Raw genomic sequence first — 144,179 nt, forward strand, 5'->3', positions numbered from 1 at the left:
ATCAACAACTTTATATATATGTTCACCTGTTATTTATATTATTTAGCTTGTAAACACATCTGAACTGTCTCCTCACCTCATAACGTAGATGGCCATTACCTCGTGCTTTGCTCACTTTGATTTATCACTCTGGTGGAACCATATTAAATTAATATTTAAAAGCTAGAACAGAAACATTTAGGCTTTCAATAACAGCTTATAAAACTGTTCAATCTAATGTGTTATTTATCTACAGTATGACATATTGAAGATTCTGGAGGCGCTTTTATTAGTCTCACATTTCAGTTGGCTAAAACGGTCCAGTAGGATTCTTCCGACTTATATTACACCATACCAGTATTTAAATCATCTTATCCACTCATATTGCTGACAGCGATATAGCTGCCTCAAACTGTTCTCACAGTCTGAAGTAAACAGCTTAGAAGCTGAGCTGGCTGATTCAAATTATATATATTAACTGTGTATATATATTCATATATATACAGTGGGGGAAAAAAGTATTTGATCCCCTGCTGATTTTGTACGTTTGCCCACTTACAAAGAAATGATCAGTCTATAATTTTAATAGTAGGTTTTTTTGAACAGTGAGAGACAGAATAACAACAACAAAAAATCCAGAAAAACGCATGTCAAAAATGTTATAAAATGATTTGCATTTTAATGAGAGAAATAAGTATTTGACCCCTCTGCAAAACATGACTTAGTACTTGGTGGCAAAACCCTTGTTGGCAATCACAGAGGTCAGACGTTTCTTGTAGTTGGCCACCAGGTTTGCACACATCTCAGGAGGGATTTTGTCCCACTCCTCTTTGCAGATCTTCTACAAGTCATTAAGGTTTCGAGGCTGACGTTTGGCAACTCGAACCTTCAGCTCCCTCCACAGATTTTCTATGTGATTAAGGTCTGGAGACTGGCTAGGCCACTCCAGGACCTTAATGTGCTTCTTCTTGAGCCACTCCTTTGTTGCCTTGGCCGTGTGTTTTGGGTCATTGTCATACTGGAATACCCATCCACGACCCATTTTCAATGCCCTGGCTGAGGGAAGGAGGTTCTCACCCAAGATTTGACGGTACATGGCCCCGTCCATCGTCCCTTTGATGCAGTGAAGTTGTCCTGTCCCCTTAGCAGAAAAACACTCCCAAAGCATAATGTTGCTTGACGGTGGAGATGGTGTTCTTGGGGTCATAGGCAGCATTCCTCCTCCTCCAAACACGGTGAGTTGAGTTGATGTCAAAGAGCTCCATTTTGGTCTCATCTGACCACAACACTTTCACCAGTTGTCCTCTGAGTCATTCAGATGTTCACTGGCAAACTTCAGACGGGCATGTATATGTATTCTTGAGCAGGGGGACCTTGCGGGCGCTGCAGGATTTCAGTCCTTCACGGCGTAGTGTGTTACCAATTGTTTTCTTGGTGACTATGGTCCCAGCTGCCTTGAGATCATTGACAAGATCCTCCCGTGTCGTTCTGGGCTGATTCCTCACCGTTCTCATGATCATTGCAACTCCACGAGGTGAGATCTTGCATGGAGCCCCAGGCCGAGGGATATTGACAGTTCTTTTGTGTTTCTTCCATTTGCGAATAATCGCACCAAATGTTGTCACCTTCTCACCAAGCTGCTTGGCGATGGTCTTGTAGCCCATTCCAGCCTTGTGTAGGTCTACAATCTTGTCCCTGACGTCCTTGGAGAGCTCTTTGGTCTTGGCCATGGTGGAGAGTTTGGAATCTGATTGATTGATTGCTTCTGTGGACAGGTGTCTTTTTTACAGGTAACAAGCTGTGGTTAGGAGCACTCCCTTTAAGAGTGTGCTCCTAATCTCATCTCGTTACCTATATAAAAGACACCTGGGAGCCAGAAATCTTTCTGATTGAGAGGGGGTCTGTTGCAGGAGATTTCTGCTTGAGTGTAAATGATTAAATAATTCTACCCTGAATTTAGGGATATGGTCTATATAGCCTGGAGAATGAGTAACTAAAGGCTTAAGCATAAGTCTCATGAGATTGAGGAAGGATAGGAGAGAAATGGCGGTCTGTGTGCTTGAGTAAACATTAAGAACTGTTAAACTGTGGTTGATCTGACCTAGCTTGAACCCTCCAGGTTTCCCTGATCTCAGAGTACTAAAAATGTCGGCAGGATCAGGAGTTACGGTGTTGAGAGTTCTGAGGATGAGGACAATTAACTCTTGATGTTAGTGTGTAATGTGTGTGCGTAAATGAGGAGCCTGGTATATAATGATGTTCTGTAAAATGGACGGCAGAACGTTCTCTGAATAAACTGTACAGATCTTTTGCAGAAAGCTGAGTCATTGACTAATTATTATTAACCCAGGGTCTTACAAACCTTGGGGATTAGTCATGGCTTATTGATTGGTAATTAATAGCATTGGGATTCGAAAATTTCAGTATCAGGGTCAAATACTTATTTCCCTCATTAAAATGCAAATCAATTTATAACATTTCTGACATGCGTTTTTCTGGATATTTTTGTTGTTATTCTGTCTGTCACTGTTCAAATAAACCTACCATTAAAATTATAGACTGATCCTTTCTTTGTCAGTGGGAAAACATACAAAATCAGCAGGGGATCAAATACTTTCCCCCCCCACTGTATACACACACACACACACACACTACCGGTCAAAAGTTTTAGAACACCTACTCATTCAAGGGTTTTTCTTTATTTTGATGATTTTCTACATTGCAGAAAATAGTAAAAAATAAAGAAAAACCCTTGAATGAGTAGGTGTTCTAAAACTTTTAACCAGTTGTATGTATGATGTTGTAACGGCTGTCTGAAGAGAGAGTAGACCAAGGTGCAGCGGAGTTAGTGTTCATCTTCAGGAATTATTTAATGACGAAAGAACACTATACAAAAAACAAGAAAACCGACAGCCAAACAGTACTGTCAGGTGCAAACACGAACGAGACAGAAAACAATCACCCACAAAACCCAAAGGAAAAATAGGCTACTTATGTGTGACTCCCAATCAGCAACAACAAACTTCAGCTGTGCCTAATTGGGAGCCACACACGGCCCAAAAAAAAGAAATACAAAAACATAGAAAAATGAACATAGAACGCCCACCCAATGTAACACCCTGGCCTAACCAAAAATAAAGAACAAAAACCCCTCTCTATGGCCAGGGCGTTACAGTACCCCCCCCAAAGGTGCGGACTCCGGCCGCAAAACCTGACTCTGAAGGGGAGGGTCCGGGTGGGCTTTCTTACGGCGGCGGCTCAGGTGCGGGACGTGGCCTCCGCTACACCCTCGGCGTCGCCCACTTAGGTAGCGCCCCTGGCCGCGCGGAGGACTGGCGGGCGACCCTGACTGCGCCCGGCTGGCGGGCGTCCCTGGCTGCGCCCGGCTGGCGGGCGGCTCTGGCGACTCTGGCCCAGGATTCACCAGGCTGGGGAGACATGAAGGAGGCCTGGCCCTGGGCGCAGGCACAGGACTCACCAAGCTGGCGGGCGGCTCTGGCGGCTCCGGGCCGGCGGGCGGTTCTGGCGGCTCTGGACAGGCGGGCGGCTCTGGCGGCTCCAGGCCGGTGGGCGGCTCTGGCGGCTCCGGACAGGCGGGCGGCTCTGGCGGCTCCGGACAGGCGGGCGGCTCTGGCGGCTCCGGACAGGCGGGCGGCTCTGGCGGCTCCGGACAGGCGGGCGGCTCTGGCGGCTCCGGACTGGCGGGTGGCTCTGACGGCTCCGGACTGGCGGGCGGCTCTGACGGCTCCGGACTGGCGAGCAGCTCTGGCCCAGGATTCACCAGGCTGGGGAGACATGAAGGAGGCCTGGCTCTGGGCGCAGGCACTGGACTCACCAGGCTGGGGAGACCCACTGGAGGCCTGGTCCTAGGAGGAGGCACAGGACGGACCAGGATGGGGAGACCCACAGGAGGCCTGGACAGAGGAGGAGGCACAGGATAAACCGGGCTGTGGGGGAGCACTGGAGTTCTGGTACTTAGGCTATTTACCCACACTCCAGGCTGAATGCCCACTTTGGCCCGGCACGGGCGGAGCGCAGGCATTGGGCGAACTGGACCCTCCCAGCGCCCTGGAGACACAGTGCGCAGAGCCGGTGCAGGATAACCTGGACCGAAAAGGCTCACTGGAGACCAGACGCGCTGAGCCGGCACAATCTGTCCTGGCTCGATGTCTGCACTCGCATGGCACTTGCGGGGGCCTGGCCTATAGCGCACCGGGCTATGCACGCGCACTGGAGACACCGTGCGCTTCACAGCATAACACGGTGCCTTACCAGTACCACGCTGCCTGCCGTAAGCACGGGGAGTTGGCCCAGAATTCCTTCCTGGTTCCGCCACACTCCCCGTGTGCCCCCCCCCAAAAAAAACATTGGGGGGCTGCCTCTCGTGCCTGCTCCCTCGCTTCATACTAGCGCCGCTCAGCTATCGCCGCCTCGATCTCCCACTGCGGGCGGCGATACTCCCCAGCCTGAGCCCACGGTCCACCTCCGTCAAGCAATTCCTCCCATCTCCAGGAATCCTGAACGCACCTTTCCATCTCCTCCAATGTCCATGAGTCCATATTACCCCTCTCCTGGTGCTTCTCCTTCCTCCGCTGCTTGGTACGTTTTTGGTGGGTGATTCTGTAACGGCTGTTCGAAGAGAGAGTAGACCAAGGTGCAGCGGAGTTAGTGTTCATCTTCAGGAATTATTTAATGACAAAAGAACACTATACAAAAAAACAAGAAAACCAACAGCCAAACAGTACTGTCAGGTGCAAACACGAACGAGACAGAAAACAATCACCCACAAAACCCAAAGGAAAAATAGGCTACTTATGTGTGACTCCCAATCAGCATCAACAAACTTCAGCTGTGCCTGATTGGGAGCCACACACGGCCCAAAACAAAGAAATACAAAAACATAGAAAAATGAACATAGAACGCCCACCCAAAGTAATACTCTGGCCTAACCAAAAATAAAGAACAAAAACCCCTCTCTATGGCCAGGGCGTTACAGATGTATATACAGTACCAGTCAAAAGTTTGGACACACCTACTCATTCAAGGGTTTTTCTTTATTTTTACTATTTTCTACATTGTAGAATAATAGTGAAGACATCAAAACTATGAAATAACACTTGTGGAATCATGTAGAAACCAAAAAATGGTATATTTTAGCTTCTTCGAAGTAGCAGCTTTGCACACTCTTGGCATTCTCTTCCAACATTCTTGAAGGAGTTCCCACATATGCTGAGCACTTGTTGGCTGCTTTTCCTTCACTCTGCAGTCCAACTCATCCCAAACCATCTCACTTGGGTTGAGGTCAGGTGATTGTGGAGGCCAGGTCATCTGATGCAGCAATCCATCACTCTCCTTCTTGGTAAAATAGCCCTTAGACAGCAGATGTGTGGTTGGGTCATTGTTCTGTTGAAAAACAAATGATAGTCCCACTAAGTCGAAACCAGATGGGATGGCGTATCGCTGCAGAATGCTGTGGTAGCCATGCTGGTTAAATGTGCCTTGAATTCTAAATAAATCACTGACAGTGTCACCAGCAAAGCACCCCCACACCATCACACCTCCTCCTCCATGCTTCACGGTGGGAACCGCACATGCGGAGATCATCCGTTCACCTACTCTGTGTCTCACAAACTTCTGTATGGAGGAATGGTCTAAGATCCCACCCAATGTGTTGTCCCATCTCATAAAACATTATAGTAAAAGGCTAAGTGCCCTTATCCTCGCAAGGGGAGAGTGAACAAAGTAGTGAAAACAGGGGTGCCAATTATTTTGACATGTATAATTTTGAAATAAAAAAAATATGACTTGTTAAACAAAATCTATTTCTCTTAACAATTGTATTAGTTTAAAATAACATAATTTCCCAAGTTCTTTGAGCACTGGACAGAGGAACTCTGCCTAAAAGGCCAGCATCCCGGAGTCTCGTCTTCACTGTATACAATATAGCTCAGTGTTTGTATTATTTATTATATACAGTCTTTATTGCTCAACTTTATCAAGGTTGTCAATAAAGGTGACTGTATATAGGATTTCCTTACTTCTTCTATAATAATATAAAGGCACCTCCTTTCTCATTTCACACACAAAGGAAGGAAGTAGTCAGGCCACCCCATGGCATCACCAACCATGATTTATTACTCAGGTAGAAGCATACTGCTTATTTGGGAAATAAAAGGGGTGAAAAAGGCAAAGAAGGCGCCTCCCGAGTGGCGCAGCGGTCTAAGGCACTGCATCGCAGCGGTCTAAAGCACTGCATCGCAGCGGTCTAAAGCACTGCATCGCAGCAGTCTAAAGCACTGCATCGCAGCAGCCTAAAGCACTGCATCGCAGCGGTCTAAAGCACTGCATCGCAGCAGTCTAAGGCACTGCATCACAGCAGTCTAAGGCACTGCATCACAGCAGTCTAAAGCACTGCATCGGCTGTAACACAGCCGGCCGTGATTGGGAGTCCCATAGGCCGGCACACAATTGGCCCAGGGTCGTCAGGGTTAGGGGAGGGTTTGGCGGGGGAGGCTTTACCTGGCTCATCACACTCTAGCGACTCCTTGTGGTGGGCCGGGCTCCTGCAGGTTGACCTTGATCATCAGGTGAAGAGTGTTTCCTCTGACACATTGGTGCGGCTGGCTTCCGGGTTAAGCGGGCGGGTGTTAAGAAGCACGGTTTGGTGAGTCATGTTTCGGAGGACGCATGACTCGACCTTCGCCTCCCGATCCTGTTGGGGAGTTGCAGCGATGAGATAAGATCGAAACTGAGAGAGAAGAGGTGATTAGAGGGAGAGAATAGGGGCATATTCATTAGTCAAATTCAGTTGCAAAACGTTCGGTCTGTTGCAAAACGGATTTGCAACAATAACAAGAGTTTATATTGGACAAATGAAGGTAGGTCCATCCCTGTTTAATTTCTGTTTGCTTCCGTTTGGTTCCTAGAGTAAACGGTAAACAATTTCCAACTAATAAATACACCCCTGGTGTGGTGGGAAGGGGCATGGGTAGGCAACTAGATTCAGCTGTGGGACGATTTTTGTCAGAACGTATGGTCAGGGGGCAGGCACATAATTATAATATTTTCGTACTCTACAAATTGACCATAACTAAGCCCAAAAAGAGATTGTATTTGAAAATAACAATAATTCATACCTTGATTACATTGATCATATATCTATTTTTTATTCGTGGGAATAGATTACCAAAATAAAAAATCCTGAATTCCTGGTGATTTCACTTGTTTTTTGTAGTTTTTTGTCGTTAAAAAAAAAAAAACATTACAAAAAATTCACTAACAATTTTGGAAGGCCAAAAAACAAAACATTGCCGGAGCAATTGGGAGTCCTATAGGAGTGAGTCGACTCGATTTAAGATGGCCCGACCAAAAGTTTGGGTTTTGGAACCAAGCTGCCTCGCAAGACCTTGCTCTGGTCGACGGCAAAGTCAGCTCAAAACAAAGGTGACGTAGGTTAAGCAGGTGCAGTAATGAGTACGATTCTGTATTGTCACATGCAAAAGTGATTGCTTTTGATACAAACACTTTATCTGCCTTCCCAATAAAAACTGGTTAGAAAATTCGATCAAATGCAGTATTTTATGTTAAAGAGATATCATATGTTTCTGAACCATGCATCATGCTGCGTTGTTGACAATATGACTAAGCGCCACAAATTGCTGTTCAATTTCAGCAGGGTGAGCTTCCTCACCTGCTTCACTTGGTCACGTGACGGGCCATAGCTCGGTGCAACCAAGGCCAGAATAATCAAATCCCCTCATTGGCATGACCCTTCACAACAAGTTGATTCAGCTGAAGCCACTGTGCTAGTGCTGGGGCAGAATAAAAGCATGCACACCATGTGGATGGGCTGTCCAGATCAGGAGTTGCAGGCCCCTGATATACTGTTATTAACTGTCAAATGTCATTAAGCAGTTGAGTAAACTGTCATTATAAAACTGGTATTGTACCTATTTGAAGTATTTTAGCAGGGCTTTGGGAGGATTGGATAGTAACTCTTGATCCAATACATGTTAAGGGTGCTTTAAATGACTGTCTGTGCTCGCAAAGTAGTTTATCACCACAGACAGGAGTTTGGCTGAGACACCCCACCGCCAGTTCACATCTAAATCTGTATATGAAATGTCACAAGTTGTGGCATGGATCCAAAAAACAACCAAGCTTGGGTCAGGTAATTCCGATTTTATTTCCCAGATCACATGCCTCTCTGTAAAGCTATTACGGTGTCAGCAATGTGAGAACCTCATGGTCGACTAATAAGGTCAACATAATGTGCTGGCCTGTATCAGATCTCTCTGTGGTCTACAGTATAGGTATGAGGTCTTCACCTTTCAGCATGCAGTGTGAAGTTAATGGAGGGCTAAATGTAATATTAATCTAATACATTTACAAGGAGAAACACTTGGATCAAATGGGGAGCTGTTGTGTTTTTGAGCAAGATTTACAGATCTTTAGACAGACAAGTCTAAAAGTATTACTTCCTGTCAGTAACCTTCTCCAAACATGGCCATGATCCAAAACTGGGTGTCAGAAATACATGCAGCCTAAAGTAGTTTGGGATTGATTCATGACCCTGCGTCATAGAGATGGTATCAAACCACATCTGCTGAACTGTTCTTGAAACTAACATTTGATCCCATACAGTCGATGGCAAAGTTACAAGAAGTGTACCAAAGCAACAGATCATTTACAAGCCCAATATGGACATGTTCAGAAACAGGTGTGTCAGAAATCGCTGAACTCCCCTTCAGCTGCAGCTGTTGGATCACAAGCGTCTCTGGGGGAGCAGGGACTCGTCCTAGCCAAGCCTTCTGGAAGAGTCAGGACAAGTGACAGCCCAATCCACTAGATGACCCCACCAAAGATCACTGTTTAGAAGTTAAACCCTTCACATTCAGTCTCACAATTGGAAGACTGATTTAAATCATGGGGAAAATGGGAAGTGATCCTGTCTACCGGTGAATGAGTTGAATAGAAGGTGTTGAATAGAAGTTGTCCAGTTTAACTGCTGCTTTGGTAATAGTCTTGACCTCTATGGCAGCTGTTATATCTGATGACCTGATGATAGCAGCCTCTGCTTTATAGTCCTGCAATTTATCCCACTTAAGAGTTGGCTCAACTTTAATATCGCAATCATCTCAATAATGTTGTACGCAATTTGTTGGATCGGAACCAGTGTTGTGTTCATTAGGCACAGTGTAGCAAAACATTCCAAAACATATTACACCATACCAGTATTTCAATAATCTTATCCACTCATATTGCTGACAGCGATATAGCTACCTCAAACTTTTATTACACTCTGAAGTTAACCGCTTAGCAGATGAGCTGGCTAATAAAATTATATATATCTCGGGAGACTGCTGAGGGGAGGACGGCTCATAATAATGGCTCGAACGGAGCAAATGGAATGTCACCAAACACATGGAAACCATGTGTTTGGTGTCTTTGATAGCATTCCACAGATTCCGCCCCAGCCATTACCATGAGCAAATCCCCAATCAAGGTGCCAACCTCCTGTCATTTTATATATATATGTATATATATACACACATATATATATATATATACACACACACACACACACACACACACACACACACACACACACACATATATATACAAAGCAAAAATACGTTTTTATTGTTGCTAATTTATATAAAAATGTAAAAATACTGAAATATTATATTTACATAAGTATTCAGACCCTTTACCAAGTACTTTGTTGAAGCACCTTTGGCAGCGATTACAGCCTTGAGTCTTCTTGGGTATGATGCTACAAGCTTGGCACACCTGTATTTGGGGAGTTTCTCCCATTCTTCTCTGCAGATCCTCTCAAGCTCTGTCAAGTTGGATGGGGAGCACTGTTGCACAGCTATTTTCAGGTTTCTCCAGCGATGTTCGATCAGGTTTAAGTCCGGGCTCTGGCTGGGCCACTCAAGGACATTCAAAGACTTGTCCCAAAGCCACTCCTGCGTTGTCTTGGCAGTGTGCTTAGGGCCATTGTCCTGTTGGAAGGTGAACCTTCGCCCCAGTCTGAGGTCCTGTTCGCTCTGGAGCATGTTTTCATTAAGGATCTCTTTGTACTTTGCCTCGATCCTGACCAGTCTCCTAGTCCCTGTCGCTGAAAAACATCCCCACAGCATGGTGCTGCTATATAATTAAAATATATATATATATATTGCTCAAAAAAATAAAGGGAACACTTAAACAACACAATGTAACTCCAAGTCAATCACACTTCTGTGAAATCAAACTGTCCACTTAGGAAGCAACACTGATTGACAATACATTTCACATGCTGTTGTGCAAATGGAATAGACAACAGGTGGAAATTATAGGCAATTAGCAAGACACCCCCAATAAAGGAGTGGTTCTGCAGGTGGGGACCTATGCTTCCTGGCTGAAGTTTTGGTCACTTTTGAATGTGGCTCAGGTAGTGCAGCTCATCCAGGATGGCACATCAATGCGAGCTGTGGCAAGAAGGTTTGCTGTGTCTGTCAGCGTAGTGTCCAGAGAAAGGAGGCGCTACCAGGAGACAGGCCAGTACATCCGGAGACGTGGAGGAGGCCGTAGGAGGGCAACAACCCAGCAGCAGGACCGCTACCTCCGCCTTTGTGCAAGGAGGAGCAGGAGAAGCACTGCCAGAGCCCTGCAAAATGACCTCCAGCAGGCCACAAATGTGCATGTGTCTGCTCAAACGGTCAGAAACAGACTCCATGAGGGTGGTATGAGGGCCCGACGTCCACAGGTGGGGGTTGTGCTTACAGCCCAACACCGTGCAGGACGTTTGGCATTTGCCAGAGAACACCAAGATTGGCAAATTCGTCACTGGCGCCCTGTGCTCTTCACAGATGAAAGGAGGTTCACACTGAGCACGTGACAGATGTAACAGAGTCTGGAGATGCCATGGAGAATGTTCTGCTGCCTGCAACATCCTCCAGCATGACCGGTTTGGCGGTGGGTCAGTCATGGTGTGGGGTGGCATTTCTTTGGGGGGCCGCACAGCCCTCCATGTGCTCGCTAGAGGTAGCCTAACTGCCATTAGGTACCGAGATGAGATCCTCAGACCCCTTGTGAGACCATATGCTGGTGCGGTTGGCCCTGGGTTCCTCCTAATGCAAGACAATGCTAGACCTCATGTGGCTGGAGTGTGTCAGCAGTTCCTGCAAGAAGAAGGCATTGATGCTATGGACTGGCCCGCCCGTTCCCCAGACCTGAATCCAATTGAGCACATCTGGGACATCATGTCTCGCTCCATCCACCAATGCCACATTGCACCACAGACTGTCCAGGAGATGGCGGATGCTTTAGTCCAGGTCTGGGAGGAGATCCCTCAGGAGACCATCCGCCACCTCATCAGGAGCATGCCCAGGCATTGTAGGGAGGTCATACAGGCACGTGGAGGCCACACACACTACTGAGCCTCATTTTGACTTGTTTTAAGGACATTACATCAAAGTTGGATCAGCCTGTAGTGTGGTTTTCCACTTTCATTTTGAGTGTGACTCCAAATCCAGACCTCCATGCGTTGATAAATTGGATTTGGATTGATTATTTTTGTGGGATTTTGTTGTCAGCACATTCAACTATGTAAAGAAAAAAGTATTTAATAAGATTATTTCTTTCATTCAGATCTAGGATGTGTTGTTTAAGTGTTCCCTTTATTTTTTTGAGCAGTATATATATAGCAGCACCATGCTGTGGGGATGTTTTTCAGCGACAGGGACTAGAAGACTGGTCAGGATCGAGGCAAAGTACAGAGAGATCCTTAATGAAAACATGCTCCAGAGCCCGGACTTAAACCTGATCGAACATCGCTGGAGAAACCTGAAAATAGCTGTGCAACAGTGCTCCCCATCCAACTTGACATGTATAAATATATAAATATATATATAAATATATACACTGAACAAAAATATAAACACAACAATTTCAAAGATTTTACTGAGTTACAGTTAATAGAAGGATATAAGTCAATTGAAATAAATTCATTAGGCCCTAATCTGTGGATTTCACATGACTGGGCAGAGGCGCAGCCATGGGCAGGCCTGGAAGGGCATAGGCCCCCCACTGGGGAGCCAGGCCAAGCCAATCAGAATGAGTTTTTCACCACAAAAGGGCTTTATTACAGACAGAAATACTCCTCAGCACCCCCTCACCCTCCTCAGACGATCCCGCAGGTGAAGAAGCTGGATATGAAGGTCCTGGGCTAGCTGGGTTACACCTGGTCTGCTGTGGTGAGGCCAACTTTCAAAGTCTCTAAAACAATGTTGGAGGCGGCTTATGGTAGAGAAATTAACATTTAATTCTCTGGCAGCAGCTCTGTTGGGCATTCCTGCAGTCAGCATGTCAGTTTTACGCCCCCTCAAAACTTCAGACATCTGTGGCATTGTTTGGTGTGACTTAACTGCCTATTTTAGAGTGGCCTTTTATTGTCCCCAGCACAAGGTACACCGGTGTAATGACCATGCCGTTTAATCAGCTTCTTGATATGCCACACCTGTCAGGTGGATGGATTACCTAGGCAAAGGAGAAATGCTCACTAACAGGGATTTGTTATGCACAAATTGCACAAATTTGTGCATAACATTTGAGAAATAAGCTTTTTTTTGTGCATATCTCAATATAAAACTGAACATTAATTAGATATCTAAAAACTGTAATGTAAAGGTATTTCTAAAAGACAACTAGCATCTTTTAGAGACACAGAGAAATTGGTTGACATGTTGTGAAGCAAGTTCTTCTTTCCAGTCAGGCATTTCACATTCTTCAATGTCGATCATATCTCTTCTGTTTTCAAACTTCTGCATTCAAATAGTAGTTTAAATGTTCTTTGTGTCTCATATGTTGCAGCTACTGTCTGTCAGGTAGAACAGGAAATCATGTCTCTATTCAAGACATTTCTATCAGCAATATTCAGAACATTTCACCTCATTGAATTAACCCTGTTTGTTCAGGTTCGGTGTCCTCCCAGCACATCAGTACAAGAAGCCCCATATCTGCTGGATACACTAGTTGAGCAGGGTGACCATCTGGAAGGATCCCATCAAGGCCTTTTCATTTCTTGGACTGCGCTCTCATCTTCAGTGCAGCCAATATTTATTGTTTGGTATATCTGCCAACACAGTCAAATTCTGGCACCGATGCCACTGTTATTAGACAAGATATTTACTCGCCGTGTTTGTGGTGGGAAAGAACTTTAGCACCATGCAAGGCTAAGAGTTTGACGTTCAAGTTCTTTTAATGTGCAAAGATCTTGCAAGACATATGACCTGTGTGTTTCTTAGCTTTGCCTCAGGACTAAGGAAGGATTGTATTATGATGTTTTCTATAGAACTGACTGGTTAAGGATTTCTGCTGCCAACATGGCGCATCGGTCAAAATGCAATGAGGGGAGGGAGATTAGGAATCTAGGTTTAGGGTATTTAATACACAGTGGAACAGGAACACAGAATTCATAGGGAAGGGTTTGGAATGGATGTTGATTAAGGTTTAGGAGTTGGAGCTTGAAAGGCAGGTAGGAAGGTTAGGTTGTGGAAGGATGTGGTGGTCTGGAAGAGAAACAAGAGGGAAACATATTAGGAACACATCAACATAAAAGGTGCATGAATTACAAGGTAGTGCCAGGTGATACAGTGCCTTAGACCGCTGCGCCACTCGGGAGGCCCCCAAAGTTAACTTGGTGAAAGCAACTTTGACAGCCATAAGTTGTGAATCATTTTGAATAAGATTCCACCAACCTTACTCAACATTGGTTGATTAATTAATTAATAAATAACATTTTTCTAAACTAATCCAATCTGTTAGTATTTAGACTTATTACACCCTTTACTGAAATGGTTGTTCCAGTTTAGAGGGTTTCAGTAGACATGAAATTAGAGCTATTTGCCCACGTACACCAGTGGTGTGTTTGGCATAAAAATAAGGATGCATAAGCAGTAAAGAACATACCTACTGTCAAATATGGTGGTACATCTTGGATGTCTGCACTGATGGACTGCCCTCTTCAATTCAAGCCACAGGTTTTCAATGGAGTTCAAGTCCTGAGGAGTAAGTTTCAGAAATCCCCATCTGCTAAACAAGCAATAACAAGTCTAGACCCGTTTAGGAAAAAAAGTATTTTAATGTATTCGGTAATGTTATACTTATCCAGATTTACCAGAGGGTTCAAATTGCAATGAGTTGGAGGCAAGACCGCTTTGTCAGCATAGCGGAGGCTTCATACATAGCCAAGGCTTCACACTTTTATGAGACGGCTATAAATAGAATCCACGGTGGCAGGAAAAGGTTTGAATGAAGGCTAAACAGTCAGCCACCACAGACTAGATACATGGTGTCAGAAGGTAGTTTTTGGAGCAGTGAGCAGTTACCCACTCTGTCAGATTACTTTAGTTGCAGGTTTTGTGAAATCTGTGGTTCTGAAACACAATGGCCACCCTCCATGCTAACTACATTGGAGAAGCATGCCAGATCTCAGAACGCCTAAGTCTGCATATCAGCTAACCACATCATATGATATAGCAATTTGACGTGGCATGCAACCATTGGTTGATGCAATGCAACCAATAAGATACTCTGGGATCATAATTCTATATAAAGGTTTTTCCCCAAGGGAGTGCGAGGGCAAGTTGATCAGACACATTCATCCCACTCTGATGTCATCAGGGGTTCAAGAAGTGAAGCGGCAAGACACCTTATTGTATTTGTTGGTGTTGGTTATTTCAATGTTGTGATTTTCATAGTTTCAGATGTAGAGTTCAACATGTAAATAGGAAGAGGGAAGTGGATTATGAACAGGTTCTGAAAGAAGAAACATTAACTACTTGAGGAAAGAAGGTTAACTAGAAAGTCAGTCTGTATGCCACATTATTGTAGCTATTAGAAAGCTGTTGGGGTGATTCCTCACCAAAGTAGAACAACAAAATACAGATTTTAATTTTTTTAATGATTTATGATATATATATATATTTTTAATTTAAACCTTAGAAGGGTCCTTTGGAGGAAGCATTTTTGACATATATTGGACATTATGTTAAAGCATAATTGAGGAAAAAAATATTAAAGTTGGAACATTTGTGACATTTAACGGCCCTGTTATGAGGTTCTCTGTAATGGCCACTGAATCGAACATGACAAGAGGCACGGAGTGTGTTGTTGACCTTGATTAAAATTGATTTGCAAATTCAAGTTGATCCTAATTGTTGTCATATTGGCTTAGTTGTGATGGTTAATTAATTTAACATTTATCAATACCAACTCAGGAAGCCGGTGGCCACCACCTTTTAATGTTTTGCTACACTGTGCCTAATGAACACAACCCTGGAGGTCAAGGCTATTACCAAAGCAGCAGTTAAACTGGACAACCTTCTATTCAACTCATTCACAGGCAGACAGGAACACTTCCCATTTTTCCCATCATTTAAATCAGTCTTCTAATTGTGCGACTGGATGTGAAGGGTTTAACTTCTAAACATTGATCTTTGGTGGGGTCATCTAGTGGATTGGACTGTCACTTGTCCTGACTCTTCCAGAAGGCTTGGCTAGGACGAGTCCCTGCTCCCCCAGAGACGCTTGTGATCCAACAGCTGCAGCTGAAGGGGAGTTCAGCGATTTCTGACACACCTGTTTCTGAACATGGACATATTGGGCTTGTAAATGATCTGTTGCTTTGGTACACTTCCTGTAACTCTGCCATCGACTGTATGGGATCACAGAGATTCAAGAACAGCTCAGCAGGTTTCATACCATCTCTATGACGGAGGGTCATACAGCAATCCCAAACATCTTTAGGCTGCATGTATTTCTGACACCCAGTTTTGGATCATGGCCATGTTTGGAGAAGGTTACTGACAGAAAGTAATACTTTTAGACTTGTTTGTCCAAAGATCTGTACAGCTTGCTGAAAAACCCAACAGCTCTCCATTTGATCCAAGTGTTTCTCCTTGTAAATGTATTAGACTCATATTACATTTAGTCCTCCATTGACTTCACATTGCATGCTGAAAGGTGAAGACCTCACCTATACTGTAGACCACAGAGAGATCCAATTTTATACCTTTCTTTAAAACCTGTTAGGGGTAGGGGGCAGCATTTGCACGTCTGGATAAAAAAATTTACCCGATTTAATCTGGTTACTAATCCTACCCAGTAACTAGAATATGCATATACTTATTATATATGGATAGAAAACACTCTAAAGTTTCTAAAACTGTTTGAATGGTGTCTGTGAGTATAACAGAACTCATTTGGCAGGCAAAACCCTGAGACATTTTCTGACAGGAAGTGGATACCTGATGTGTTGTATTACCTTTAAACCTATCCCATTGAAAAACACAGGGGCTGAGGAATATTTTGGCACTTCCTATTGCTTCCACTAGATGTCACCAGCCTTTACAAAGTGTTTTGAGTCTTCTGGAGGGAGATCTGACCGAACAAGAGCCATGGAACGATGATGTCCCATTAGACACCTGGCGCGCGAGTTCATGTTGGGTACCCTCGTTCCAATACGTTATAAAAGAGTATGCATTCGTCCACCTTGAATATTATTCATGTTCTGGTTAAAAAAGGCCCTAATGATTTATGCTATACAACGTTTGACATGTTTGAACGAACGTAAATATATTTTTTCCCCTCGTTCATGACGAGAAGTCCGGCTGGCTTAGATCATGTGCTAACAAGATGGAGATTTTTGGACATAAATGATGAGCTTTTTTGAACAAAACTACATTCGTTATGGACCTGTGATACCTGGAAGTGACATCTGATGAAGAGAATCAAAGGTAATGGATTATTTACATAGTATTTTCGATTTTAGATCTCCCCAACATGACGTCTAGTCTGTATCGCAACGCGTATTTTTCTGGGCGCAGTGCTCAGATTATTGCAAAGTGTGATTTCCCAGTAAGGTTATTTTTAAATCTGGCAAGTTGATTGCGTTCAAGAGATGTAAATCTATAATTCTTCAAATGACAATATAATATTTTACCAATGTTTTCTAATTTTAATTATTTAATTTGTGACGCTGACTTGACTGCCGGTTATTGGAGGGAAACGATTTCCTCAACATCAATGCCATAGTAAAACGCTGTTTTTGGATATAAATATGAACTTGATAGAACTAAAAATGCATGCATTGTCTAACATAATGTCCTAGGAGTGTCATCTGATGGAGATTGTAAAAGGTTAGTGCATCATTTTAGCTGGTTTTATGGTTTTGGTGACCCTGTCTTTGACTTGACAAAACATTACACACAACTCTTGTAAATGTACTGTCCTAACATACTCTAAATTTATGCTTTCGCCGTAAAACCTTTTTGAAATCGTAAAACGTGGTTAGATTAAGGAGATGTTTATCTTTCAAAGGGTGTAAAATAGTTTTATGTTTGAAAAATTTAAATTTTTACATTTATTTGGATTCAAATTTGCCGCTCTTGAAATGCACCTGCTGTTGATGGAGTGCACCACGGGTGGCACGCTAGCGTCCCACCTAGCCCATAGGCAAGTCAATTAAGAACAAATTCTAATTTACAATGACAGCCTACCGGGGAACAGTTGGTTAACTGCCTTGTTCAGGGACAGAACAACAGATTTATACCTTGTCAGCTCTGGCATTCAATCCAGCAACCTTTCAGTTACTGTCCCAACGCTCTAACCACTAGGCTACCTGCCGCCCCCGATACAGTCCAGCACATTATGTTGACCTTATTAGTCGACCATGAGGTTCTCACATTGCTGACACCGTAATAGATTTACAGAGAGACATGTGATCTGGGAAATAAAATCTGAATTACCTGACCCAAGCTTGGTTGTTTTTTGGATCCATGCCACAACTTGTGACATTTCATATCCAGATTTAGATTTGAACTGGCTGTGGGGTGTCTCAGCCAAACTCCTGTCTGTGGTGATAAACTACTTTGCGAGCACATACAGTCATTTAAAGCACCCTTAACATGTATTGGATCAAGAGTTACTATCCGATACTCCCAAGGCCCTGCTAAAATACTTCAAATATGTACAATAACAGTTTTATAATGACAGTTTACTCAACTGCTTAATGACATCTCACAGTTAAAAAGGGGGCATGCAACTCCTGTTCTGGACAGCCCATCCACATGGTTTGCAGGCTCTTGTTCCATCCCAGCACTAACACAGAGGCTTCAGCTTAATCAACTTGTTGTGAAGGGTCATGCCAATGCGGGGATTCGATCAAACTGGCCTGGGTTGCACCGAGCCATGGCCCGTCACATGACCGAGTGAAGCAAAAACCATCAAGCATTCTGCAGCAATACGCCATCCCATCTGGTTTGGGCTTAGTGGGACTATCACAATGACCCAAAACACCTCCAGGCAGTGTAAGGTCTATTTGACCAAGAAGGAGAGTGATGGAGTTCTGCATCAGATGACCTGGCTTCCACAATCCCCCGACCTCAGCCAACAAGTGCTCAGCATATGTGGGAACTCCTTCAAGACTGTTGGAATAGCATTCCAGGTGAAGCTGGTTGAGAGAATGCCAAGCGTGTGCAAAGCTGTCATTTTTTATTTATTTTATTTCACCTTTATTTAACCAGGTAGGCAAGTTGAGAACAAGTTCTCATTTACAATTGCGACCTGGCCAAGATAAAGCAAAGCAGTTCGACAACATACAAAAACACAGAGTTACACATGGAGTAAAACAACATACAATCAATGATGCAGTAGAAAAAAAATAAAAATAAAAATAAGATTATATACAATGTGAGCAAATGATGTGAGATAAGGGAGGTAAAGGCAAAAAAATGCCATGGTGGCAAAGTAAATAAAGTATAGCAAGAAAAACACTGGAATGGTAGATTTGTAGTTTGAAGAAAGTTCAGAGATAAAATATAAATAATATGGTGCAAAGGAGCAAAATAAATAGATACAGTAGGGGAAGAGGTAGTAGTTTGGGCTAAATTATAGATGGGCTATGTACAGGTGCAGTGATCTGTGAGCTGCTCTGACAACTGGTGCTTAAAGCTAGTGAGGGAGATAAGTGTTTCCAGTTTCAGAGATTTTTGTAGTTCGTTCCAGTCATTGGCAGCAGAGAACTGGAAGGAGAGACGACCAAAGGAGGAGTTGGCTTTAGGGGTGACCAGAGAGATATACCTGCTGGAGCGCGTGCTACAGGTGGGTGCTGCTATGGTGACCAGTGAGCGGAGATAAGGGGGGACTTTACCTAGCAGGGTCTTGTAGATGACCTGGAGCCAATGTGTTTGGCGACGATTATGAAGCGAAGGCCAGCCAACGAGAGCGTACAGGTCGCAGTGGTGGGTAGTATATGGGGCTTTGGTGACAAAACGGATGGCACTGTGATAGACTGCATCCAGCTTGTTGAGTAGGGTATTGGAAGCTATTTTGTAAATGACATCGCCGAAGTCGAGGATTGGTAGGATGGTCAGTTTTACGAGGGTATGTTTGGCAGCATGAGTGAAGGATGCTTTGTTGCGAAATAGGAAGCCAATTCGAGATTTCACTTTGGATTGGAGATGATTGATGTGAGTCTGGAAGGAGAGTTTACAGTCTAACCAGACACCTAGGTATTTGTAGTTGTCCACAAATTCTAAGTTAGAACCGTCCAGAGAAGTGATGCTGGACAGGCGGGCAGGTGCAGGCAGCGATCGGTTGAAGAGCATGCATTTAGTTTTACTTGTGTTTAGGAGCAGTTGGAGACCACGGAAGGAGAGTTGAATGGCATTGAAGCTCGTCTGGAGGGTTGTTAACACAGTGTCCAAAGAAGGGCCAGAAGTGTACAGAATGGTGTCGTCTGCGTAGAGGTGGATCAGAGATTCACCAGCAGCAAGAGCGACATCATTTATGTATACAGAGAAAAGAGTTGGCCCAAGAATTGAACCCTGTGGTACCCCCATAGAGACTGCCAGAGGTCCAGACAGTAGGCCCTCCGATTTGACACACTGAACTCTGTCAGAGAAGTAGTTGGTGAACCAGGCGACGCAATCGTTTGAGAAACCAAGGCTACTGAGTCTGCCGATGAGGATGTGGTGATTAACAGAGTCAAAAGCTTTGGCCAGGTCAATGAATACGGCAGCACAGTATTGTTTCTTATCGATGGCGGTTACGATGTCGTTTAGGACCTTGAGCGTGGCTGAGGTGCACCCATGACCAGCTCTGAAACCAGATTGCATAGCGGAGAGGGTGCGGTGGGATTCGAAATGGTCGGTAATCTGTTTGTTAACTTGGCTTTCGAAGACCTTAGAAAGGCAGGGTAGGATGGATATAGGTCTGTAGCAATTTGGGTCAAGAGTGTCACCTCCTTTGAAGAGGGGGATGACAGCAGCTGCTTTCCAATCTATGGGAATCTCAGACGACACGAAAGAGAGGTTGAACAGGCTAGTAATAGGGGTTGCAATAATTTCGGCAGATAATTTTAGAAAAAAAGGGTCCAGATTGTCAAGCCCAGCTGATTTGTAGGGGTCCAGATTTTGCAGCTCTTTCAGAACATCAGCTGAATGGATTTGGGAGAAGGAGAAATGGGGGAGGCTTGGGCGAGTAGCTGTGGGGGGTGCAGTGCTGTTGAATGCAGTAGGGGTAGTTAGGTGGAAAGCATGGCCAGCCGTAGAAAAATACTTGTTGAAATTCTCAATTATAGTGGGCTTATCGGTGGTGACAGAGTTTCCTATCCTCAGTGCAGTGGGCAGTTGGGAGGAGGTGTTCTTATTCTCCATGGACTTTACAATGTCCCAAAACTTTTTAGAGTTGGAGTTGCACGAAGCGAATTTCTGTTTGAAAAAGCTAGCCTTGGCGTTTCTAACTGCCTGTGTGTATTGGTTTCTAACTTCCCTAAAAAGTTGCATATCGCGGGGGCAGTTCGATGCTAATGCAGAACGCCACAGGATATTTTTGTGTTGGTTAAGGGCAGTCAGGTCTGGGGAGAACCAAGGGCTATATCTGTTCCTGGTTCTAAATTTCTTGAAAGGGGCATGCTTATTTAAGATGGAGAGGAAGGCATTTAAAAAAAATAACCAGGCATCCTCTACTGACGGGATGAGGTCAATATCCTTCCAGGATACCAGGGCCAGGTCGATTAGAAAGGCTTGCTCGTTGAAATGTTTCAGGGAGCGTTTGACAGTGATGAGTGGTGAGCCTTGATGAGTCATCAAGGCAAAGGGTGGCTACTTTGACGAATATAAAAAATATTTTGATTTGTTTAACACTTTTTGGGTTACTACATGATTCCATGTGTTATTTCATAGTTTTGATGTCTTCACTATTATTCTATGTAGAAAATAGTAAAAATAAAGAAAAACCCTTGAATGAGTAGGTGTTTTCCAAACTGTTGACTGGTACTGTATATATTTTCAGCCAGCTCATCTGCTAAGCTGTTTACTTCAGACTGTGAGAACAGTTTGAGGCAGCTATATCGCTGTCAGCAATATGAGTGGATAAGATTATTGAAATACTTGTATGGTGTAATATAAGTCCTAAGAATCCTACTGAACCATTTTATCTAACGGAAATGTGAGACAAATAAAATTGCCTCCAGAATCTTCAATATATTCCACTGTAGATAAATAACACATTCAATTTAACAGTTTTATGAGCTGTTATTGAAAGCCTAAATGTGTGTTCTAGCTTTAAAATATTAATTTAATATGGTTCCACTAAGGTGAAACAAGTTCTACAACTGCATCATCGAGAGCATCCTGACTGGTTGCATCACCGCCTGGTATGGCAACTAAACGTAAGGTGCTACAGAGGGTAGTGCTTATGGCCCAGTACATCACCGTGGCCAAGCTTCCTGCCATCCAGGACCTATATACTAGGCGATGTCAGAGGAAGGCCCAGCATTTTTTCAAAGACTCCAGTCACCAAAGTCATAGACTGTTCTCTCTGTTTCAGCACGGCAAGTGGTACCAGTGCGCCAAGTCTAAGTCCAAAAGGCTCCTTAACAGCTTCTACCCCCAAGCCATAAAACTGCCGAACAATTAATCCAATTGGAGACGGCTACAGTGGCATATCCCATCCCTGCATTGAGGTTCGTTTTCTGACCCATCTGTCTTAATGTAACCATGATTGCGTTCTGACCCAACTGTTGTTCAATGTAACGGTAGGGTCAGTATCTTCTGCCAGCAATAACACCAAGTAAGCTCGCTAGCTACTAACAAAGGTGGTGGTAAATGCTCGCCGACTTCCTCTGTTAGTAACAAAAAAAAGCTTGCTAGCTAACACTAGATCAGTTATTGGCCCTCAGTCAGGGGCGGAAATCGCGGGGGGGACGGGGGGGACACGACCCCCCCATCCTGGGAAAAATATGATTTGTCCCCCCCCAATATATCACTGAAACATAACTATGTAATTTAAATAATATTAATAATACGCAATGAAAGCAATTGTGCTGATTATAGACACTTAACAGCGCGTTTTTAAGTTTCAAAAGATTGCGACCCCCCCACCCTTTTCCTCACAATGGTTTGATCCACTGGCAAGGTAACAGAGGGGTCGTAGCCACTGTCTGAAAGGCACTCAATGAACGTAACTGACGTGAGGTTAATCCAGTCAATCGCGCACACACACTAGCTGAATATGCACAGCTAGCGCGCAAATATTAACTATTAAGCTAGCTAGTACCTATTCCATTTATGTGGCCTCGTCAAAGATGGAATCTTTGCTATGGTCAATTTATTCCGAGATCAGCATGCAGATGACGTAAATTAGTGCTTCAAAGTCCCTGTGATAAGGTTAGCGATAAACTGATTTAACCCAGGTAGCAAAGATTATAGCAAACACCACTGAAACTGAATTGGTGCTCGCTAGCTTTGCAAATTCAGCTATTGTTGGAAGCCAGCCAATATGAAACAAACTATTAAAATTACAAAAGGTTGCAGCATATGTTGTGTAAATGGTGAACTCATACAGCTGTCAACTCTTGTCATTTTAATCCGTTTCACATTTGCTAGCTACCTTTTAGATCGAAGCCCAAATAGAATGATAAAAGATAAGATGATAGAAGCCCATCTCCTACTGTAAATAACCTACACACTGTGTGTGTGTAGCCAGGTAGAAAAATGGCAGATATGCAGGGACAGACTGGCAGAGACAGGGAGTCTCAGGTAAGTTTGTTGAGTCTTTGTTTGGCAACATTATGAAAGGTTCTCCATTTTTTTTAACTTGTAAAATAGGAACATAATTGGAAAATGCCATGAATACCCCCACTCTCAACTTAAACTGTTGACTGAACTAAGATTTGTTAAAGGCAATGGTATTGCTGTTGTGAATAGTTGTGTAGTTTTGGGTACCGGTAGTTAGGAGTACGGCAAACACCTTATTTCTTTGGTTCCTCAATATACATTTACCATATTACAATGTAGGCTATGTGTTACAGCACTACTTTTGGTGTCCCCCTCAGGAATTGCTCTTGAGAAAATGTCATGTAATTGTCCCCCCCAAAGTTGATATCAGATTTTCGCACCTGCCCTCAGTACACGTTATTCCACCAATTTGGCTTTCACTGACGTTTGATAATGGTAGCCAGGCTTTATTCACAATCATAAATAGTTCAACAGATCATAAACCCACCTTTTAAAATAGTCTTTGTCGTCAGTTGTTTAGCTGAGCGATTAATTGGCTGATGTGCTACAGAAACACTTATAATCAGACAATAGTGCTAGCTGCCTGCACACTTGAAATAATGGGTAACTACTCTCAAAAATCTAAATGTTAGATTATTCCCAGACCTCAAAAGTGGTCCGCTGATGTGGGTTAAGCATTGTTATGGATTTAGAAGCTACAACTATGTAATCTTTCTGAGAAAAAAAAATGTGACTTGGAGAACGAAAACCTGAAAAGAAATTGGGGGAAAATTTGAAACCTGTGAATTTCTAACTCAGTCTATCGGTTTCAATAGTAGGCCTACTGCACAGTACAGCTTGGTTGGCCTGACTGTGAAATACCAATATGGGATTTATCATTTTAGATCGGGCCGTTTGGAAAAATTTGGGCAAAATTAGAGTATACCCGCTACACCACTGACGGAAAGCAACTTTTTACTCAAGCTGTTTTTTATTAAGGGTCGATAGTTCCATCTTGTGGTTGAATGGAGCTACTACACCTATTGCAATCTCTTCAGTTGGGTTAGGTAGTGATAATACAATCAGGTATCCTGAACGATGCCCACATTTAGCACTAAGCAGCATGAAAACAGTACGGTAATATTCAGTTTTACATCATGGTAGTTTGTTGGTTGTCATCATGGTGTCTCAGAACGCTGACATTGAATCACAAATAAACACAAACATAATGACAGAGAAAAAGATTACACAAAGCTGCATGTGATATGTAAACCTATTTAAAGACAAACCTGACTCATTTGAAGGGTTTGGAAGTTTAGCTAAAATAATTAAAATGGGTTTGTTTTAATAAGAAAAATACAAGATGTTTATCAGTTTCTTCAGGTCTACAATGGGGTCTAGTTGAAGTTAGTTTCTGGACCAGACCAACACTAGAGAAATGACATACATTTTCACAAATCAAACATTCCCAATAGAGGAGTGGCTGTCAGTGTTGAAAATCAAACATTCCCAATAGAGGAGTGGCTGTCAGTGTTGTAATCAAACATTCCCAATAGAGGAGTGGCTGTCAGTGTTGTAATCAAACATTCCCAATAGAGGAGTGGGTGTCAGTGTTGTAATCAAACATTCCTAATAGAGGAGTGGCTGTCAGTGTTGTAGTACTTGAGTCCAGTACTCAGACTTGACTCGTTATCAATTCACAATTTTCATGACTTGTGACTCGACTCGGACTCGATCAGTGGTGTCTTAAGTTGTCAGAAATCTTGCTCTTTTGGATAATTCAACATATTACAATACAACAACAAATGTTACATCTATTTAGCCGTAACCAATGTGCAACACTAGCTAGGTTTCCATCCAATTGGCGACAGATTTTCATGCAAATATTCTAAAATCAGCATAAAGATAATATGCACATTTTCCCACCAGTTGTGTGTTTGCACCAAACTGACTTGTTGCAGATATAAATTCAGTGCATGATGACGTAGTGCACACAAAATGTCATTTTTTGCTTATGTTTTCATGTACCGAATAAAAACCTAAAGTTCAATGTGTTTCCATCATACTTTCAACTCAACTGATGGTTTTGTTATAAAAATTGTTGTGTTAAATAGCAAATGTGTCACTCTGATCTTGGCACGTGCGCTCTAACCAACAGCTCACAGATACAGTGTGGGTATAGCCTACATGATGACATTATTATGGACAAAAGAGACAGATTATTTTTAGTTGTCACATGTCAGCCAATCATCGATGTAGATGATCATGTCCCCAGAAAAATATATTTATTGGAAAAGAGCATCAAGCTCATCACCTTGCACTTTCTCCACCCTGTGAAGTTCCTCATCATTTATTTAATCTGTAGCCTAACAAACTGCATGCTTTCCCAACGAGTCGTAGTGGGAGGACCACACAACATGTCTTTGCCTGACTCCACGTTTACTTCAATATTTATTTATTTATTTAACCTTTATTTAACTAGGCAAGTCAGTTAAGAACAAATTCTTATTCACAATGACGGCTTAGGAACAGTGGGTTAACTGTCTTGTTCAGGGGCAGAACAACAGATTTTTACCTTGTCAGCTCGGGGATTCGATCTAGCAACCTTTCGGTTACTAGTCCAACGCTCTAACCACTAGGCTACCTGCCGCCCCATATGATGATTGCTGATAAGATGATATGATGATTACTGTGTCAATATTAGCACATAAAAGCATTTCCACCAACATTTCTCACATAATACATTTTACCGACACAAAAAGATCCCACCTTGTCAAGCATATTTTGTTTTGTCGACATTTGACAAGCTTACAGCCAAGTTTACTCGCATAAAATGTTAGATGGAAACCTGGTTAGTGTCAATATTAATTAGATGTAGATGCCCAGCTTGGCAACACAATTATAAGGCCATGGTCTGGCACTGCACTGTGCTTTGCCTTCTGATGTTCCTTCAGGCTTTGTTTCCATTTAAAACAATTCCCACACTGATCACAGCTGTACGGTTTCTCTCCAGAGTGTTTTCTCTGGTGTTGCTTTAGATTTCCTTTCTCATTGAAGCTCTTCCCACATTGGGAGCAGTGGAAAGACTTCTCCTCTTTGTGTACTCTCTGATGTTTCTTTAGGTCTATTACCCAACTGAAGCTTTTTCCACATTGGGAGCAGTGGAAAGGCTTCTCTCCTGAGTGTTTTCTCTGGTGTTGCTTTAGATTTCCTTTCTCATTAAAGCTCTTCCCACATTGGGAGCAGTGGAAAGGCTTCTCCCCTGTGTGTATTCTCTGATGTTTCTTTAGGTCAGCTTTCTTACTGAAGCTCTTCCCACAGTGGGAGCAGTGGTGTGACTTTATTCCTGTGTGGTGTGACTTTAATCCTGTGTGAGTTAGCTGATGTCTCTTCAGATATGATGACAAACTGAAACACTTCCCACACTCTGAGCAGTGGTAAGTCTTCTCTCCACTGTGTATTCTCTGATGACGCTTAAGGATTCCTTCCAATTTAAAACTCTTCCCACAATGATCACAGCTATATGGTTTCTCTTCTGTGTGCATTACCTGGTGCTTCTTCAGATATGATGACAGACTGAAACCCTTCCCACACTGAGAGCAGTTAAAAGGCTTCTCACTAGTGTGAGTTAGCTGGTGTGGTTTTAAATGTGATAACTGATTGAAACTTTTCCCGCACTCAGAGCAATGGTAAGTCTTCTCTCCTGTGTGTATTCTCTGGTGTTTATTTCGATTTCCTATATCACTGAAGCTCTTCCAACAGTGAGAACAGTGAAAAGGCTTCTCTCCTGTGTGTATTCTCTGGTGAGCCTTTAAGGCGTCTACACGACAGAACCTCTTCCCACACTGAAAGCAGTGGTACGACTTCTTTCCCGTGTGATTAAGCTGGTGTGTCTTCAAGCTGCTTGGCGTCTGAAAACTCTTCTCACAATGAGCACACGGGTAGGTTTTCTTTATTTTGAGAGTTTGTTGGTGTGATTTGATGTGAATTGGACAAATAAAACTGCCTCTGCAATCTGAACAGGGGTGGGGTCTACAAGTGTGTCTTCTCAACTCCTGTGGCTCATAGAAACTGGTCAAGCAGTCCATGCAGTGGTGATGTTTCTGTCTTGAGTTCCTCTGTCTGTGTTGTTTATGGTTTCCTGATGCTGTGGAACTGGGATCGCTGTCTGAGCCTGGATGGGAGGTCTCTCCTGTGAGAATATGTTAGAATCAGTAAGGGAACATTGAAAGGGGCTTTAAAATACTTTTGATACAAGCAGAAGCACTACAATAGTTTGGGAATCCCCTGTGGCCACCAAGGCACCAACCTCTCTCCGTACTCCACACCTGAACTTACCTGGGTCAGTGATACTATCTACTTCTTCCTCCTCTTCCTCTAGATCTGGAGCAGACACATTCCTGTTCTCATCTTCTTCTTTGACTTCGCTCTCCTCCTCCTCTTCTTTTTTAACTGCTCGCTCCGCCTGCTCTTCTTTGACTGTTCTCTCCTCCTGCTCTTCTTTGACTGCTCTCTCCCCCTGCTCTTCTTCTTTGACTGTTCGCTCCTCCTCCTCTTCAGTGACTGCTCGCTCTTCCTCCACTTCTTCTTTGACTGCTTGCTGCTCCTCCTCCTCCTCTTCTTCGACTGTTCTCTCATGCTCTTCTTTGACTGCCATCTCTACTTCCTCTTTGACTGTTCTCTCCTCCTGCTCTTCTTTGACTGCCATCTCTACTTCCTCTTTGACTGTTCTCTGATCCACCTCTTTTACTTGTATCTCCTCCTTGATTCCTCTTTCCTCCCATTCCTCTTTGACAATCACATTGAGTTCCAGTGTTTGACTGCAGTCTTCCAGCTTCACTGAGACCATCTCTGGACCCTGCTGTGCGCTGCTCTGGGCTGGAACACCACAGCCAGAACCTGGGGACTCTGTGGACTTGGGTACAGACATTGAAGGCTAGAGATGGATCCAAAAGAGGAAGCACATGTGAAAGGTGAGTTTCACAAAATACTGGAACAGCTTAGCTAATAAAGGGATAGACCATGCTAAATATTCCATGCACTAGGAATGCCTGCTAATAAAATGTAACTAGCTAGCTCACGTTGCTATGGCGATGGTAATGACAGCTAACGTCAGCAATGTGGAGCTACTATTGGTTTAGCTTTAGCTTACTGACCAGCCCTTTTGGTCATGATTCAGTTCCAGTACATTACACAGAAGAGTCAATGGACGAAGGTATCTTCTGTAAGAGAGAGATTAAGAGCTCCAATGCTCGGTCTGAACATTAACACACATCGCTTGTGGTATGGTTTTGGAGTATACAGACCTTATATTTCATATCGGGGAGAAATAATAATAATTACAATTTTGATTTGTATTTATTTCGATTTTTCAGGGAGTGATGCAACACTCTCAGCACCCCTACTTCCCATGGCTATGCCTGTATAAGGTCATTGGACTTTTGGCTAGGGGGCAGTATTTTCACGGCTGGATAAAAAACATCCCCGATTTAATCTGGTTACTAATCCTACCCAGTAACTAGAATATGCATATACTTATTATATATGGATAGAAAACACCCTAAAGTTTCTAAAACTGTTTGAATGGTGTCTGTGAGTATAACAGAACTCAAATGGCAGGTCAAAACCTGAGAGATTCCTTTACAGGAAGTGGCCTGTCTGACCATTTCTGGAACTTCTTTGCCATCTCTATCTTTTACTAAGGATCTCTGCTCTAACGTGACACTTCCTACGTCGTCCATAGGCGCTCAGAGCCCGGGAAAAACCTGAATGTCGTCATCCCAGCCCCAGGCTGAAACACATTATCGCCTTTCTCAAGTGGCCGATCAAGGGACTGTGGGCTTAGGCGCGTGACCTGGCCGCCCCCCGTCTTTGTGATTTTTTTTCCTCTGTTTGCCGAAAAGGAGATTCCCGGTTGGAATATTATCGCTTTTCTACAAGAAAAATGGCATAAAAATTGATTTTAAACAGCGGTTGACATGCTTCGAAGTACGGTAATGGAATATTAAAATTTTTTGTCACGAATTGCGCCATGCGCGCGACCCTTCTTTACCATTTCGGATAGTGTCTGGAACGCACGAACAAAACGCCGCTATTCGGATATAACGATGGATTATTTTGGACCAAACCAACATTTGTTATTGAAGTAGCAGTCCTGGGAGTGCATTCTGACGAAGACAACAAAGGTAATGAAACTTTTGTAATAGTAAATCGGAGTTTGATCAGGGCTAAACTTGGTCGGTGTCTAAATGGCTAGCGGTGATGGCTGGGCTATCTACTGAGAATATTTCAAAATGTGCTTTCGCCGAAAAGCTATTTTAAAATCGGACATATCGAGTGCATAGAGGAGTTCTGTATCTATAATTCTTAAAATAATTGTTATGTTTTTTGTGAACGTTTATCATGAGTAATTTAGTAAATTCACCGGATGTTTGCGGGGGGTATGCTAGTTCTGAACGTCACATGCCAATGTAAAAAGCTGGTTTTTGATATAAATATGAACTTGATTGAACAAAACATGCATGCATTGTATAACATAATGTCCTAGGGTTGTCATCTGATGAAGATCATCAAAGGTTAGTGCTGCATTTAGCTGTGGTTTTGTTTTTTGTGACATTATATGCTAGCTTGAAAAATGGGTGTCTGATTATTTCTGGCTTGGTACTCTGCTGACATAATCTAATGTTTTGCTTTCGCTGTAAAGCCTTTTTGAAATCGGACAGTGTGGTTAGATAAAGGAGAGTCTTGTCTTTAAAATGCTGTGAAATAGTAATATGTTTGAAAAATTGAAGTTTTTGTATTTTTGAGGAATTTGTAATTCGCGCCACGCCTATCATTGGATATTGGAGCAGGTGTTCCGCTAGCGGAACGTCTAGATGTAAGAGGTTTTAAGGAGTACTGTGGTCAAGTGAGCTGACACTTGCAAAACACAGTAAAGCCATCGCACTTCAGTGTCCTCCTGATTTTTTTGTGCGTCAATACTCTACACTTTACGGTATCGCGTGTTTTCTGGTAGGGAAAGAGGATACCTAGAGCAGCTGCACAACAAAGCATTCAACCGAAAGGTGTCTTCCGCATTTAACCCAACCCCTCTGAATCAGGGAAGTTTCAAATACATTGTCCTAGAGAGATTTACACGGTTATCAAAACGTCACGCCTGTGTAAGCCTACACGAATTAGCCCTTAGTTTCAAAAAAATCCCCTATGGGAAAAAAAAAAGTATGATGGACAAACGACAGGGACCATTTCCCCTCATACTGTGGTACTCTACAGGGGGAGAAGAAAGCATGAAAGAGGAGGATGGCAAAGCAAATCAGCACGAGGTATGCGTTGTTATGGTGATTTCAGTAAACAAACTGCAAATCAACATCCGGTTGAAGAAAACGCTACTGCAGAAGGCAAAAGTTTAAATATTTTAACTCTGGCGGTAAATTGCGTCTACGGTGCCGGCATTTACCATCGTGCTCTCATTGAAAACAATGGCATCCGGTGGCCGTGAGTTGTATAATTTGTATTGTGTAATATTGAATACGTGTGTTTCAAACTGTCTGCTTGGAATGATTTGTAGCTGTAGTCTCAGTGCATCCAATTCAGTTTCCCTACTAGAAAACATACCGTAAAGTGTTGTGTATTCACGCACCAAATTCAGGAGGCGAATGAAGCGCGGATGCTTTGACTGCGTTTTGCGAGTGTCGGCTCACTTGACTGCTAGATAAATTACGCGCAATATAGTTTAAAGTAAACGAGTTATAAAATAGACATTTGATTTGTAATCACTAAATGACAAATGATTATTGAAAACTACCCATCTATCGGCCTAGTTAGCCATGCTAACTTACTGGCCAGTGATCCGAGTAGCCAATGGATTTATGTCATCTTAAAAATGAACGATTCACACTTCATATTTTTTTTTACATTGTCTTAACAAATAATATGGTGATTCACAACACAGCGTAATGATGATAAGCAAACTTGCTTGATATGGCAGCTAGTTAGATATATAGCTCGTTAGCTAGCTAGCTAGCTAGCTAGATCATTGAATAGGCTAATTGTTGACACGTTGATCGGAGGCACGTGGACAAAAAATCCGACTGCTTTCTGTATTTGGAAACGTTCTAGAATATGTTAGAAAGCTTGATTTTTTACCTTGACACTTGGTTTTGAAAGTTAACAGGTATTGTTGTTGTAGCCCTCTTTTACCAGAACGAGATGTGCTCTACCGCGAGAATACAGATCTGCATTCTCAAGACAGTCATGGCTGCGCTAGATACTCACATTGCCAACGCCATTAAATATATACTGTTTGTCTATTGTTGTGACTTAGATGAAGATCAAATTTTATGACCAATTTATGCAGAAATCCAGGTTATTCCAAAGGGTTCACATACACTATCACGAGTATAGCGTATCTATACATTCATAGTCTAAGTTAGATATTAGAGAAGTTACATTTCAACTTCTGTAGGTCCTTCTACTACATAAACAAACCAAAGGAGGCTGGTGGGAGGAGCTATAGGAGAACGGGCGTATTGTAATGTCTGGAATGGGATAAATAGAACGGTATCAAACATATGGAAGATACATGTTTGACTCAGTTCCATTTAATCCATTTTAGCCATTATAATTGGTCTAAAGGGGGAGGTGGCACCCATTTCTGGGCTGGGGGGGGGCACCCATTTCTGGTCTGGAGCGGGGTGCACCCATTTTAAGTTGTATGCTTTATTTCAGCAATAAGGCACGAGAGGGTGTGGTATATGGCCAATATACCACGGCTAAGGGCTGTTCTTAGATGCAATGCGGAGTGCCTGGACACAGCCTGTAGTGGTATATTGGCCATATACCACAAACCCCCAAGGTGCCTGCCTTATTGCTATTATAAACTGGTTACCAACGTAATTAGAGTAGTAAAAATAAATGTTTTGTCATACCCATGGTATATGGTCTGATATACCACGCTGTCAGCCAATCAGCATTCAGGGCTCGAACCACCCAGAGGGATGTGGTATATGGCCAATATACCATGGCTAAGGGCTGTTCTTAGACGCAATGCTGAGTGCCTGGACACAGCCCTTAGCTGTGGTATATTGGCCATATATCACAAACCCCAGAGGTGCTTTATTGCCATTTTAAACTGGTTACCAACATAATTAGAGCAGTAAAAATAAATGTTTTTTGTCATACCCGCAGTATACGGTCTGTCAGCCAATCCGCACTCAGGACTGGAACCACACAGTTCATAATTGAGTTTATACAATGGGTGGGTCTAATCCTGAGTTCTGATGTTAAAACCGTATTCCAGCCGGTGTCTATTCTACAAATTACTACTGGCTCAATCTATGACGCTAAAATGCCTCTTTACTCTTTTCCATCTGACTCCGCAATCCACTGTCTCATCAGCCCAGCCAGACACGTTATAAAATTAATCTCCACTATAAAAAGCATCTAGACATTATCTCACATGTCGTTCAGACTAACCTTTTTAGTTTTCAACAGCTGAGATTTGTATAAACGTAGCTGTCTGTCTCTCCGACATTTTGACGTGTCTAAATGTATTAACAACCGTGCCATTATATCCTCCAAACACTGGCTTCTCTGGCATTGTCACTTAATTAACCTGTAGTTGTCTCTTTTCAGAAGCAAAATATCGTATTCCTGCTTAAATTTAGAATCTTTACCTTGTAGAGATTTTGCATGGGCTTTTTCTAAGACAGTGATTTACTTTTGTTTAATATCTAAATCAGATGTAACTTTTTCCGAGGATGAGATTATCATTTGCCTAATGTACACTTAAAAGACAACACAAATGATATCGGGGCTCAGCTGTTCTCCGTCCTCTTGTCTACATTTGTAAAATTCGGGTCCAGAAGATGCGCTCTGTTCATTCTCCAAATTAATAAATGTATTTTCTATTGATGTAATTAAGCATGTTACCATAGAATGATCCGATATCACTATCAGATTCAGTGTTTAATTGTCACATGTACAGGGTTGCAAGTGTGATTGCAGGGTACAGTGAAAATCTTAGGCTTCGAGCTCCAACATACAGGACTAAGTAAAATAGAATAATGAAAATGACCATTAAAAAAACAACAATATAAATGGGGGGGGGGGGAGCAGGTAGTTGACTAGTGGTGGCTATTCAGCAGCTTGATGGTCTGAGGGTAGGAAACTATTGGCCCGTCTTTGATGCTCCTGTACTGCCCGCGTGATCTTCTTGACCTGGTGTTGTAGGTGCCCTGTAGGGCAGGCAGTGGGCACCCAATGGTGCGTTTGGCTCCATGTATCACCCTCTGAATAGCCTTGCGGTCCGCGGCAGTGGAGTGGCTTTACCAGGCCGTGATGCAACCTGACAGTAGGCTCCATATTTCTTCAGCATCCTGAGGTTGAAGAGTCCCTGTCGTGCCTTCTTCATCACGATGTATGTGTGGTTTCAGCTTATCTGAGATGTGTACGCCGAAGAATTTGAAGTTAATGACGTCTCCATGGCAGCCCCATTGATGAGGACGGGGGCGTGTCCAGCCTGGTTCCTCCCGAAGTCCACAATCAGCTCCTTTGTTTTGCTTACGTTGAGGGAGAGGTTATTTACCTGGCACCACGCTGTCAGAGTGCCTACCTCCTCTCTGTAGGCGGTATTGTCGTTGTTGGTGATCAGGCTTACTACTGTCATGTTGTCAGAACTTGATGATGGAGTTGGAACTGAGGCCACGCAGTCATAGGTATACATGGAATACAGGAGGGGAATGAGGATGCACCCTTGTGGGGCCCCTGTGTTGAGGATCAGTGTCGAGGAGATAATGTTGCCTACCTTCACCACCTGGGGGTGGACTGTCAGGAAGTCCAGGACCCAGTTGCATAGGGAGGAGTTCAGTCCCAGGGCAGTGAGAGTTTATAGGGCACTATGGTATTGAAGGCTGAGCTGTAGTCGAGATGAACAGCATCCTTACATATGCATTCCTTTTTGCCAGGTGGGTGAGGGCAGTGTACAGTGCAATGACGATTGCGTCGTCCGTGGATCTGTCAGGGCGGTAGGCAAATTGGAGAGGGTGGAGTGTGTCGGGGAGGGAGGAGGTGATGTGGTCTTTGACTAGGCCTCTCAAAGCACTTCATGATGACGGAAGGGAGTGCTACTGGTCGGTAGTCATTCAGTTCAGTTACTTTCCCTTTCTTGTGGACATCTGGAAGCAGGTGGGTATAGAGGCCTGAGCTAGGGAGAGATTGAACATTTCAGAGAGTACATTTTCAAAGAACACATATCATACTTTTTTGAATCCAGTTTATTGTTGAGTGCATTTTGGGAAATAAAAATGTAGCCAATTCTTGAAAAGCTTTTCTGACTTTGAGGGAAAAAAGGAGTCGTCTTCTGTAGTTGGTAACAATAATCTCCAGGTGTCCTTAATTATTTCTAAAGATACATTTTTTCACACCTGGTCTTGCCTGGCCCACAGGTCTACATGTTATAAATCAGGGGTTATCACCCTCGTCATATACTCCTTTACACCCCAGTATCTCTACTTGCACATTCATCTTCTGCACATCTACCATTCCAGTGTTTAATTGCTATATTGTAATTACTTCACCACCATGGCCTATTTATTGCCTTATCTTACCTAATTTGCACTCACTGTATATAGACTTTTTGTTTTCTTTTGTTCTACTGTATGTTTTGTTTATTCCATGTGTAACTCTGTGTTGTTGTATCTGTCGAATTGCTATGCTTTATCTTGGCCAGGTCGCAGTTGCAAATGAGAACTTTTTCTCAACTAGCCTACCTGGTTAAATAAAGGTGAAATAAAATAAAATATACAGTGCATTCGGAAAGCATTCAGACCTCTTCACTTTTTCCACATTTTGTTACACAATACAGCCGTATTCTAAAATTAATGAAATTGTAGTTTTTTTCTCATCAATTTGTGTAGATTGATGAGGAAAAATGGATTGATCACAATACCCCATAAAAAAACAGAAATATCACATTTACATAAATATTCAGACCCTTTACTCAGTACTTTGTTGAAGCACCTTTGGCAGCGATTACAGCCTCTAGTCTTCTTGGGTATGACGCTACAAGCTTGGTACATCTGTATTTGGGGAGTTTCTCCCATTATTCTCTGTAGATCCTCTCAAGCTCTGTCAGGTTTGATGGGGAACGTCGCTGCACATCTATTTTCAGGTCTCTCCAGAGATGTTTGATAGGGTTCAAATACGGGCTCTGGCTGGGCCACTCAAGGACATTCAGAGACTTGTCCCGAAGCCACTCCTGATTTGTCCTGTTGGAAAGTGAACCTTCACCCCAGTCTGTGGTCCTGAGTGCTCTGGAGCAGGTTTTCACAAATGATCTCTCTGTACTTTGCACCGCTCATCTTTCCCTCGATCCTGACTAGTCTCCCAGTCCCTGCCGCTGAAAAACATCCCCACAGCATGATGCTGCCACCACCATGCTTCACCGTAGGGATGGTACCAGGTTTCCTCCAGAAGTGACGCTTGGCATTCTGGCCAAAGAGTTGATTCTTGGTTTCATCAGACCAGAGAATCTTGTTTCTGATGATCTGAGTCTTTAGGTGCTTTTTGACAAAGTCCAAGCTGACTGTCATGTGACTTTTACTGAGGAGTGGCTTCGGTCTGGTCACGCTACCATAAAGGCCTGATTGGTGGAGTGCTGCAGAGATCGTTGTCCTTCTGGAAGGTTCTCCAATCTCCACAGAGGAACTCTGGAGCTTTGTCAGCGTGACCATCGGGTTCTTGGTCACCTCCCTGACCAAGGCCCTTCTCCCCCGATTGCACAGTTTGACCCAGGCGACCAGCTCTAGGAAGAGTCTTGGTGGGAAGAGTCTTGGTGGTTCCAAATGTCTTCCATTTAAGAATGATGGAGGCCACTGTGTTCTTGGGGACCTTCAGTGCTGCATAAATGTTTTGGTGCTCTTCTCCAGATCGGTGCCTCGACACAATCCTGTCTCGGAGCTCTACGGACAATTCCTTCGACCTCATGGCTTGATTTTTGCTCTGACATGCACTGTCAACTGTGGGACCTTATGTTGACAGGTGTGTGCCTTTCCAAATCATGTCCAAACTATTGAATTTACTACAAGTGGACTCCTCCAATCCAGTTGTAGAAACATCTCAAGAATGATCAATGAAAACAGGATGCACCTGAGCTCAATTGAGTCTCATAGCAAAGGGTTTGAATACTTATGTAAATAAGGTATCTGTTTACTATTTTGAATACATTTGCAAAAATTTCAAAAAAACTGTTTTTCGCTTTGTCATTATGGAGTATTGTATGTAGATTTGAGTATTTTATTTTATCCATTTTAGAATAAGGCTGTAACGTAACAAAATGTGGAAAAAGTAAAGCGGTCTGAATACTTCCCGAATGCACTGTACAGTGATAAGGTCAATGTCAGACACAGTTCCCATTCAGACTCATGCCAAAGCAGTCCCACACAATGATAAACCAGTTAATTAACCTTCTTATGATGGTATAAATGGTCAGCCCATTTTGGTCAACCATGGTTTACCAGTGCTGTGATAAGATATAGTGTAAAACAATGAATTTGACGATCTGCACTGTTTGTTAGCTAGCTAGCCAGACAGTTTTAGAGGAAGGATTCCATAAATGTTTCTAAATAACTACCAATATGCCAACATTCCATTCAAACAATACAGTCAATCCACAGCCATACACTGACTGAAATCTGTTGATGATAGGACTTAGACAAGTTGGAAATGAAACAAGTACTGATATTGTATCATATAATTGCACTCACAGCTTTCCAAGAAAACACAAATTGAGACATTTATGGTCTGTTTACATTTATTTTAGAGGCTATAATTCTTTTTATAAAACCCATATGAACTGTTTATATAATTATATGAAAATATTTTAGGTTGACAATTCTATTACACAATTTCTGATATCACATGCCTTAATTGTATTTTCCTGTATAAGTAAAAGCAGGAAATGCATCACCTATGCCTCTACTGCCATTCATACCAATAATTACATTTTTATTTAACCTTTATTTGACTATGCAAGTCAGTTAAGAACAATTTATTATTTACAATGATGGCCAAACCTTAACCTGGACGATGCTGGGCCAATTGTGCGCCGCCCTATGCGACTCCCAATCACGGCCGGTTGTGATACAGCCTGGAATCGAACCAAGGTCTGTAGTGATGCCTCTAGCATTGAGATGCAGTGCCTTAGACCGCTGTGCCACTCGGGAGCCCTAATTAGACTGGGTTGGATTCTCCCTGACCAAAAAGGCTACCATTCTGGAATTTTGTAGGGTTTATGACTTAGCCCCTCAATTCATTTAATAGGATCTCTATGCTTGGAACTGCTATTAGTTAATTTAATTAAACATTTATTTAAAAAATCTGTGGATGTATTACATTTTAAGGGGGCATACTGCACTGTACAGCCTTACCTATGGATTGTGGATCAATGAAACGGGTTATCAGCCTACTCAGTGACACCCACAGATTACAATTCTAAAGAGTGTACACAAATATTAGCATCATAGCTCTTATTGCGGGACTTTGACTGTGGGAATTCACCTCACTATTCAGCCTATAATGTGTATTGAACATTTGTATTGCACTGTACAGCCTTACCTATGGAGTGTGCACACATGAAAATAGGGTATCAGCCTATTCAGTGACACCCACAGAACAACTCTGTAGACTGTTCATGGCTCTTAGTGCGGGACTACATGCACGCATTAAGCAAATTCACATAATCCTTCTTTATGAATCGTATTTATCTTATATCTTCATACCATTTTGTTTGGAAGCAATGGTGATGTGTTGCTCAAATAATATGTGAAGTGGTTTGACCGTTTTAGCAGTTGATCACGGTTCCACTGGACGGAAGAAAGCAACTTTTTACTCGAGCTGTTTTTATTAAGGGTTGATAGTTTCATCTTGTGGTTGAACGGAGCTACTTCACCCACTGCATTCATCAACTTCACTGACCTCTCTTCAATCAAGTTAGTTAGGTGGTGGCAATACAACCAGGTATCCTGAATGATGCCCAAACTTAGCACTAACAAGAAAGAAAAGTAACGTAATGGAATCAATTTGCACAAATAAAACATTCCCAAAATGAGAGTAGCTGTCAGTGTTGTAGTACTCGAGACCAGGACTCACGATTTTCATGACTCGTGACTCGACTCGGACATGGACTCCACCTGTTGTGACTTAGTTGTCAGAAGTCTCTCTCTTTTGCATAATTGAACATATTGTTACATCTATTTAGCCTAACAAATGTGCAACACGAGCTAGGTTTCCATCCAATTGAAGACAGATTTTCATGTGAATATTCTAAAATCCACATCAATAAAATGTTTCCCACCAGTGGTGTTTCCACCAAACAGACAGATTAAAAACAGTGCATGTTGACAGAGAGTACATAAAAGCTACTTTTCCATTTAAGTTTTGATAAAAATCTAAACTTTTTTTACTTACTTTACTCGCCTAAAAAGGTTCGATGGAAATCTGGTTAGTGTCAATATTAATTAGATATGTAGATGCCCAGCTTGGCAACACAATTATAAGGCCATGGTCTGGCACTGCACTGTGCTTTGCCTTCTGATGTTCCTTCAGGCTTTGTTTCCATTTAAAACAAATCCCACACTGATCACAGCTGTACGGTTTCTCTCCTGAGTGTTTTCTCTGGTGTTGCTTTAGATTTCCTTTCTCATTGAAGCGCTTCCCACATTGGGAGCAGTGGAAAGGCTTCTCCTCTTTGTGTACTCTCTGATGTTTCTTTAGGTCTCTTACCCAGCTGAAGCTCTTCCCACATTGGGAGCAGTGGTGGGGCTTCTCTCCACTGTGTATTCTCTGATGACTCTGAAGGCTTCCTTCCAATTCAAAACTCTTTCCACAATGAGAGCAGTGGTGAGGCTTCTTTCCTGTGTGCGTTAGCTGGTGTCCCTTCAGAAGTGATGACTGACTGAAACCCTCCCCACACTGGGAGCAGTTGAAAGGTTTTTCACCTGTGTGAGTTAGGTGGTGTCTCTTTAGGACTCCTGTTTGACTGAAACTCTTCCCACACTGATCACAGCTGTATGGCTTCTCCCCTGTGTGTATTTTCTGATGTTCCTTTAGATTTCCTCCCTTACTGAAGCTCTTTCCACACTCAGAGCAGTGGAAAGTCTTATCTCTTGTGTGTATTCTTTGGTGTTTATTTCGACTTTCTTCATCACTGAAGCTCTTCCCACAATGGGAGCAGTGGAAAGGCTTCTCCCCTGTGTGTATTTTCTGGTGTCGCTTCAAATTGAATGACGAACCAAAGGTCTTCCCACACTGGGAGCAGTGGTACGACTTCTTTCCTGTGTGAGTAAGCTGGTACGTCTTCAAGCTGCAAGGTGTCTGAAATCTCTTCCCACATTGACCACTCAGGTTCATTTTCTTTCTTTTGAGAGTCTGTTGGTATGGAATGAGGTGAATTGGACAAATAAAACTGTCTCTGCAATCTGAACAGGGCTGGGGTCTACAAGTGTGTCTTCTCAACTCCTCTGGCTCATAGAAACTAGTGAAGCAGTCCATGCAGTGGTGATGTTTCTGTCTTGAGTTCCTCCGTCTGTGTTGTTTATGGTTTCCTGATGCTGTGGAACTGGGCTCACTGTCTGAACCTGGGTTGTAGCTCTCTCCTTTGGGAATATGGACAGATATATGGGGTTAGACTTAGAAAGGGAACATTGAAAGGGGCTTAAAAAAAAACTTTTGATGCAAGCAGAAGCCCTACAATAGTTTGGGAATCCCCTGTGGCCACCAAGGCACAAACCTCTCTCCGTACTCCACACCTGAACTTACCTGGGTCACTGATACTATCTACTGCTGCCTCCTCTTCCCTTAGATCTGGAGCAGCCACTTCACTGTTCTCCTCTTCTTCTTTGACTGCCATCTCTACTTCCTCTTTGACTGCTCTCTCCCCCACCTCTTCTTTGACTTCTCTCTTCTCCACTTCCCCTTTGACTGTTCTCTCCTCCTGCTCTTCTTTGACTGCCATCTCTACTTCCTCGTTGACTGCTCTCTGATCCACCTCTTTTACTTCTATCTCCTCCTTGAACCCTCTCTCCTCCCATTCCTCTTTGACAATCACATTGAGTTCCAATGTTTGACTGCAGCCCTCCAGCTTCACTGACACCATCTCTGGACCCCACTGTGAGCTTCTCTGGGCTGGAACACCACAGCCAGAACCCGGGGACTCTGTGGACTTCTGTTCAGACATGGAAGTCTAGAGATGGATCCAAAAGAGGAAGCACATCACGTGAAAGGTGAGTTTCACTAAATACTGGAGCATAGTTAGATCATGCAAAATATTCCATGCACTAGGAATCTCTGCTAATAAATTAAACTTGCTAGCTCACGTTGCTGTGGCGATGGCAACGATACGGTGTCAAGTCTGATTGAAAAGTCGAACACGCACGAGATGGCTTGCATGAGCAAACACTGAGTGGATGGATGGGATCAGAGATAGATGGGAGGGGTTGATGGTAGCTGAAGTATGGTATTAAAAACAAACAAAGATAACTACTGTAAAATACATTGTGTCCATAAAATGTATATAGCATGTATAAGCTGGAAGTAGAAGCCTAAGTGTTGTTGTCCATTAGTTTACTCCAATTAGGGGAGGGGTGGTAGGGTTGAGGGAAAATAACAAAGCTAAATATATATACAGTACCAGTCTAAAGTTTGGACACACCAACTTATTCCAGAATTGTTCTTTATTTTTACTATTATCTACATTGTAGAATAATAGTGAAGACAAACTATGAAATCACACATATGGAATCATGGAGTAACAAAAAAAAGTGTTAAACAACACAAAATATATTTTAGATTCTTCAAAGTAGCCACCCTTTGCCTTGATGAAAGCTTTGCACACTCTTGGCAATCTCTCAACCAGCTTCACCTGAAACAGTCTTGAAGGAATTCCCACATATGCTGAGCACTTGTTGGCTGTTTTTCCTTCACTCTACGGTCCAACTCATCCCAAACCATCTCAATTGGGTTGAAGTCGGGGGATTGTGGAGGCCAGGTCATCTGATTCAGCACTCATCACTTTCCTTCTTGGTCAAATAGCCCTTACATAGCCTGGAGGTGTGTTGGGTCATTATCCTGTTGAAAAACAAGTTATAGTCCCACTAAGCGCAAACCAGATGGGATGGCGTATCGCCGCAGACTGCTCTGGTAGCCGTGCTGGTTAAATGTGGCTTCTAAATAAATCACGGACAGTGTCACCAGCAAATCACCCCCACACCATCACACCTCGTCCTCCAGGCTTCACGGTGGGAACCACACATGCAGAGATCATCCGTTAACCTACTCTGTGTCTCACAAAGACACAGCGGTTGGAAACAAAAATCTCAAATATGGACTCATCAGACCAAAGAACAGATTTCCACCGGTCTAATGTCCATTGCTCGTGTTTCTTGACCCAAGCAAGTCTCTTCTTCTTATTGGTGTCCTTTAGTAGTGGTTTCTTTGCAGCAATTCGACCATGAAGACCTGATTCGCGCAGTCTCCAGACGTTTCTGTTACTTGAACTCTGAAGCATTTATTTGGGCTGCAATTTCTGAGGCTGGTAACTCTAATGAACTTATCCTCTGCAGCAGAGGTAACTCTGGGTCTTCCTTTCCTGTGGCGGTCCTCATGAGAGCCAGTTTCATTATTGTGCTTGATAGTTTTTGCAACTGCACTTGAAGAAACTTTCAAAGTTCTTGACATTTTCCAGATTGACTGACCTTCATATCTTAAAGTAATGATAGGCTATCGTTTCTCTTTGCTAATTTTAGCTGTTCTTGCCATAATATGGACTTGGTATTTTACCAAATAGGGATATCTTCTGTATACCACTACCCCTACCTTGTCACAACATAACTGATTGGCTCAAACGCATTAACAAGGAGAAAAAAAGTGTGCAAAGCTGTCATCAAGGCAAAGGGTGGCTACTTTGAAGAATCTCAAATATATTTTGATTTGGTTAACATTTGTTTGGTTGATTCCATATGTGTTATTTCAGTTTTGATGTATTCCCTATTATTCTACAATGTAGAAAATAGTACAAATAAAGAAAAACCCTTGAATGAGTAGGTGTCCAAACTTTAGACTGGTACTGCATTTATTTTTAAATATATTTTCCTTTATTATTTTCCCCTAACCCTACCACCCCTCCCCTAATTTGAGTAAACTAATGGACAACAACACTTAGGCTTCTACTTCCAGCTTATACATACTATATACATTTTATGGACATAGTATATTTCACAAAAGTTACCTTGTTGTTTTTAGTCCCATCCTTCAGCTCCACTCAACCCCTCCCATCTATCACCATCCAGCTTTGATTTCTATTTGCCAACTGTGCTGTGAGTATTATTGTTCAATTGACTATGACTTTTTAAATCACCCAGCAGTGCTATTTGCAGAGGGTGACAACTTGTCTGGGGGTCCCCCCATTTTTGGGGGCATCTAAAGCACATTTCCTGCATTTCTACACAATCTAATATGACCCATGGCCTTTCTAGCCATTTCTATTTAGAATAACAGAAAGTAAGCAAAAATGCCCACAGTCATCAAGCTAGCTAAGAGATTATTAAAATATGTTTAAGTGATTGATAAGACTGAACTAGATCCATGATAATTACTGAATCAATATTGTGTTGCACCTTTAACCAATAACCTTTCAAATGAACAACTCTTACAACTAAAGTACAAAAACAACTTTCGATTTTCTTTAAGACATCCTCTATATCTATATCTATATCAGAAATCGGTCCCGCGCAGACCTCTACTGTGCACCATGACAGTGATGCCTGTAACATTAGAGCTGTTTATTACTGTGTCAGTGTGAAAAGTAGGGAATTAGCTTGGGAAACTGACAGACCAATAATGTTACATTGACATACTGACTAATACAACTCACATTGCACTGAAAAAACATCAGAATATCAATCTTTGGCCAAACGATTGATGGTTTCATCATTTGATTCAGGTCTAGTTTGATTGAGGCTAATGTTGGCCAACTTTGGCCAGCGCTCTCTCTCTTTTTAACGGTACATCAACTGGCAAACGTTTGCTAAGTTCATTCACTTCTGAAACGTGACAAAACAAAGGCTACAAAACATGTCCACACAAACAACTGCTGTTAGATAGTAACAATAGCCACCTCATATCGCTATCAGACAGATGACTAGAGGCTAGAGCTGACTTGGCTATGGTAGCTACTCACTAGCGTAGCTTATTCATTCACCTCAGTCGAGAGGGGATGAAACATTCACTAACATCACATGTCAGGTATAATACTAGCTAAGCACTGTGAATAAGCACTAGTTTAGTTATTTTTCTGTTAAGTTAAACAGCAGTTATATCAGTCAATGAAGAGCAGCTAGTTTCTGTTCCTTTTACAACATGGTGAAAGAGTACAACGCGTACACTGAACTATGCTCAACTCCCCCGTGCTGGTCGTGCCAGCCTTCCAGAAGCTTTGCCTTCACACAGCCTGTCTCCGCGTGGTCGTAAATCCAGTCGGATAAACACTCCGAACAGCCTACCCGACCGATCGGAAGCATCCACATGGTCCTAAAGCACACCATTGCCTTGTATCACATTCTAATGATAAAACTGGGGGAGGGGGGGACAAAAATGCAATTTCAGAATGTCCCACCCATCTACATTGAAAGTTACACCCCTACTCTCAAGTCTTGGCACCTTTGGGTTTGGATTTCAGGTTGATGTGGGGTGGGCATAAAGGCGGTTGCGTGTCTTAGAATGGCCACTTTCATTGGAGTGATGGACAAATTCCTGCCATTGGCCAGTCCAGTGTTGTGATTGGCTATTACGAGCCTTCTGTTTAGCTAGCTGTCCGTCTTAAAACAGCAAACCCCGAACGACTTGGGGAAACCCAGCAGCTTGATAACCAAATGAAATACATTCTAATAGCTATACTACACCTTGAGTTGAGTGGAATCTACTTGCTAAAACTAGCTAGGTAATTACTTGTTAGCCAGCAACGTTTGACTGTAAAAACGAAAAGCAGACAGCTCTAGCAAACACCATAAAACGAGTGCACTAATTGCAGGCAGGAGCCAATATTTAGGGTATTAAGCCCAAGAACTCACACAGCACATTATATGAAGACACAAAGGAGAGAATCTGCTTCAGTTCATCCAGTACATAACCAGTCCCAAATAATATCATGCAGATGGACATATGATAAACCAGCTACTCAGGTTAAAACATGTCAGAATCAGCATTTTTTGAGAAATACATTTGCATGTACATGAATTTGACAGTGAAATGGTGCTGCCAAAACAGAATATACAGACAGACGATAAACAGATTATACAGGCAAAAAAAATATATATAGATGCAGAATTTCTACTATGCACACTAAGATGCATAAAAAATGATGCATGTAAGAGATGTGCAGAGAATGCGAAGGACAATATGGAGTTCTGGGATGATAGTGCAAGGTGTTTAGTCTGTGGATGTTTGCGCAGAGTGCCAAGTCCATGGATGAGAGGATTATCGTGGCCGGTTGGTGAGGGCCATATCACAGGGTAAGAAACTATTCAGTACACACAGCATTCAAAAGGAGGACAAGACAACACCATGCATTCACCAAACACTGCACTGAGGAAAACAGATTAGTTTTACAGTAATTGTCCGATTGAGAACTAACATTATTTATCAATGACAGAAGCTCACATTATTTCAATTTGACATTGGAAGCTTTATTGAATACAGTTAGTAATACAGGAATCAAATCGCATTGGGAGGAGTCTCATCAGATCAGATGTTATCAAGCCAGAGCCATCTGTGGAAAGAGCACAAGTTGAACAAAGATATCAGTGCAAACAGAATAAATGTATCATTCAACATCAGTTTCCACCTAAAACAATGACATGAGCTCTGTCCCAATTAATCTCTGCTCAACTCCTCACATCCTTCTCTAAACCCATTGGAGGAGGTCTGTGGCGAGGAACCTTGGGTCGTCTCCTCCAATGGGGTTTTAGAAGGAGGCGCGATGGTCAGTCCTTGCATCCATAGCTCTGTCTATGAATTTGAGTGATTACAAGGTGTCCCAGGCACTGCTTGTGGCCACGTCACCTCCCTCAGATCCAGTGATGATTTCCAGGTTCTTACAGTGGGGCATCAGCATCATCTCTAGAGGTTAGAATACAAGAGATGGAATTAGATTTAGTATGAAGTCCAAGTCCCAACTTAAAATCATTGTACAATCCATAGACATTGGTAAAAAGGTCAAAAGTATGGCACTGGAGTTTGAGGAAAGTGGAGCGATACACATGTGCTGAGTTGTGTAAGGCATAAGAGGAGTTGTTGACTCACTGGTCCAAACTTGGTGTCCTCTGCAGCCTGCTGTCCTTTCATGCCCAACCCACCTCGTGGAGAGCCATCCTCCTATTGGCTTTCACTTCATCCCTTACCTACACTACTCATATTGTTTACCAATGACTATCACATACATTCAGTATAGAACCATCTTTCTAACCAATAGACAGCAGCTGGTCATCATCCTCTCTACGTGACAAATGTCCTATGCACAATGCTTCCATACAGCATCAAAGAAATTAGAGGAACTCTCAGTACCACCAATGATTAAGTTAAGGGGGTGATTGGTGAATGTCATGGTTACCGGCAGGAAGGCTCCAGAGTGATGGGCATACAGGGGATCCAAGGTAACCTACTTGGAACAGAATGGACTCCTGTATCTCCTGTCTCTGTCAGCTGAGCAGAGAACAACTTCACCATCACATATTAGTGACAGTGGACCTGCATGGAAAGAGGGATGGAGAGAGAAATGGTTTAAAGTCATCCTCATTTATTGTAACTGCACAAAAATTGACAGAGTAAAAAGTTTCAATCAGATTGTATCTCAAAGTATGTAGTTAGCGGTTTACAATATTGTCTATTATTTGATTCAGAGCCTGACCTCTCTTGGCTCCCCCTCCTCAATCACTGACCTCTTCCCCAGTGAGGGTCTGCCTGTCTGTTCTCCCCTTGCTTCGCCCCCTCTTCTGCCACCCAGTCATGCTGGTCTTCCAAGTCCCCCTCCTCTACTAAACCCCCTCCTCAACTTAGGTACAATGCTCTTAGTTAAACCAGAGACTGTACAGAAAATGAAATCACCTTGGCTTTTGTTAAACTACATGGTTAATTAGCTTCCTAGCATGCTGACAAACTAGCTTGCCTCATCATTAGCCTGTTTAGTAAGAGAAGACCAAATAAATAATTACTTCAATTTCAACATTGAAATCATTGTCGATTAGCTAGCTGGTTTCTCTACTGAAAAACAATCGTACTTACCTCATTATCGTCACTTTCACCTTCCCATTTCATCTCTATTGTAAAAAATCTGGTTGGAGAGCAGTCAAGCCGTAATTCGTCCAAAAACCATGACCAATTGTGTTCCAGTAAACTGCTATTGGAAGAGCAAATTGGACAACAGTTAAATTTAAATAAAACGTTTGGTGTGAGGGAGAAAGGACGTCCATGTGGGGAGGTGGGTTATTTGTTAGAGTGCAGTAATTTGAGTCTTCTTTTGGTACGTATTTCTTCAGATGAACACATCTCTGCTCTGGAATGAATTTACTGCCTGCAGAAACAAAGTTCTGCTCGCTCGAAGTCACACTGGCAAGATCTCAAATTGGATTTGTGCTTGCAGGACCCCTCAGTTTACACCGTTATTCTCTGTTGACTCATGAAATTGTGTTTCATCTTTCAACGCCTGATCGACTTTTGAAACGGATTTGACGCCATACAACTATAGTCATGTGGAGCTATTATTGGGTTAGCTTTAGCTTACTGACCAGCCCTTGATCACGACTCTTCAGTTCCAGTACATTACACAGAAGAGTTATAGCTTTAGCTTACTGACGCATTTTACTGTCACCTTTCCCACGAGCATGGGACGATATCTAGTTAGATAGCTAAATTACGAGGAATATAGTTTACAGTAAACGAGATCTAAAACGGACATTTTCTTTGTAATCAGTAAATGACTAATGAATTGATTATTACTGAAATGAAGTTAGCTAGCTAGCCATGCTAAATTACTAGCCAGTGATCCGGGTTGCCAATGGATTTGTCATCTTAAAGATGAACAATTAATATTTGACATTATTGTCTTGATAACTAATAGGGTAATTCACAACACACACAGCGTCTTGAAGATAAACAAACGTGCTTGCTATGTTAGCTAGTTGGCGTCTAATGGCTAGTTAGCAAGCTAATTGTTGACACAATGTTAATTGGGTGGACAAATAATCCGACTAAGTGAGGCTTTCTGTATTTGGAAACATTCTATAATATGTTAGATTTTACCTTGACACTTGATTTTGAAAGTTGACAGCTCTTGTTGGTGTCGCTTAGCTAGCTAGAGAACACCCTTTTACGGCAATGTGAACCTAGCGACATTAACATCACGCGATCATACGGGCTGCATTTAAAAATAAAAGTCCTCCTAAAAAAATCTTACATTACTATTACAGGACTTTTCTCTGATTTTTAAAATCACAAGGATTATAGTTTAAAGTGACTTAAACATACATTGAAAACTCACAATATATGATTAAAATCAATTAAAATATTGATTTACTGTCGATTTTTTTCCCACAATACCAGCACTGTTGCCAGAAGTATGAATGGTTTTAAACTGCTTTCAACTCTTTACAGAACAGGATTTAAATATGTTTTGAAGAGAACATTTTCACTTTTTACAGGGCCATATTTTCCCCAAACCCCCTTGAAAAATACTAAGGTCAGATCCGGGAGGACCAGTGGCACTGCGGTCTAAGGTACTGCATCTCACTGCTGTCTAAGGTACTGCATCTCACTGCTGTCTAAGGTACTGCATCTCACTGGGGTCTAAGGTACTGCATCTCACTGGGGTCTAAGGTACTGCATCTCACTGCGGTCTAAGGTACTGCATCTCACTGCGGTCTAAGGTACTGCATCTCACTGCGGTCGAAGGTACTGCATCTCACTGCGGTCTAAGGTACTGCATCTCACTGCGGTCTAAGGTACTGCATCTCACTGCTGTCCCTGGTTCGAATCCAGGCTGCATCACATCCGGCTGTGATTGGGAGTCCCATAGAGCGGCGCACAATTGGCCCAGTGTCGTCCGGGGTAGGCCATCATTGTAAATTAGAATTTGTTCTTATTTGACTTGCCTAGTGTTGGGATATATTTGATTAAACTAGATGTGGTGCATAGCTTATGAATACATTAATGTTAAACATAACAGGTTTGTATTGTATTAACATAGATTGAGAAACATATAATAGACGTGACTAATTGGAGGGTTGCTGTGCAGCAGGGGTGTAGGCTGAGGAGACTCGTGACACACACACACACACACACACACACACACACTGCCTGATTGTGAAGCCGCTCAAGGACATGTGTACGTGAGGAATAGATAGAGTGGAGAATAACTGTAGCATAAAAACAGGCACTGTCCTTGGGGTTGCTGACTTTTGGGTGAAAAACACGAAGATAAGCTGGAAGACAACTACGCCTGGCAACAGTGATGCTTCCAAGAGGCTGGGACCAGCCTGTGCGCCTGCGATAGGCTGAGCAAGTCTAAACCACGCTCAGCCTCTACTCTGACAGGCCCGCTCTGAGCGGGAACTATCTCTGTCAGAGTATTAAAAAGAACTTTGTGTGTGAACAGTTAGTTCTCTGTTTGCCCTGTGAGGTGTTACAGTGAACCCGTATATACGAAGATTGCATTTACCATTTATTCGCTTGACTAATTATATTGAATAAAAAAGCTGAGAATATATTCAGTGACTTAGTGTTAAATTCTGTTCTGATACCAGATTCGATTGACGCAACCTAACACTAGATTAACTAGATTAAATAAAGGTTAAATTAAAAAAAAACATGTAGAACAGGGAAATATGGTTCAGCCGCCACAGGTCTGTTCAGCAAGAACAAGTCCAAATGTCTTTAGAACAGGTTTATTTCCCAATGTATTGGTTCCTTAATGGATAACTGTGGATAGTATGTGTGTGGTTTGGTATTTGTACGCACACACAACAAGTCAAGCTGTAGGAAAACTAATCAGCTGTACTCCTTCTCACTAGGAGATCTCACTCACTCTGAGGAGAAAGGGAGGGGCTGTGAGATGTGGGAATAACTAAGCCGTGATTGGCTGAGAAAGTGGTGTGACTTGTAGGTACCATATAAGGAGTGTTGGGCAAGTACAACAAACTACTAGAAAAGGGATGCTGAATCTGCTAAATCAGAGCCGTCTTTTAACAGCCCGTCTCAGTCCCCAGTATCTATGCTGCAATAGCATATGTGCCGGGGAGTAGAGTCAGTCTGTCCTATCTCCGTGTACAGTGTGATCTTAGGCATGCTCTCTACATTCCTAAAGAAAATAATGTACTTTTTACTCCATACATTTTCCCTGACACCCAAAAGTACTCGATTCAGTTTGACAGGAAAATTGTCCAACTCACACTTTATTTGTAAATTATGTCTGTGTTGGAGTTTGTAAATGATGTCTGTGTTGGAGTTTGTAAATTATGTCTGTGTTGGAGTGTGCCCCTGGCTATCTGTAAATAAAATAAAGGAAATTGTGCCATCTGGTTTGCTTAATATAATGAATTTGAAATTATTTATTGTAGCAATTCCATTTATACCTTTGATACTTAAGTATATTAAAAACCAAATACTTTGACTTTTACTCAAGTTACCGTACTGTTGGAACTATACAAGTTGTTTCCAATAAAGGTGATTTGGAATCCCCAGACTCTCTGCTAATAGGATCCAGCATGATACCATCAGTCTGTGTTTTTTACTTCTGCAGATCGCTACGGCCTTGTTGAAAAGACATTCCTGTGAAAAAGCATGTGGTAAAAAAACTACATGACACATTAGAGACAGTGTTGACTGACAAACAGGCTTGCTTGGCTGAACACCAACTTTTGAATTGTGAAATAATTGACATGTATATATCATTATTAAAGGACTAGCTGGTGTTCTAGCTGTCCCTGCTACTTTTGTTAGTCAGGAAACCAACAGTATATATTGGCGAAATTTCTAAAGTGATTCAAAAATAAATAGAAATTGGTGGAAATACTGTAATTGTTGTGAATTATAACAATTGTGCAATGATCATTCTAAATTTGAAAAACACGGAACAATTTTGTTTTAATAATTGTGGAAGCAATACTTATGCAACATAGTGTATGAGAGACATCTTGAACAAATTAACAGGAATTCAAATGTATTTAATTGCACAATGCTATGCATTCAAAGGAGTGGTTAGTCAAAAATCTGTTGTTCCATGTAGTGAATCTGTTGTTCAATGTGTTTGTATGGACTAACAGCAGTATGGACTATCTGTTATTCAATGTGTTTGTATGGACTATCTGTTATTCAATGTGTTTGTATGGACTAACAGCAGTATGGACTATCTGTTATTCAATGTGTTTTTATGGACTATCTGTTATTCAATGTGTTTGTATGGACTAACAGCAGTATGGACTATCTGTTATTCAATGTGTTTTTATGGACTATCTGTTATTCAATGTGTTTGTATGGACTAACAGCAGTATGGACTATCTGTTATTCAATGTGTTTGTATGGACTAACAGCAGTAAGGACTATCTGTTATTCAATGTGTTTTTATGGACTATCTGTTATTCAATGTGTTTGTATGGACTAATAGCAGTAAGGACTATCTGTTATTCAATGTGTTTGTATGGACTAATAGCAGTAAGGACTATCTGTTATTCAATGTGTTTGTATGGACTAACAGCAGTAAGGCCAAAAATACTTTATCATCAAATAATTGTTTGATACATCAAGCGTTCTTAGAATTCTAAGTCAAATAGCTAAATAATCCTGAGTAGAACACCCCCTCCCCTCCCTTACACAGGCCTTAGACTCTGATGGGTTAAGGAGATCTAAAATGGTTTGTTTGTAATGGTACTCTACAGCGTAGGTGGGTGGGGGTGGGGGTCATCCCGTGCCAACAGTCAATTGATGGTGGATGACCTTATGAATCTGTGCATGCCATATAATTGACATGGATGGATGTGCATAGCAACAAGCTGATGGAACCCATTGTCTGCATGGTGAATAAAACCAAAATAAACGTGCTTATCTTGTCATTATTTTTACTTTACATTATACCCTGCATTATAGTAGATCACTGGTTAATACAGACAACAGCCTTCCCTTATGTCTGTCCTCTACTTTTTAATCAGGTCATTATTATTAGTGATGTATTTACCTTTAATTTACCTGGGAAGACATAGAGACCTAGGTCTCTTTTCTAAATGTGCCCTGTATAATACAATATAAATATACACATTCAAATAGAAAAACACAGTCACGGGAAGCACAAGTAAAACATCACAAATCACCCAGAGAAACTGTTACATTAAGCAGATACATGTGCAGTCTGGTGAAATGACATCAATGTGCACATAAAATGTTCCCGAGAGGTGTGTGTCTTGCAGGTGGAATTGATATAATGGAAGTTTAGTTCAGAAAGTATTGACTTATGCAGATAGAAACTGAATGGATTTCTGGAGGATATGATCCACATGCCATAACTCTTTAGTACATTTCCATATGAGAATATTAAAAATGAACTTCAAGTGTCACAGAATAATAACCTGTTGTATAGCTTTAACACTCCCAGCCAGTTGCATGTACTCTCCTCCCCACTGGAGACCGGTTTTCAATTCCTGTGTCCACCCTACCAATTTCCTGTCGCCACCTGTGTTTTTGGCTGTCTAAATAAGTGTTAAAAGGTCAAATATATATTTAAAAAAGTTTGAGAATAATTACAAAAATAGTCAGTCAATATTAGTTAGATATGTAGATGCCCAGCTTGGCAACTCCATTATAAGGTCAGTGCTGGGCACTGCACTGTGCTTTGCCTCCTGATGTTCCTTCAGGCTTTGTTTCCATTTAAAACAAATCCCACACTGATCACAGCTGTACGGTTTCTCTCCCGAGTGTCTTCTCTGGTGTTGCTTTAGATTTCCTTTCTCACTGAAGGTCTTCCCACATTGTGAGCAGTGGAAAGGCTTCTCCCCTGTGTGTCTTCTCTGGTGTCGCTTCAAAAATAATGACCGATCGAAAGTCTTCCCACACTGAGAGCAGTGGAAAGACTTCTCCCCTGTGTGTATTCTCTGATGTTTCTTTAGGTCTACTGCCTGACTGAAAGCCTTCCCACATTGGGAGCAGTGGTGGGGCTTCTCTCCATTGTGTATTCTCTGATGACTCTGAAGGCTTCCTTCCAATTTAAAACTTTTTCCACAATGAGAGCAGTGGTGAGGCTTCTTTCCTGTGTGAGTTAACTGGTGTCTCTTCAAAAGTGATGACTGACTGAAATCCTTCCCACACTGGGAGCATTTGAAAGGCTTTTCTCCTGTGTGAGTTAGCTGGTGTCTCTTTAGGACTCCTGTTTGACTGAAACTCTTCCCACACTGATCACAGCTGTATGGCTTTTCCCCTGTGTGTATTCTCTGATGTTTCTTTTGTTCTCTTAACCGACTGAAGCTTTTTCCACATTGGGAGCAGTGGAAAGGCTTCTCTCCTGTATGTATTTTCTGGTGCTCCTTTAGATTTGCTTCTATACTGAAGCTCGTCCCGCACTCAGAGCAGTGGTACGGCTTCTCTCCTGTGTGTATTCTCTGATGTTTCTTTAGGTCTCCTGTCTGACTGAAGCTCTTTCCACACTGGGAGCAGTGGAAAGGTTTCTCCCCTGTGTGTATTTTCTGGTGTCTCTTCAAATTGAATGACCAACCGAAAGTCTTCCTACACTGAAAGCAGTGGTACGACTTCTTTCCTGTGTGAGTAAGCTGGTGCATCTTCAAGTTGCTTGGTGTCTGAAATCTCTTCCCACATTGACCACACGGGTACATCTTCTTTATTTTGAGACTTTGTTGGTGTGATTTGAGGTGAATTGGACAAATAAAACTGCCTTGGCAATCTGAACAGGGTCGGGGCTTACAAGTGTGCCTTCTCAACTCCTCTGGCTCATAGAAACTAGTGAAGCAGTCCATGCAGCGATGATGTTTCTGTCTTGAGTTCCTCCGTCTGTGTTGATTATGGTTTCCTGATGCTGTGGAACTGGGCTCACTGTCTGAACCTGGGTTGGAGATCTCTCCTGTGGGAATATGAACAGATATGGGGTTAGAATCAAGAACAGAGCATTAAAAAAGGTATAACAATATTTTGAAGATAAATACACAACGCAGGGACAGAGGACGAGAGGTCAATACAGTACTAAAGGTTAAGAGGACAAAGTCAATAGAGCATTAACGATCAATAGGGACTTATCAATGGAAATAGTTGGTTTTCAGTTCAACATCTGTTAGGAATGTCAGTCCTGAACTCATAGCTACACGTGGCACATTCTCATTGGTCCAACCTGAAATAGGATACTTGTTATTTGCCCATTGGCTAAATTGGTCAACCACAGGCTAGGGCTGGGTTATAAAGTACATCCTGTCCCTTTGTTCTGTGGAGAGAATCACTGAGGACAGGGGAGAATGAACATCTACCTTCCCGCACGGTTTGTCCTCTTCGAATAAGAATAAACCTATTGCCCTCCCCCTGATTTGCTTTGGGGTTTGTGTTATTGAAGAGTAACATCAACTGCTAACAGGGGGCTTTAACCTGTTAGGGCTAGGGGGCAGTATTTGCACGGCTGGATAAAAAAATGTACCCGATTTAATCTGGTTACTAATCCTACCCAGTAACTAGAATATGCATATACTTATTATATATGGATAGAAAACACTCTAAAGTTTCTAAAACTGTTTGAATGGTGTCTGTGAGTATAACAGAACTCATTTGGCAGGCAAAACCCTGAGACATTTTCTGACAGGAAGTGGATACCTGATGTGTTGTATTACCTTTAAACCTATGCCATTGAAAAACACAGGGGCTGAGGAATATTTTGGCACTTCCTATTGCTTCCACTAGATGTCACCAGCCTTTACAAAGTGTTTTGAGTCTTCTGGAGGGAGATCTGACCGAACAAGAGCCATGGAACGATGATGGCCCATTAGATCTCCCCAACATGATGGCTAGTCTGTATCGCAACGCGTATTTTTCTGGGCGCAGTGCTCAGATTATTGCAAAGTGTGATTTCCCAGTAAGGTTATTTTTAAATCTGGCAAGTTGATTGCGTTCAAGAGATTCAAATCTATAATTCTTTAAATGACAATATAATATTTTACCAATGTTTTCTAATTTTAATTATTTAATTTGTGGTGCTGACTTGACTGCCGGTTATTGGAGGGAAACGATTTCCTCAACATCAATGCCATAGTAAAACGCTGTTTTTGGATATAAATATGAACTTGATAGAACTAAAAATGCATGCATTGTCTAACATAATGTCCTAGGAGTGTCATCTGATGGAGATTGTAAAAGGTTAGTGCATCATTTTAGCTGGTTTTATGGTTTTGGTGACCCTGTCTTTGAATTGACAAAACATTACACACAACTCTTGTAAATGTACTGTCCTAACATACTCAAAATTTATGCTTTCGCCGTAAAACCTTTTTGAAATCGTAAAACGTGGTTAGATTAAGGAGATGTTTATCTTTCAAAGGGTGTAAAATAGTTGTATGTTTGAAAAATTTGAATTTTGACATTTATTTGGATTCAAATTTGCCGCTCTTGAAATGCACCTGCTGTTGATGGAGTGCACCACGGGTGGGACGCTTGCGTCCCACCTAGCCCATAGAGGTTAAAAGACTTGATGCAAGCAAAAGTACAATAATAGTTTTGGAATCCCTGGGGCCACCAAGGCACCACCCTCTCTCCGTACTCCACACCTGAACTTGCCTGGGTCAGTGATACTATCTACTTCTTTAGTTCCTAGACGTTGAGCAGCTCCTTCCTTGTTCTCTTCTTCTTTCACTGCTCTTTCCTCCACCTCTTCTTTGATGCTTATATTCTCCTCTTCTTTTTCTTCTTCTATGACTGTTCTCTCCTCATGCTCTTCTTTGACTGCCATCTCCACTTCCTCTTTGACAGCTCTCTGATCAACCTCTTTCACTTCTCTCTCCTCCTCCTCTTTGACAATCACATTGAGTTCCAGTGTTTGACTGCAGTCTTCCAGCTTCAATGACACCATCTCTGGACCCCGCTGTGAGCTTCTCTGGGCTGGAACACCACAGCCAGAACCCGGGGACTCTGTGGACTTGGGTTCGGACATGGAAGGCTAGAGATGGATCCAAAAGAGGAAGCACAACACGTGAAAGGTGAGTTTCACAAAATCCATAATAAAGGGATAAACCATGCAAAATATTCCATGTACTTGGAATCTCTGCTTTAAAATGTATCTAGCAAGCTAATGTTGCCATGGCGAAGGCAATGATAGCTTTATAGCTACTTGTGTGTCATGAACAACAGAGTGAGCAACAATAGTGGAATCAGTGTTTCACCTTCAAATTAAAAGTCCCCCAAAGGAACTGATGCAAACATGCAAATAGTGGAATCATGCCATTGGACAAAATAATGCTAAACAAGTTTGGAATGTTGTTACATAAATTCAACAAGACAATCATTTGTTAATTTGACCCCCCCAGAAAATCAGTTAAAATCACACTGTGAACGTATAGACTTCAACATTGCATTGGGGGCATAGCCTACTTTTGTTGCAATGTACAGCCTTACCTATGGATCTTGGGTCCATGAAATGGGGTGACACCCACAGATTACAGTTATTAAGAAATTACACAACGCCCCTGGTACAGTGAAAAGCTGAGGGGTGGGGCTGGAGAAATGTAACCACTTTCAAATTCATAGCCCGAACTATGGATGGAAGGACTGACCATCCATTATATCAAAATTATAGTTTTAACCATGTTGAGGCTATACAGCATATTTTTCAAACGTTGCCGTATAACAAGCTTGTATTTTGAGTTCTGATGGGATGCAACAGACATTTCAAGTTATATTATTCAAGAACCAATGGGTGTGTGTGTCTATATATCATTAATTTATAAGTCCAAGAATGGATGTAGCAACTGCTGATAGCCCCCTTTAAAGCAAAGGAGAACTAAAACCGACATTTAAGTTTGTAATCGCCAAAAAATTAACGATGGTTTCTGAAATGAAGTTAGCCACCTCGTCTGCCTAGCTAGCCATGCTAACTTACTAGCTGATCAGGGTTGCCAATGGATTTGTCATCTTAAAGATGAACGATTCACACTTCATATATTTGAGAATGTATGATAACAAATAATATGGTGATTCACAACACAGCGTCTTGAAAATCAACCAACTTGCTATGATAGCTAGTTAGCTTCTAATGGCTAGTTAGCAAGCTAACGACGTAGCTAGCTAGATCAATAAGCTAATTGTTGAGACAACGTTGATCCGGTGGACGTGGACAAATAATCCGACAACTAAATTAAGTTGTGTATTTGGAAACATTATAGAATATGTTAGAAAGCTTGATCTTACCTTGACACTTGATTTTGAAAGTTGACAGCTCTTGTTTTTGATGTAGCTAGCTAGCTAGAGAACACCCTATATGAGAACGCGATATGCGTTGTCGCCGCGAGAATAGACATTGGGAGTTCTCAAGACCGCCATGGCTGCGCTAGATGCGTACATTGCGCAACTTAATTAAGTCTCTTTATGAATAGGATATTATATTTTACCCATTGGTTTGTAAGTAATAATGATTTTCATATCAAATATGATCTACTCATGGAATTTGTTGGCTAAGATATTGATTATCAATGTCCAACGGGATGCCAGAGATAACATATTTTACCGGAGACCTGCTCTGAAAATCAAAGCTGTTCAATTCATGCGTCGATAATTCCGCGAGCCACAATGTACACTCCTTTAGCTCTTTAGATACACACGATATCAACACAATACCACTCCTGGTTACTATGACTACACGATATCAACACCATACCGCTCCTGGTTACTATGACTACACGGTATCAACACCATACCGCTCCTGGTTACTATGACTACATGATATCAACACCATACCACTCCTGGTTACTTTGACTGCATCCACTTTTCCCAAAGCCTTCTTCACCATCTTCGTGACTTCAAAAGAGTTTCCCAAATATTATCATCATTATCCAAAAAACGTACTCCAACAAGAAACGATTCATCAGACTCATTTTCCACAACAATTTTAGCTTTTTTTCCTCCATTCTTTGACTCCACTGTTGTCCACTCACTAACTGTACTCAATGTGCTTTCAACTTCAAACGACACTTCTGCTTCCGCCATCTTCCTCAACCTCCTGGCCCATCCATTTTAAGAAAGCAACTTCTTCTTCTTCTATGGTATCATGGCGGTCCGCAAACAATCGTTGAAGTGCATGCTGCCACCTACTGTGCTGGAATGTACATCACTCATGACTGCCCAATTTTGTAATACCATGAAGAAAAAAAATCTAAACCAAACTTCTACCACACCCTCCCCCAACCCTATTAATCTGTATCTATATTATGGGGTGGCAGGTAGCCTAGTGGTTAGAGTGCTGGACTAGTAACCAAAAGGTTGCAATATTGAATCCCCGAGCTGACAAGGTACAAATCTGTCGTTCTGCCCCTGAACAAGGCAGTTAACCCACTGTTCCTAGGCCATCATTGAAAATAAGAATTTGTTCTTAACTGACTTGCCTAGTTAAATAATGTTTAATGTACTGTTGTATTTTATATTTGCCTTAATTTCTTTGGACCCCCAGGAAGAGTACCTGCTGCCTTGGCTAATGGGTATCCTTAATAAATACAAATAGTATGGCTAATGGGGATCCTTAATAAATACAAATAGCATGGCTAATGGGGGATCTTTAATAAATACCGATAGCATGGCTAATGGGGATCCTTAATAAATACCGATAGCATGGCTAATGGGGATCCTTAATAAATACCAATAGCATGGCTAATGGGGATCCTTAATAAATACAGATAGCAGCATGTCTCCTATTCATTAGATTTTTATTATTACATTTACATTTACATTTAAGTCATTTAGCAGACGCTCTTATCCAGAGCGACTTACAAATTGGTGCATTCACCTTATGATATCCAGTGGAACAACCACTTTACAATAGTGCATCTAAATCTTTTAAGGGGGGGGTTAGAAGGATTACTTTATCCTATCCTAGCCTTAAAGAGGTGGGGTTTCAGGTGTCTCCGGAAGGTGGTGATTGACTCCGCTGTCCTGGCATCGTGAGGGAGCTTGTTCCACCATTGGGGTGCCAGAGCAGCGAACAGTTTTGACTGGGCTGAGCAGGAACTGTGCTTCCTCAGAGGTAGGGGGGCCAGCAGGCCAGAGGTGGATGAACGCAGTGCCCTTGTTTGGGTGTAGGGCCTGATCAGAGCCTGAAGGTATGGAGGTGCCGTTCCCTTCACAGCTCCGTAGGCAATCACCATGGTCTTGTAGCGGAATTTTATTATATAGGACTATCATAATCATATTGCAGGCCATGTCTCTCTCTCCTTTTCTGACATGACTGGTTTATTCCCGCTACACTAACTAATATTAGGCTACCATTTATCCATCGCTCATTCAATAGCCAACCATGTTACCACCATTTATCCATCACTCAAATCAATAGCCAACCATACTACCATTTATCCATCGCTCATTCAATTGCTGAGACGAAGAAGTCTGTCACTGGCCGTGGGCAGCGTTTGGTACACTAACACAGACACTCATCGCTCCTCCCTGCTCCGTTAACACACAAGTTAACTTCCCTATCTTAATACATACAGTAAACACTTTATTCTTACCTCCCGTCAGTAAGTTTATGGTATAAAGAATATACAGACAAGTGTTCATGTTTAATTTAAGCAACGTTTATTGTACTTATCAATGTTATGGATGAGCATGTTGTTTGTTTGGTTCTGTTTCTCTCTCTCCGTCTCTGTAGTTTCGGGGTATGCTGGGATAAGGACCAGAATAACGGTAATCGGGCTGGTTTTGTAGTTCCTGTCCCGAATAGCTGGTTCACGTGAATGGGCATATTGGAAGACTCCATGTCAGTAGGGATGGGATTTTATAAATGTGTTATATTGGTATATTGTATCATGAGAAATGTGTTGCAGTGTATATCATTTATTATGTTTAGCTGAGTGGAAAACGTAGGCTTTGATGATGGTAATTGCTTAATTAATTCGTGTTTGGTATGTTCTGATGGGAGTGGCTTCCCCTACAAAAAGAGCCTCTCAGTTCAAAGGAGGGACCATTTTGGATTGAGCTGTTGATGGGGCAGCATTGTTTTTAAGCTGTCCCATAATGTATACTTTTGATGGCAGTACTGTTGTTTTTCTTCTGGATTCACTATGTAAATAAACACCCTTGCACAGAAGTACTTTTGCGGCTCCGCCATTTTTTTTTATTTGATAGTGGTTAGGTTTTTCAGTTTAGCCTTCTGGCCTACTCCACGTGACAATAGCCAACCATACTACCGTTTATCCATCGCTCATTCATTAGCCAACCATGCTACCATTTATCCAGTGATCATTCATTAGCCAACCATGCTACCATTTATCATTCATTAGCCAACCATGCTCCAAAGTAAATGGGTCGGTAGACTAATATTTGACAGTAGACCTATATGAGTAGGCAACAGTATTGCTGAGCGATAGGAGCGCGACATCCTAGTCTAATCTCAGAGCCTATACCAAGGCAGGCGATGGAAACACAATCATGTATCGATAAACTAAATATTGAACAGCAATTTGTCTTTTGCATACAAGTGTTGGCTGCAGGCAGCATTTAGGCTACTTTTCAATTGTTCAATAGACAACCAATCTTGCAGAATTTTCAGTTTGAAAAAGTCACTGCAAAAGATTGAAACATTCTGCCCACAACTCTACAGAAATGTGCTCAAATTAGCAATTGAGCTTTATTATTTCAGAAACTGTCAGCGGGGGAGGGAGAAGATCACGTTTTTAATAGTATGTTTTAATTGTTCTGTCGCTGACATATATACTGAACAAAAATATAAACGCAACAGGAAACAATTTCACTGAGTTACAGTTCATATAAGGAAATCAGTCAATTGAAATAAATTCATTAGGCCCTAATCTATGGATTTCACACAACTGGGCAGGGCAGCCATGGATGGGCATAAACTCCCCAGTGGGTGGGCCAGACCCAGCCAATAAGAATTTGTTTTCCCCCCACAAAGAGTATATTACAGACAGAAATGATGATGCTGGGCCAATTGTGTGCCGCCCTAATGGACTCCTGGTCACGCCGGTTGTGACGCAGCCTGGGATTGAACCCGGGTCTGTAGTGACGCCTCAATCACTACGATGTCACACCTTAGACCACAGCGCCCCTCTGTAGGCAATTCTCCTAATTTCTATTAGAAAACAACATATTTTTACAAATACATTTATTTGTTTCAAATAGCACAATCAACAGTTAAAGAAATAAAATGATTGATTTTAGAAAATCACATTGAACAATGTTTTTAGTAGTTCCATATTGTTACGGTTGCTGCACAGTGTTGCCATATGGCAACATATACACATTTGAAAATGTATTTTTTACTTTTGTCTGTTTGGGGCCATTTTAAGTGAGAAAAACAAATCCAAAAGTTTTTGTTGCATGGTCCTATTTTAATGCGTGCAGTAGAGCGTTAAAAGTGTAAAGACGTATTTTACTAATTAGGCCCATCAACAACATAAAAATGTACATAGGAGGTCTGTACCGCCAAGTAATAAAATCGACTTTCACACCTGGGTTTGAAGTTGATGTGGCAGAACATTGCCAAGAGGCAGGGATATAATGGGTCGTTACACCAATTTGGTCCCTTTTGCGAAGTGTAAAATTGGTTAAAAAATTTTAAAAAAACTTGATTTCCCATAATTTTTACATTATGTCATAAAGAGCACATGTTCAACTTCATAAAAACATGTGTTCCCATCTCAAGAGGTTAAATAAAACAATGGCTGTAGTAAGTGGCGATTAAGTGCAGGGTTGGTGATTTCTTCTTAAATCAGCCATCAATCTCCTTATGACAGGGGGAATGAAAGCTTGTTGTGTCCATCAGGCAATTGAATGCAAGCTTCACAAAAATAGTTGAAACATTTCTAGCCTGGCTAACAGGGGATCCCACTCAGTTTTCACAACCAAACACCAGGAAATGGCCAAAAAGAAGCAGCTCATCTGCTTTTACTCTGAGTTCACTACTACACGTTCAATGTTTCCACATGAAATAAAAACAATCTTCAGAAATGACTGTCAAAGCAACAACTAGGGGTTTACAACGCTTTACAACGGTGGTGAAGCTTGGAGACATTTTGGGATTAAGTGGGTTAAAATCTTCCTAGAAGTGACACAGAGGGGCATTTCAAAATGCTGAATTGTTGGCAATTTAGCAAGTCTATTTATTAGAGGTCGACCGATTATGATTTTTTTCAACGCTGATACCGATTATTGGAGGACCAAAAAAAGCCGATATCGATTAATCGGACATTTAAAAAAAAAATACATACATACATACATATATTTGTAATAATGACAATTACAACAATACTGAATGAACACTTTAATTTTCACTTAATACATAAAATAACATGAGAACACATGTTAAAAGGAACCAGCAGCTTTCATGGGTCTTCAATATTCCCAGTTAAGAAGTTTTAGGTTGTGATGCAGAAAGCAGAGCTTGTCTACCTGGTCCCCTGTCAGTCTGCTCCTACACTTATCATAAATTATCCCCACCTCACTGAACACTCTCTCGCTTGGGACCGAAGAAGGTGGGGGACAGAGAAACTTCTTTGCCAGTGGAGCGAGGGATTGAAATCTGTCCTCATTCTGCTTCCACCACTCCAAAGGCAAGCCGCTCTTTCTGTCAATGACAGGCTCTGTGAGGTAGCACTCCAACTCAGTTTCAAAACTGCACTGGACTTCAGCCCTGCCCTCTTGGCTTCCAAGGATTCTAGCGTAGAGGCTGTCCACCAGACTGGGTGGCTGATCTACCTGGACTCTTTGCCTCTTTGCACCTGGATCTGGGTCCTCATCTTCACTCGTCCCTTCTGCTGTGGCTCTGGGATTTGGTTTCCTTAGTAGGTCAGACTCCTCCTTCAGCCACTCTTTTGCTTTCTCTAGTGCTGTCCCTGAGGGGAAGGCGTAGCTCTTGTAACGTGGATCCAGGACAGTTGCCAGAACCAGGCACTTTGTCTCCTCGGCCTTGGAGAACCTCCTTGTCAGACTGTCCAACATGGTCTTCCGTAAAGTTTTGATGCCTTGAGTAGAAGAACCCTCCTGCTGCAGCATCAGCTTCAGCACCGACACACTGGGGATGATGCATGCTGCTGTAGAGTTGGAGTGGCTCATCTCCAGTGTCACCTCTTCCATAGGTGCCAGAATCTCAATTAGGTTAGAGACAATGTCCCACTGTGCAGCAGACAAACCGCGGATGTGTCCGTATTCACCTGCATACACATTCAGTGCACGCCTCTGTTCAAACATCCTCTGCAGCATGTGTAGTGTTGAGTTCCAGCGAGTTTGAACTGCTTGCATGATGCTGTGTTTGGGAAGGCCGAGCTCTTCCTGAATGGCCCTCAGCCTCTGTTTGGCCAGTACAGAATGGTCAAAGTGAGTTGCACAGCTCTTCAACATGCCAATAATGTTTAGCACAGCTCTCTGACTGGATAGGCCATCATTGATTACAAGCTGTAGGGTGTGTGCACTGCAGCTGAAGTCTGGAAGCTCTGCCAGTCTCATACCTTTCACCATGTTTGCCCCACTGTCCCTGAGGACCAACAATACACGTTCTGTGTGGATTTCCCAGTATTCCAACATGGTCAAAAACATCTCTCTGATGTAGTTTCCTGTGTGTGATCCAGTCATAGTCTTGACATTCAGCACAACCTGCTTTCTTGTCCAGAAATTGTCAATGAAATGTCCAGTAAGGCTCATCAGGGACTCTGTAGTGCCTGACCAGCAGTCAGTTGTGAATGCCATGTGTGGAGCGTTCACTGGTGCCACCAGATTCTTCACTTTCATCACAACTCTTTCATGTGTTTTATCTAGCATTTCTGTGCGAAAGAAGTTTTCATCTTTGATCCTGTACCGGGGTTCAGCAAGACTAATCAGCCGCTGAAAACCAACGTCAGACACCACTGTAAATGGCTGGTTGTCAGTGGCAATCATCTCAATAATTGCTTCATCCATCTTCTTGGCCCTCGGGTCTTTGTCCTGCCATTTTGCTTGTTTATTAAAAAGTTGCAAGAGTGTAGCCTGCGATGTCTGTGATGTGTCTGTATCACATTTTCCTTGTGAAGAATTTGCCTTTGCTTTTTTCATCATTGCTTCCTTATGGGCTTTTGGATGGGTGTTCTTAAGGTGATTCCACAGATTGGTGGTATTTTTGGATTTAGCCATTGCTGACCCCATGCTTATATCTTTATCACAAATAAGACACCTTGCTTTCCCTGGTGCCAATTCGATGTAATAGTCCCACACTGGTGCTCTGCTTTTCTCTGCCATCTGTAAAATTAATACACACACACACACACCTCTGAAGTGACAAGGATACTGAAGAGTCTGCTTAGGAGACAAATACTCTCAACTGTTTGAATAATACAAATTTAGTTTAAGTTACATGTGATGAATGTTGAAAACAAAAACTGTAATTTCTATATGTAGGAAATCCTATTTTAATAATGGGCATGGTAAGAACCGACGACCAAAGTGTGAGTCATAATCCCCATGACACCTTCCAGCAAAATCTGAAAAGCGGTTCCTTCATTCCATAGGATATTTTTAGATTGACTTCAAATAAGGTCCGTGTTTCGTGTAGGCTTACACCACCTCGCCAATTTGATAACTGTGTAGATATCCATAGGACAAGGTAACTGATCAATACTGACTAAATATAAGCAAAGATAAATATTTTTGTAGAGTGGATTTATGAAAATAAGTTCACAAATGTTACCTTATCCTAGTGAGATTTACATGGGTATCAAAACGCCAAGGCATTGAAGTAGATCAAGACATTCTCTATGGAAGACATGAACGGTAAAATAACGAAGGAACTCCTTCCAAGTTCAGCCGTAAGTTATTATAGGAATTATGACACGTCAACTTTTTCTCTCTATACCATTTGTATTTCATATACCTTTGACGTTCTTATAGGCACTATAGTATTGCCAGCCTAATCTCGGGAGTTGATTGGCTTGAAATCATAAACAGCGCTGTGCTTCAAGCATTGCGAAGAGCTGCTGGCAAACACAGGAAAGTGCTGTTTCAATGAATGCTTACGAGCCTGCTGCTGCCTGCCACCACTCAGTCAGACCGCTCTATCAAATCATAGACTTAATTATAATATAATAAACACACAGAAATACGAGCCTTAGGTCATTAATATAGTTAACCTGTTATGGATAGGGGGCAGTATTTTCACAGCCGGATAAAAAAAACGTACCCGATTTAATCTGTTTATTACTCCTGCCCAGAAACTACAATATGCATATAATTGTTTGATTTGGATAGAAAACACCCTAAAGTTTATAAAACTGTTTGAATGGTGTCTGTGAGTATAACAGAACTCATATGGCAGGCCAAAACCTGAGAAGATTCCAAACAGGAAGTGCCCTCTCTGACCATTTCTTGGCCTTTTTTAGCCTCTTTATTTGAAAACAGAGGATCTCTGCTGTAACGTGACACTTTCTAAGGCTCCCATAGGCTCTCAGAAGGCGCCAGAACATTGAATGATGACTTTGCAGCCCCTGGCTGAAAAACAGTAGCGCATTTGGATAGTGGTCGATCTGAGAACAATGAGACGGGCGCACGTGAAGAGTCCATTTTACATTTTCAGTCTTTGAACGAAAACGACGTCTCCCGGTCGGAATATTATCGCTATTTTACGAGAAAAATCGCATAAAAATTGATTTTAAACAGCGTTTGACATGCTTCGAAGTACGGTAATGGAATATTTGGAATTTTTTTGTCACGATACGCACCGGCGCGTCACCCTTCGTTACCCTTCGGATAGTGTCTTGAACGCACAAACAAAACGCCGCCATTTGGATATAACTATGGATTATTTGGAACCAAACCAACATTTGTTGTTTAAGTAGAAGTCCTGAGAGTGCATTCTGACGAAGAACAGCAAAGGTAATCCAATTTTTCTTATAGTAAATCTGAGTTTGGTGAGTACCAAACTTGGTGGGTGTCAAAATAGCTAGCCTGTGATGGCCGGGCTATCTACTCAGAATATTGCAAAATGTGCTTTCACCGAAAAGCTATTTTAAAATTGGACACCGCGATTGCATAAAGGAGTTCTGTATCTATAATTCTTAAAATAATTATGTTTTTTGTGAACGTTTATCGTGAGTAATTTAGTAAATTCACCGGAAGTGTTCGGTGGGAATGCTAGTTCTGAACGTCACATGCTTATGTAAAAAGCTGGTTTTTGATATAAATATGAACTTGATTGAACAAAACATGCATGTATTGTATAACATAATGTCCTAGGAGTGTCATCTGATGAAGATCAAAGGTTAGTGCTGCATTTAGCTGTGGTTTTGGTGACATATGCTAGCTTGAAAAATGGGTGTCTGATTATTTCTGGCTGGATACTCTCCTGACATAATCTAATGTTTTGCTTTCGTTGTAAAGCCTTTTTGAAATCGGACAGTGTGGTTAGATTAACGAGAGTCTTGTCTTTAAAATGGTGTAAAATAGTCATATGTTTGAAAAATGGACGTTTTTGGATTTTCGAGGAATTTGTAATTCGCGCCACGCCCTATCATTGGATATTGGAGCGGTGTTCCGCTAGCGGAACGTCTAGATGTAAGAGGTTAAATCCGGAAACTATCATTTCGAAAGCAAAACGTATATTCATACAGTTCCGTATTTTATCGAAATGGTGGCAACCCTAAGTCTAAATATTGCTGTTACATTGCACAACCTTCAATGTTATGTCATAATTATGTAAAATTCGGGCAAATTAGTTCGCAACGAGCCAGGCGGCCCAAACTGTTGCATATATCCTGACTCTGCGTGCAATGAACGCAAGAGAAGTGACACAATTTCCCTAGTTAATATTGCCTGCTAACATGAATCTTTTAACTAAATATGCAGTTTAAAAAAATATATACTTTGTATTGATTTTAAGAAAGGCATTGATGTTTATGGTTAGGTACATTCGTGCAACGATTGTGCTATTGGTAAATCATCACCCGTTTGGCGAAGCAGGCTGTGATTCGATGATAAATTAACAGGCACCGCATTGATTATATGCAATGCAGGACAAGCTTGTTAACCTAGTAATATCATCAACCATGTGTAGTTAACTAGTGATTATGTGAAGATTGATTGTTTTTTATAAGATAAGTTTAACTTCTTTGGGATCTGGGGGCAGTATTAAGCAGCTTGGATGAATAAGGTGCCCAGAGTAAACTGCCTGCTACTCAGTCCCAGAAGCTAGGATATGCATATTATTAGTAGATTTGGATAGAAGACACTCTGAAGTCTGTCTATAACAGAACTCATATGGCAGGCAAAAACATGAGAAAACTCCAACCAGGAAGTGGGAAATCTGAGGTTTGTAGTTTTTCAAGTGATTGCCTATCCAATATACAGTGTCTGTGCGGTCATATTGCACTTCCTAAGGCTTCCACTAGATGTCAACAGTCTTTAGAAACTTGTTTCATGCTTCTACTGTGAAACTCAGCCGTGAAAGCGAGCGGAGTTCCTTTACATTTCTAAAGACAAAGGAATTGTCCGGTTGGAATATTAGTGAAGATTTATGATAAAAACATCCTAAAGATTGATTCTATACATCGTTTGACATGTTTCTACAAACTGTAATGCAACTTTTTAGACTTTTCGTCTGGACTGTGAACTGAACACGCGAACAAAAGGGATGTATTTGGACATAAATGTGGACTTTATCGAAACAAAACAAACATTTATTGTGAAACTGGGATTCCTGGGAGTGCATTCCGATGAAGATCAAAGGTAAGTGAATATTTATAATGCTATTTCTGACTTTTGTTGACTCCAACATGGCGGGTATCTCTATGGCTTGTTTTGGTGTCTGAGCGCTGTACTCAGATTATCGCATGGTGTGCTTTTGCCGTAAAGCTTTTTTTAAATCTGACACAGCGGTTGCATTAAGGAGAAGTGTATCTTTAATTCTATGTAAAACACTTGTATCTTATATCAACGTTTATGATGAGTATTTCTGTAAATTGATGTGGCTCCCTGCAAAATCACTGGATGTTTTGGAGGCAAAATATTACTGAACATAACGCGCCAATGTAAACATATTTTTGGATATAAATATGAACTTTATCGAACAAAACATACATGTATTGTGTAACATGAAGTCCTATGAGTGCCATCTGATGAAGATCATCAAAGGTTAGTGATTAATTTTCATCTCTAGTTCTGCTTTTTGTGACTCTTCTCTTTGGCTGTATGTTTTTTTGTGACTCAATGCTGACCTAACACAATCATATGGTATGCTTTCGCCGTAAAGCCTTTTTGAAATCAGACACTGTGGCTGGATTAACAAGAAGTTAAGCTTTAAAATGGTGTATAATACTTGTATGTTTGAGGAATTTTAATTATGAGATTTCTGTTTTGAATTTGGCGCCCTGCAATTTCACTGGATGTTGTTGAGGTGGGACGCTAGCCACATATCCCAGAGAGGTTTTAATGCTAGCTAGCAAATTACCTTGGCTCCTTGCTGCACTCGCATAACAGGTGGTCAGCCTGCCACGCAGTTTCCTCGTGGAATGCAATCGGCCATAATCGGTGTCCAAAAATGCCGATGACTGATTGTTATGAAAACCTGAAATCGGCCCTAATTAAATCGGCCATGCCGATTAAATCGGTCGACCTCTACTATTTATATTAAAAACCTGATTTATTGATTTCACAATGTGGTCTATATTAAAGGCTAATAATAGTAATAGTGGAACGACCCTGACATTTTAACTGGTGATATTTTAGGGACGATAACCAAGTGAAACTCATCCCACATGGAGAGCAGTGGTAAGGCTTCTCGCCTGTGTGTATTCTCTGATGGTTATTTAGGTATCCTTCCCAATGGAAACTCTTCCCACACTGTTCACAGCTGTATGGTTTCTTCCCTGTGTGTATTCTTTGGTGGTTATTTAGGTGTCCTACCTGATGGAAACTCTTCCCACACTGATCACAGTGGTATGGCTTCTCTCCTGTGTGATATTTCTGGTGTTCATTTAGCCGTCCTGCCTGACTAAAGCTCTTCCCACATTGGGAGCAGTGGTAGGGCTTCTCGCCACTGTGTATTCTCTGATGACTCTGAAGGCTTCCTTCCAACTTAAAACTCTTCCTACAATGAGAGCAGTGGAAAGGCTTCTTTCCTGTGTGAGTAAGTTGGTGCGTCTTCAAGATGCTTGGGGTCTGAAATCTCTTGCCACATTGACCACACGTGTAAGGCTTCTTTGTTTTGAGAGTCTGTTGGTGTGGAATGAGGTGAGTTGGACAAATAAAACTGCCTCTGCAATCTGAACAGGGGTGGGGCCTACAAGTGTGCTTTCTCAACTCCTGTGGCTCATAGAAACTAGTGAAACAGTCCATGCAGTGGTGATGTTTCTGTCTTGAGTTCCTCTGTCTGTGTTGTTTATGATTTCCTGATGCTGTGGAATTGGGCTCACTGTCTGAACCTGGCCTGGAGCTCTCTCCTGTGGGAATATGAACATATATGGGGTTAGAATCAGAAAGGAAACATTGAAAGGGGCTTTAAAATACTTTCGATGCAAGCAGAAGCAATACAATAGGCACCAAATCAAATCAAATTTATTTATATAGCCCTTCTTACATCAGCTGATATCACAAATTGCTGTACAGAAACCCAGCCTAAAACCCCAAACAGCAAGCAATGCAGGTGTAGAAGCACGGTGGCTAGGAAAAACTCCCTAGGAAGGCCAAAACCTAGGAAGAAACCTAGAGGAACCAGGCTATGAGGGGTGGCCAGTCCTCTTCTGGCTGTGCCGGGTGGAGATTATAACAGCACATGGCCTAGATGTTCAAATGTTCATAAATTACCAGCATTGTCAAATAATAATAATCATAGTAGTTGTCGAGGGTGCAACAAGTCAGTAACACAAGAGTAAGTGTCAGTTGGCTTTTTCAAAGCCGATCAACCTCTCTCCTTACTCCACACCTTAACTTACCTGGGTCACTGATACTATCTACTGCTGCCTCCTCTTCCCTTAGGTTTGGAGCAGACACTTTCCTGTTCTCCTCTTCTTCTTTGACTCCTCTCTCCTCCTCTTTGACTTCTCGCTCTTCCACCTCCTCTTTGACTCCTCTCTCCTCCTCGATTTCTCTCTCCTCCCATTCCTCTTTGACAATCACATTAAGTTCCAGTGTTTGACTGCAGTCCTCCAGCTTCAATGACACCATCTCTGGACCCTGCTTTGAGGTTCTCTGGGCTGGAACATCACAGCCAGAACCCAGGGACTCTGTGGACTTGGGTACAGACATGGAAGGCTAGAGATGGATCCAAAAGAGGAAGCACAACAAGTGAAAGGTGAGTTTCAGTAAATAATAAAAGGGATATAATGTGCTAAATATTCCATGCACTAGGAATCCCTGCTAATAAAATGGAACTAGCTAGCTCACATTGCTATGGCAACAACAGCTAACGTCAGCAATGTGGAGCTATTATTGGGTTAGCTTTAGCTTACTGACCAGCCCTTGGTCATGACTCTCAGTTCCAGTACATTACACAGAAGAGACAATGACCCCATGGAGGGTTTTGAAGATAATCTTCTCCTCGGGGTCAAGCAGTGACAAGGGTCTGTAGAATTTAGCTCCGACACCATCGATTTCTTAAAAATGCAACTTGGTAAATGCTTACCTTGTACCTCTGTTTGTCAATCAATCAAATCAAATTTATTTTTATATAGCCCTTCGTACATCAGCTGATATCTCAAAGTGCTGTACAGAAACCCAGCCTAAAACCCCAAACAGCAAGCAAAGCATGTGAAAGAAGCACAGTGGCTAGGAAAAACTCCCTAGGAAAAACTCCCTAGAAAGGCCAAAAACCTAGGAAGAAACCTAGAGAGGAACCAGGCTATGAGGGGTGGCCAGTCCTCTTCTGGCTGTGCAGGGTGGATATTTGTCCTGTGTAGTTGCCTGCCTGCCTTTGCTGAAATCCATTATTTTTACTACACAAGACATAGATACAAGGTAAGTGTTTCATAAATCTAATTTGTTTTATTTATTTATTTAAGTATTGACTTTGGGCGAATCGATATAGTTGGAGCTGAATTCCACAGAGCCTGATCCCTGCTCAACTCTGTTGGTGGAGTTCCTCAGAAACTTCCTTCACCAGGGAACTGTACTTTTGTTCACCCCACGTGTAACTCTGTTGTTTTTTGTCGCACTGCTTTGCTTTATCTTGGCCAGGTCGCAGTTGTAAATGAGAACTTGTTCTCAACTTGCCTACCTGGTTAAATAAAGGTGAAATTAAAAAATAATAATAAAGTTTAGCTAGCTTTAGCCCATTCATAGACGCTGACTATCTTTAGCGCCTTTTGTCGATGGCATCTTCTGGCCGGGGGGAGTTTTGTTAAGAGCCCTGATGCTTGATCTAAAACGTTAACACGCATCACTTGCGGTATGGTTTTGGAAACATAACCATCTTTCACATCAGTGCGAAATCATTTTCAGAAAAATCTAAAAAAGCTTAAAATACTACACACCTCGAGTTCCCACACGGCCATATTTCCATGTTACAGCGCTTGTTGACAGAAAACAGACTACTATCTACGCTAATTAGCTCTCTGCATCTCCCAACACCTGGGTGCTAACGGAAGACAACATTGTCCCTGAAAAACACTGTCGGCTGCAACCGTCTTAAAACAGTGTACAGTAAGTCTATATTTTGCATTTGTGAAAATATTTTGATGTGATATGAAAGTAGAGGGCTTTATGTTTCTAGTTATTGATTACTGTTCTCCTAGCAGCAGGATATCATGCTGGCAGCACAGTCCTAGTTGTTTTCTCCTCAAAATAAGAGCCCCCTGCAACGACATGCTGAACTTAGGGAATGTCGATTTGTTTTGTTTTTTGCACTCGGGTGCAGTACAACTGTTTTTCACAGCTTTGCAACCACCTTTCAAAATAAAGAGGATATTTTGATATTGTATTATGTATCCCAGCATTACACAAATACTTGTATGTTGAAAGCTATTGTGTAGGCTACATTTAAAGAAACACACTTAATAAAATACAAACACGTTATTAGAGTTACTCAATAGTCTGCAAAACTTTAAATGGTCTCGTGCTGGGCAACGGGTTTAATACAGAGTGGTGACTCCTTTCTCTATAGCCCCCTATGCAATACGCTGCTATAGACTGTACAGAGTGGTGACTCCTTTCTCCATAGCCCCCTATGCAATACGCTGCTATAGACTGTACAGAGTGGTGACCCCTTTCTCCATAGCCCCCTATGCAATACGCTGCTATAGACTGTACACAGTGGTGACCCCTTTCTCCATAGCCCCCTATGCAATACGCTGCTATAGACTGTACACAGTGCTGGTGACCCCTTTCTCTATAGCCCCCTATGCAATACGCTGCTATAGACTGTACAGAGCGGTGACTCCTTTCTCTATAGCCCCCTATGCAGTACGCTGTTGGCTTCTCAACTAATCAACTGCTAATAAAAATCAGTACTTGGCACCTCTATCAGGGCAAGGCAAGAATGCATGGAAGTCTAGTATAGAATGGCATTTTATTTCACACTGGAAGAAAACAGCGTAAGCAACAACAAAACGTTTGCGGTGTTTTGTCTTTCCAACACAACAACAGTACATGAATGTATTGTTTTGAAATGAATACAACGGTAATATGTCTATAACACAGTCCCCCTCCAAAATTACACATATTTGGTTAGTAGAGACCAGAGCTCTCCAACCCTGTTCCTGGAGAGCTACCCTAATCTAGTGCACCCGATTCTAATATTTAGCTCATTGATCAAATTAATCAGGTTAGTTATAACTGGGATTGGTGCGAAAACCTACAGGAGGGTATCTCTCCAGGAACAGGGTTGGAGTGAAAACCTACAGGAGGGTATCTCTCCAGGAACAGGGTTGGTGTGAAAACCTACAGGAGGGTATCTCTCCAGGAACAGGGTTGGAGTGAAAACCTACAGGAGGGTATCTCTCCAGGAACGGGGTTGGAGTGAAAACCTACAGGAGGGTATCTCTCCAGGAACAGGGTTGGAGTGAAAACCTACAGGAGGGTATCTCTCCAGGAACAGGGTTGGAGTGAAAACCTACAGGAGGGAATCTCTCCAGGAACGGGGTTGGAGTGAAAACCTACAGGAGGGTATCTCTCCAGGAACAGGGTTGGAGTGAAAACCTACAGGAGGGTATCTCTCCAGGAACAGGGTTGGTGCGAAAACCTACAGGAGGAAAGCTCTCCAGGAACAGGGTTGGAGTTAAAACCTACAGGAGGAAAGCTCTCCAGGAACAGGGTTGGAGTTAAAACCTACAGGAGGAAAGCTCTCCAGGAACAGGGTTGGAGAGCCCTGGTAAAGACCCTACTGAGTATTTCCCACCCTAGTTTAGCTAATATGGGTAGAATAGTTCTCTCTACAACACAATATATATCCCATTTACAGTGTATTGCATTGGGAGCTATGGAAGGGGTGGTGCTGTCTTCCCAACGCATCACCGGGGGCACACTGCCTGCCCTCCAAGACACCTACAGCACCCGATGTCACAGGAAGGACAAGAAGATAATCAAGGACATCAACCACCCGAGCCACGGCCTGTTCACCCCGCTGCCATCCAGAAGGCTAGGTCAGTACAGGTGCATCAAAGCTGGGACCGAGAGACTGAAAAAGAGCTTCTATCTCAAGGCCATCAGACTGTTAAATAGCCATCACTAGCCAGCTACCACCCGGTTACTCAACCCTGCACCTTAGAGGCTGCTGCCCTATGTACATAGACATGGTATTCCTGGTCACTTTAAATGGAACACTAGTCACTTTAATAATGTTTACATACTGCTTTACTCATTTCATATGTATATACTGTATTCTACTGTGTTTTAGTCCATGCCACTCAGACATTGCTTGTCCTAATATATATATTTCTTTAATTACATTCTCTTTACTTTTAGATGTGTGTGTTGTTGTGAATTGTTATATTACTGCACGGTTGGAGCTAGGAACACAAGCATTTCGCTACACCCGCAATAACATCTGCTAAATATGTGTATGTGACCAATACAATTTGATTTGAATGAAGTGCTGCTGGATATGACACTGTCCCCCTCCAAAATAAAACATCTGGTTAGCAGAGACCCTACTGAGTATTTTCCATCTCCCTTTAGCTGACTGTAGACATGTAGAAAAGTTCTCTACAGCCCAATATTCTCAACATAAGTGTCAACATTTTGTATTGTATTTTGTCATTATTGGTCTTTAAAAAATGTTTTAAACCATATTTGTTTATCATAAATGCTATTTGTTGACACAAAAATGGAATGTTTATTTGGAAGGTTTCCTCATTACCATACGAAAGTGACATTCGTGCTGCAAACAAGATCTTAAACTGGCATTTTATTTGGAATCATTAAATGACTACAGTAATGAATACTGAAAATGAAGTAAGCTAGCTACCTAACAAACGGCCTAGCTAGCTAGCTATGCTAACTTACTAAAAATATGATCGAAAGATGAGACTCCCACATCATAAATTTCACAATATTGTTTTGATAACAAATAATATGGTCATTCACAACTCAGTGTCTTGAAGATCAACAACCGTGCTTACTATGGTAGCTACTGTAGTTAGCTAGCTTGGTGTTTATTTTTTATTTATTTTTATTATGAACACAAATACAAAAAAACAGAAATATACAAACAAGAGTACATAAACCTAACAGACAGGGGTATTACATATCAAGAATCATTTTCAGTTTGTTAAATACTCATGGTGCGTATTGCTTTTTTGTTTTTACATTTACTGAGAATTTAAATATTATTTTGAAATGAAATCTTAAATAATGTGAAGAGGGGTTTGTTCTCTGCACACTTCATTTTATGGATAAAGAACCTTCCATGAAAGATAAACAAATTAACAATTAAAGTTAAATCAAGGTCCATATTAGAGGTCGACCGATTAATCGGAATGGCCGATTAATTAGGGCCGATTTCAAGTTTTCATAACAATCGGTAATCTGCATTTTTGGGCACCGATTATGGCCGATTACATTGCGCTCCACGAGGAGACTGCGTGGCAGGCTGACTACCTGTTATGTGAGTGCAGCAAGGAGCCAAGGTAAGGTGCTAGCTAGCATAAAACGTATCTTATAAAAAACAATCAATGTTAACATAATCACTAGTTAAACTAGTAAAATCGTCAACCATGTGTAGTTACCTAGCTTGTCCTGCGTTGCATATAATCGATGCGGTGCCTGTTAATTTATCATTGAATCACAGCCTACTTCGCCAAACGGGTGATTTAACAAGCGCATTCGCGAAAAAAAGCACTGTCGTTGCGCCAATGTGTACCTAACCATAAACATCAACGCCTTTCTTAAAATCAATACACAAGTATATATTTTTAAACCTGCATATTTAGTTAATATTGCCTACTAACATGAATTTCTTTTAACTAGGGAAAATGTGTCACTTCTCTTGCGTTCATTGCACGCAGAGTCAGGGTATATGCAACAGTTTGGGCCGCCTGGCTCGTTGCGAACTAATTTGCCCGAATTTTACGTAATTATGACATAACATTGAAGGTTGTGCAATGTAACAGCAATATTTAGACTTATGGATGCCACCCGTTAGATAAAATACAGTACGGTTCCGTATTTCACTGAAAGAATAAACGTTTTGTTTTTTAAATGATAGTTTCCCGATTTGACCAAATTAATGACCTAAGGCTCGTATTTCTGTGTGTTTATTATATTATAATTAAGTCTATGATTTGATAGAGCAGTCTGACAGAGCAGCGGTAGGAAGCAGCAGGCTCGTAAGCATTCATTCAAACAGCACTTTCCTGAGTTTGCCAGCAGCTCTTCGCAATGCTTCAAGCATTGCGCTGTTTATGACTTCAAGCCTATCAACTCCCGAGATTAGGCTGGCAATACTAAAGTACCTATTAGAACATCCAATAGTCAAAGGTGTATGAAATACAAATGGTATAGAGAGAAATAGTCCTATAGTAACTACAACCTAAAACTTCTTACCTGGGAATATTGAAGACTCATGTTAAAAGGAACCACCAGCTTTCATACGTTCTCATGTTCTGAGCAAGGAACTTAAAACGTTAGCTTTTTTTTACATGGCACATATTGCACTTTTACTTTCTTCTCCAACACTTTGTTTTTGCATTATTTAAACCAAATTGAACATGTTTCATTATTTATTTGAGACTAAATTGATTTTATTAATGTATTATATTAAGTTAAAATAAGTGTTCATTCAGTATTGTTGTAATTGTCATTATTACAAATATATATTTAAAAAAAATTAAAGTTAAAAATATATATATTAAAAGAAAAATGGTATCGGCGTTGAAAAATCATAATCGGTCGACCTCTAATTTCAGGATATCAAAATGATCTTAGGTGGGGATTTTAATTCTGTATCTAATGTGATTGACAGATATCCCCCTCCTAACAGATCCAGCATTGCTAATCCTGAGTTTAATAACCTGTCTTTGTCTTGGATTAGTCGATATTTGAGATCTACATATCCTGATAAAAAGGACTCCGCTTGGAGTAACAAGGACACAGTCAAGAATTGATTTCTGGTTGATTTCTAATTCATTAGATAATACTGTAGTCAAGGTATCAATTAAACCATCAATTCTTACTGATCATAAAGTTATATTCTTATATTTAAATATTAATGGATCTGAAGTTATACCGAATCGGAGTTATTGGAAACTCAATAGTAGACTGTTGGAAGATGATCATTTCAAGATGGATGCCAAAGATATTATACAAGACAATTGGAGGAAAGCCCAACTATTTAAGTCTTATGGGAAATATTGAAGTATGAAATAAGACAAACAGCCATTAAGAGAGGTAAAGAAATTGCTGAACTTAAAGGATTGAGGGAAGATAAACTTGTTAAGGAAATACTTTCTCTAATCTCTATGGAGGACCTTCATGAAGGAAAGGGTCAGTTATTCTCTTTACAACTAGAAATGGACCGAATGTATGAAGAGAGCAAAAGGACAGGCTAGATAACTACACATGGTTGATGATATTACAGGTTTAACTAGTGATTATGATTGATTGATTTTTATAAGGTAAATGCTAGCTAGCAACTTATCTTGGCTTCTTACTGCATTCGCATAACAGGCAGGCTCCTCGTGGAGTGCAATGTAAAGCAGGTGGTTAGAGCGTTGGACTAGTTAACCGTGAGGTTGCAAGATTGAATCCCCGAGCTGACAAGGTAAAAATCTGTCGTTCTGCCCCTGAACAAGGCAGTTAACCCACCGTTCCTAGGCCATCATTGAAAATAAGAACGTGTTCTTAACTGACTAGCCTAGTTAAATAAAGGTGTAAAATTAAAAATAACTAATAATTATTTAAAAAAAACAAAAAAAAACAGCCAAATCGGTGTCCAAAAATACCGATTTCCGATTGTTATGAAAACTTGAAATCGGCCCTAATTAATCGGCCATTCCGATTAATCGGTCGACCTCTACCTGAAATACACCTACAACTCTATTAATCTCTTCTTCAAATTCTTGAAATAATATCCTGTTGTTGGATGCATAAATATTCCCTAATAAAAACATTTCACTGTTGAAATTCACTTAAAATTAACCAACATCCAGAGCGGTGAGTCTTACTACCGATGACCTCCCCTTTAAACACACCTCTTAAAACTGCTACACCTGCAGAGTGGTTGCTGCCATATGATAACCAGATATCGTTACCCCATTGATTTTTCCAAAAAGATAGATTGGAAGAACAAGCATGAGTCTCTTGTAAAAAGTCTGCATTAAACCGTTTGCAAAACAGGAAAATAGCCTTACGTTTGAGTAAATAACAAATACCCCGACATTAATTGAAGAAAGAGATGAAGACAAACTTCAACCAACAACCTTGTTATGCTAATATAAGCTTCTCCTAAGGATATGTAACTCAAAAGGATTTCCATCCCATTAACCTCTCCAACAAAAAACGAAACAAATATTGGTCATAAAGTTACCAAAGTACTCCCACAAGGGACATTGTGTAGACTTTACAATAAGCAGTTATTCACCTATAGTTAGTGTTAAGTTTACCAGTTCTCAGGTCAGCCTTTTCTCATTCAAGTGTTTGTGTACATTTTTTATAATAAAAGGCTGCTTTTCACCTGGCAATCAGTTTTTTGGCCTGACAGTTCTGTCCGAGTTAGACTCTGGCTCTCTAAAACGTTCTGATTTGGCTGCATTTCTTTCCCGTCGATGATCACTCTTGCACCGATAAAAATATGCCGTTTTTCCTGCCTTTCGAGCTGCAGCCACAGTTTCTCTCGTCACTTTGTCTGCTGAGGTCAGATCCTCCGTGAACCTCAATTTCTGCTTGATGAGGAATTCACAATTCTTCGCTCGCCTCCAGTGAAGATCCCGTGTAGATCTGTTGGTGAACCGGATGATGGTTGTCCTCGGTCTCCCAAACGATGAACGATGTCTACATTTTCCTGAAGTTTGGCTTTTGATTCGGGAATGACAGCTCCACAGATGTCAACAATTCTGCATTTGATGTCGTCACCCGCCTGCTCTGGAATTCCATGGAGCCTCAGGTTCCACCTGCGCTGGTATCTCTCCGCCTCATTCACCTTTTGCTCGAGTTCAGCCACCTTCTTTTCATTTTCCTGGCAGATAACTTCCACTTTCTTCATGTCACTTTTGAGGGTTTTCACTTCTCCAAAGATAAAGTCAGATTTTTTCATGGCCTCAATTGTCATTGTATTCTCCCTAACCATGTCCAAGCCATTTGCCCTTTCATCTATCTTTGCTGTCAAAAGCATTACAATTTTGTTTTGCATCTCAATAAGTGGCATAACCTCTTGGCCTCTCATCTTTTTCCCCTGGGGCTTGACTGGAGTGCCGGGGTCGTAAGGTAACGGCCTGAGCTGGGGACTGGAGGGGCGCAAGATGTGAGCATTGTCCGTGCTCACCACATTTTCATCACCCATTGCAGTATTCCCCCCCACAGTTACATTCTGAAGAGGAGTACCCACAACCACACCATCTTTTGTGGTTAATTGTCCATCTGACGATCTCTCCATTTCTTTCCTTATGGTTCTGGAAGTTTCCATGTAGTTACGTTCTATAAGCTAGTTTTTGAGCTAGCTTATCTGGCTATCTAGTGTTGTCGCAAACTTAGTTTTAGAGGTGAATACGTTGCAGAAAGTAATCAATGACTTTGGTAAACAAACTAAACCATATTCATACGGGGTTTTATGACCGCAGAAATGACCAAATGGTCATATTTGGGTAAGGAAATCCAATAATTCCTTCACCGACCAAAACAAATTATCTGCACTGACCGCCATCTTGCGCGGCCCCAGCTAGCTTGGTGTTTACTAATGGATAGTTAGCTAGCTAGATCAATAGACTAATCAATGGTGACCGTGGACAAATAACCCGACTACTAAATTATGTTTGTTGTATTTGGAAACGTTCTAGAAAATGATAGAAAGCCTGATTTTACCTTGACTCTTGATTTTGAAAGTTGACCGCTGTTATTGTTGTATGCCCTGCTTTAACAGAACGAGGTATGCGCTGTTCCCGCGAGAATACATGCTCAAGACCGTCGTGACTGCGCATTTTGCGCAAATTCATTTCATCTTTCTTTCTGAAAAGGCTTTTATATTTTATTTAACCTTTATTTAACTAGGCAGGATACCATTATATTTTACTCAGATCATATGTGAATTGGCTTGAATACCCTTTTGGCAGTTAATCACGGTTCCAAACTGATCAAAGAAAGCAACTTCTTTACTCAAGCTGTTTTTAATTGATTACGTGTCGATAGTGCAATCTTGTGGTTTAACGGAGCGACTACACATTGCATTGATCTCAACTTCACTGATGTCTTTTCTTTCAGGTTGAATAATCATACAAATATATTATATCTTATCGACCAAAACAGGTATTCTGAATAATTCCCCAAAACCACAATTAAGGAACATGACAACATTAATGGAATGTCATATTTCTGTTCCAATTTGAATCAGGGACTTCTCAAGAAGGTAGAAAGAGCTATTTATGTCAAAATAGAGCCGATCCATTCTATTCAAAATGACATACATTACACACAAGATAGTATCTATACATACATAGTCTATGTTAGACAGACTGAGAGGTTACATTTCAACTTCTGAAGTTCCTGCTTCTATCAAAACAAACAGTAAAAAGTATGGCAGCTCACAGAGGGAGGAACACTTTAAAACTGCAGGGGGTGTTTTGAGTTTGTCTTTAAAGTGTGTGTCTTGACTCTCCGTGTGAGTGTGTGTTGGGTGAGATGTTTCTAGAGCACAGACATCCACAGGTTAGGTACTGCATACTAGTGTGTGTGTCTCTGTGTGTCTGGCACTTGTCTCTGCATGCCCGTGTGTTTGTGTGTCTGCATGCCCGTGTGTCTGTGTGTGTGTGTGTGTGTGTCTCTCTCTCTGTGTGTGTGTGTGTCCGTGTCCATGTCTAGTTAGGGGAGATGGTCCTGGAGCGTAGACATCCACAGGTCAGGTACTGCATAGCCTTCATGCTAACGTGCATCAGGGGCCCCAGGTTGAACAACATATGGTAGAAGGCGTGCACCGACAGGCCGCCCGTCTCATCTGCATACTTCAGTGCCACGATGGGCGTGTACAGCGGGTTGGTAAGGTTCCGGAACCGTGCAGAACTGCCTTGCTCAATCACCTTCTTAGTACACTATAGGAGAGTGAGAGAGACTAGTTAGTGCACTGCTGGGGGAGGAAGAGAAGGAGAGAGAGACTAGTTAGTGCACTGCTGGGGGAGGAAAGGGAGAGAAAGACAGAGGGAGAGAGAGTAGAGAGAGAGTAGAGAGAGAGAAAAAAGAGAGAGAGGGGGAGAGTAGAGAGAGAGACAGAGGGAGAGAGAGTAGAGAGAGAGTAGAGAGAGAGAAAAAAGAGAGAGAGAGGGGGGAGAGTAGAGCGAGAGGGAGAGAGAGTAGAGAGAGAGGGGGAGAGTAGAGAAAGAGACAGAGGGAGAGAGAGTAGAGAGAGAGTAGGGAGTAGAGAGAGAGTAGAGAGAGAGTAGAGACAGAGTAGGCCACACACACACTCAGACAGATGGACTAACCCTGGCAATGTCATCGGGGGTCTGTCCGAGCGTCTCAAAGATGTCGACGGAGGAGGGCAGGTAGACGTTTTTAAAGTAGTTGACGGTATCGGCATCGGCCCCAGGGAACTCTTTCTGACGGACGTCCTGAATCATCTTAGATTCAAACTCTGTATGGACTGGGCCTGGCTCTATCATAGACATACTAGGGGGGAGGAATAGGAGGGAGAGAAGAGAGGGAGGGGGAGGAGAAGGGAGAGGAGGGAGAGGAGAGAGAAAAGAAGGCTGGGGGGAAAGGAGAGAGAAAAGAAAGAGGGGAAGAAGAAAGGGGGAAGAAAGAGGGGAGAGAAAAAAGAAAGAGGGGGAGAAGGAGAGAGAAAAGAAAGAGGGGGAGAAGAACAGAAGAGAGATCATGTTTTAAATCGTATGTTTTAATTGGTCCGTCCCCGACAAAATATACATATGAAATAAAAATAAAGACATTCATTTTGGAAAACATAGCTAGGTGTGTTAGAGAGACTCACGTGACGTTAAACTTGAGCAGCTGTACAGCCAGACACTCACAAAACCCTTCCATGGCAAACTTAGAGGCAGCATACACGTCATTAAACACGACACCTGAGATCAGAGAGTAGTACTTCAGTATTTCATTATGATCCCCACTACTACCACATCTGTTGACAAGCATTATGTAAAAAACATAAAGAAATGAGTTTCATCCCATTTTCAAATGAACAACAGACATAATATTCTATGAAACAGCGATCTACATTGAATTTCTTCACATGGCTTCAGCATTACATAAAAGTCCACCATTATATCATATTCTGAACAGTTTATGATGTTGTACATGGAACCGTTGTCATCCTTCACCATCAAAACATAGATGTAGACATCACCTTTCTGTGTATTCATGTTTGGTTCAGCAGATAGGACAGGAAAATACACTGTCCGGCTATGGCAGAATATAAAAATGGCCGCCACGGCCGCCAGGAGGCGTTTTTGCTATGCCTCCATATCTGAAAATGTTCAGGGCCTCAAACTGTACAAGTGTACCGAGTTTCATGCTTTTATGAAAAAGCGAACATATCACCTCAAATTTGCCACATGTCGCTTGGACCACTATCATGTGTGTCCCCTCCTCTTTTTCATATCAGCCAATCAACCAAGCAATCAATCAATCAACCAATCAATAAAGCATAGTTCCTTACCCTGTAGTCCCATGACACTGCTGACCACTACGATGTGTCCTCCCCTCCTCTTCTTCATATCTGGCATCACCTCCTTGATCATCCGGATCACACCGAAGAAGTTGGTCTCAAACACACTCTTCATCTCTGCTATACTGATGCTTTCCACCGGTCCCACCAGACCTATACCTGCATTATTAACTAGAGAGAGAGAGGAGGAGGAGGGAGAGGAGAGGTGGGAGGGAGGAGGATGGGAGAAGGAAGGGCAGACGGAGGGAGGGAGGGAGGGAGGGAGGGAGGGAGGGAGGGAGGGAGGGAGGGAGGGAGGGAGGGAGGGAGGGAGGGAGGGAGGGAGGGAGGGAGGGAGGGAGGAAGAGAGGACAGGAGAAGGAGAGGGAGAGAGAGGTGGGAGGGAGGAGGATGGGAGAAGGAGGGGAAAGAGAGGTGGGAGGGAAGATGATGGGAGAAGGAGGGTGAGAGAGAGGTGGGAGGAAGGAGGAAGAGAGGAGAGGTGGGAGGGAGGAGGAGGGAGGAGGAGAGGTGGGAGGGAGTGACGGGAGAAGGAGGGGGAGAGAGAGGTGGGAGGGAGGAGGAGGAGAAGGAGGAGAGGTGGAGAGAGGGAGGGAGGGAGGGAGGAGGAGGGAGAGGAGAGGTGGGAGGGAGGAGGAGGGAGAGGAGGGGAGAGAGAGGTGGGAGGGAGTGAAAGAGAGAAGGAGGGGGAGAGAGAGATGAGAGGAAGAAGGAGGGGGTAGGAGACATGAGAGGGAGAAAGAGGGGGCGAGAGACATGGGAACAAGCGGAAAGGAGAAGGGTGGGGAGAGAGAGGTGAGAGGGAGAAGGAGGGGGGAGGAGAGAGAGAAAAGATGTAGAGAGGGGGAGGGCGAAAGCGAGGGGGGAGAAGAGAGAGGGAGGAATAGGTAAACAAGAAGGAAAGAGTGACACCCCTGTTCACATAGGTGATCAGAGCACTCGTCTCTTCAGTTGTGTTCCAGTAGTCACCACAGGGTGGCAGTATAACCTAAGGCTTTAGCCCAGTCTCTCACTACACTGAGTTATAACCAGGCTTTAGCCCAGTCTCTCACTACACTGAGTTATAACCAGGCTTTAGCCCAGTCTCTCACTACACTGAGTTATAACCAGGCTTTAGCCCAGTCTCTCACTACACTGAGTTATAACCAGGCTTTAGCCCAGTCTCTCACTACACTGAGTTATAACCAGGCTTTAGCCCAGTCTCTCACTACACTGAGTTATAACCAGGCTTTAGCCCAGTCTCTCACGACACTGAGTTATAACCAGGCTTTAGCCCAGTCTATGACCAGGGCCTGTATAGTATATATCAGCCATTCTCAACTAGCGGAACGCGGTTCAGATCCGGATCCAGAAAAGGGTAAATTCGGACCGCGGGTCCCTACTTTTTAGGAACACAGTCGGGCTTTCAACTTACTGCTGTTGGGAGTTGTAATAGTAGAATGCACAAGGCTGATAAATGACAATATCCCTTTGCCACCTAGGACCTTTGCCACCTAGGACCTTTGCCACCTAGGAAATGCGTGTGACCGGACCTTCTCAAATAGTATTTGCAGTGGTAGAAAAAGTACCCAATTGTCACACTTGAGTAAAAGTAAAGATACCTTAATAAAAAATGACTCAAGTAAAAGTGAAAGTCACCCAGTAAAATACTACTTGAGTAAAAGTCTAAAAGTATTTGGTTTTAAATACACTTCAGTATCAAAAGTAAATGTAATTGCTAAAATATACTTCTGTATCAAACGTAAACGTATAAATCATTTCAAATTCCTTGTATTAAGCAAACCAGATGGCACCATTTATTTTGTCTTTACAGATAGCCAGGGGCACACTCCAACACTCAAACGAAATGTGTGTTTAGTGAGTCAGCCAGATCAGAGGCAGTAGGGATGACCAGGCATATTCTCTTGATAACTGGGTGAATTAGACCATTTTCCTGTCCTGCTAAGCAATCAAAATGTAACGAGTACTTTTGGGTGTCAGGGAAAATGTATGGAGTAAAAAGTACATTATTTTCTTTAGGAATGTAGTGAAGTAGAAGTTGTCAAAAATATGAATAGTAAAGTAAAGTAGAGATACCCCAAAAAACGACTTAAGTGGTACTTTAAAGTATTTTTACTTACTTTACACCACTGAGTAGTTGAGTACCCCTGGTATACATCAAGCATCTAAGAAGCAATGATCTAGGATAAATGTTGCCTTCTAGAACACAATGAATAAGACTACATTGACAGGAGTGGGACCTGATCCTAGATCAGCACTCCTAGTCTGAGACACATGATACATATGGCCCCTGAACTGAGGTCAGTTTTACTGTGGCCTCTCCAGTCTCTCAATGAACTATGATCTGAACTGAGGTCAGTTTTGCATGGTTTATCCCTAATGGTTACGGTCAGGGTTGAGGGAGGTTAAGATAGATGTGTGTAAGAGATGTATAGTTGAGAACGTACAACAACACATAGTCTTTTAGACCTTGAATAGATGTACCCTAATACCTACATAGTGTACTACTTTTCACCAGAGCCCTATGGGCCTATGCGCCCTGGTCAAACTAAGTGCACTCTACAGGGAAATGGCACCCATTTGGGACGTACACCCTTTGGACTCCTGACTGGAGCAGCGGTCTAAAGGCACTGCATCTCAGTGCTAGAGGTGTCACTACAAACCCTGGTTCTATTCCAGGCTCTATCACAGCGGTCTAAGCCACTGCATCTCAGTGCTAGAGGTGTCACTACAGACCCTGGTTTGATTTCAGGCCGTGATTGGGAGTCCCATAGGGCGGCACACAGTTTGCCCAGCGTCGTCCGGGTTTGGCGGGTGTAGGCCGTCATTGTAAATAAGAATTTGTTCTTAAATGACTTGCCTAGTTAAATAAAGATACATTTTTTTAGTCTTTTTTTTTTAAGATAATGGGCTCTGGTTTATAGATTTTTTTGATTTTCAAATCATAAAAGTGTTCCATAGTTATGGTCTGTTTTGTTTTGACAGAAATGTTGCCTTGTGTTATAAAAACAAAGGTGTTCCTTCCTGAGTACATAGAGAATAGGGTACCATTTGGGACACACCCCTTCAGAGAAGTCCATAGATATTCAAAAATCACAAAGGTTGTTCCTTACTGAGTACGTCTACATGTCTGTCCTTGATTCCGTTGATACACTGTTTGACTGACTCGTCCGTACACACGTCCAACACAGCTAGAGAGAGGCTCTTCCCGTACGCATCACCTGCTGCCTCCACCAGCTTGTCTTTACGCTTCAGGTCTCGCATGGTGGCAATGACTGTAGAGAGAGAGAAGAGAGGGGCGAGAGGGGGGTGGGAGAGAGAGAGATTTGGAGGGAGAAGAGAGAGAGAGGGAGTGACGAAGAGAGAAAGGGAGGTTTGTAGACAAAAAGAAAGAGTGGCAGAGAGGGAGAGAGATGTACAGAGAGAGAGATGGAGAGCGATAGAGAGAGATGAGAGAGAGTGTGAGAGAGTGTGTGAGAGAGAGAGAGCGAGAGAGAGAGGGAGAGAGAGACAGAGAGAGAGGGACAGAGAGAGAGGGACAGAGAGAGAGAGAGAGAGAGAGAGAGAGAGAGAGAGAGAGAGAGAGAGAGAGAGAATAGGGTCAAACAGAGTTCACTGGATTAAACCTGATAATGAGTAAACAGAAATTACACTGTGTGTGTGTGCGTGTGCGTGTGTGCGTGTGTGCGTGCGTGTGTGTTTGAGCACGTAAGTGTGTGTAATACATTGGTGTTAGACAGAAGTTACAAACCCTGCATGTAAGTGCATGTTTGAGTATGGAATGTTTATATTATTTGTGTGTTTGAGTGTGGGTGGGAGGGATTTTCTATCGTGTGCGTGTGTGTGTGTGTTTGTGTGTGTGTGTGGAATGTGTATGTTGAGAGTGAGGAAAGGGGGAGGGGGAAACCACATTCTATAAGACATTATGATAATAATAATAATAATAATAATCATATCCCCCAAAGGACTGAATTTACTTTCTAGCTGGCTATTGTTGATCTTTGTAGCTATTTCTCACCTCTCTCCCCTCCTTCCTTCTCCCTCCCCCTTCTCCTTCCTTCTCCCTCCCCCTTCTCCTTCCTTCTCCCTCCCCCTCTCCTTCCTTCTCCCTCCACCTCTCCTTCCTTCTCCCTCCACCTCTCCTTCCTTCTCCCTCCCCCTTCTCCTTCCTTCTCCCTCCACCTCTCCTTCCTTCTCCCTCCCCCTTCTCCTTCCATCTCCCTCCCCCTTCTCCTTCCTTCTCCCTCCCTCCTCCTTTCCTCTCCCTCTCCCTCTCCTTCTTAATGGAGACCTTTTCCCTCTCCCTCTCTCCTTCTTAATGGAGACCTTCTCCCTCTCCCTCTCTCCTTCTTTATGGAGATCTTCTCCCTCTCCCTCTCTCCTTCTTTATGGAGATCTTTTCCAGGTCGGTCTCTTCTTGTAGCACATTATGCTGTTCATATGACAGTTTATTCAGGGTAAAAACACACACACACACACACACACACACACACACACACACACACACACACACACACACACACACACACACACACACACACACACACACACAACAATAGGCAGGTATCCTAAAGTTTAGAGAGAAGGAAAGAGGATGAGTTAATGTCCATGGACCGTTTAGCTACTTCAAAAGATTGAGATCACTTTTTTCATCATCTGTATACAAGGTCAAACCAAAATGTGACTTCCACTTTATCCCAACCCCTCTGAAAGACACAAAAAGATGTTACATTTTAATTTGACTAGTTTCTCACAGCAAATAATCCTGCAGCAACAGGAAATTTGAATTATTATGTGGATTATGATTAATAGACATTTTTGTAGGGGTTGATACATTCAGAGATTTTACAGTGGAAATTACAAACTTTAGAAGCCCCCCAAAAATATCAAATTAAGAATTTTCTGCTGTGCAGGAAAATTCTCAGCGAAAACAGAGTGATCAAATTAAGATAGGACACCTGTATACAGGTTGGAGAGGTTGGAGCAGGGGGCTGCCACACTGGGCGCCCGTGGAGCAGTTGTGGAGGGGGGTTAAGAGCCTTGCTCAAGGGCACAACGACAGGCAACGGCATCTAGGATTTGATTCCAGCAACTCCCGTGTCAGACCCCGGGATTCGAACTGGCAGTACCTGCCGCCCCGTATAACTAAATCACTGTCAGCTAACTATCTGATGGACTGCTCAGTATCATCCCAGGGGCCGGCGCCAGTCCATGGACCACAGGTTGCGTACCGCTGGTCTAACTGTGTATACCACATGGTTCTGAGTATCCTATACTATCCCATACTACTCTATACATAACAATTAGCCCTATACAGGTTAATATCTACCACATGGTTCTGAGTATCCTATACTATCCCATACTACTCTATACATAACAATTAGCCCTATACAGGTTAATATCTACCACATGGTTCTGAGTATCCTATACTATCCCATACTACTCTATACATAACAATTAGCCCTATACAGGTTAATATCTACCATATGGTTCTGAGTATCCTATACTACTATATAAATAACAATTAACCATATACAGGTTAATATATCTACCACATGGTTCTGAGTATCTGTTACGTCCTGACCATAGAAAGATGTTATTTTCTATGGTAGAGTAGGTCAGGGCGTGACAGGTATTTTCTCTCTATGTTTCTATTTCTATGTTGTCAGGTTCTAGTTTTGTATTTCTATGTTGGGGTTTTGTTTGGGATGATCTCCAATTAGAGGCAGCTGGTCCTCGTTGTCTCTAATTGGAGATCATACTTAAGTAGGGTTTTTTTCCACCTGGGGTTTGTGGGAGATTGTTTTTTGAGTAGTGTATTTTTCAACTCTGCGTCACGGTTTGTTGTTTTGTTCTTTAGTTTATGTTTATGTATCGCATAGTTTCACAGTGTAAATAAAATGTGTAACGACACACACGCTGCACTTTGGTCTGCTTCTCCTTCCTACGACAGCCGTGACAGTATCCTATACTATCCTATACATCTATATGTCCCTACCTTATAACACATGGTTCTGAGTAACGCACACCTGATTCCACTAATGAAAGGTTTAACGATGTGTTGATTAGCGGAATCAACTAAATAGTGTTAAGGATTAAAACAAAAAATGTTTCACCCCTCAGAACCAGGATTAAAAAACACTGTCTTATACTATTCTATAGATAGCAGCCACACGGCCCTAAACTACCTATACCTCATGTGTCTGCTGTCTGATTTAGCCCTGGCACTGTGGGCTGATCTTATTATGGGGCTAGCTTAGTGTTAGCACTCACCCGACAGCACCAAGAATACCCATCCCACCCCACCCTCTGGCTCGCCAGCAGCCCAGGATGAGGCCTCTAAGTGGGGCAGTAAGCGGCCAAGGCAGGGCCCCTCCTGGAGGTTTAGGTATTGTCCACCAGGCATTATGACACTGAGAGCAGTGGTAATGCTACTACTCTTACTGATTGGTCTCAGGTTAAGCAGGGATGAGCCATAATAACCATAATGTGTAACTTATATACACACTCTTACGTACACAGAGACTTACATAGCCCAGACTGCAGACAGACAATCATGTAACCATGATATGTGTTATAACCTGCTATGTAAGTGTTCTCTCCAATCTGTACCAGTGATATAACCTGCTATGTAGGTGATGTATGTTGTGTACCAGTGATATAACCTGCTATGTAAGTGTTCTCTCCAATCTGTACCAGTGATATAACCTGCTATGTAAGTGATGTATGTTGTGTATCAGTGCTATAACCTGCTATGTAGTTGATATGCGTTGTGTTTGTGAGTCTTTAGCAGGGGTTGAAGTAAAGCAGAGTACAAGTTTCCACACACAGACACTTACAGAAGGTTAAGAGTGTGCAAAGCTGTCATCAAGGCAAAGGGTGGCTAATTTGAAGAATCTCAAATAGAAAATATATTTGTATTTGTTTAACAATTTTTTGGTTACTACAGGATTCCATATGTGTTATTTCATAGTTTTGATGTCTTCACTATTGTTCTACAATGTAGAACATTGTAAAAATAAAGAAAAACCCTGGAATGAGTAGGTATGTCCAAACTGTTGACTGGTACTGTACATACAATGGACAATCATGTAACCCTGCTGTGTAAGTGCTGAAACCTGCTGCTGTGTAAGTGTTGAATCCTGCTGTGTAAGTGTCACATGGTACCCTATTCCCTACATAGTGCACCCTATTCCCTACATAGTGCACCCTATTCCCTACATTGTGCACTACTTTTGACCATAAATCATGTTTTTTACAAGATAAATCATAGACTACAGGTTTTTATACTCCAATATATCTGACTATTTGGACTTAACCTACTAACAGCATCGTCACCATTAGGCTGCTGTACACCAGTGCCTTCAGAAAGTATTCATACCCCTTGAATTATTCCACATTTTGTTGTGTTACAGCCTGAATTCAAAATGGATTCAATCTTTTTTTCTCTCACTCACCCATCTACACAGAATACGCCATAATCACAAAGTGAAAACATGTTTTGAGAAAAATGTAGCATATTTATTGAAAATGAAATACAGAAACATCTAATTTACATAATTATTCTCACCCTTGATCAATACTTTGTAGAAGCATCTTTGGCAGCGATTACAGCTGTGAGTCTTTCTGGGTAAGTCTCTAAGAGCTTTCCAATCCTGGATTGTGCAACATTTGCACATTATTCTTTTCAAAATTCTTCAAGGGCTGTCAAATTGGTTTATGATCATTGCTAGGCAACCATTTCAGGTTTTGCCATAGGTTTAAGTCGAAACTGTAATTCAGCCACTCAGGATCATTCGCTGTCTTCTTGTTTAACAAATCCAGTGTAGATTTGGCCTTGGCTATTGGTTATTGTCCTGCTGAAAGGTGAATTCATTTGTGGTTGAATCTGTGTTTGAAATTCACTGCTTGACCTTACAGGTAATGAGGAATTTATTAAAACACATTATTATTGCACACAGAGTGAGTCCATGCAACTTATTATGTGACTTGTTAAGCACATTTTTATTCCTGAACTTATTTAGGTTTGTCATAACAAAGGGGGTGAACACCAAGACACTTCAGCTTTTCATTTTTTGTATTCATTTGTAACAATATAAAGATACATAATTCCACGTTGACACTATGGGATATTGTGTGTAGGCCAGTGACCAAACATCTAAATTGTATACATTTTAAATGCAGGCCGTAACACAAAATGTGGTACAAGTCAAAGGGTGTGTGAATACTTCCTGAAGGCCCTGGAGGTTACTCTCTTACCGTGATAGCGCTGTTTCTCGTCCTTAGCGAGCATCACCGCCATCCTCAGCCCGATCCCGGAGGAGCAACCGGTGATTAGCACCACTTTTTGTCCTGGGTTCGACATGGCTCTCCTAACGTTTTCCCCTTAACGTTCAAACAACTAACGTCGCTTCTCTTCTCTCTCCAGTTGGCACATCGGGAATGAGCAAGCAGCAGCGCAAGAAAGATGACAGGGGCTTTGCGTTCAGAGCCACTGTAAGCGGATAACACGCACGCACGCACACACACACACACACACACACACACACACACACACACACACACACACACACACACACACACACACACACACACACACACACACACACACACACACACACACACACACACACACACACACACACACACACACACACGGCGCTCCAGAGTCACATGGACAGCACAGACCTGCGCAAAGATTATCTAACCTGTAGGCTTCACTGTCCGTTGGTCACCTGCTGTGGCCTCCCCGCCTCATCTGTTGAGCTCGGTAGAACAGTAATGACTAGGCCAGGGATCCCCCCGTCTGTTGTTTACGGCTGCGAGTTAGAAGTAGAAACAAAGAGGCTGAACAGAATACACAAGGTACAATTTCAAATTTGGTTGAACATTAGCAGTTTTTCTCGTTATTTCAGTCACTGATAGTCACTCAATTAGCCCATATCAGCGAACATTTTTCAGCTTGGTAAATGAGTGTAGCAGCCAGCTATCTAAACGTGTAGTAATCATGGTCAAATTACAGCCTGGGGGCTCCCCCATTGATTTTGTTAGTCATTTTCACTCAGATATTACAGTAACAACTGTAAACATTTCTCTCCATCCTATGGCAAAATGTTTTTCGAATTTCAGCAAACTTGCTTTAAACTCACAGCATTTTCTCTACACCCCATTGCAAAATGTGTAGAATTACAACAATAACTTGGGGATGGGTGGGGGGTAATGGCAGGCCCTCATGATGAGATCAGATCTTTTGAGGCCAGTCCCATCAAAGTTGCCCATATCTGGACTAGGTTATGTGTCATTGGTAAGGGAAAACTAACAACAGCTACTCTGGTGGATAAAGAAAGGGTGTTTCTCAAAATGTATACTACCCTGCTTCAAGCACGCAAATTGGAGCACAGAAGAGTCGACGTATGAGTCCAAATGAAAGTATACGAAACAGAGCACGGAGGGCACTTCTCGAATGCATTCTTCGTTTGTACATATTTTGAAGCATGCATGATGCAAGCTTTAACGGAAAGTATGAGGCGAAATATGACGCAACCATGTAAAAAATTCTGAAAATTTGATGAAATCAATAGCGGCCATTATTTGAGCTGAAGCAAGTGAAACACACTCCGACTTCAGAATGAAATGTTGCCTATTCACATCTCATATGTTACCTTGTTATCTTGATAAGTCAATAAATACATGCTGTGTTAATTTTGGCATGTTTTCCTGCATATGTACTGTAGATAGCAAGCCCATAATAAGTCAACAGTGGTGTAAAGTACTTAAGTACTTGTATCCTCAAGGTTAAAGTACTACCTAAGTCGTTTTTTGGGGTATCTGTACTTTACTATTTATATTATTGCCAACTTTGACTTTTACTTCGCTACATTTCTAAAGAAAATAATATACTTTTTACTCCATACATTTTCCCTGAAACCCAAAAGTACTCCTTACATTTTGACAGGAAAATGGTCCAATTCACTCACTTATCAAGAGAACATCTGTGGTCATCCCTACTGCCTCTGATCTGGCGGACTCACTAAACACAAACGCTTTGTTTGTAAATTATGTATGAGTGTTGGAGTGTGCCGTTGGTTATCCGTCAATAAAAACAAAACATCTAAAATGAATGGTTGGTTTATGGGCTTGTAAGTAAGCATTGTATTCGGCGCACATGACGAATACAATTTCATTTGATTTGATTTGAAATGTGCCTTCTGGTTTGCTTAATATAAGGAATTTGAAATGATTTATACTTTTACTTTTGATACTTAAGTATATTTTAGCAATTACATTTACTTTTGATACTTAAATATATTTTAGCAATTACATTTACTTTTGATACTTAAGTATATTTAAAACCAAATACTTTTAGACTTTTACTCAAGTAGTATTTTACTGGGTGACTTTACTGGGTCATTTTCTATTAAGGTATCTTTACTTTTACTCAAGTATGACAATTGAGTACTTTTTCTACCAATGTAAGTCAGTAGGGCTAACTGGCTAGCTGCTAGTACTGTTAGCTAGCCAGATAGCCACGAAGAATTGTTAGCTAGCTACCCATGAAGAATTGAAATATATCTTGCATAATATTCATTTTAGGTAAGTTTTGCCTGTTTAACTAGCTGGCAAGCTAGATCATTACGATTCACATAATTAGCTGATAATTATGACGTAAAACGTTTGCTTTGTTGCCATTGTTCTGGCTGGAAGTTTCAGTGAATGAGGAGGAAAAGCATGAGGTAATACAGTAGGGTACTTCTCAGATGTGTTGCTTTATGCATTCCTCACACTCTCGTCCTCACAAGAACGTACTCAAGAGAATGTGATCGGAGAATGCACACGTACTGTAGCATGAGAGTGTGGATTATGGTAGTATGCATATTGAGAAACACCCTGAGTTTACAGAACAGTATGCTGCCTGTCGCAAAGTTAACTAAAAAGCAGCATTCCCCAAGAGAGGATGGCTCTCACTTCAGCAGTAATGAATTCATGAACTTCTTTGAGGAAAAGATCATGATCATTAGAAAGCAAATTACGGACTCCTCTTTAAATCTGCGTATTCCTCCAAAGCTCCGTTGTCCTGAGTCTGCACAACCCTGCCAGGACCTAGGATCAAGCGAGACACTAAAGTGTTTTAGTACTATATCTCTTGACACAATGATGAAAATAATCATGGCCTCTAAACCTTCAAGCTGCATACTGGACCCTATTCCAACTAAACTACTGAAAGAGCTGCTTTCTGTGCTTGGCCCTCCTATGTTGAACATAATAAACGGCTCTCTATCCACCGGATGTGTACCAAACTCACTAAAAGTGGCAGTAATAAAGCCTCTCTTGAAAAAGCCAAATCTTGACCCAGAAATTATAAAAAACTATCGGCCTATATCGAATCTTCCATTCCTCTCAAAAAAATTTGAAAAGCTGTTGCGCAGCAACTCACTGCCTTCCTGAAGACAAACAATGTATATGAAACGCTTCAGTCTGGTTTTAGACCCCATCATAGCACTGAGACTGCACTTGTGAAGGTGGTAAATGACCTTTTAATGACGTCAGACCGAGGCTCTGCGTCTGTCCTCGTGCTCCTAGATCTTAGTGCCGCTTTTGATACCATCGATCACCACATTCTTTTGGAGAGATTGGAAACCCAAATTGGTCTACATGGACAAGTTCTGGCCTGGTTTAGGTCTTATCTGTCGGAAAGATATCAGTTTGTCTCTGTGAATGGTTTGTCCTCTGACAAATCAACTGTAAATTTCGGTGTTCCTCAAGGTTCCGTTTTAGGACCACTATTGTTTTCACTACATATTTTACCTCTTGGGTATGTCATTCGAAAACATAATGTTAAATTTCACTGCTATGCGGATGACACACAGCTGTACATTTCAATGAAACATGGTGAAGCCCCAAAATTGCCCTCGCTAGAAGCCTGTGTCTCAGACATAAGGAAGTGGATGGCTGCAAACTTTCTACTCTTAAACTCGGACAAAACAGAGATGCTTGTTCTAGGTCCCAAGACACAAAGAGATCTTCTGTTGAATCTGACAATTAATCTGGATGGTTGTACAGTCGTCTCAAATAAAACTGTGAAGGACCTTGGCGTTACTCTGGACCCTGATCTCTCTTTTGAAGAACATATCAAGACTGTTTCAAGGACAGCTTTTTTCCATTTACGTAACATTGCAAAAATCAGAAACTTTCTGTCCAAAAATGACACAGAAAAAGTAATCCATGCCTTTGTTACTTCTAGGTTGGACTACTGCAATGCTCTACTTTCCGGCTACCCGGATAAAGCACTAAATAAACTTCAGTTAGTGCTAAATACGGCTGCTAGAATACTGACTAGAACCAAAAAATGCGATCATATTACTCCAGTGCTAGCCTCCCTCTACTGGCTTCCCGTTAAGGCAAGGGCTGATTTCAAGGTTTTACTGCTAACCTACAAAGCATTGCATGGGCTTGCTCCTACCTATCTTTCCGATTTGGTCCAGCCGTACATACATACACGTACGCTGCGGTCACAAAACGCGGGCCTCCTAATTGTTCCTAGAATTTCTAAGCAAACAGCTGAAGGCAGGACTTTCTCCTATAGAGCTCAATTTTTATGGAATAGTCTGCCTACCCATGTGAGAGACGCAGACTCAGTCTCAACCTTTAAGTCTTTACTGAAGACACATCTCTTCAGTAGGTCCTATGATTAAGTGTAGTCTGGCCCAGGGGTGTGAAGGTGAACGGAAATTCTGGAGCAATGAACCGCCCTTGCTGTCTCTGCCTGGCCGGTTTCCCCTCTTTCCACTAGGATTCTCTGCCTCTACCCCTATTACGGGGGCTGAGTCACTGGCTTACTGGTGTTCTTCCATGCCGTCCCTGGGAGGAGTGCGTCACTTGAGTGGGTTGAGTCACTGACGTGGTCTTCCTGTCTGGGTTGGCGCCCCCCCTTGGGCTGTGCCGTGGCGGAGATCTTTGTGGGCTATACTCGGCCTTGTCCCGGGATGGTATGTTGGTGGTTGGAGATATCCCTCCAGTGGTGTGGAGACTGTGCTTTGGCAAAGTGGGTGGGGTTATATCCTACCTGTTTGGCCCTGTCCGGGGGTTTCATCAGATGGGGCCATAGTGTCTCCGGACACCTCCTGTCTCAGCCTCCAGTATTTATGCTGCAGTAGTTTATGTGTCGGGGGGCTAGGGTCAGTCTGTCACATCTGGAGTATTTCTCTTTTCCAGTGTCCTGTGTGAATTTAAATATGCTCTCTCTAATTCTCTCTTTCTCTCTTTCTTTCTTTCTTTCTCTCTCTCGGAGGACCTGAGCCCTAGGACCATGCCTCAGGACTACCTGTCTTGATGACTCCTTGCTGTCCCCAGTTCACCTGGCTGTGCTGCTGCTCCAGTTCCAACTGTTCTGCCTGCAGCTATGGAACCCTGACCTGTTCACCGGACGTGCTACCTGTCCCAGACCTGCTGTCCCAGACCTGCTGGAACCCTGACCTATTCACCGGACGTGCTACCTGTCCCAGACCTGCTGTTTTCAACTTTCTAGAGACAGCAGGAGCTGTAGAGATACTCTCAAAGATCGGCTATGAAAAAGCCAACTGACACTTACTCTTGTGTTACTGACTTGTTGCACCCTCGACAACTACTATGATTATTATTATTTGACCAAGCTGGTCATTTATGAACATTTGAACATCTAGGCCATGTGCTGTTATAATCTCTACCTGGCACAGCCAGAAGAGGACTGGCCACCCCTCATAGCCTGGTTCCTCACTAGGTTTCTTCCTAGGTTTTGGCCTTTCTAGGGAGTTTTTCCTAGCCACCGTGCTTCTACACCTGCATTGCTTGCTGTTTGGGGTTTTAGGCTGGGTTTCTGTACAGCACTTTGAGATATCAGCTGATGTAAGAAGGGCTATATAAATACATTTGATTTGATTTGACTATGAAACACCCTGAGTTTACAGAACAGTATGCTGCCTACACTATGAAACACCCTGAGTTTACAGAACAGTATGCTGCTGTCACGCTTGTCGTTGGAAATGGAGGACCAGAACGCAGCAGGTATGTGTATGCTCATCTTGCTTTTTAATAAATACAAAATGAACACCAAAATAACAAAGAACTAGAACGAACAACAAACAGTCTGGCAAAGCATAAAGCTCAACACAGAACAATCACCCACAAATAACAAACACAAACACACCCTAATATATGGGACTCTCAATCAAAGGCAGATAGACAACACCTGCCTTCAACTGAGAGTCCCAACCCCAATTAACCAAACATAGAAACAGACTACCTAGACTAGACATAGAATTACATAAACATAGATCATAAACCAAAAACCCGGAAATACTAAATCAAACGCCCTATTTTCCCAAAACACCACCCCGAACCACATAAAACAAATACCCTCTGCCACGTCCTGACCAAACTACAATACCAATTAACCTTATACTGGCCAGGACGTGACAGCTGCCTACACTATGAAACACCCTGAGTTTACGGAACAGTATGCTGTCGATACTATGAAACACCCTGAGTTTACAGAACAGTATGCTGCCTACACTATGAAACACCCTGAGTTTACAGAACAGTATGCTGCCTACACTATGAAACACCCTGAGTTTACAGAACAGTATGCTGCCTACACTATGAAACACCCTGAGTTTACGGAACAGTATGCTGCCTACACTATGAAACATGGAAGATTTTAGGAGACACTGATTGCGAATACAATTATTCATATTTGTTTTTATTGTTACAGCAAAGTAGTTTTCCTTTTTTCTAATTACAACTTTTTAAAATTAGTAATAATGCTGAAATAAACTACTTTGGACGAGAGTGTGGGGAATAAACTTACCTAAATAAAATAAACCGTTATCTTTGAACAAATTGTGCTCATCACTGCCTGGTTAGAATACCTATTAGGTAACTCAGGCAGGGGCGCAACTTTCGCTGGGGACAGGGGGGCGACATTGCATTTTTGTCCTCCCCAGTTTTATCATTGGAATGTGACACTGCCTCCGAGCAGTCGGGTAGGCTGTTTGGAGGGTTTATCCGACTGGATAAATAATAATAATTATGTCCCCCCAACTTATAAAACCAAAGTTGCACCCTGGGATACTGTTTAATAATATAATATATTCATATGTTGACCTAGGTTGAACATTTAAACATGATTAATATAATATATTAATATGTTGGCCTAGGTTGAACATTTAAACATGATTAATATAATATATTAATATGTTGGCCTAGGTTGAACATTTAAACATGATTAATATAATATATTAATATGTTGGCCTAGGTTGAACATTTAAACATGATTAATATAATATATTAATATGTTGGCCTAGGTTGAACATTTAAACATGATTAATATAATATATTAATATGTTGGCCTAGGTTGAACATTTAAACATGATTAATATAATATATTAATATGTTGGCCTAGGTTGAACATTTAAACATGATTAATATAATATATTAATATGTTGGCCTATGTTGAACATTTAAACATGATTAATATAATATATTAATATGTTGGCCTAGGTTGAACATTTAAACATGATTAATATAATATATTAATATGTTGGCCTAGGTTGAACATTTAAACATGATTAATATAATATATTAATATGTTGGCCTATGTTGAACATTTAAACATGATTAATATAATATATTAATATGTTGGCCTAGGTTGAACATTTAAACATGATTAATATAATATATTAATATGTTGGCCTAGGTTGAACATTTAAACATGATTAATATAATATATTCATATGTTGGCCTAGGTTGAACATTTAAACATGATTAATATAATATATTAATATTTTGGCCTAGGTTGAACATTTAAACATGATTAATATAATATATTAATATGTTGGCCTAGGTTGAACATTTAAACATGATTAATATAATATATTAATATGTTGGCCTAGGTTGAACATTTAAACATTGCTTTTCTGGCATTATTTTTTTTACATGAATGTATCTTATGTTTTTAATGAATTTTAACCTGGTACCTTTTCAGACCACTTTTATTAATCACTTTCAGATCTTTATATTAGACAAAAACTGCTCAGACACCTCTTACAGTATCTCCGGTTGATCCTTGTGGTGAAGCTGTGGTGAAAGGACTGAGGTTTGGCGCCCCCTTGTGGCCTAGGTATCTCATTACAGAGGGAAACAAAGTCATGTAAGAAGCTCAATAATGACTAGATGGTCTTGTCTCTGTCCTAACAATGGGAGTTGTTGTCCCAAAGGCGGGAAGGCAGGCGATCTGCTTATCGTGGACAGATTTTGACGAGAGTGAGCGAGAGTGAACCCTCTCGCTTTGCCTCTTCCTCTCTGTTTATGTCTAGAAAGATGTCAGAATACAGATATGACATCATCGTTTTAGAACTAGGCCTACGGGACCACAGTTTTCAAAACAACCAATCAACACAATTTACCAATCAACTTTATCCCATTTTTTTATATTGCCAGCGTCTTGGGATCATGTAGGCCTAAACTGTGCTCATGCAGATAGTAGCCTACAACGAGATTAAGCTAAAATACAACAAATTTAGCAAATGAGACGTAAGTGCCTGGAGGCATCTTGCATGTCCACCATTGATTTGGATTGATTCAATTGATTGAAATGCATTTTATTTTTATACATTTTAATTGAAAAGACAAACACACACATACACACAAACGCACGTGCACGCACGCACGCACGCACACACACAGACGTTTAAAACGTCCTACCTGATGGAAGAGGGTAGGGCACCTTGGAACTATATCTACAAAAGGGAAAGGGGGAAAGTGTGTGTGTGTCTTTTCACCTGGGTACCTGCTGGGTCCTCACATCTCAACATGTTTATGTGCTTGCGTCCAAAATGGCACCCTATTCCCTGTGTAGTGCACTACTTTTGACCAAGACTCAATGCACCATATAATATAGTGTAGTGCACTACTTTTTACCAGGGCCCTATGAGGTATAGGGTGCCATTTGGGACAGAAGCCTGTGGGTGTTAAAGTGTGAGTGAGAGAAGGAGGGAGGGAGAGGGAAAGAGGGAGGGAGAGAAATATCTAGAGAGTTAGAAATACACAGAGAGTCAGAGACACAGACAGACAGACAGACAGACAGACAGACAGACAGACAGACAGACAGACAGACAGACAGACAGACAGACAGACAGACAGACAGACAGACAGACAGACAGACAGACAGACAGACAGACAGACAGACAGATGGGGAGGAAAATATCTACAGAGGAGGAAGAGAAAGAGAGAGTATTACATTTGATGATATGAGCTCCAAAAAATTATCAGTGTACATTTAGGAAAGCATTGAGAAACAATCAAAACCATCTCACAGGTCTCAATGTCAGCTTTAGCCAGTTTGCCAGCCTGGAAGTGAATCCTGAGTTAAGAACAGATGTGCCACATTAGAGAGGTTATCTTGTTCCCATATAAGGGAACCCAAGTCTCCTGTAAGCCACATGACTATGTAAGCAGACAGAGTTAAAGCCCTAGGCGTTAGAAGACTCAGTTCACTGAGTTTAAGCCAAGGCATTGACTGGGGGAGCTAGCTCAAATCTTTATGTCTCTAACGCGTGGTTATTCATACTATTCACGGAACTAGCTCCGTTACAAGAGGAAGGAGAAAGACGGCCGAGGTGGAGGAGAGGAGGAAAACTAGAGGAGAGAGAGAGGGATGAAAGGTAGGAGAGAGAGAGACAGAGAGAGTGAGATGAAAGGTAGGAGAGAGAGACGGAGGACAACTAGAAGAGAGAGAGAGGGATGAAAGGTAGGAGAGAGAGAAAGAGGACAACTAGAGGAGAGAGAGGAATGAAAGATAGGAGAAAGAGAGGGATGAAAGGTAGGAGAGAGAGAGGACAACTAGAGGAGAGAGAGAGAGGGATGAAAGGTAGGAGAGAGAAAGAGAGATATGAAAGGTAGGAGAAAGAGAGGGAGATGAAAGGTAGGAGAGAGAGAGAGAGATAAAAGGTAGGAGAGAGAGAGGCAGGACAACTAGAGGAGGGAGAGGGATGAAAGGTAGGAGAGAGAGAGAGAGAGATGAAAGGCAGGAGAGAGAGACTGGAGGAATACTTTTCTTCAACGATTCAGACGTAAAGAATTTATTTCAGATGCCTGACAAGGCCCTCATCCCCGTCATTCGCAAGAGAAAGAGACGGAGGTATCGTGGACGAAGGTTCGAGTGCCTTGTAAGGATCCGTCGCCGAGAGGGTAATCTACCTTTACCATCGGTCCTAGTAGCCAACGTACAATCAATCGAAACTAAAATAGACGAACTACGATCACGTATATCCTACCAACAGGACATTAAAAACTGTAATATCTTATGTTTCACCGAGTCGTGGCTGAACAATGACATAAATAACATAGAGCTGGCGGATTTTAAGCTTTTCGGCAAGATAGAAGAAGCGGCCTCTGGTAAGATCAGGGTTGGAGGCCTATGTATGTTTATAAACGACAGCTGATGCACGAAATCTAAGGATTTGCTTGCCTGAGGTAGAGGATCTCATCATAAGATGTAGACCACACTATTTACCTAGAGAGTTTTCATCTGTATTTTTCATAGCTGTTTATAATTTTTATTTTATTTAACTAGGCAAGTCAGTTAAGAACAAATTCTTATTTTCAATGATGACCTAGGAACAATGGGTTAACTGCCTTGTTCAGGAGCAGAACAACAGATTTTTACCTTGTCAGCTCAGGGATTTGATCTTGCAACCTTTCGGTTACTAGTCCAACGCGCTAACCACTAGGCTACCTCCCACTAGGCTACCTACAACCACCTTACCGATGCTGGCACTAAGACCGCACTCAATGAGCTATATACGGCCATAAGCAAACAGGAAAACGCTCATCCAGGGACTTTAATGCAAGGAAACTCAAATCTGTTTTAACTCATTTTTATCAGCATGTTAAATGTGCACACTGGAGGGAAAAAAACCTCTAGACCACCTTTACTCCACACACAGAGACACGTACAAAGCTGTCCCTCGCCCTTCATTTGGCAAATCTGACCATAATTCTGTCCTCCTGATTCCTGCTTACAAGCAAAAACTAAAGCAGGAAGCACAAGTGACTCAGTCATCAAGAAAGTGTTCAGATGAAGCAGATGCTAAGCTACAGGACTGTTTTGCTAGCACAGACTGGAATATGTTACGGGATTCTTCCGATGGCATTGAGGAGTACACCACATCAGTCACTGGCTTCATCAATCAGTGCATCGATGACGTTGTCTCCACAGTGACCATACATACATGCCCCAACCAGAAGCCATTGTAACGTTCGTCGTTATGGGTAGACCAAGGCGCAGCATGAGTTGGGTTCATCATCATTTTATTTAAGGTGAACCAGAAAAAAACAATAAACAACACAACGAACGAAAAGTCTTGCAGGCTTCTAACAGCTATACAAAAACAAGATCCCACAACTGAAGGTGGGAAAAAGGGCTGCCTAAGTATGATTCCCAATCAGAGACAACGATAGACAGCTGCCTCTGATTAGGAACCATACTCGACCAAACACAAAGAAGTAGAAAACATAGAATAGAACGTAGAAATACAAAATCTAGAATGCCCATCCAAATCACACCCTGACCTAACCAAAATAGAGAAATAAAAGGGCTCTCTATGGTCAGGGCGTGACAGCCATGGATTACAGGCAGCATCCGCACTGAGCTAAAGTGTAGAGCTGTCGCTTTCAAGGAGCGGGACTCTAACCCAGAAGCTAATAGGAAATCCAGCTATGCCCTCAGACGAACCATCAAACAGGCAAAGCGTCAACACAGGACTAGGATTGAATTGTACTACACCGGTTCCGACGCTGGTTGGATGTGGCAGGGCTTGCAAACTATTACAGACTACAAAGCGAAGCACAGCCGCAGGCTGCCCAGTGACATGAGCCTACCAGATGAGCTAAATTACTTCTATAATCGCTTCGAGGCAAGTAACACTGAAGCATGCATGAGAGCATCAGCTGACGATTGTATGATCACGCTCTCCGCAGCCGATGTGAGTAAGACCTTTAAAACCTCTTTGGGCTAGGTGGGACGCTAGCGCCCCATCTCGACAACATCCAGTGAAATTGCAGAGCGCGAAATTCAAAATACAAAAATCGTAATATTAAACATTCATGAAAATACAAGTGTGATACATAATTTAAAAGCTTAACTTCTTGTTAATCCAGCCACTTTGTCAGATTTTAAAAAGGCTTTACGGCGAAAGCATACCATGCAATTATCTGGGGACAGCACCCCGCATACACCAGCATTAAAAACATTTTCCAAACCAGCAGAGGTGTCACAAAAGTCAGAAATAACGATAAAATAAATCACTTATCTTTGAAGATCTTCCTCTGTTTGCAATCCCAAGGGTCCCAGCTACACAACAAATGGTTGTTTTGTTTGATAAAGTCCTTTTTTATATCCCCAAAAAGTCAGTTTAGTTGGCACGTTTGATTCAGTAATCCACCCATCCACTCGTTCAACATGCATGCAAAGGAATCCCAAAAGTTACCAATAAACTTCGTCCAAACAAGTCAAACAACGTTTCTAATCAATCCTCAGGTACCCTAATATGTAAATAAACTATAACATTTAAGACGGAATGTAGTATGTTCAATACCGGAGATAAATAACGAAGTGCGCGCCCTCATCCACGCGCACCACAAGACTACAGTCCAAAATGAGAGCCAACTTGAAAAACTACAATTACTAACTCAATTTTCAAAAAAACAAGCCTGAAACCCTTTCTAAAGACTGACGACATCTAGTGGAAGCCATAGAAACTGCAACCGGGGAGGATTTTCTTTGAATATCTCATAGACAAGCATTTGAATGGGTGGTGACCTAAAAAAACAAACATTCTGGATGGATTCTCCTCAGGTTTTCGCCTGCCATATTAGTTCTGTTATACTCACAGATACTATCTTAACAGTTTTAGAAACTTTAGAGTGTTCTATCCAATGCTACCAATTATATGCATATCCTAGCTTCTGGGCCTGAGTAACAGGCAGTTTACTTTGGGCACATCAGTCATCCGAACTTCCGAATACTGCCTTAAACAGGTCAACATTCACAAGGCCGCAGGGCCAGACGGATTACCAGGACGTGTTCTCTGAGCATGCGCTGACCAACTGGCAGGTGTCCTCACTGACATTTTCAACCTGTCCCTGACTGAGTCTGTAATACCAACATGTTTCAAGCAGACCACCAAAGTCCCTGTGCCCAAGAACACTAAGGTAACCTACCTAAATGACTACCAACCCGTAGCACTCACGTCTGTAGCCGTGAAGTGCTTTGAAAGGCTGGTCATGGCTCACATCAACACCATTATCCCAGAAACTCTAGACCCACTCCAATTTGCATACCGCCCCAACAGATCCACAGGTGATGCAATCTCTATTGCACTCAACACTGCCCTTTCCCACCTGGACAAAAGGAACACCTATGTGAGAATGCTATTCATTGACTACAGCTCAGCGTTCAACACCACAGTGCCCTCAAAGCTCATCACTAAGCTAAGGACCTTGGGACTTAACACCTCCCTCTGCAACTGGATCCTGGACTTCCTGACGGGCTGCCCCCAGGTGGTAAGGGTAGGTAACAACACATCCGCCACGCTGATCCTCAACACAGGGGTCCCTCAGGGGTGCGTGCTCAATCCCCTCCTGTAGTCCCTGTTCACTCATGACTGCACGGCCAGGCGCGACTCCAACACATAATTAAGTTTGCCGATAACACAACAGTGGTAAGCCTGATCACCAACAACGATGTGACAGTCAATAGGGAGGAGGTCAGAGACCTGGACGTGTGGAGCCAGGACAACAACCTCTCCCTCAACATGATCAAGACAAAGGAGATGATTGTGGACTACAGGAAAAGGAGGACCGAGCATACCCCATTCTCATCGATGGGGCTGCAGTGGAGCATGTTGAGAGCTTCAAGTTCATTGGTGTCCACCAACAAACTATCATGGTCCAAACACACTAAGACAGTTGTGAAGAGGGCACGACAAAGCCTATTCCTCCTCAGGAGACTGAAAAGATTTGGCATGTGTCCTAAGATCCTCAAAAGGTTCTACAGCTGCACCATCGAGAGCATCCTGACTAGTTGCATCACTGCCTGGTATGGCAACTGCTCGGCCTCCAACCGCAAGGCACTACAGAGGGTAGTGCGTATGTCCCAGTACATCACTTGGGCCAAGCTTCCTGCCATTCAGGACCTCTATACCAGCCAGTGTCAGAGGAAGGCCCTAAAAATTGTCAAAGACTCCAGCCACCCTAGTCATAGACTGTTCTCTCTGCTACCACACAGCAAGCTTCTACCCTCAAGCCGTAAGACTCCTGAACAGCTAATCAAATGGCTACCCAGACCCCTCTGTTACGCTGCTGCTAATCTCTGTTTATTATCTATACAAAGTCACTTTAATAACTCTACCTACATGTCAATCTCCCCTACCTTGACTAACTGGTGCCCCCGCACATTGACTCTGTACCGGTACCCCCTGTATTTAGCCTCCCTATTGTTATTTTACTGCTGCTGTTTAAATATTTGTTACTTTTATTTTCAATTTTTTATTTATCTATTTTTAACCTAACACTTTTTTTCTTAAAAGTTCTTAAATCATTGTTGGTGAGGGCTGTAAGTAAGCATTTCACTGTAAGGTCTACACCTGTTGTATTCGGCGCATGCGGCAAATACAATTTGATTTGATTTACTGATCTATGATAAATCTACCTCTAGACACAATGTCAGGTTTCAGTACAGGAGAGACCCTGGGTCTGTGTGTTTGACTCTCTCAACCTCTCACTCTATAAAGCCTCTTCCTATCCTCATAACCTGTGATAGTTCTTATCCTTACACACACACACACACACACACACACACACACACACACACACACACACACACACACACACACACACACGGACAGACAGACAGACAGACAGACAGACAGACAGACAGACAGACAGACAGACAGACAGACAGACAGACAGACAGACAGACAGACAGACAGACAGACTCCAATCAACTGGCTCACTGTTTTTCCACATTAAAAGTGATGAAACATGAAGCTTGATTACTACCCTTACTGGAAGCAAAATCCTCCTCTGAAATAGTAATCCTCAGGCATTGTGTGTGTGTGTGTGTGTGTGTGTGTGTGTGTGTGTGTGTGTGTGTGTGTGTGTGTGTGTGTGTGTGTGTGTGTGTGTGTGTGTGTGTGTTTGTGTAAGGAGCGGGTTGGGCAGAGACAGGCAGTGGAATTTGGAATCTGAAAGAGCATATTTCTATTAGCAGGGCAGCTCAGTTGTCCTGTCCAAGCTTGCTTGTGTCTCTCTCTCTTTTTTTATGTGTAGTAATGGAACACTGTAAAAAATATACACATTTCAGCTAGTCATGATTACGTAACTGGTTCCACATCTTTTTATAGTTTATTCAACTTTTCGAGCTCAGAAAAATGTCTGGCTCCAACTTGAGAAAACTGTCGATTTAAAATGACGTGTTTACTCATCTTGTCTCATATGTTCATTCAACTTTAAATTATTATTTGGGGAATTTAACATAAAAATGGCCTTTCAAATGGTTACATACCATACACACACACATTGCTTTTAACATACAATGTTTTCAATTGACATATTTGACACATGTTGATATTGTGCATGTTCATTTAGTTATCATTTAACATGTAATCTACAGGTTCATGGCATTCTGATCTTCAGCACCATGTCTGTGTCAGTCAGCACCATGTCTATGTCAGCACCATGTCTATGTCAGACAGCACCATGTCTATGTCAGCACCATGTCTATGTCAGCACCATGTCTATGTCAGACAGCACCATGTCTATGTCAGCACCATGTCTATGTCAGACAGCACCATGTCTATGTCAGCACCATGTCTGTGTCAGCACCATGTCTATGTCAGCACCATGTCGGTGTCAGACAGCACCATGTCTATGTCAGCACTATGTCTGTGTCAGCACCATGTCTATGTCAGCACCATGTCTGTGTCAGACAGCACCATGTCTATGTCAGCATCATGTCTGTGTCAGCACCATGTCTATGTCAGCACCATGTCCGTGTCAGCACCATGTCTATGTCAGCACCATGTCGGTGTCAGACAGCACCATGTCTATGTCAGCACCATGTCTGTGTCAGCACCATGTCTATGTCAGCACCATGTCTGTGTCAGACAGCACCATGTCTATGTCAGCACCATGTCTGTGTCAGCATCATGTCTATGTCAGCACCATGTCTATGTCAGCACCATGTCTATGTCAGCACCATGTCTGTGACAGACAGGACCATGTCTATGTCAACACCATGTCTGTGTCAGACAGCACCATGTCGGTGTCAGCACCATGTCTGTGTCAGCACCATGTCTATGTCAGCACCATGTCTGTGTCAGACAGCACCATGTCGGTGTCAGCACCATGTCTGTGTCAGTCAGCACCATGTCTGTGTCAGCACCATGTCGGTGTCAGACAGCACCATGTCTATGTCAGCACCATGTCTGTGTCGAACAGCACCATGTCGGTGTCAGCACCATGTCTGTGTCAGCACCATGTCTTTGTCAGCACCATGTCTGTGTCAGACAGCACCATCTCTATGTCAGCACCATGTCGGTGTCAGCACCATGTCAGTGTCAGCACCATGTCTTTGTCAGCACCATGTCTGTGTCAGACAGCACCATCTCTATGTCAGCACCATGCCTATGTCAGCACCATGTCTGTGTCAGCACCTTGTCTATGTCAGCACCATGTCTGTGTCAGACAGCACCATGTCAGTGTCATCACCATGTCTGTGTCAGCACCTTGTCTATGTCAGCACCATGTCTGTGTCAGCACCTTGTCTATGTCAGCGCCATGTCTATGTCAGCACCATGTCTATGTCAGCACCATGTCTATGTCAGAACCATGTCTATGACAGCACCATGTCTATGTCAGCACCATGTCTATGTCAGCACCATGTCTGTGTCAGCACCATGTCTATGTCAGCACCATGTCTGTGTCAGCACCATGTCTGTGTCAGCACCATGTCTATGTCAGACAGCACCATGTCTATGTCAGCACCATGTCTGTGTCAGCACCATGCCTATGTCAGCACCATGTCTATGTCAGCACCATGTCTGTGTCAGCACCATGTCTATGTCAGCACCATGTCTGTGTCAGCACCATGTCTGTGTCAGCACCATGTCTATGTCAGAGAGCACCATGTCTGTGTCAGACAGCACCATGTCTGTGTCAGTCAGCACCATGTCTGTGTCAGACAGCACCATGTCTGTGACAGCACCATGTCTGTGTCGAACAGCACCATGTCGGTGTCAGCACCATGTCTGTGTCAGCACCATGTCTTTGTCAGCACCATGTCTGTGTCAGACAGCACCATCTCTATGTCAGCACCATGTCGGTGTCAGCACCATGTCAGTAACAGCACCATGTCTTTGTCAGCACCATGTCTGTGTCAGACAGCACCATCTCTATGTCAGCACCATGCCTATGTCAGCACCATGTCTGTGTCAGCACCTTGTCTATGTCAGCACCATGTCTGTGTCAGACAGCACCATGTCGGTGTCATCACCATGTCTGTGTCAGCAACTTGTCTATGTCAGCACCATGTCTGTGTCAGCACCTTGTCTATGTCAGCGCCATGTCTATGTCAGCACCATGTCTATGTCAGCACCATGTCTATGTCAGCACCATGTCTATGACAGCACCATGTCTATGTCAGACAGCACCATGTCTATGACAGCACCTTGTCTATGTCAGAGAGCACCATGTCTATGTCAGACAGCACCATGTCTGTGTCAGCACCATGTCTGTGTCAGCACCATGTCTATGTCAGAGAGCACCATGTCTGTGTCAGCACCATGTCTATGTCAGAGAGCACCATGTCTGTGTCAGACAGCACCATGTCTGTGTCAGTCAGCACCATGTCTGTGTCAGACAGCACTATGTCTGTGACAGCACCATGTCTGTGACAGCACCATGTCTGTGTCAGACAGCACCATGTCGGTGTCAGCACCATGTCTGTGTCAGCACCATGTCTGTGTCAGCACCATGTCGGTGTCAGACAGCACCATGTCGGTGTCAGCACCATGTCTGTGTCAGCACCATGTCTGTGTCAGCACCATGTCTATGTCAGACAGCACCATGTCTGTGTCAGTCAGCACCATGTCTGTGTCAGACAGCACTATGTCTGTGACAGCACCATGTCTGTGACAGCACCATGTCTGTGTCAGACAGCACCATGTCGGTGTCAGCACCATGTCTGTGTCAGCACCATGTCTGTGTCAGCACCATGTCTGTGTCAGACAGCACCATGTCGGTGTCAGCACCATGTCTGTGTCAGCACCATGTCTGTGTCAGCACCATGTCGGTGTCAGCACCTTGTCTATGTCAGCACTATGTCTGTGTCAGTCAGCACCATGTCTGTGACAGCACCATGTCTGTGTCAGTCAGCACCATTTCTGTGTCAGCACCATGTCTGTGTCAGCACCATGTCTGTGTCAGTCAGCACCATGTCTGTGACATCACCATGTCTGTGTCAGTCAGCACCATGTCTGTGTCAGCACCATTTCTGTGACATCACCATGTCTGTGTCAGCACCATGTCTGTGACAGCACCATGTCTGTGTCAGCACCATGTCTGTGTCAGCACCATGTCTGTGTCAGCACCTTGTCTATGTCAGACAGCACCATGTCTGTGTCAGTCAGCACCATGTCTATGTCAGCACCATGTCTGTGTCAGCACCATGTCTATGTCAGCACCATTCCTGTGTCAGCACCATGTCTATGTCAGACAGCACCATGTCTATGTCAGCACCATGTCGGTGTCAGCACCATGTTGGTGTCAGCACCATGTTGGTGTCAGCACCATGTCTATGACAACACCATGTCTCTGTCAGCACCATGTCTGTGTCAGCACCATGTCTGTGTCAGCACCATGTCTATGTCAGAGAGCACCATGTCTGTGTCAGACAGCACCATGTCTGTGTCAGTCAGCACCATGTCTGTGTCAGACAGCATTATGTCTGTGACAGCACCATGTCTGTGACAGCACCATGTCTGTGTCTGTCAGCACCATGTCTGTGTCAGCACCATGTCTGTGTCAGACAGCACCATGTCTGTGACAGCACCATGTCTGTGTCAGACAGCACCATGTCTGTGTCAGCACCATGTCTGTGTCAGCACCATGTATGTGTCAGTCAGCACAATGTCTGTGTCAGCACCATGTCTGTGTCAGACAGCACCATGTCTGTGTCAGCACCATGTCTGTGTCAGACAGCACCATGTCTGTGTCAGTCAGCACCATGTCTATGTCAGCACCATGCCTATGTCAGCACCATGTCTATGTCAGCACCATGTCTGTGTCAGCACCATGTCTATGTCAGACAGCACCATGTCTATGTCAGCACCATGTCGGTGTCAGCACCATGTCTATGACAGCACCATGTCTATGTCAGACAGCACCATGTCTTTCACAGCACCATGTCTATGTCAGACAGCACCATGTCTATGTCAGCACCATGTCGGTGTCAGCACCATGTCAGTGTCAGCACCATGTTGGTGTCAGCACCATGTCTATGACAGCACCATGTCTATGTCAGACAGCACCATGTCTATGTCAGCACCATGTCTATGACAGCACCATGTCTATGTCAGACAGCACCATGCCTGTGTCAGCACCATGTCTGTGTCAGCACCATGTCTGTGTCAGCACCATGTCTATGTCAGAGAGCACCATGTCTGTGTCAGCACCATGTCTGTGTCAGACAGCACCATGTCGGTGTCAGCACCATGTCTGTGTCAGCACCATGTCTGTGTCAGCACCTTGTCTATGTCAGCACCATGTCTGTGTCAGTCAGCACCATGTCTGTGACAGCACCATGTCTGTGTCAGCACCATGTCTGTGTCAGTCAGCACCATGTCTGTGACAGCACCATGTCTGTCTCAGTCAGCACCATGTCTGTGACAGCACCATGTCTGTGTCAGTCAGCACCATGTCTGTGTCAGCACCATGTCTGTGTCAACACTATTTCTGTGACATCACCATGTCTGTGTCAGCACCATGTCTGTGACATCACCATGTCTGTGTCAGCACCATGTCTGTGACAGCACCATGTCTGTGTCAGCACCATGTCTGTGTCAGCACCATGTCTGTGTCAGACAGCACAATGTCTGTGTCAGCACCATGTCTGTGTCAGACAGCACCATGTCGGTGTCAGCACCATGTCTGTGTCAGCACCATGTCTGTGTCAGCACCATGTCTGTGTCAGACAGCACCATGTCTATGTCAGCACCATGTCGGTGTCAGCACCATGTCGGTGTCAGCACCATGTCTGTGTCAGCACCATGTCTGTGACAGCACCATGTCTCTGTCAGCACCATGTCTGTGTCAGACAGCACAATGTCTGTGTCAGCACCATGTCTGTGTCAGACAGCACCATGTCGGTGTCAGCACCATGTCTGTGTCAGCACCATGTCTGTGTCAGCACCATGTCTGTGTCAGACAGCACCATGTCTATGTCAGCACCATGTCGGTGTCAGCACCATGTCTGTGTCAGACAGCACCATGTCGGTGTCAGCACCATGTCTGTGTCAGCACCATGTCTGTGTCAGCACCTTGTCTATGTCAGCACCATGTCTGTGTCAGTCAGCACCATGTCTGTGACAGCACCATGTCTGTGTCAGCACCATGTCTGTGTCAGTCAGCACCATGTCTGTGACAGCACCATGTCTGTCTCAGTCAGCACCATGTCTGTGACATCACCATGTCTGTGTCAGTCAGCACCATGTCTGTGTCAGCACCATGTCTGTGTCAACACTATTTCTGTGACATCACCATGTCTGTGTCAGCACCATGTCTGTGACATCACCATGTCTGTGTCAGCACCATGTCTGTGACAGCACCATGTCTGTCTCAGCACCATGTCTGTGTCAGCACCATGTCTGTGTCAGACAGCACAATGTCTGTGTCAGCACCATGTCTGTGTCAGACAGCACCATGTCGGTGTCAGCACCATGTCTGTGTCAGCACCATGTCTGTGTCAGCACCATGTCTGTGTCAGACAGCACCATGTCTATGTCAGCACCATGTCGGTGTCAGCACCATGTCGGTGTCAGCACCATGTCTGTGTCAGCACCATGTCTGTGACAGCACCATGTCTGTGTCAGCACCATGTCTGTGTCAGACAGCACAATGTCTGTGTCAGCACCATGTCTGTGTCAGACAGCACCATGTCGGTGTCAGCACCATGTCTGTGTCAGCACCATGTCTGTGTCAGCACCATGTCTGTGTCAGACAGCACCATGTCTATGTCAGCACCATGTCGGTGTCAGCACCATGTCGGTGTCAGCACCATGTCTGTGTCAGCACCATGTCTGTGACAGCACCATGTCAATGTCAGCACCATGTCTGTGACATCACCATGTCTGTGTCAGCACCATGTCTGTGACATCACCATGTCTGTGTCAGCACCATGTCTGTGACAGCACCATGTCTGTGACATCACCATGTCTGTGTCAGCACCATGTCTGTGACATCACCATGTCTGTGACAGCACCATGTCTGTGTCAGCACCATGTCTGTGACAGCACCATGTCTGTGACATCACCATGTCTGTGTCAGCGCCATGTCTGTGACAGCGCCATGTCTGTGTCAGCGCCATGTCTGTGACAGCGCCATGTCTGTGACATCGCCATGTCTGTGTCAGCGCCATGTCTGTGACAGCGCCATGTCTGTGTCAGCGCCATGTCTGTGACAGCGCCATGTCTGTGTCAGCACCATGTCTGTGTCAGCACCATGTCTGTGTCAGCACCATGTCTGTGTCAGCACCATGTCTGTGTCAGCACCATGTCTGTGTCAGCACCATGTCTGTGTCAGCACCATGTCTATGTCAGCACCATGTCTGTGTCATGGTGTATTCATGGATGCCAAGGGAAGCCAGGCTCCCAGCCCAAAAATTCACCAAGACATTTAAAAAAATATATTTTGTCTCTCTCTGTTTCATCATTTTCCTTCAATTCGCAAGAGGCTGAATGTATCTCACCGGAGAAAGCATTTGAGCGAGCGAAACAGTGCCCCTCTGTCTCTGTATGTGGAGGCCATCTATCTGATGCTGTCTGGTCAAAAAGAGTATGACATTGTTGCCCCCCTTAGCGTTGAATGCAAGGGAAGCCAGTGAGCATTTGGCTTCCCTTGATAAAAGAGTATGACATTGTTGTCGCCTGTAGCGTTGAATGCCAAGGAAGCCAGCTAGCATTTGGCTTCCCTTGATAAAAGAGTATGAAATAATAACCAATCAATACTGAGATAAACTGAGCTCAACCGTGACTGGTTGGATGGCATGAAAAAGAGGAGGATGGCATTGGCATTTCTCTACAAGTAGGGTGAGTCACCATGTTTTTTCTACTTGCATGAACGCACGCACGCACATGCACACACTCAAATCAGAACCATGGACAGCCACATCATATTAAGCTTTTGTTGATTGGACTAAATATTTAGTTGGTATCTTTTAGTTGTCACTGTGTTAGACTAAGCAGAGGGGATTTGATGAGGATGAAGTGGTGCTGGAATAGTAGAGGCAGCTCCTGTTTTCATGTACGTCAACGTGTGTTAAATATGTACGTTGAAAACATAGATGGTAAAAGCACGGTGTGTGTAACTAGTTCCACTGCCTTCTTTAGGTGAAGAATAATCATTTCTAGTTGAATGAACATATCAGACATTTTGACCAAACACATCATTTTAAGTTGACTGAATTTTCAGTTTTCTGAAGTTGGAGATAAGTTTGGGCAAACAAATGCTTAGTTCACCACCGAACACTTGGACTGAACATTATAAACTTAATAAAAATGAGTTGAAACAACTAAAAACAATTTTTACAGTGAAGGAGGCAGGTAATAAGATGAAGTAGGTTAATTTGGTTCCTTGTATTTTGTATTGAACCAATTATAACATAAAAAGAATGACCTGTCATGAGCTAAAACTGTGAGAGAAAGAGAGAGAGAGAGAGAGTTGGTGCAAAGGAGTTAATTCCTGCTGTTGATGAACGTTTGCATGAGCTCGTTCCAAACACACACTATGAGCCTTATCTTCAACAGGCAGGAGACAACCATTTGTTAACCGCAACAACTCTGCTCCCTGCGCGAGACAATCTTCAGGGAGGGAGGGATCAAAGGAAGAGAGAGAGACACAGCGAGAGAGAGAGAGAGAGCGAGAGGAAAGTTTGAAGAGTTGGCTGGTTGCAGTGGGTGAACGAATACAGTTTATTTTTTCAGGAGGAAATAAATATAAGGAATTGCTTGATATTTCTTTGTCCATCAGAAGAATATCATATAACCAGATAAGAAGGAGAACGAAAAAGAAAGAGAGGGAAATAAAGTTTCGACGTTTTGATGGATTTGTTTCCCTTAGGTCAAACTCCACCTATTTCTTAGCAGAAGTTGACTTGGAACCGGATAACAGTTATCGGGATATAACCAGTTCCAGTTTCTACCGTGTGCGCGCATGATATCATTGCCCCATCAACCGGGTCACTGCGCGCTCCCAGACATGGACGCAGGTCCTCCCAGCAGCGGATAAGCACACGTGCTGTACCCGCGCAGTCTCGAACCCCTAAGCACAGGTGTGTGTGAGCCCGGTGGAGCTAAACGGTGGAGCCGGGACGGGAGGTATAGGAGCCAGCCGCACGGGACAGTCCCCGGTTTACCGAGAAAGACTTTGAGCAACGAGATGGACCGAATACGGAGCTCAACGCCCGGGGCATCGCCTCTCCTCCTCCTTCTCCTCCCCCTCCTCTCCATCACTGTTTTTCAGGAGGCGACAGCGGCACAGGCGGGTAGGTGATCTCATCAGCGTGTTTATTACCTATTAACCTTTAACAAATACATCATACATAGACTTAGTAACAGCACGGGCTTCTATTGACGGTCCCATAGGGTAGGGCTACTGAAACCTTTACTTGTGTATAATACACATGCACGCACGCACGCACACACACACGCACACACACACACACACACACACACACACACACACACACACACACACACACACACACACACACACACACACACACACACACACATCTGGTTTGGGCTTGTTCAGTTGCAGGGTATGCCACTGGGGTAGGCACATGCTCCATTCCATCCAACTATCCTGCTCAAATCCCTGGGGCGTCACCATGACAGTATTTTCTGGTATTTGCCAACCAACCTGGAGCCTGTAGCCTATAGGTCTACCACACTGGTCTTATTGTTATCCAAGAACACATATACTGCTGTAGGTTTATAATGGACCTATAACTCAGTTTGGTGAGGAAAATAGGACACAACAGGCCTCTCTCTCTCTCTCTCTCTCTCTCTCTGTCTCTCTCTCTCTCTCTCTCTCTCTCTCTCTCACCCCTCTCTCTCCCTCTCTCTCTCTGTCTCTCTCTCTCTCACCCTCTCTCTCTCTCTCTCTCTCTCTCTCTCTCTTTCTCACCCTCTCTCTCTCTCTCTCACCCTCTCTCTCTCTCTCTCTTTCTCTCTCACCCCCCCTCTCTCTCGCTCTCTCTCTCTCACCCTCTCTCTCTCCCTCACCCTCTCTCTCTCACCCCCTCTCTCTCCCTCTCTCTCTCTCTCTCTCTCTCTCTCTCTCTCTCTCTCTCTCTCTCTCACCCTCTCTCTCCTCACCCCTCTCTCTCTCTCCCTCTCTCTCTCTCTCTCTCTCTCTCTCTCTCCCTCACCCTCTCTCTCTCTCTGCAGGATTCATTTGGTGTGAGTTAACAGACCTGTGTCTCAACTTGTCTTCCATACCTGTAACTGTACTCTCCACATACTGCTGCTGTATTGCGTGTGTGTGTGTGTGTGTGTGTGTGTGTGTGTGTGTGTGTGTGTGTGTGTGTGTGTGTGTGTGTGTGTGTGTGTGTGTGTGTGTGTGTGTGTGTGTGTGTGTGTGTGTGTGTGTGCAACTGTACAAACAACACACACACACGCACGCACGCGCACATGCACACTCACATACACACACGTACACACACGCACGCACGCATGCACACACAAACACGCAAGCACGTGCTGTGTGTGTGAAGGCTATCAGCCTGTGACCTGTGAACTCTAACCTCGTTCCTCTTAGGTCAACCCAGGTCAGAGGGTGAACCCTGGAGCATCTCTCTCACACCTGGGGCTCACACACACACACACACACACACACACACACACACACACACACACACACACACACACACACACACACACACACACACACACACACTTCCACAACCCCACTCCCCCAAACCCCACTCCCCCAAACCCCACACACACCTGGTTGTCAGAGCACTGCCCTGTGAGTTATGCTCATGGTCATCCTCAAGTGAAGGTCAAGTGTGTCTGAGTTACGGTTTTACCTGAAGTGGTTGAGTTGCTCTGTTCTCTATGACTGACTGATCTCTTTATGTCTCTCTCCTCTGTCTCCTCTCTCTGTCTCTCTCTCTCTGTCTCTCTCTCTGTCTCTCTCTCTCTGTCGCCTCTCTCTCTGTCTCCTCTGTCTCTCTCTCTCTGTCTCTCTGACTGACTGATCTTTTTATGTCTCTGTCTGTCTGTCTGTCTGTCTGTCTGTCTGTCTGTCTGTCTGTCTGTCTGTCTGTCTGTCTGTCTGTCTGTCTGTCTGTCTGTCTGTCTGTCTGTCTGTCTGTCTGTCTGTCTGTCTGTCTGTCTGTCTGTCCGTCTGTCTTACTGACTAATCTTTCTCTCCTCTGTCTCCTCTCTCTGTCTCTCTCTCTCTGTCTCCTCTCTCTCTGTCTCTCTCTCTCTGTCGCCTCTCTCTCTGTCTCCTCTCTCTCTGTCTCTCTCTCTCTGTCTCCTCTGTCTCTATATCTCACTCTGTCTGTCTGTCTGTCTGTCTGTCTGTCTGTCTGTCTGTCTGTCTGTCTGTCTGTCTGTCTGTCTGTCTGTCTGTCTGTCTGTCTGTCTGTCTGTCTGTCTGTCTGTCTGTCTGTCTGTCTGTCTGTCCGTCCGTCCGTCCGTCCGTCCGTCCGTCCGTCCGTCCGTCCGTCCGTCCGTCCGTCCGTCCGTCCGTCCGTCTGACTAATCTCTCTCTCTCTGTTTCTCTCTCTCTGTCTATCTCTGTCTCTCCCTGTTTCTCTCTCTCTCTCTGTCTCTCTGACTGTCTGTATACAATATGACAGTGATCTAACTGTACTGTTGACTGACTGATCTCTCTTATGTCTCTCCCTCTCAATTCAAATCAATTCAATTCAATTCAAGGGGCTTTATTGGCATAGGAAACATATGTTTACATCTCCGTCTCTCTATTTCTGTCTAACTCATTAAATACGTTGAGTAGTGGTTAAATTGTTATGTTCACTACAACAAATATTGATGTTTGATCGTTATATATAGTTCAGAATACATAATGCAGTTTAGTGTCCAAAAAATTCCTAAAACACAAAACAGTTAAATATTTCAAATTTAAGAGAAGTATATGGGTGATGATGTCACTTCGTTACTTTAAGTGTTGACACTGTACACCTCAGGGCTAGGGGGTCCACCTCTGGGCTAGGAGGTCCATTTGGATTTGAGCCATCAACAACAAGTTTGTTGAAACAGTGAAGTAAGTATACAAACTTTGCTTTGAGAGCCTAACTGATTACACATGATCTACATTTTAATAGTTTCTAGACATTCCATGTGTACATCTGGTGGGTTGAACGAAGGACGTAGTTAGCTATTCTAGATGGCTGAGACTGTCACTATTGGCTCCTCCCTTTCATCTATTTGGGGAGAACCAATAGTATCACTCGTCTTAAGGATGTCATCGATTGGTATGATGATAATGATGTCATATTGCTGAGTCCCATATTTAATGATACTTCCTGGGGCCAGAACTGTAAAGAATAAATAAAGGAAAAATACAGTTAAAACAATCATAAAAAACGGAGCCCACAGAAAAATCCCATAAAACCCCACATATACAGTTTATAGAAGCATCTAGAACTGATGAAAAGCCTTTCTGTTCAGTGACATCACCTTTATTGAGACCCAAATTAACCATATAACCTTATTGAGACATATCCCCTCGAACAAGAGAAATAATACAAATAATGTAAATATTTTCCGTCCTGATTGACCCAGGGGATATTGTCTTGGCGAGCAGCAGCTTCCTGGACCGGTTCTGTCCTGAGATTGGTCAGGGCCATCTGTACCAGCTGGCTGCTGATAGGTTGAGATTTATATGGCTGGCTGGCTGTGGTATTCTAGATGGAGACAGAGAGGAAAGATAGGCAGTGTGTGAGTATCTGTGTGAGTGTCTGTCTGTCTGTGTGTGTGTGTGTGTGTGTGTGTGTGTGTGTGTGTGTGTGTGTGTGTGTGTGTGTGTGTGTGTGTGTGTGTGTGTGTGTGTGTGTGTGTGTGTGTGTGTGTGTGTGTGTGTGTGTGTGTGTGTGTGTGTGTGTGCGTGTGTGTGTGCGCGTGTGAGTTAGTAGAACATGCTTGAAGCTACCTGGACAGGTTCCTGTGTCTGAATCATTCCTCTTCTCTCCACCCCCCTCTTTCCTCCTCTTCTTCTCTTCTCTCCATCCCCCTCTTCCCTCCTCTTCTTTCTTCTCTCCATCCCCCTCTTTCCCCTCTTCTTTCTTCTCTCATCCCCCTCTTTCCCCTCTTCTTTCTTCTCTCCATCCCCCTCTTTTCTGTTCATCCACCTCTCTACTCGTCTCCTCTCCTTTCTCCTTGCTTTCATCTCCTCCTGCTCCTGCTCCTGCTCCTGTTCCTGCTCCTGCTCCTGCTCCTGCTCCTCCTCCTCTCCTCCTTCTCTTCCTCCCCCTCCTCTCCTCATATCCCTGTGGACTAACGGGTATATCACCTGAGCATGACATTGAAGATCATACATGAGGGAGTGCATGTGTGTGAGAGAATGTGAGACTACCCAGAGTGTGTTTTTTGATCAGAGCCAGCTGATGTCAGAGGAACGGCAACATGTGGCTCACATCCCTCCATCCAATTACTCCTCCCTTCTCTTTCCTTTCAATTCACCCCTCTGTTCCACGCCCCCACATCACTCCATCCATCAGCTAAGCGTCTCGTCTCCGAGGAGAATGGGATATTGAACTGAGAGAGAAAGAGAGGAGAAAGAGAGAGGAGAGAGAGAGAGAGAGAGAGTAAAAGAGAGGGACAGAGAGAGAGAGGAACAGAGAGCGAGAGACAGAGAGAGAGAAGAGAGAGAGACAGAGAGAGAGGAGCAGAGAGAGAGTGACAGAGAGAGAGAGAGAGAGAGAGAGAGACAGAGAGAGGAGAGAGAGAGAGAGAGAGAGAGAAGAGAGAGAGAGAGAGGGACAGAGAGAGAGAAAGGAACAGACAGAGAGACAGAGAGAGAGACAGAGAGAGAGAGAGAGAGAGAGAGAGAGAGAGAGAGAGAGAGAGAGAGAACAGAGAGAGAGAGAGAGAGAGAGACAGAGAGAGAGAGAGAGAGAGAGAGAGAGAGGAGGAGAGAGGGACATAGAGAGAGAAAGGAACAGAGAGAGAGACAGAGAGAGAGAGACAGGGAGAGAGCGGGAACAAAGAACAGAGAAAAAGGGAATGGTAAAAAGAGAGAGAGGAGGTGTAGGCTGGTAATAACATGTTCCAGAGCAGGGGCCGTACTTCCTGCTGGAGTGTGTGTCTTTATTCTAAAGAATACAATAACATGTCTTTAAGAGAAACAACAAAACCAAGTTTCCTAACTCTGTCCCCTATATTACCCAGAAACACACAAACATAATCTCTCACACACAGAAGTGCACACACACATGCACACAAGCACAAAGTGTGTATATGTGGGAACAGACACTGTAATCTATACTGTAGTCCCTGAAGCCTCTTATGTTATAGATACTGTAGTCCCTGAAGCTGACGCCTCTTATGATATAGATCCTGTAGTCCCTGAAGCTGAAGCCTCTTATGTTATAGATACTGTAGTCCCTGAAGCTGAAGCCTCTTATGTTATAGATACTGTAGTCCCTGAAGCTGAAGCCTCTTATGTTATAGATACTGTAGTCCCTGAAGCTGAAGCCTCTTATGTTATAGATACTGTAGTCCCTGAAGCCTCTTATTTTATAGATATTGTAGTGCCTGACTCCTCTTATGTTATAGATACTGTAGTCCCTGAAGCTGACTCCTAATATGTTATAGATACTGTAGTCCCTGAAGCTGAAGCCTCTTCTTGTAACGGTTGTCTTTGGAAGAAGGAGTTGACCAAGGTGCAGCAGTGTTCATGATGGTATTTACTTTATCTGAACACTGAATCAAGTGGAACAAAATGCACAGCTCTGTCAGGTGAAAAACACAAGACAGAAAACAACTACCCACAAAAACTCTGTGGGAAAAGGCTACCTAAGTATGGCTCCCAATCAGAGACAACGATAGACAGCTGTCCCTGATTGAGAGCCATACCCGGCCAAAACAAAGAAATACACAAAACATAGAAAACGGAACATAGAATGCCCACCCTAGTCACACCCTGGCCTAACCAAAATAGAGAACAAAAACCTCTATGGCCAGGGCGTGACAGTACCCCCCCCAAAGGTGCGGACTCCGGCCACAAAACCTGACTCTAAAGGGAAGGGTCCGGGTGGGCCATCCTTACGGCGGCGGCTCTGGTGCGGGACGTAGACCCTGCTCCACCTTCGGCTTGGCCCACTTAGGTGGCGCCTCTGGAGTGGGGACCCTCGCCGCCGACCCCGGACTGGGGACCCTCGCAGCGGGCCCCGGACAGTCGGGCGACTCTGGCGGCTCCGGACTGGCGGGTGACTCTGGCGGCTCCGGACTGGCGGGCAACTCTGGCGGCTCCGGACTGGAGGGCGACTCTGGCGGCTCCGGACAGGAGGGCGACTCTGGCGGCTCCGGACAGGCGGGCGACTCTGGCGGCTCTGGACAGGCGGGCGACTCAGGCACAGGACTCACCAGACTGGGGAGACATGCAGGAGGCCTGGCTCTGGGAGCAGGCACAGGACTCACCAGACTGGGGAGACATGCAGGAGGCCTGGCTCTGGGAGCAGGCACAGGACTCACCAGGCTGGGGAGACGTGCAGGAGGCCTGGCTCTGGGAGCAGGCACAGGACACACCAGGCTGGGGAGACATGCAGGAGGCCTGGCTCTGGGAGCAGGCACAGGATACACTGGGTCTTGGAGACGCACTGGAGGTCTGGAGCGCACGGCCTGCACAACCCGTCCTGGCTGAATTGTCACTGTAGCATGGCACGGCAGAGTGCAGGCACAGGACGAACTGAGCCCTCCCAGCGCCCCGGAGACACAGTACGCAGAGCCGGCGCAGGATACCCTGGGCCGAAACTGCGCACTGGGGACCAGACGCGCTGAGCTGGCACAATCCGCCCTGGCTGGATGCCCACTCTAGCATGGCACTTGCGGGGGACTGGTATCGACCGCACCGGACTGTGCGTGCGGATGAGCGAGACCGTGCGCACTTCCACATAGCACAGTGCTCTCCACATCAACCGCTCCCCACGGTAAGCACGGGGAGTTGGCTCAGGTCTATTGCCTGACTCCGCCAATCTCCCCGTGTGCCCCCATCAATTCTTTGGGGGGGCTGCCTCTCAGGCTTCCTTGCCAGCCGTGTTCCAGCATAACGTTCGCTCCCTTTTCCTGCTACTTCCGCTCTCCTGACTGCCTCCACCTGTTCCCATGGGAGGCGATCCCTTCTAGCCAGGATCTCCTCCCATGTGTAGGATCCCTTGCCGTTCAGGATATCCTCCCATGTCCAGGAGTCCTTCTTACCACGCTGCTTGGTCCGTTGGTGGTGGGTAGTTCTGTAACGGTTGTCTTTGGAAGAAGGAGTAGACCAAGGTGCAGCGTGGTTCGTGTTCATGATGGTATTTATTTTATCTGAACACTGAATCAAAAACAAAGTGGAACAAAATGCACAGCTCTGTCAGGTGAAAAACACAAGACAGAAAACAACTACCCACAAAAACTCTGTGGGAAAAGGCTACCTAAGTATGCCTCCCAATCAGAGACAACGATAGACAGCTGTCCCTGATTGAGAGCCATACCCGGCCAAAACAAAGAAATGCACAAAACATAGAAAACGGAACATAGAATGTCCACCCTAGTCACACCCTGGCCTAACCGAAATAGAGAACAAAAACCTCTCTATGGTCAGGGCGTGACACTTATGTTATAGATACTGTAGTCCATGAAGCTGAAGCCTCTGATGTTATAGACTGTAGTCCCTGAAGGTGACTCCTCTTATGTTAAAAATACTGTTGTCCCTGAAGCCTCTAATGTTATATATACTGTAGTCCCTGAAGCTGACGCCTCTTATGATATAGATCCTGTAGTCCCTGAAGCCTCTTTTGTTATAGATACTGTAGTCCCTGAAGTTGACTCCTCTTATGTTATAGATACTGTAATCCCTGAAGCTGACACCTCTTATGTTATAGATACTGTAGTCCCTGAAGCTGACGCCTCTTATGTTATAGATACTGTAGTCCCTGAAGCTGAAGCCTCTTATGTTATAGATACTGTAGTCCATGAAGCTGAAGCCTCTGATGTTATAGACTGTAATCCCACAAGCTGACACCTCTTATGTTATACATACTGTAGTCCCTGAAGCCTCTTATGTTATAGATACTGTAGTCCCTGAAGCTGACACCTCTTATTATATAGATCCTGTAGTCCCTGAAGCCTCTTTTGTTATAGATCCTGTAGTCCTTGAAGTTTATGCCTTTTATGTTATAGCTACTGTAGTCCCTGATGCCTCTTATGTTATAGATACTGTAGTCCCTGAAACTGACTCCTCTTATGTTATAGATACTGTAATCCCTGACTCCTCTTATGTTATAGATACTGTAATCCCTGACTCCTCTTATGTTATATATACTGTACTCCCTGAAGCTGAAGCCTCTTATGTTATAGATACTGTAGTCCCTGAAGCTGATGCCTCTTATGATATAGATCCTGTAGTCCCTGGAGCCTCTTTTGTTATAGATATTGTAGTCCCTGAAACAGACTCCTCTTATGTTATAGATACTGTAGTTCCTGACTCCTCTTATGTTATATATACTGTAGTCCCTGAAGATTCCTCTTATGTTATAGATACTGTAGTCCCTGACTCCTCTTATGTAATAGATACTGTAGTCCCTGAAGCTGACTCCTCTAATGTTATAGATACTGTAACCCCGGAAGCTGAAGCCTCTTATGTTATAGATACTGTAGTCCCTGAAGCCTCTTATGTTATAGATACTGTAGTCCCTGAAGCTGAAGCCTCTTATGTTATAGATACTGTAGTCCCTGAAGCCTCTTATTTTATAGATATTGTAGTGCCTGACTCCTCTTATGTTATAGATACTGTAGTCCCTGAAGCTGACTCCTAATATGTTATAGATACTGTAGTCCCTGAAGCTGAAGCCTCTTATTGTAATGGTTGTCTTTGGAAGAAGGAGTTGACCAAGGTGCAGCGTGGTTCGTGTTCATGATGGTATTTATTTTATCTGAACACTGAATCAAAAACAAAGTGGAACAAAACGCACAGCTCTGTCAGGTGAAAAACACAAGACAGAAAACAACTACCCACAAAAACTCTGTGGGAAAAGGCTACCTAAGCATGGCTCCCAATCAGAGACAACGATAGACAGTCCCTGATTGAGAGCCATACCCAGCCAAAACAAAGAAATACACAAAACATAGAAAATGGAACATAGAATGCCCACCCTAGTCACACCCTGGCCTAACCAAAATAGAGAACAAAAACCTGTAGTCCCTGAAGCTGACGCCTCTTATGATATAGATCCTGTAGTCCCTGAAGCCTCTTTTGTTATAGATACTGTAGTCCCTGAAGCTGACGCCTCTTATGATATAGATCCAGTAGTCCCTGAAGCCTCTTATGATATAGATCCTGTAGTCCCTGAAGCCTCTTATGATATAGATCCTGTAGTCCCTGAAGCCTCTTTTGTTATAGATACTGTAGTCCCTGAAGCTGACGCCTCTTATGTTATAGATACTGTAGTCCCTGAAGCCTCTTATGTAGTTAATATAGTTAATCATATAGACATTATAGTTCATCATATAGATACTGTAGTTCATCATTTATTTACTGTATTTCATCATATATCTACTGCAGTTCATCATATATCTACTGTAGTTCATCATATATCTACTGTAGTTCATCATATATCTACTGTAGTTTATCATATATCTACTGTAGTTCATCATATATCTACTGTAGTTCATCATATATCTACTGTGGTTTATCATATATCTGCCGTAGTTCATCATATATCTACTGTAGTTCATCATGTATCTACTGTAGTTCATCATGTAGCTACTGTAGTTCATTATATATCTACTATACTTCATCATATATCTACTATAGTTCATTCTACATGTCTGTTCGTTGCCCCTGCTCCCCTTACATTTAACAGTATGGCTGTGTGTGCTTATTTCGCTCTATGTGTGTCTGTCTCTGTCTCTCTGTCTATCTCCCCCTCCCTCTTTCCCGTTCTCTCTCACTGTCTCTCTCTCTCCCTCTCGCTCCTTCTCTCTCCCTCTCTCTCCTTCTCTCTCCCTCTCCCTCTCCCTCTCCCTCTCTCTCTCTCTCTCTCTCTCTCTCTCTCTCTCTCTCTCTCTCTCTCTCTATGTGTATACCATGACTCTCCTTCCACAATAGATCAGAGCTCTGAGGAAGTGGGAGACTGATAGTTACCAGGTGAGAGGAACGCGGTGTGTAACAGCTAGTCTGTGGCTACAGTAAAGGCCTGGTGATATCACTGTGTGTAACAGATAGTCTGTGCTACAGTAAAGGCCTGGTGATATCACTGTGAGTAACAGCTAGTCTGTGGCTACAGTAAAGGCCTGGTGATATCACTGTGTGTAACAGCTAGTCTGTGGCTATAGTAAAGGCCTGGTTATATCATTGTGTGTTACAGCTAGTCTGTGGCTACAGTAAAGGCCTGGTGATATCACTGTGTGTAACAGCTAGTCTGTGGCCACAGTAAAGACCTGGTAATATCACTGTGTGTAACAGATAGTCTGTGGCTACAGTAAAGGCCTGATGATATCACTGTGTGTAACAGCTAGTCTGTGGCCACAGTAAAGACCTGGTAATATCACTGTGTGTAACAGATAGTCTGTGGCTACAGTAAAGGCCACATAGTATAGGGTGCCATGCTGGTCAACAGTAGTGCACTATACTTGGAATAGGGTGCCATTTGAGACTTGTCTTATGTTAATTTTTCTAATCCAAGATGGCATAGCAGTCAGACGTCCTTTGTCCTCGTCTTGTCGTGTCCCGTGTATATATATATTTACATATTTTCTTTGCATATCTTTTATATATTTTTTTCTAAAAATTCAACTTCAAAACACTCTCCTGCAACCCACCTCACCAATTTAAAAAAAGTATTATTTACCTCAAATCTGAAATCCACAACAGAAGCTAGCCAGAAGTTAGCCAGTTCACTAGCTAACGTTAGAATTCAGCTAACCACGGTTGGTGGTCATCAGCTCTCCCTTAACTCGAAAAGCTATCACCAGTTTTGTACAACGCGACTCAGACCAGAGCATACCGGACCTATTTTCTCTCCATAACCCTGGATTTTCTACCGCAAGCTCTGGACATTTACACCTGGATCTTGCAGCTAGCTAGCTGCTATCCGAGTGACTATTGGCTAACGTCGGTCCCGGAGCTAACATCAATTATTCCGGAGCTAGCCAGCTGAAGAGTTCCATCAGCCACTCCTGGGCTACAATCACCTATCTGGACCCGGTTTACTGCCGATGCGGAGCTCCATCGGGCCTTCACGACTGGACTACCAACGTTATCTGCCCGAGGGTGTTATCCAACTGGCCCCTCTGTCGCGACGTAACCTGGCCCATCAGCGGCCAGCTAATCATTAGCTGTCTTATTGGCTGCTATCTGAATAGGTATATCGGCCAATTGTCTTGGGCCACAAGAACTATAACTATTTTGCCAATTGGATTGGTCCCCTCTACCACACGGAACCCCACTAATCTACCGACGAAAACGCACGAGGTGGCTAAAAACAGACCATCTTCTGCCAACTTGCTACCCATGGCCCGGCTAGTTGTCTGAATCGCCGTGACCGCAACCGACCTCACAACCCACTGGACCATTTTGATCACTTGGCTAAGCATGCCTCTCCTTAATGTCAATATGCCTTGTCAATTGCTGTTCTGGTTTGTGTTTATTGGCTTATTTCACTGTAGAGCCTCTAGCCCTGCTCATTATACCTTATCCAACCTCTCAGTTCCACCACTCACACATGCGATGACATCACCTGGTTTCAATGTTGTTTCTAGAGACAATATCTCTCTCATCATCACTCAATGCCTAGGTTTACCTCCACTGTATTCACATCCTACCATACCTTTGTCTGTACATTATACCTTGAGGCTATTTTATCGCCCCCAGAAACCAGCTCCTTTTACTCTCTGTTCCGGACGTCCTAGACGACCAATTCTCATAGCTTTTAGCCGTACCCTTATCCTACTCCTCCTCTGTTCCTCTGGCGATGTAGAGGTGAATCCAGGCCCTGCAGTGCCTAGCTCCACTCCTATTCCCCAGGCGCTCTCTTTTGATGACTTCTGTAACCGTAATAGCCTTGGTTTCATGCATGTTAACCTCTATGGGGCAGGCGGGACGAATTCGTCCCACCTACGTAACAGCCAGTTGAGTCCTGTGGCGCGATTTTCAAATACCTTAAAAATCCTATTACTTCAATTTCTCAAACATATGACTATTTTACAGCTATTTGAAGACAAGACTCTCGTTAATCTAACCACACTGTCCGATTTCAAAAAGGCTTTACAACGAAAGCAAAACATTAGATTATGTCAGCAGAGTACCAAGCCAGAAATAATCAGACACCCATTTTTCAAGCTAGCATATAATGTCACAAAAACCCAGAAGACAGCTAAATGCAGCCCTAACCTTTGATGATCTTCATCAGATGACACACCTAGGACATTATGTTATACAATACATGCATGTTTTGTTCAATCAAGTTCATATTTATATCAAAAAACAGCTTTTTACATTAGCATGTGACGTTCAGAACTAGCATACCCCCCGCAAACTTCCGGCGAATTTACTAACAATTTACTAAATTGCTCACGATAAACGTTCACAAAAAGCATAACAATTATTTTAAGAATTATAGATACATTACTCCTCTATGCACTCGATATGTCCGATTTAAAATAGCTTTTCGGTGAAAGCACATTTTGCAATATTCTAAGTACATAGCCCGGCATCACAGGGCTAGCTATTTAGACACCCTGCAGGTTTAGCACTCACCAATATCAGATTTACTATAAGAAAAATGGTCTTACCTTTCCTGTTCTTCGTCAGAATGCACTCCCAGGACTTCTACTTCAATAACAAATGTAGGTTTGGTCCAAAGTAATCCATAGTTATGTTCCAACAGCGACGTTTTGTTCGTGCGTTCTAGACACATACACACGAACATTAAGGAGAGTTAGTTATGTTCTTCCCCAGAACTCTCAACACTGTAGATCATTACCCAGCCGACAGTTTAATTCCTCTGAGATTAGGGAAACCTTGAGTGGTACTCCCTCTCATATCTTAAACCCTCAGAGTTCAAACTAGGTCGGGTCAACACAGTTTAACGGTTCTTGGTGTTTACTTAATGTAACAATTGTCGTAGAGAGGTGACCAAGATGCAGCGTGGCACGTGTTCATGATTATTTATTTCAATCAAACAACAGAAACACAAAACAGAAAACAACTACCCACAAACACAGGTGGAAAAAGGCTGCCTAAGTATGATTCCTAATCAGAGACAACGATAGACAGCTGCCTCTGATTAGGAACCATACTCGGCCCAAAACAAAGAAATACAAAACATAGAATGCCCACCCCACACCCTGACCTAACAAAATAGAGAAATAAACCGTCTCTCTCAGGTCAGGGCGTGACAGTACCCCCCCAAAGGTGCGGACTCCCGGCCGCAAACCTGAACCTATAGGGGAGGGTCCGGGTGGGCATCTATTCTTGGCGGCAGCTCTGGTTCGGGGCGTAGCCCCCACTCCGCCTGCTGATCCCCCCGCTTCTGTGTCGCCGGAGGAACCAGACCGTGGATCATCGCCGGAGGATCTGAACTGCCGACCGCCGCTGAAGACTCTGGACTACAGGCCGCTGCTGAAGACTCTGGGCTGCAGGCCGCCGCTGAAGACTCCGGGCTGCAGACCGCCACTGAAGACTCCGGGCTGCAGACCGCTGCTGAAGACTCCGGGCTGCAGACCGCCGCTGAAAACTCTGGGCTGCAGACCGCCGCTGAAGACTCCGGGCTGCAGACCGCCACTGAAGTCTCCGGGCTGCAGGCCGTCTCAGGAGGTTCTGGGCTGCAGGCCGTCTCAGGAGGTTTCGGACTGTAGGCCGTCTCAGGAGGTTCCGTACTGTAGGCCGCCTCAGGAGGTTCCGTACTGTAGGCCGTCTAAGTAGGTTCCATATGGGGACCGTCGCTACAGGCTTCATGCCATGGATCATCACTGCAGGCTCCGCGCCATGGATCACCACTGGAGGCTTTGTGCCATGGATCATCACTGGAGGCTCCGGGCCATGGATTATCACTGGAGGCTTCGTGCCATGGATCATCTCTACAGGCTCCGGGCCATGGATCATCCCTACAGGCTTCTTGCCATGGATTATCCCTACAGTCTCCGGGCCATGGATTATCACTGGAGGCTTCGTACCATGGATCATCCCTGGAGGCTTCGTGCCATGGATCATCCTTACAGGCTCCGGGACATGGATCATCCCTACAGGCTTCTTGCCATGGATTATCACTTGAGGCTCCGGGCCATGGATTATCACAGGAGGCTTCGTGCCATGGATCGTCCTTACAGGCTCCGGGCCATGGATCATCCCTACAGGCTTCTTGCCATGGATTATCACTTGAGGCTCCGGGCCATGGATTATCACAGGAGGCTTCGTGCCATGGATCATCCCTACAGGCTCCGGGCCATGGATCATCACTGGAGGCTTCATGCCATGGATCATCACTGGAGGCTTCGGACCATGGCTCACCACTGGAGGCTTAGGTTTCAGGGTATAATTATTTAATCATTATCTTTAAACATAGAAATTCTTCTATCAAGAGGATGCCTGGTTATAAAAAAAAAGCCTTCCTCACCATCTTAAATAAGCATGTCCCATTCAAGAATTTTAGAACCAGGAACAGATATAGCCCTTGGTTCTCTCCAGACCTGACTGCCCTTAACCAACACAAAAACATCCTGTGGCGTTCTGCATTAGCATCGAACAGCCCCCGTGATATGCAACTTTTCAGGGAAGTTAGAAACCAATATACGCAGGCAGTTAGAAAAGCCAAGGCTAGCTTGTTCATGCAGAAATTTGCTTCCTGCAACACAAACTCAAAAAGGTTCAGTGACACTGTAAAGTCCTTAGAGAATAAGAGCACCTCCTTCCAGCTGCCAACTGCACTGAGGATAGGAAACTCTGTCACCACCTATAAATCCACTATAATTGAGAATTTCAATAAGCATTTTTCTACGGCTGGCCATGCTTTCCACCTGGCTACCCCTACTCCGGTCAACAGCACTGCACCCCCAACAGCAACTTGATCAAGCCTTCCCCATTTCTCCTTCTCCCAAATTCAGTCAGCTGATGTTCTGAAAGAGCTGCAAAATCTGGACCCCTACAAATCAGCCGGGCTAGACAATCTGGACCCTTTCTTTCTAAAATTATCTGCCGAAATTGTTGCAACCCCTATTACTAGCCTGTTCAACCTCTCTTTTGTGTCGTCTGAGATTCTCAAAGATTGGAAAGCAGCTGCGGTCATCCCCCTCTGCTACAGACCTATATCTATCCTACCCTGCCTTTCTAAAGTCTTCGAAAGCCAAGTCAACAAACAGATTACCGACCATTTCGAATCCCACCGCACCTTCTCCGCTATGCAATCTGGTTTCAGAGCTGGTCAAGGGTGCACCTCAGCCACGCTCAAGGTCCTAAACGATATCGTAACCGCCATCGATAAGAAACAATACTGTGCAGCCATATTCATTGACCTGGCCAAGGCTTTCGACTCTGTCAATCACCACATCATCGGCAGACTCAATAGCCTTGGTTTCTCAAATGATTGCCTGGTTCACCAACTACTTCTCTGATAGAGTTCAGTGTGCCAAATCGGAGGGCCTGTTGTCCGGGCCCCTGGCCGTCTCTATGGGGGTGCCACAGAGTTCAATTCTTGGGCCGACTCTTTTCTCTGTATACATCAATGATGTCGCTCTTGCTGCTGGTGAGTCTCTGATCCACCTCTACGCAGACGACACTATTCTGTATACTTCTGGCCCTTCTTTGGACACTGTGTTAACCTCTCTAGGGTAGGGGGCAGTATTTTCACGGTCGGATGAAAAACGTACCCAAATTAAACGGCCTACTACTCGGGCCCAGGAACTAGAATATGCATATTATTAGTAGATTTGGATAGAAAACACGTTTCTAAAACTGTTTGAATGGTGTCTGGTTAGACTGTAAACTCTCCTTCCAGACTCACATCAAACATCTCCAATCCAAAGTTAAATCTAGAATTGGCTTCCTATTTCGCAAAAAAAGCATCTCATGCTGCCAAACATACCCTCGTAAAACTGACCATCCTACCGATCCTCGACTTTGGCATTTACAAAATAGCCTCCAATACCCTACTCAATAAATTGGATGCAGTCTATCACAGTGCCATCCGTTTTGTCACCAAAGCCCCATATACTACCCACCACTGCGACCTGTACACTCTCGTTGGCTGGCCCTCGCTTCATACTCGTCGCCAAACCCACTGGCTCGAGGTCATCTACAAGACCCTGCTAGGTACAGTTCCCCCTTATCTCAGCTCGCTGGTCACCATAGCAGCACCCACCTGTAGCACGCGCTCCAGCAGGTATATCTCTCTGGTCACCCCCAAAGCCAATTCCTCCTTCGGCCACCTCTCCTTCCAGTTCTCTGCTGCCAATGAATGGAACGAACTACAAAAATCTCTAAAACTGGAAACACTTGTCTCCCTCACTAGCTTTAAGCACCAGCTGTCAGAGCAGCTCAAATATTACTGCACCTGTACATAGCCCATCTATAATTTATCCCAAACAACTACCCCTTCCCCTACTGTATTTATTTATTTATTTTGCTCCTTTGCATCCCATTATTTCTACTTTGCAGTTTCTTCCACTGCAAATCTACCATTCCAGTGTTTTACTTGCTATATTGTATTTACTTCGCCACCATGGCCTTTTTTGCCTTTACCTCCCTTATCTCACCTCATTTGCTCACTTTGTATATAGACTTATTTTTCTACTATATTATGTATGTTTGTTTTACTCCATGTGTAACTCTGTGTTGTCGTTTGTGTCAAACTGCTTGCTTTATCTTGGCCAGGTGTAACGGCTGTCGTGAGAGAGAGTAGACCAAGGTGCAGCGGAGTTAGTGTTCATCATTGAATATTTAATAGACGAAAGAACACTATACAAAAATAAGAAAACCGACAGCCAAACAGTCCTGTCAGGTGCAAAACACTAACAGAAACAATTACCCACAAAACCCCAACGGAAAAACAGGCACTTATGGCCAGGGCGTTACAGTACCCCCCCCCAAGGTGTGGACTCCGACTGCAAAACCTGACTCTGAAGGGGAGGGTCCGGGTGGGCCTTCTTAGGGCGGCGGCTCAGGTGCGGGACGTGGCCTCTGCACCACCCTCGGCGTCGCCCTCTTAGGTGGCGCACCTGGCCGCGCCGAAGGTCTGGTGGGCGACCCTGACTGCGCCCGGCTGGCGGGTGGTGATAGCTGCACCCGCTCCTGACTTGCGGGCAGCTCTGGCGGCTCCGGACAGGCAGGCAGCTCTGGCGGCTCCGGACTGGCGGGCAGCTCTGGCGGCTCCAGACTGGCGGGCAGCTCTGGCGGCTCTGGACTGGCGAGACCCACTGGAGGCCTAGTCCCGGGAGGCGGCACAGGACGGACCAGGATGGGCAGACCCACTGGAGGCCTAGTCCTGGGAGGTGGCACAGGACGGACCAGGCTGGAGAGATCCACTGGAGGCCTGGTCCGAGGAGGAGGCACAGGATAAACCGGGCTGTGGGGGAGCACTGGAGTTCTAGAGCGCACGGCCTGCACAACCCGTCCTGGCTCGATGCCCAATCTCCCCCGGCAGATGTTAGGAGCTGGGATGTAACGCACCGGGCTCTCCACGCGTACTGGGGACACCGTGCACTTTACTGCATAACACGGTGCCTGACCAGTACTACGTTGCCTCCTGTAAGCACGGGGAGCTGGCTCAGGTCTCCAACCTGACTCTGCCACACTCCCCTGCCTCTCGGGCTCTACCTGCCTCCCAGGCAGATTGTCACAGTGGTCCAGCAATTGCTCCCATGTCCAGTCAATCCTTGACTCCAACACCTCAAGTGACCAGGATGCCATCTCCTCCCGAGCGCGCTGCTTCCTATAGTCCTCCTTGACTTCCATCTGCCCTCTTCTCCGCTGCTTGGTCTTTTTGTGGTGGGTAATTCTGTAACGACTGTCGTGAGAGAGAGTAGACCAAGGTGCAGCAGAGTTAGTGTTCATCATTGAATATTTAATAGACGAAAGAACACTATACAAAAATAAACAAAACGACCAGCAACAGTTCTGTCCGGCTCCACACTAAACAGAAAACAATCACCCACCAAACCCCAATGGAAAAACAGGCACTTATGTGTGACTCCCAATCAGCAACAACACTCTACAGCTGTGCCTGATTGGAAGCCACACGGCCAAAATCAATGAAACAAACCAACATAGAAAAATGCACATAAAACGCCCACCCAATGTAACACCCTGGCCTAACCAAAATAAAGAACAAAAACCCCTCTCTATGGCCAGGGCATTACACCAGGTCGCAATTGTAAATGAGAACTTGTTCTCAACTTGACTACCTGGTTAAATAAAGGTGAAATTAAAACAATTTAAAAAATGAGGCTCGTCTGCTCATGTTGTCTTGGTGTATTCAAATTAAGACAGACAGACAGACAGACAGACAGACAGACAGACAGACAGACAGACAGACAGACAGACAGACAGACAGACAGACAGACAGACAGACAGACACAGCTAGGGATCACTTTAGTAAAGCTGTCCAGGTGCAGGACAGATGGAGGGGTATACATACTGCGTCCTCTCTCTCTCTCTCTCTCTCTCTCTCTCTCTCTCTCTCTCTCTCTCTCTCTCTCTCTCTTTCTCTCTCTGTGTGTGTGGTGGTTTGATCAGTGGTGTGTGTGTGTGTGTGTGTGTGGGGGGGGTGTTGTTGTAGTTGAGGCTGTGGTGTCATAAGTTTTACCAGATTGTCCTGTAAAGTTGTTGTAAAGTCTCTGAGGCAGATGTGTTTAGGAGATGCGTCTTTCTCATGAGTCGGGTTTAGGGTTTCTTAATAATGGCTCAGGACCCAACGTAGGTCCTGGCCATCTGAGAGGTGGGTCGCAGTGTGATAATACATCTATTATCACAAACTATTTCTTCTTTATTTGGGTCACGAGTTGAAAAAGTTTGAGAAACCCTTCAGTAGTCTGTGTGTTGTAAGGTAAGAAGGAAGGAGAGAGAGGGAGAGAGTGAAACTCACCAGCTGCATGAGTCCCTCTCCTCTCTCTCTCTCTCCTCTCTCTCTCTCTCCTCTCTATCTGTCTCTCTCTCTCAGTGCTCTGGTCGCTTTGACTTTGTCTCCTAACTCCTCCCTCCCCCTCTCCAGCCAATCTGGTGGACGTGCTGAGGATCCTGGACCTATCAGAGGACATGGAGGGTGTGTCTCTGGAGGCGGGGCTCTGCACCAGTCGAGAGGGAAGAGAAGAGACAGACATCTCCTTCAAGATCAACAAGAAGATCCAACTCAGTGTCCCTACAAAACAGCTGTTCCCAGGTACACTACACACACACACCTGCATGCACACGATGATGATGATGATGAACAACTATATGATGAAAATTATAATGATCTGTCTCTATTGACTCAGTGTTCCCAGTAGACGATTGTAGTGATGGTGATGATGATGATGATGATGAGGATGACGATGATTGTAGCGGTAACCAACTCTCTCTCTTTCTTTCTCTCTCTCTCTCTCTCTCTCTCTCTCTCTCTCTCTCTCTCTCTCTCTCTCTCTCTCTCTCTCTCTCTGTCTCTCTGTCGCTGTCTCTCTCTGTCTCTCTCTCTCTGTCTCTCTCTGTCTCTCTCTCTGTCTCTCACTGCCTCTCTCTGTCTCTCTCTGTCTCTCACTCGCTCTCTCTCTCTGTCTCTCTCTCTGTCTCTCTCTCTCTGTCTCTCTCTCTGTCTCTCTGTCTCTCTCTGCCTCTCTCTCTGCCTCTCTCTGTCTCTCTCTCTCTCTCTCTGTCTCTCTCTCTCTGTCTCTCCAGAAGGGTGGTTCCCAGTGGACTTCTCTGTCCTGGCTACGGTGCGTGCCCGGCGGGGTGCCCAGGTGTTCTTGCTGTCCCTGTACGACCCTCAGGGTACCCAGCAGCTGGGGATAGAGGTCGGGAGGTCCCCTGTCTTCCTGTATGAAGACCAGCAAGGCCTGCCTTCTCCTGAACTCTACCCTACCTTCAGGAAGATCAACCTGGCTGACGGCAAGTAGGTGTAACACACACAGATACTGGACGTGAACAGGAATGCACACAGACACTATGTCTCACCCCTCCAAAATCCAGATTCAACACTTTCAGATTTCTTTACATGTTTAGATTTGTTGATTTCATTTGACAGTTAAAACAAGACATATACTCAGTACGTACATGTTAAAATGGGACTGGGATAGCACAATAAAGTGCAATACTTATTACCATTGTGGTCCCCCTCTTTCTCTCTCTCTCTCTCCCTCTCTCCCTCTGTCACAGAGTAGTTTAGAGTGTCAGTCACTTACTGGATCTAGTATGACAACACCCTAGAATAACTCTCTTTCTCCCCCCTCCCCTTCTACCCAGATGGCACAGGGTAGCGTACAGTGTGGAGGGTCAGTCAGTGACTCTGTATCTGGACTGTGAGAAGGTGGAGAGTCTGGAGCTCCAGAGAGGTCTTAACCCAGAGGTCAGCACTGAAGGGGTCACTGTGTTCGGGACACGGCTACTGGATGACCAGGTCTTCGAGGTAGGACTATGTTGGAGGTAGGACTGTGTTGGAGGTAGGACTGTGTTGGAGGTAGGACTATGTTGGAGGTAGGACTGTGTTGGAGGTAGGACTATGTTGGAGGTAGGACTGTGTTGGAGGTAGGACCATGTTGGAGGTAGGACTGTGTTGGAGGTAGGACTGTGTTGAGGTAGGACTGTGTTGGAGGTAGGACTGTGTTGGAGGTAGGACTGTGTTGGAGGTAGGACTGTGTTGGAGGTAGGACTGTGTTGGGGGTAGGACTGTGTTGGAGGTAGAACTGTGTTGGAGGTAGGAGTGTGTTGATGTTAGGACTGTGTTGGAGGTAGGACTGTATTGGAGGTAGGACTGTGTTGGAGGTAGGACTGTGTTGGAACACTCGCACACACTCGCACACACACACTCGCACGCACACACACCCGCACACAAACGCATGCACGCACGCACGCACGCACGCACGCACACACACACACACACACACACACACACACACACACACACACACACACACACACACACACACACACACACACACACACACACACACACACACAGACACCCAGGCACACACAGACACCCAGGCACACAGAGACACAAACACGAAGCACAAGCTCTATATCTCTCTACAGCCCCCTCATGTGGTCATGTGTATGTACTTCACCCTGTCCCCTGACATATCCCATGTAACATCACATAGAATATTTAATGAATAAATGAAGACGTTATGTCATTGTTAAATTAGATATATTTATTTGTCCAGAGACTCAGAAGACAAGCTCTGCTTATGTTCATAGGTTACAGGTTAAATTCCGTCTGGGATCTCCAGTGTGGTGTAAAACTACCTGCCTGTGTTGTATGTGTTGTGGAACCCAGTCATACAGCAGAATGACCTTTAACCCCAGTGTGTCTGGGGTCATTTAGTAGAATGACTGTGGTCTCAGGTGGTCTGGCTCTGATTCAACCTTCAACCTGTGTTTGGGCTGGATTCTGATTGTTGACAATCACATTCTTTCAGTCACAGATAGGTATGCACATTCATTCAGTCACAGATAGGTATGCACATTCATTCAGTCACAGATAGGTATGCACATTCATTCAGTCTCAGATAGGTATGCACATTCATTCATTTCACAGTTCATAATAGCTGTACCATATACCCCAAAAATATTAGCTGCATGAATACAAAGAAACATGGTGTGTGTGTTTCATGTATTTTATTAATGTGTGTGTGTGTCCACAGGGAGAAATCCAACAGTTGTTGATCGTAGCCGACCCCAGAGCTGCAGAGACCTACTGTCAAGACTACATTCCCGACTGCCACGCCCCTTTACCCTACGACAGCCTATCACAAGAGACTGAGGAGGTGTGTTCCCTTTAGGCAGCCTATCAATAGACAGGGAGGTGATGATGAGAGTCCCATTAGACAGCCTATTATATGACAGAGTTAACTAGGTGACTAGCCAATGTTTAAATGTCTCATCTCTCTCTCTTCCTATCTTTATCTCTCTCTTTCCATTCATCGCAGTATCTTTCTCTTTCCCTTCCATCTCTATTGAGAGATTTAGTCAGACAGTGTTTGTTTGCCAGTCTTCCATGTTCCAGAGTTGTTAGCCAGTGTTCCATGTTCTGAATTTCCATGTGCTAAAGTTCTGTGTGGCAGTGTTCCGTGTCCCAGTGTTCCATGTGCTAGAGTTCTGTGTGGAAGTGTTCCGTGTGCTAAAGTTCTGTGTGGCAGTGTTCCGTGTGCTAAAGTTCCATGTGCTAGAGTTCTGTGTGGTGGTGTTCCATGTGCCAGTGTTCCGTGTGCCAGTGTTCCATGTGCTAGAGTTCTGTGTGGAAGTGTTCCGTGTGCTAGAGTTCTGTGTGGCGGTGTTCCATATGCCAGTGTTCCGTGTGCCAGTGTTCCATGTGCTAGAGTTCTGTGTAGCAGTGTTCCGTGTGCCAGTGTTCCATGTGCTAGAGTTCTGTGTGGCAGTGTTCCATGTGATAAAGTTCCGTGTGCCAGTGTTCCGTGTGCCAGTGTTCCATGTGCTAGAGTTCTGTGTGGCAGTGTTCCATGTGCCAGTGTTCCATGTGCTAGAGTTCCGTGTGCTAAAGTTCCAAGTGCAAGTGTTCCGTGTGCCAGTGTTCCATGTGCTAGAGTTCTGTGTGGCAGTGTTCCATGTGCCAGTGTTCCATGTGCTAGAGTTCTGTGTGGCAGTGTTCCATGTGCCAGTGTTCCATTTGCCAGTGTTCCGTGTGCCAGTGTTCCGTGTGCCAGTATTTCCATGTGCTAGAGTTCTGTGTGGAAGTGTTCCGTGTGCCAGTGTTCCATGTGCTAAAGTTCTGTGTGTCAGTGTCCCGTGTTTATTAAGTTCCGTGTGCCAGTGTTCCATGTGCTTGAGTTCTGTGTGGCAGTGTTCCGTGTGCCAGTATTTCCATGTGCTAGAGTTCTGTGTGGCAGTGTTCCGTGTGCCAGTGTTCCATGTCATAGAGTTCTGTGTGGCAGTGTTCCGTGTGCTAAAGTTCTGTGTGCCAGTTTTCCGTGTGCTAAAGTTCCGTGTGCCAGTGTTCCGTGTGCCAGTGTTCCATGTGCTAAAGTTCCGTGTGTCAGTGTCCCGTGTGCTAAAGTTCCATGTGCCAGTGTTCCATGTGCTAGAGTTCTGTGTGGCAGTGTTCCGTGTGCTAAAGTTCCGTGTGCAAGTGTTCCGTGTGCCAGTGTTCCATGTGCCAGTGTTCCATGTGCCTGTGTTCCGTGTGCTAAAGTTCCGTGTGACAGTGTTCCATGTGCCCACCTTTCTTCCTCTGTCCCCTGTTCGATTTAACTCCTGCCTCACTCCATGGCCTCTGAACACAGCTGTGTGTGTGTGTGTGTGTTTGTGTGTGTGTAGGAGACAAAGCCCGCCAGGAGAGTGAAGGTGGAGGAGTTTGATGAGTTTGACTACAGTGACCTTTACGACGACCTCTCTGTCTCCACGGTTACCGTGAGACCTAATGTCACAGAGTATGAGGTGAGAGGTGACCTCCACAGTACCTGACCAGACACAACACCTAGACTAACGTCAGAGAGTATGAGGTGGGAGGTGATCTCCACAGTACCTGACCAGACACAACACACGTAGACTAACGTCACAGAGTATGAGGTGAGAGGTGACCTCCACAGTACCTGACCAGACACAGAACGATGGATAAACAATGAAAAAATAAGTTGGGGGGGAAAAAAATAATGATCTGGACACCATGTCTAATGTTGCTCTCTCTGAGCATTCCATTTCAACCATCCATTCATTCTCTCAGTATTGGGACTGTTCTGTGGTTCTAATCAGAGAACTAGAATGTCATTGTGGTTCTGTGGTTCTATTCAGAGAACTAGAATGTCATTGTGGTTCTGTGCTTCTATTCAGAGAACTAAAATGTCATTGTGGTTCTGTGGTTCTAATCAGAACTAGAATGTCATTGTGGTTCTGTAGTTATAATCAGAGAACTAGAATGTCATTGTGGTTCTGTAGTTATAATCAGAGAACTATAATTCCATTGTGGTTCTGTGGTTCTAATCAGAGAACTAGAATGTCATTGTGGTTCTGTGGTTATAATCAGAGAACTAGAATTTCATTGTGGTTCTGTGGTTCCAATTCTAACCAGTATTCTAGTTCTAGTGGTTCAGCTCAAGATCACATTCTGAAATGTCTTCTTTATGCTACTATTGACTGTGGATATGATGATGACGGTTGTCCTGTGTGTGTGTGTGTGTGTGTGTGTGTGTGTGTGTGTGTGTGTGTGTGTGTGTGTGTGTGTGTGTGTGTGTGTGTGTGTGTGTGTGTGTGTGTGTGTGTGTGACAGATTGTAGAGTACGAAGACTACGACAATGAAACAGATGAGTACGAGGTCAGAGAGTATGAATACGAGGAGGAATTTGAAGATCGATACGGATTGGCCGAGAGGGAGAGGGCAGAGACCTGGAACGGACAGGTACATTTCACAATGCAATGTCTGTCAGCAACTCAACACTAAACAACTACTGTTTTGTACTCTGACGAGAGATGTGTGTGGGTGCATGTGTGTGTGTGTTTGTTCCTCTCCACCAGGAAAGACTAGAGAAAGGAGAGAAAGGGGAACCATCCTACTTTGGAGCAGTAAGTACACACACACACGCACACACGTACACACACACGCACATGCACACACACACACACACACACACACACACACACACACACACACACACACACACACACACACACACACACACACACACACACACACACACACACACACACCCTGACACTTCAAAAACCCACTAGCAATAATTTCATGTTTTCTCTGGCATCTTGCAGAGCACCTTAATCACAGGCCCCGGGGGTCTTCCAGGACCAGAGGTGAGTCAGTGGTGTTATTTAGTGTATTCCTCCATACCAAGGGGGGGAAAGGTATGACCCCCGCCAGGCACTTCAATCCAGCCCGCCCAGGCACTTCAATCCGGCCCCCCAGGCACTTCAATCCGGCCCGCCGGGCACTTCAATCTGGCCCGTCTGGCACTTCAATCCGGCCCCCGGGCACTTCAACCGGCCCGCCGGGCACTTCAATCCGGTCCACGAGACAAAAAACAAAAGATGGTGTGCATGCGTCAGGCCCGCCACAGGTGTCGCTAGAGCGCGATGGGCCACGGAAATCTCGGGCCTGCCAAACCCTCTCCTAACCCGGGCAACACTAGACCAATTGTGCACCGCCTCATGTGTCTCCCAGTCATGGCCAGCTGTGACACAGCCTGGGATTGAGTGATGCCTCAAGCACTGCGATGCAGTGCATTAGACAGCTGCGCCACTCGGGAGGCCCGCACAAATGGATTTTAAACAACAATTGGTCCCCCCAAAAATTCTGCCCTCCATTGAATTTCAGAATCTCGATGTGGCCCTCGAGCCCCTGCTCTATACTATCTCAGTTATGTTTCATTAGTTCAGTTTCTCCACTACACCAGTCGTGTTTCATTAGTTCAGTTTCTCCACTACACCAGTTGTGTTTCATTAGTTCAGTTTCTATCTCCACTACACCAGTTGTGTTTCCTTAGTTCAGTTTCTTTCTCCACTACACCAGTTGTGTTTCATTAGTTCAGTTTCTCCACTACACCAGTTGTGTTTCATTAGTTCAGTTTCAGTGTTTCTTAATCCTGATCCTGGGGACGTAAAGGGGTGGACATTCATGTTTTTGCCAATAACACACCTGATTCCACTAACCAAAGGTTTGATGATGTGTTGGTTAGTGGAAACAGCTGTATAGGGATGGGGCAAAAACTAAAATATGCACCATTTTGGGCCCCCAGGACCAGGATTAAGAAACACTACACTGTACTGTATACTGTACTGTGTCCTCTCTCCAGGGAGAACCAGGACCCCAGGGGCCCACAGGACTGGTAGGACCTCAAGGAGACCTAGGAGAACTGGTGAGTTACAAACTAACATACACTCTCTCTCTGTCTCGAACACATATCAACACAAACACCTTCTGTCTCTCTCATGCATTTTCACCATCTATCTCTCAAAACACACACTTTCAGATGAACACATAAAACACACCATACATTGTATCAGTCTCTCTCTCTCTCTCTCTCTCTCTCTCTCTCTCTGCCCGGGACTACAATCATTTCAGGTTTTTCCAATTCAGGAAGTAAATGTCGTTCTTTATCATCATAATGATCTCCATCCTCCTTCTTCCCCTCCCTTCCTCAGGGTCCTCCAGGCCGGCCGGGTCTCAACGGGGCTGATGGGATACCAGGTCCTCCAGGGAACATCCTCATTGTTCCGGTAAGAACACACACAGTAACATTTTGGAATGTTCATTCGAATCGTTCAACTGAAATTGTTACTAATATGTTCACCGCAAACACAACCCTTGTTGAATACACACCTGGTTTCTAAATAAGACTGACAACTAGCAGCTATCAGGACCTCCAGGAGCCAGGTTAGTAGCCTGCAGTAACCTCTTCCTGCCATCAGGAGGACTACTGAGAACAATATTTATATACATATATATTTTATCCTTTATTTACCTAGGCAAGTCAGTTAAGAACAAATTCTATTTACAATGACAGCCTAGGAACAGTGGGTTAACTGCCTTGTTCAAGGGCAGAACGACTGATTGTTTACCTTGTCAGCTCGAGGAGTCGATCTAGCAACCTTGCAGTTACTGGCCCAACGCTCTAACCATCAGGCTACCTGTCTCTAACCACTAGCCTACCTGTCTCTAACCACTAGGTTACCTGTCTCTAGCCACTAGGCTACCTGTCTCTAACCACTAGGCTACCTGTCTCTAACCACTAGGCTACCTGTCTCTAACCACTAGGTTACCTGTCTCTAGCCACTAGGCTACCTGTCTCTAACCACTAGGCTACCTGTCTCTAACCACTAGGCTACCTGTCTCTAACCACTAGGCTACCTGTCTCTAACCACTAGGTTACCTGTCTCTAGCCACTAGGCTACCTGTCTCTAACCACTAGGCTACCTGTCTCTAACCACTAGGCTACCTGTCTCTAACCACTAGACTACCTGTCTCTAACCACTAGGCTACCTGTCTCTAACCACTAGCCTACCTGTCTCTAACCACTAGGCTACCTGTCTCTAACCACTAGGCTACCTGTCTCTAACCACTAGCCTACCTGTCTCTAACAACTAGGCTACCTGTCTCTAACCACTAGACTACCTGTCTCTAACCACTAGGCTACCTGTCTCTAACCACTAGGCTACCTGCCTCTAACCACTAGGCTACCTGCCGCCCCATGTAAAAGTCTGCATTATGTCTTTAGTTCCAATGAGATGGAGACCCACTAACAGATGTGTGTCTGTATATGTACAGTGAGGGATAAAAAAGTATTTGATCCCTGCTGATTTTGTACGTTTGCCCACTGACAAAGAAATGATCAGTCTATAATTTTAATGGTAGGTTTATTTGAACAGTGAGAGACAGAATAACAACAAAAAAATCCAGAAAAGCGCATGTCAAAAATTAAAAAAAATGATTTGCATTTTAATGAGGGAAATAAGTATTTGACCCCTCTGCAAAACATGACTTAGTACTTGGTGGCAAAACCCTTGTTGGTAATCACAGAGGTCAGGCGTTTCTTGTAGTTGGCCACCAGGTTTGCACACATCTCAGGAGGGATTTGGTCCCACTCCTCTTTGCAGATCTTCTCCAAGTCATTAAGGTTTCGAGGCTGATGTTTGGCAACTCGAACCTTCAGCTCCCTCCACAGATTTTCTATGGGATTAAGGTCTGGAGACTGGCTAGGCCACTCCAGGACCTTAATGTGCTTCTTCTTGAGCCACTCCTTTGTTGTCTTTGCCCGTGTATTTTGGGTCATTGTCATGCTGGAATACTCATCCACGACTCATTTTCAATGCCCTGGCTGAGGGAAGGAGGTTCTCACCCAAGATTTGACGGTACATGGCCCCGTCCATCGTCCCTTTGATGCGGTGAAGTTGTCCTGTCCCCTTAGCAGAGAAACACCCCCAAAGCATAATGTTTCCACCTCCATGTTTGACGGTGGGGATGGTGTTCTTGGGGTCATAGGCAGCATTCCTCCTCCTCCAAACACGGCGAGTTGAGTTGATGCCAAAGAGCTCCATTTTGGTCTCATCTGACCACAACACTTTCACCCAGTTGTCCTCTGAATCATTCAGATGTTCATTGGCAAACTTCAGACGGGCATGTATATGTGCTTTCTTGAGCAGGGGGACCTTGCGGGTGCTGCAGGATTTCAGTCCTTCATGGCATAGTGTGTTACCAATTGTTTTCTTGGTAACTATGGTCCCAGCTGCCTTGAGATCATTGACAAGATCCTCCTGTGTAGTTCTGGGCTGATTCCTAACTGTTCTCATGATCATTGCAACTCCACGAGGTGAGATCTTGCATGGAGCCCCAGGCCGAGGGAGATTGACAGTTCTTTTGTGTTTCTTCCATTTGCGAATAATCGCACCAACTGTTGTCACCTTCTCACCAAGCTGCTTGGCGATGGTCTTGTAGCCCATTCCAGCCTTGTGTAGGTCTACAATCTTGTCCCTGACATCCATTGAGAGCTCTTTGGACTTGGCCATGGTGGAGAGTTTGGAATCTGATTGATTGCTTCTGTGGACAGGTGTCTTTTATACAAGTAACAAACTGAGATTAGGAGCACTCCCTTTAACCTCTTACATCTAGACGTTCCGCTAGCGGAACACCTGCTCCAATATCCAATGATAGGCGTGGTGCGAATTACAAATTCCTCAAAAATACAAAAACTTCAATTTTTCAAACATATGACTATTTCACAGCATTTTAAAGACAAGACTCTCCTTTATCTAACCAAACTGTCCGATTTCAAAATGGCTTTACAGCGAAAGCAAAACATTAGATTATGTCAGCAGAGTACCAAGCCAGAAATAATCAGACACCCATTTTTCAAGCTAGCATATAATGTCACAAAAACCCAGAAGACAGCTAAATGCAGCACTAACCTTTGATGATCTTCATCAGATGACACACCTAGGACATTATGTTATACAATACATGCATGTTTTGTTCAATCAAGTTCATATTTATATCAAAAAACAGCTTTTTACATTAGCATGTGACGTTCAGAACTAGCATACCCCCCGCAAACTTCCGGGGACTTTGCTAACAATTTACTAAATTACTCACGATAAACGTTCACAAAAAGCATAACAATTATTTTAAGAATTATAGATACAGAACTCCTCTATGCACTCGATATGTCCGATTTTAAAATAGCTTTTTGGTGAAAGCACATTTTGCAATATTCTAAGTACATAGCCCAGCCATCACGGGCTAGCTATTTAGACACCCGGCAAGTTTAGCCTTCACCAAAATCAGATTTACTATTATAAAAGTTTGATTACCTTTTGTTGTCTTCATCAGAATGCACTCCCAGGACTGCTACTTCAATAACAAATGTTGGTTTGGTCCAAAATAATCCATTGTTATATCCGAATAGCGGCGTTTTGTTCGTGCGTCCCAGACACTATCCAAAATGGTAAACCAGGGTCGTGCGCATGGCGCAATTCGTGACAAAAAAATTCTAAATATTCCATTACCGTACTTTGAAGCATGTCAACCGCTGTTTAAAATCAATTTTTATGCAATTTATCTCGTAAAAAAGCCATAATATTCCGACCGGGAATCTCCTTTTTGGCAAACAGAGGAAAAATCACAAAGACGGGGGCGGCCAGGGCACGCGCGTAAGCCCACAGTCCCTTGATCGGCCACTTGAGAAAGGCGATAATGTGTTTCAGCCTGGGGCTGGGATGACGACATTCAGGTTTTTCCCAGGCTCTGAGCGCCCATGGAAGACGTAGGAAGTGTCACGTTAGAGCAGAGATCCTTTGTAAAAGATAGAGATGGCAAAGAAGTTCAAGAAATGGTCAGACAGGCCACTTCCTGTAAAGGAATCTCTCAGGTTTTGACCTGCCATTTGAGTTCTGTTATACTCACAGACACCATTCAAAAAGTTTTAGAAACTTTGGAGTGTTTTCTATCCAAAGCCAATAATTATATGCATATTCTAGTTGCTGGGCAGGAGTAGTAACCAGATTAAATCGGGTACGTTTTTTATCCAGCCGTGAAAATACTGCCCCCTAGCCATAACAGGTTAACCTCTTGGGGCTAGGTGGGACGCTAGCGTGCCACCCGTGGTGCACTCCATCAACAGCAGGTGCATTTCAAGAGCGGCAAATTTGAATCCAAATAAATGTCAAAATTCAAATTTTTCAAAAATACAACTATTTTACACCATTTGAAAGATAAACATCTCCTTAATCTAACCACGTTTTACGATTTCAAAAAGGTTTTACGGCGAAAGCATAAATTTAGAGTATGTTAGGACAGTACATTTACAAGAGTTGTGTGTAATGTTTTGTCAAGTCAAAGACAGGGTCACCAAAACCATAAAACCAGCTAAAATGATGCACTAACCTTTTACAATCTCCATCAGATGACACTCCTAGGACATTATGTTAGACAATGCATGCATTTTTAGTTCTATCAAGTTCATATTTATATCCAAAAACAGCGTTTTACTATGGCATTGATGTTGAGGAAATCGTTTCCCTCCAATAACCGGCAGTCAAGTCAGCGTCACAAATTAAATAATTAAAATTAGAAAACATTGGTAAAATATTATATTGTCATTTAAAGAATTATAGATTTACATCTCTTGAACTCAATCAACTTGCCAGATTTAAAAATAACCTTACTGGGAAATCACACTTTGCAATAATCTGAGCACTGCGCCCAGAAAAATACGCGTTGCGATACAGACTAGACGTCATGTTGGGGAGATCTAAAATCGAAAATACTATGTAAATAATCCATTACCTTTGATTCTCTTCATCAGATGTCACTTCCAGGTATCACAGGTCCATAACGAATGTAGTTTTGTTCAAAAAAGCTCATCATTTATGTCCAAAAATCTCCGTCTCGTTAGCACATGATGTAAGCCAGCCGGACTTCTCGTCATGAACGAGGGGAAAAAATATATTTCCGTTCGTTCAAACATGTC

At 43.5% G+C, this 144,179-nt stretch overlaps 6 protein-coding genes across 10 annotated transcripts in view; 1 reads left to right on the top strand and 5 right to left on the bottom strand.

Moving 5' to 3' along the window:
* Positions 1-23,996: 23,996 nt before the first annotated feature.
* LOC106564167 (oocyte zinc finger protein XlCOF6) lies at positions 23,997-31,528 on the bottom strand. 2 transcript variants are annotated; one of them, XM_045710268.1, is made up of 3 exons: positions 31,299-31,528; positions 27,363-27,960; positions 23,997-27,216 (listed from the first exon to the last, which is right to left on the bottom strand). In XM_045710268.1, exons 2-3 carry the CDS (start codon positions 27,952-27,954, stop codon positions 25,889-25,891), a joined length of 1,920 nt encoding a protein of 639 aa, XP_045566224.1. In that variant the 5' UTR covers positions 27,955-27,960; positions 31,299-31,528; the 3' UTR covers positions 23,997-25,888. The 2 variants fall into 2 exon arrangements, with proteins under 2 accessions (XP_045566224.1, XP_013985671.1); XM_014130196.2 differs by lacking the exon at positions 31,299-31,528 and adding an exon at positions 31,170-31,276.
* Positions 31,529-37,142: 5,614 nt separating this feature from the next.
* LOC106593458 (zinc finger protein OZF) lies at positions 37,143-47,460 on the bottom strand. 3 transcript variants are annotated; one of them, XR_006762590.1, is made up of 5 exons: positions 47,373-47,456; positions 46,356-46,470; positions 45,685-45,821; positions 45,138-45,194; positions 44,740-44,844 (listed from the first exon to the last, which is right to left on the bottom strand). XR_006762590.1 is itself a non-coding variant. In XM_045710281.1 (3 exons), exons 2-3 carry the CDS (start codon positions 40,255-40,257, stop codon positions 38,499-38,501), a joined length of 1,596 nt encoding a protein of 531 aa, XP_045566237.1. In that variant the 5' UTR covers positions 40,258-40,263; positions 47,373-47,460; the 3' UTR covers positions 37,143-38,498. The 3 variants fall into 3 exon arrangements, 1 of the variants encoding a protein (XP_045566237.1); XR_006762589.1 differs by having other exon boundaries at positions 44,740-45,194; XM_045710281.1 differs by lacking the exons at positions 44,740-44,844; positions 45,138-45,194; positions 45,685-45,821; positions 46,356-46,470 and adding exons at positions 37,143-39,676; positions 39,840-40,263 and having other exon boundaries at positions 47,373-47,460.
* A 3,648-nt stretch (positions 47,461-51,108) lies between these two features.
* Positions 51,109-57,322, bottom strand: LOC106593366 (zinc finger protein OZF). 2 transcript variants are annotated; one of them, XM_045710277.1, is made up of 3 exons: positions 57,051-57,322; positions 54,879-55,257; positions 51,109-53,187 (listed from the first exon to the last, which is right to left on the bottom strand). In XM_045710277.1, exons 2-3 carry the CDS (start codon positions 55,249-55,251, stop codon positions 51,869-51,871), a joined length of 1,692 nt encoding a protein of 563 aa, XP_045566233.1. In that variant the 5' UTR covers positions 55,252-55,257; positions 57,051-57,322; the 3' UTR covers positions 51,109-51,868. The 2 variants fall into 2 exon arrangements, with proteins under 2 accessions (XP_045566233.1, XP_045566232.1); XM_045710276.1 differs by having other exon boundaries at positions 56,505-57,322.
* Positions 57,323-59,966: 2,644 nt separating this feature from the next.
* Positions 59,967-78,828, bottom strand: LOC106593417 (zinc finger BED domain-containing protein 4). Its single transcript, XM_045710234.1, has 4 exons — positions 78,723-78,828; positions 69,209-69,527; positions 68,181-68,716; positions 59,967-63,527 (listed from the first exon to the last, which is right to left on the bottom strand). Exons 2-4 carry the CDS (start codon positions 69,519-69,521, stop codon positions 61,653-61,655), a joined length of 2,724 nt encoding a protein of 907 aa, XP_045566190.1. The 5' UTR covers positions 69,522-69,527; positions 78,723-78,828; the 3' UTR covers positions 59,967-61,652.
* Positions 78,829-79,260: 432 nt separating this feature from the next.
* LOC106576494 (retinol dehydrogenase 8) lies at positions 79,261-90,005 on the bottom strand. Its single transcript, XM_045710289.1, has 6 exons — positions 89,791-90,005; positions 84,645-84,806; positions 81,523-81,702; positions 80,836-80,929; positions 80,333-80,516; positions 79,261-79,942 (listed from the first exon to the last, which is right to left on the bottom strand). Exons 1-6 carry the CDS (start codon positions 89,894-89,896, stop codon positions 79,712-79,714), a joined length of 957 nt encoding a protein of 318 aa, XP_045566245.1. The 5' UTR covers positions 89,897-90,005; the 3' UTR covers positions 79,261-79,711.
* Positions 90,006-112,701: 22,696 nt separating this feature from the next.
* The window catches only part of LOC106593482 (collagen alpha-1(XI) chain), an 86,754-nt gene continuing 55,276 nt past the window's right edge, over positions 112,702-144,179 (top strand). Inside the window, exons 1-11 of the mRNA XM_045710330.1 lie at positions 112,702-113,383; positions 132,275-132,442; positions 132,934-133,147; positions 133,498-133,660; positions 134,898-135,020; positions 136,528-136,647; positions 137,477-137,605; positions 137,722-137,769; positions 137,971-138,012; positions 139,011-139,073; positions 139,360-139,434. Coding sequence (XP_045566286.1) covers positions 113,278-113,383; positions 132,275-132,442; positions 132,934-133,147; positions 133,498-133,660; positions 134,898-135,020; positions 136,528-136,647; positions 137,477-137,605; positions 137,722-137,769; positions 137,971-138,012; positions 139,011-139,073; positions 139,360-139,434 — 1,251 coding nt within the window. The 5' untranslated portion in view covers positions 112,702-113,277. The remainder of the gene's footprint in view (positions 113,384-132,274; positions 132,443-132,933; positions 133,148-133,497; positions 133,661-134,897; positions 135,021-136,527; positions 136,648-137,476; positions 137,606-137,721; positions 137,770-137,970; positions 138,013-139,010; positions 139,074-139,359; positions 139,435-144,179) is intronic.

Source organism: Salmo salar, chromosome ssa02 (assembly GCF_905237065.1).
Source record: "Salmo salar chromosome ssa02, Ssal_v3.1, whole genome shotgun sequence".
Lineage (NCBI taxonomy): Eukaryota > Metazoa > Chordata > Actinopteri > Salmoniformes > Salmonidae > Salmo > Salmo salar.

Coding starts and splice junctions, on each gene's coding strand:
- LOC106564167 (XM_045710268.1), bottom strand. CDS start 27,954: ATGTCTGTACCCAAGTCCACAGAGTCCCCAGGTTCTGGCTGTGGTGTT. Junction 27,217..27,362: donor AGATAGTATCACTGACCCAG/GTAAGTTCAGGT, acceptor ATATTCTCACAG/GAGAGACCTCCCATCCAGGC.
- LOC106593458 (XM_045710281.1), bottom strand. CDS start 40,257: ATGTCTGAACAGAAGTCCACAGAGTCCCCGGGTTCTGGCTGTGGTGTT. Junction 39,677..39,839: donor AGATAGTATCAGTGACCCAG/GTAAGTTCAGGT, acceptor ATATTCCCAAAG/GAGAGAGCTACAACCCAGGT.
- LOC106593366 (XM_045710277.1), bottom strand. CDS start 55,251: ATGTCCGAACCCAAGTCCACAGAGTCCCCGGGTTCTGGCTGTGGTGTT. Junction 53,188..54,878: donor AGATAGTATCACTGACCCAG/GCAAGTTCAGGT, acceptor ATATTCCCACAG/GAGAGATCTCCAACCCAGGT.
- LOC106593417 (XM_045710234.1), bottom strand. CDS start 69,521: ATGTCTGTACCCAAGTCCACAGAGTCCCTGGGTTCTGGCTGTGATGTT. Junction 68,717..69,208: donor AGATAGTATCAGTGACCCAG/GTAAGTTAAGGT, acceptor ATATTCCCACAG/GAGAGAGCTCCAGGCCAGGT. Junction 63,528..68,180: donor GTGGGAAGAGTTTCCATCAG/GTAGGACACCTA, acceptor TTAATTTTACAG/ATGGCAGAGAAAAGCAGAGC.
- LOC106576494 (XM_045710289.1), bottom strand. CDS start 89,896: ATGTCGAACCCAGGACAAAAAGTGGTGCTAATCACCGGTTGCTCCTCC. Junction 81,703..84,644: donor CAGACATGTAGACGTACTCA/GTAAGGAACAAC, acceptor CTCTCTCTCTAG/TTAATAATGCAGGTATAGGT. Junction 80,517..80,835: donor CTGCTCAAGTTTAACGTCAC/GTGAGTCTCTCT, acceptor CCTCCCCCCTAG/TATGTCTATGATAGAGCCAG.